Source organism: Oncorhynchus masou, chromosome 7 (genome assembly GCF_036934945.1).
Source record: "Oncorhynchus masou masou isolate Uvic2021 chromosome 7, UVic_Omas_1.1, whole genome shotgun sequence".
Taxonomy (NCBI): Eukaryota; Metazoa; Chordata; class Actinopteri; order Salmoniformes; family Salmonidae; genus Oncorhynchus; species Oncorhynchus masou.
The window spans coordinates 18,286,985-18,429,974 of record NC_088218.1 but is presented as its reverse complement, the minus strand read 5'-3'; the positions used below and the strand labels follow the sequence as shown (position 1 = coordinate 18,429,974).

The following is a 142,990-nucleotide window of genomic DNA, read 5'->3' as shown; positions in this document are numbered from 1 at the left end:
AAATACTGATGGTGTGTCCTCTCCCAGGCTGTGTATAGAGGACTGTGAGGAGGCTGTAAGGAGGGAGGAGACCAGAGTCCAGGAGCTACAGCAGGAGCTGGACCAGGAGAGAACTCTCACACACCTCCGGGAGAAGGAAGAGGAGCAGCAGAGATCAGAGGTCGTGGCCCTGAGGGGTCTGCTGGACCAGGAGAGGACGACCTCAAGTAACCTCCGACAGGAACTCCAGATAGAACTCTCCCGCGGCCACCTCCTCCAATCACAGCTCGACACACGGCTAGCCGATGCCCATAAGGAGCTGGAGGAGGAATGCGCCCGTTCCGCCCGGCAACTCGACACTTTCCAGTCACAGGAAAAGAGTCGGCTGGAACACTTCCTGAAAGAGGCTGAGTCCCGCCTAGCCAACGCCCACATGAAGGAACTGGAGGAGGAATGCGAGCGCTCCGCCCGGCGTCTCGATGACATCACACGCAGACAAGAAGCGGACGCGTCCCGAGACAGGAAGTTCATCTCGGAGCTCCGCTCTCAACTGGAGCAGGAGAGGAGGCAGGGGGAGGAGCTAGCCACCATGACAGATGGACTGAGGGCGGAACTTCTGCAGAACCAGAGGAGAGTAGAGGAGGAAGAGAGGAAGAGGAGAGAGGAGGCACAGAGAGATCAGGATGCTGCAGCCTGCCTCAGAGTTACTATGGAGACACTCAAGGAGCAGAAGCAGGAGGCTAGTCGAGCATTGGAGACTGAGAGAGAGCGTTCTGGTCGCTTAGGGGCGGAGCGCAATGTGCTGAGGGAGAGGCTTCGATCGGTCAATGACGAACAGAGGGAGCGGGAGGAACAGAGGGAGAGGGAGAGGAGGAAGGAGAGACAGGAGCAGACGGTGAGAGAGAGGCGACACGAGAGAACCAGCAACAAACTGGTGAGATTTTCACGCAACATTTTAGCATTGCCTGTCTGACTTGTAATACAACTGTGTCTCAGCCACTTGTATGCCATCTTTGTCTTGTTTACTTTCCTGTTTTCTCTTCTCTCTCTCTGCAGTGTGAATTGGAGTTATTGCGGCAGCAGGACCTGCAGAGGATGAGACATCTCCAGCAGACTCTGGCTGAGCTAGAGAGGGAGGAGAGAGAGATGGCCACAGAGAGACTGTCCAACCGACACCAGTACAACGCTAGCCCACTCCAACTCAAGAATAACACATCGACTGGGCCAGACCAGACCAGCACAGCCCTATACAACCACCAGGTACCAGAAATGGCTGATCATAGCTTGGCCCATGCATAGCAACATGATGCACTGGGAGACGAGCTAGTTGGCAGTGTATTTGGGGGGATTTGCGACTACAATAAATGAGTTTGATAAGAACCTTGGTAACCAATTTCTCTCTGCTTGCAGTCTTCATCTTCCTCGGTGCTGGGGGAGAGGTTGTTGATGGAGAACTCTGACCTGTCGGCCCGCGTGAAAGAGCTAAGTCAGGAGACAGTTAACCTGAAACACACCCTGTCCTGTCTGGAACGACAGCTACGACAGGCAGAGACTGAGAACCGGCCCAGCACTGACCTCAGCAGCAGCAAGGTGAGCCACCCGGGCGCGCGAATGCCCCCATGGATCATCTGGTGTGAAGTCCCTTGTCTTGATGTCCCTTTAACCCTGTTTGTGTGTCTGTCCCTCTATTCCAGCGGCTGTATGAGCGCTATCTACGGGCTGAGAGCTTTAGGAAGTCTCTGGTCTACCAGAAGCGCTACCTTCTGCTCCTGCTGGGGGGCTTTCAGGACTGTGAACAGGCAACTCTCTGTCTTATCGCTCGGATGGGGGCGCACCCCTCGCCCCCCCACACACACTCTCCCCTCTCACGCTTCAGAGCTGCAGTACGAGCTGTCATCGCCATCTCACGGTGGGTTGGGTGTTGTGTTGCTCGTGTGTGTGGATGGGTGTTACAGTGCCTTGCGAAAGTATTCGGCCCCCTTGAACTTTGCGACCTTTTGCCACATTTCAGGCTTCAAACATAAAGATATAAATCTGTATTTTTTTGTGAAGAATCAACAACAAGTGGGACACAATCATGAAGTGGAATGACATTTATTGGATATTTCAAACTTTTTTAACAAATCAAAAACTGAAAAATTGGGCGTGCAAAATTATTCAGCCCCCTTAAGTTAATACTTTGTAGCGCCACCTTTTGCTGCGATTACAGCTGTAAGTCGCTTGGGGTATGTCTCTATCAGTTTTGCACATCGAGAGACTGAAATATTTTCCCATTCCTCCTTGCAAAACAGCTCGAGCACAGTGAGGTTGGATGGAGAGCATTTGTGAACAGCAGTTTTCAGTTCTTTCCACAGATTCTCGATTGGATTCAGGTCTGGACTTTGACTTGGCCATTCTAACACCTGGATATGTTTATTTTTGAACCATTCCATTGTAGATTTTGCTTTATGTTTTGGATCATTGTCTTGTTGGAAGACATCTCCGTCCCAGTCTCAGGTCTTTTGCAGACTCCATCAGGTTTTCTTCCAGAATGGTCCTGTATTTGGCTCCATCCATCTTCCCATCAATTTTAATCATCTTCCCTGTCCCTGCTGAAGAAAAGCAGGCCCAAACCATGATGCTGCCACCACCATGTTTGACAGTGGGGATGGTGTTTAGGGTGATGAGCTGTGTTGCTTTTACGCCAAAAATAACGTTTTGCATTGTTGACAAAAAGTTCAATTTTGGTTTCATATGACCAGAGTACCTTCTTCCACATGTTTGGTGTGTCTCCCAGGTGGCTTGTGGCAAACTTTAAACGACACTTTTTATGGATATCTTTAAGAAATGGCTTTCTTCTTGCCACTCTTCCATAAAGGCCAGATTTGTGCAATATACGACTGATTGTTGTCCTATGGACAGAGTCTCCCACCTCAGCTGTAGATCTCTGCAGTTCATCCAGAGTGATCATGGGCCTCTTGGCTGCATCTCTGATCAGTCTTCTCCTTGTATGAGCTGAAAGTTTAGAGGGACGGCCAGGTCTTGGTAGATTTGCAGTGGTCTGATACTCCTTCCATTTCAATATTATCGCTTGCACAGTGCTCCTTGGGATGTTTAAAGCTTGGGAAATCTTTTTTTATCCAAATCCGGCTTGAAACTTCTTCACAACAGTATCTCGGACCTGCCTGGTGTGTTCCTTGTTCTTCATGATGCTCTCTGCGTTTTTAACGGACCTCTGAGACTATCACAGTGCAGGTGCATTTATACGGAGACTTGATTACACACAGGTGGATTGTATTTATCATCATTAGTCATTTAGGTCAACATTGGATCATTCAGAGATCCTCACTGAACGTCTGGAGAGTTTGCTGCACTGAAAGTAAAGGGGCTGAATAATTTTGCACGCCCAATTTTTCAGTTTTTGATTTGTTAAAAAAGTTTGAAATATCCAATAAATGTCGTTCCACTTCATGATTGTGTCCCACTTGTTGTTGATTCTTCACAAAAAAAATACAGTTTTATATCTTTATGTTTGAAGCCTGAAATGTGGCAAAAGGTCGCAAAGTTCAAGGGGGCCGAATACTTTCGCAAGGCACTGTATATGTTAGAGCAATGGGTCATTGTGTCATGCATGTTAACCCTTCCCTGTCCTTCTCCAGACTGAAGTTCCTGACCAGGAAGTGGCAGAGAGTCATCAGGAGAGGAGTGACAACAACTGTCACTGTCAACGGACACAGCACAGGTGCGTGTGAGAGACATCCAGAGCGATGAAGATAGGATTACCAACGTCACACAGGCAAGGTACATGGACAGTTTTTGTAACCTTTCTATTTCACTCTCAGCTTCCAGGACTGAGGTTTTGAGGCAGCAGCAGCCACTGGCCAATCACAACTCCTCTCCACCTACTAGAGACAGCAGCCCCACCTGTAAGGGTGTGGTTTCACCAATGAAATCACCCTTCAGGCTGCAAAACCGGTACTGCTCCTTCCAATGTAAACATCTATTAATTTGAGGGGAAATCTTTTAACAACATAGCTTGAGATTTAATTTCTTTCCTTTTCTTTCTTCCTCTTGTCTTCTCTCTTATTCTCCCCTCTTGTACCCCCTAGAGTGTATTCCAACCCGGTCCTGTCCTCTGAGTGTGCTCCATCCAGTGTTCTGTCTCAGGATGCCGAGCGGTCTCTGACAGACTACATCTACCACCTGGAGAACGTACAGCAACGCCTGGGGGCTGCACGTCCAGGTACACACACACACACACACCCTGGTTACACTTAATAGTTGAGCACACACTCACTGAATGAGATGAGGGGGGAGATCAGAGGTGACAGGGAGAAAGAGGGGCTTTAGCTTGGTGATGGCATTGTACCACGGCAAGTCCACTACCCACAATCCCTGGGTTTAGGGGACGGCATTGTTACCATAGACACACTTCCTCTCCGACAAACTGATCAATCAATCTCACGACCTCCAATCCCATCTCCTGACCCAGTTGGCAGGGATTACTTAGCCCCGCCTCCAAGTTCCCCTGATATGATTGGCTATCGGCAGTTGTGGCTGCAAGAGAACAGGACATGGCTGTACCTCAGCTGTCTGTCCCTCATCTACCGGTACGGCCCAGGTGAGGACCTAACTACAAGTACCAGAATACACTGCTTTGTTAATATCTCCACACATCACCCCCACCATACTGAACAAACTACAAGTACCAGGATGCACATCTCAGGGTAGGGAACAATCTAGTGTAAGCAGGCACATGTGGGTAGTCACTACGTAACTATTCAATGGACCATTGTTCATTTTAGAATGGCTTTCTTCTGTACTGAGTGTTTTCCACAGATACCAGAGTGTTCATATGTTTGTGTGTGAGAGGGAGTGTGTGTTGCCCTTTTATCTGGTTCTGACACCTTGTTTTCTCTCCTCCAGACTCTCCATCTCTTCTCTCCTACCACAAGAAGTCTGACTGAAGGAATCAAGCAATGTATGAATGCCTCCTTTCAATGCAACATATTTATGATCCATCTGTGTTCAAATATACAAGGGAATTGTATTTGTCTAATATCTGATTTAGAAAGTTACTTTTTTTTTTAAAGACAACTATTTTTTTACGATGACTTTTTTCCACAGATATTTCTGTCGGCCTCCGAGTAAATCCTAAGAGGTCTTCTCACCCGAATGCATGTGTTTTTGAAAGTATTAGATTATATTTTTCTACCCGACCTTTATTCAAGTTTGTATCTCTGATTCTGTATATATGTTCGCTGTGGATAAATGTGTCAAGTTTCAGACTGGAATTCTGAGCTAGATCAAAGCTGGTGAATACGTTTTGTCAATGATTTTAATTTAATTTTTTATAGATCACCATTTCTACAAAATCAATAAATATTTGAATTGTGTGATTACCTGCCTTGCGCATATCTTTTTAAGGCAGGATCAGACATGCACAGACTTACATCAATACTTACAGTATTTTTAGATTGTGGGTTGATCAAAAACTGATGGTGGTACAAACACACCTCCATTTTACTTAGTTAATCATTCATTAACGCTGGTGATTAGTTCTGGGGTGCTTTGGAAGCACATTTATTTACCATCTCAAAATGAGACTGACGGTTTCAGACGGGCAAACAATCTTAATAACCAGCAAAATCTTAGGTAGTTATGTCTTCAGTTACACTGCAGATCATGACAACTCACATAGGGGTCAAATCACTGATATGACGTTTATTGGTGCTCTGGTAATTACAGATTAAACCATTTCTATACTATATTAGAATGTTTATCAGCAACAATTTCAGCTGGGGCTTAAATCACTGAGATGCCCATTAAATGATGTAATCATTCAGGGCATACAAGGTAGGTCATTGGTTAGTCGATTGGAACTGGTACCGTTTTACATGCGCACAGTTTTCCAGATAGTAGCTCATCTGTTAAGGTCTTATTCGGTATAAACTGTTTACATGCACCTTTGATTTCCTGTTCACGAGTAACCCTGTGGACATGAATAAGCAGAATATTCCTCATTTAAATGAATATGGGTTAAATAGAGTAGTAATTGAAATCTGGACACTGATTGCATATAATCTCACATGTGCCATAATATAAACTGCAGAATTTATGCATGTCTTGCATTAAAATAAATATCTTACATTTGCCTCGAACAGGAGTGGAGAACTTTACATGTTGTGTTTATTTTAGTTAAGTGTTGGTCTCATGTTTCATGAGCTGAAACAAAATATCCCAGAAATGTTCCATACACACAAAAAGCAAGAGTTTTGTGCCCAAATGTATTTACATCCCTTTTACTGAGCATATCTCCTTTGCCAAAATAATCTACCAACTTGACAGGTGTGGCACACTTTTTTTTTAGGTTATCTGTGGACCAACAGATGTATATCTGTATTCCCAGTCATGTGAAATCCAGAGATGAGGGCCTAATAAATGTATTTCAATTGACTGGTTTCCTTCCTTATGAACTTTAACTCGGTCATATCTTTGAAATTGTTGCGTTATTATTTTTGTTCAGTGTGTGATTTATTTCAGCATCTCTTGAGAAAATGCAAATGTATTATCTTTGACACTTATGCATGCAGGATTTTTTAACCACATCAAATATGCTCCCAAAACGAACTAAAGTCTATAAAGAAACGTGTTTTGTCCGCTTTTAATTAAATTAAAACCGTTAAAAGTGATGCCATTTGGACACAGTACAGGACCAACCATTCCCATTTGTTTTAGTTATTGCGTTCTCCCCGGGTCCCTAAACGAAACAGAAAACTTTAATGGTGATAACTAGATTAATGCATTCATTCTATCGATGTCAGACAGTCTGGCGAAGACTATTTTATTTAGTCTTCTAGGGCAACACGTTATGACAGAAGATACGCTGCATGTATAAATATAATTGACGAACAAATGGCCGAAATTCTAAACAGAAACGTCTAAATTTGGGGTGAAAATAGCCATTAGGCTTTACGGTCCAGTACAGAGTATCAGCTAAATCAATTGTGGTGGCTCGAAATGCGCAGGTAGCCTACTTTTTTGAAGTAATTTGTTTGACAATCCAACGAAAAGATAATCACACTGAACACCCATGATATGCAAAACGGAGCACTTTACAGACAGTGAAAAACTGGCTACGATGCTTTTACTTGCCACAGTATCCAGTCTAATGCTGCGTTCAAATACTAGTCGGAACTAGGGAACTCAAATGTTTGCTAACTGGTTCTATTTATACAAGTGCCGATGTCAACCGCTTAGCAAGTCATACATTTCCGAGTTTTGTAGTTGCAACTAGTAAGGGAACACGGCATAAGAGTAACATATCCAAGTAGACCGGACGAGGAAGTCTGACGTTTTACCCCTACGGTTTACGGTCTTCAGTTTGTATACATTCACGTCAGTCATTTCAACACGAAGCTAAATGCTAGGCTAACTGTGCTAGATAGAAGGCTAATGGTGGTTTGGCGCAGGTAGAACATTCGTGCCCACTGAGTTTGTATTTCAACCCGCAGTTAGTCCTGGCCCGACCGTACGAGGAAGTTTCCATTCTCTCGTATCTGTCTGTGATGTACGGATGGGTAGTTGACGGACTATCGTCGCTTTTCGAGCCTATAACCGGGCAAAAACATTCCGGTTGGCCTGGTTTGAACGTTGGCGGGGAGATAGACTCGCAACGGCAGGATAGCAACGCCAGGCCAACCAAAAGGAACTACCAGAGGTCGGTGACTGGCACATGTACTGTCTTCGGTGCTAGTGTGTTCTGTGTAGCTGTTTATGTAACGCGTTAGTAAGCCAGCTGGCAAACGCTAGCCAGTCAACTTGCTAACCGCTAACATGTCACCCAAGTTTGCTAACCTAGCTAGCTAATTATTAGCAACAATTGTCATTCATTCCAGTTGGTGTTAGCTGCTTGTTTCAAAAATAAATAAGGCGAGCTAACGCTTTCCTCGCGCCACTTACCAGACATAAATGTAACAAACTTACTGTAGCTAACTTGCTAACACATTTAACTTTACTATCTGGCTAGTTACTGTTCATTGTTGTTGAGTAAACGTGTTTACATTCTGTTACAGCATTCATGTTTCAGGAAATGTTAGCCAGAGTGAACCAGTGGCGATCAAGAGACGGAGAAAAGGTATGGTAACTTATTACCAATAACTTTTAACCACTGTTCTTATAATTAATTGTCATTGTAACTAACGTTAGCTAGTTAGTCAGCTTTGAACTGACGACATCTGTACTGTACTCTCTCATTGTCATAGACATCATTAGTTTTGTGAAGAAGACAGTAGCAGGGGTGGCTGGGCTGCTGAGACTGAGGGACCCACTCTCTCTTGCCAGTGAGAGAAACGGAAGGTACACAACAAGCCAGGTATGAATGTGTACCAGTGGTGCGTTCTAGTACCGTACACAAAACACTCATAAACCACTGCTCTGACTGAAAGACACATACCAGTATATAAACGTTAAAATGTTTTTGCAATAGCTGCACAATATTCACATCTGACTATGTCCTAAATCACTCCTATTATGTAGGGCCCCGTGGGCCTGATGGGAATAGATGAACTCCACACCTCATGGATGAACAGCTCTGATTGGAAAATGGGTGAGTAACAAGGGCTCTGATTGTTTGATCGATAAGGAAGGAGGACAGCTGTGTTGTACATTACAACATCATGGTATATAATATGTGTAACAGCAGAGGGGACAGGTCAAGTGGTTGCTTCAACCTGTTTATCCCTCTTTCCATGTCTCCAGAGAAACCAACAGTAGGAGGACAGAGGGAGAGGGGGGGGCTGGGCCTCCTCCAGGGAGCCTCTCCCCCTCTGAGAAAACACAGGTTGGTCTCCTCTTCTGTCTACTGCATACTTTCAGTTCTGGGGCTTTAACACAAAGGTTCTACATATGTGGGATATGTGTTCTTCCTTTAAACGTTGTGTCCTCTGTCTTGTTTTCAGTGGCTCAGTGCGGTGTCCAGGGAACCCAGACAGAGGGAGAGACGGAGACGAGCCCCAGAGACGCTCCCTCCAGCTCCTGCCCAGTCGGCCTACCCTGGGGGTGGGGGTTGGGACAGGACCCCCCAGCTCAGACCTACTCCCGCCCACCCCTAACCGCACCCACAGACAGTGCTTGGCAGTGGAGGAGGTGAGTTAAGAATGAGTTTGAAATGAAAATCAACCCTGTGATTGATCCTGGTTGTTATTAAATGCCACGCCAGGTATGTCAGTAGTTGTCAGGTTTGTTCTGTTTCCAGGCTCTGAAGGAGAGTGATAAGGAGCACTACAGACGGCTTCTGGAGATGGTGTCCGATAAATACAGCAAGAGCCAACCGCTGCCCTTCACCCGCACCAAACCCCAGGGGTGAGTGGTGATGGAGAGTGAGATTTTAGTTTTCATTCCAGTGGTTCGGTTAGCTAACTTTTACAAACATCTGTTTTCTTCGCTTCCTCACAGGGCAACATTTACACGGGAAGGACATAGAATGGCCATTTTGGGAAGAACCTATGAGTCTGTGACCCCAAAGACAGGACCCCTCAGAGGTAGACTACTATCACAGCCTCTCTCACCCCCCTTCTCATGTATTGGAAGCTGTTGTCCTAGGCTAATGTTTTCTCCTTCTCCTATCTGCAGCCAACCCCAGTGTGTATATGTGGAGAGATACATCCTCAGCCAAACAAACCAGAGACATGAGAGGAGAGTTGTGGCTCAGTAAGCCTCTCAGCGCAGCTGTGGATACACAATCTGCCAGCAATGCAAAGGTAGGACACACACTTATGAACTGTAGTAAGGATGCTAGGAAGAGTCATAAGGCTGCTATGAAGCATCATAAGGTTGTTATAAAGTCTCTCCCTCCAGCAGAAGCAGCCAGAGCTGGATCTCTCTGCAGAGGTGGCAGCAAGACTCAACCTGGTTGACAGAGAGAAGCCAACACACACTGACACTCTCAACAGTGCAGAGGAGCTCCCCAGGTTCAGCAAGGTGAGTGTTCTTTTTCCCTATAATGGTATGTCTGTGTAGTGTGTTGACACATGAGTGTTCGTATTCTATGGGTCTGTTTTCATTCTGTTTATTTCAAACTGTGTGTGTGTAGGAGATGGCTGTGGAGGTTAGTCGTGCCCTGTCCCAGAGGGATCCTAACCTGGTCCTGAGCTCAGCCTTCAAGCTATGCATCACACAGAGAGACCTGGCCTCTCTACAGGAAGGGAGCTGGCTCAACGATGAGGTGTTTGGTTGTTGGCCGTTAAGTTTGAGGTTGCTGGTGTGTGTGTGTGTGTCTAACAAAAAAACTCTCCCTCTCAGGTGATTAACTTCTACCTGTCCCTAGTAATGATTCATAGCAGTAGTGCGGGGCAAGGGCTGAAGGTCTACTCCTTCAGTACTTTCTTCTTCCCCAAACTTCATGGAGGGGGGCACTCTGCCGTGAAGCGATGGACCAAAGCTGTGGACCTCTTCCAGTATGACATCATCCTGGTTCCGCTGCACCTGGGAGTCCACTGGTCACTGGCTGTAAGTCACCCCAGATTGACGGGGATTCATTCACTTTAGAACAGTGGTCACCAACCAGTTAATCACAGCTGACTGGTCGATTGCCTAGTCAATCACCAAACATTTCTGCACTTGATTCGGCAGCCCTATACTGGGAAGGCTGTGTTCCCATTTTTAACCATTTCATTTGTTTGAAGGGAGATCTCCGCCTACCCGGCAGTCCCATTGAGCAAATCAAGTGCACCTATAGGTAATGTTCCCTCTAAGCTGCACGCTGACATATGAGCCTGCACAGAGAAGCACGAGATTGAACATCACTCAACTTTCTAGAGTTTACACTATCAACGTTTCCCTTTACTGTGGGAATTGTGATTGAATCAATGCAATACTAGCCACTTTCAATGCAACATACTGAAATTAAACTAACTATTCAAGTGATTTTGTTGTAGGCAGAAAGCGTCGTAGTAGGATTCTATTGCATTGACACGTACGACTCAGCCCATACTCTACAGACTGGTGCGGCATAACCAATCAGCAATGCAGTAGGCCTATATGCAAATAGACCATAGCCGTATATGGATCTGTGCCATTTACTTTGAACTGGACTGTGTTTACAGCATGAGAGGTCATGAGTAGATGTAATTGTTTTGAAACAAAGATAATTGAAAAATCATCTGAAGAACATTGGCAGAGCAATTCAAGCATAGCCAATATGTCCTACTATAGCACAACCCTCATTGCTACATAATTGTTTTTAATTGGTTAATGTTGCATAGGCTTGTTTATTTAAAGTCCTGTTAAAAAAAAAAAAAAATCTGAGTGGTTGATCTTGGCTTGCATTTGGAGTCAAAGTGATCATTACTCAAAGGTTGGTGACCACTGCTTTAGAAAGTCCACTGGTACTTCTCTGTGGTCATTTGTAGATACCTGTGGACTTTGTTTATTTCTTTCTCCTTCTCTAGGTGATAAACTTTAACTCCAGGACCGTGAGGTCCTATGACTCTATGGGACAGAGACATGACGACATCTGCAGCCTCTTACTGTGAGTCCTCAGTCCCCTTCCAGTAAACATTTGGTTTGACAAAAGTACCTATAATCTGATGACCATCTTTTTTGTCATTTCATTCTGTAATCCTGTAATGTATTTGGTTTGTCCAACCCTATCCAGGCTGTACCTGAGAGAGGAGCACAAGGCCAGGAAGAACCAAGATCTGGACGCGTGCAAGTGGACAGTGGGCAGCTTGAGAGCCAGCGTAAATTACCCAGACAGAAATGCATATCTAAACGTCTTTGTTGTTCTTATTTTGTCTTGAATGTATACACAGAGTGCGTCTAGGGCTGTCAGAAATAGCATCTGTTCTCTAGTGATTTGCTTTTCACCAGGATCCCGTGTGTGTGTGTGTGTGTGTGTAGGAGATCCCTCAACAGAAGAATGGCAGTGATTGTGGAGTGTTTGCCTGTAAATATGCTGACTATATCGCCAAGGGGCGGCCTCTCAACTTCCGACAGGTACATAGGCCATCGCAGGCTATCATACTCACTCGGTGTACACTCATACAATCTCTTTTTCACTCATGCACTGATGTCTCTCACTCGCTCTTCTCAGTGTCACATGCCCCTGTTCAGGAAGCTGATGATCTGGGAGATTCTCAACCAGAGGCTTCTGTAGGACTACATAAAAAGACATTTCAGCTGCAGAACATCCATTACAACAGAAATGCTAACAAACAATGACATCAGGCATGACTACTACACAGCCTCCAAACTACAACAGGAAGGACAACTAAGAAGCACAAAAGCAATAAATAAAAAATACTTAAAGGACCAAAGCTATGGACCACAGAAGGACCTCTTACCCTCTATCAGTGGGTAGAAGTGCAGTCCTGGTAGTGAAGACAGGGTGGGTGCTCTCTGAAGAATAGAGGTTAAAAAGGAATGGTTTGGAATTGATTGTGTGTTCAGATACACCCTGAAGTGCCTTGGACTCCAGAGAGGGTCTCTGTCATACTTCTAGAAAACACTAAATGGGGAAGCAGTTACACACTTGAAAATCCCTGCTGTTGTAGATGTTATCTTAAACTTGGAACAATCTTTCTGTGTGAAACCAGAGTGTTTTGTAAATGTTTTGTGTGTGTGTGTGTATATATGTCTATATTAGGTACTTTATTTTTATGACTAGTAGAAAGTGGAGTGACAACTGAGGCATATGTTATGAGTGTTATTGAATGTCTTAATTTATGGTTGAATCATCATCGAAGGCGGACACAAGAAGGCTGCATGTGTGCGTTTATTTATGTAAATAGATATTTTTTTGGCAAATGTTTTGGTGCGCGTAGCTGAGTTTAGCTGCTTTCATTTTGGCTGGACTGGAAAAGAGACCGGAGTGTGAGGTGTGCCATCTCTAGCAGAGCAGGACCCCATCTTAATACCTCGCCACCACTAACAGATGGGGACAAATCATGTAAATCCTAAATGTATAACACTAGTCTATTTATTTGATGCGGAAGGCTTTTCTTTGATGGCATGTATATAATTTAATCCAGCAGTAACAGCATCCGTGTAGACGTTTTTGCCATGAACTTTATAGCAGTTCTATTGGATTGTATGAGTTTTCATTAAAGGCATGTAGCGAAGAATTTCTAATGAGTCTGTACTGCTTTAGCTTGGGTTGGCCTCCGAAATTGCTCCCTATGACTCAGTGGTGCAATATATAGGGTTCCATTTCCAATTGGCCCGTGGCCAAAAATCTGTATGTGCTTTAGCTTACTCTCCTGTGGTGTTCAGTGTGATGGTAACCCTGTAGCTAACATGTATGGGACGGCAAAGGAAGCTGAGTTGGCTAAAGCGCGTACACATCTGGGACCAAGCTAGTACTGCTTATGCACTGCGTATTACATTGTGTGTATTTCTGCTATTATTCATGTGTGCGTAGAGCCGTGCTGACGACCTCAGTCATATTTTTGTATGTAATAAAGATCAGAAGGAAAGAAATGGATCTGCTTGTGTTATTGACTAATCACTGTCATGTAATTTATGAGTGTGAGTGGCATTTCTGTCTTAGTGTGTGGATATCCTTTGCTTATGGAAAATGTATACAAGAGCTATGTTTCATTATACTCCAACCTACAGGTGGCAGTATTGTGACTTGGCGCCTAGTCAACCATTTTTTGTAGGAGGGAGAAGCCCGGCGCATGCGTGACTGCACAAAAATCGGACCATCGAAACAGACTGACTTCTACGCAATATTACTTTCAAGAGTTATCTTACTTAAAGTAGTTTGACATGTAATGTATTTGCCTTAATCTATGTTTGATATACCTTACAAAGGGCCGTCATTTTATATGACCGTATTTGTGTGATCTCTAGTGCAAATTCGTTGTTCTGTGGTAGTGTAGTTTGTTTGCAATATTTGGCATGTAGCTGGCGGGAAGTGAAAATGTTATCATATTTATCCCTTTACGATATTTTCATCAATTAGCCAATGGAAGGTGTCTTTTTAACCAGGGCGTGCCCCGCTTAATGTTTTTGAAAATCACGGTCGATTAATGTGAGAAAAGTACTTTCACCGGGGCTTTTTCTGGATGGTAGCGTCCCACTGGAAGGATCCGCTGTGAGTCTGCATTGTTTCTAAAACCATACATACATTTTATCTGCTCCCCCACAGGAGAATTGTTTAACAATTGCAATGTGAGATTTATTAACATGTTATCATTTTTCGATTAACAGCCATCAGCCCTTTTTTGTCCCTTTTCTTTTAAAGCGCTCCGACATTTCCACCACAATGTCTCAGTCAGAGACGTGTTGCATTTGTGGGGTGAGGTTTGTGAGGGGCCCAAAGGGTTACAACAGGAGGAAAGTTACCACGCTGACCAGCCCCAAGACCTTCCAGCTAGTCTTTGACATCACTCCTGATGACTCATCCTTCCTCTGCTGGGTCTGTCTGGGTGTGCTCAGAAGGAAAACCAAGCAGGATGGGAAGCTTTGGACTTGGTCAGATTTGCCAACAAAAGTTGGCAGACCTCGAAAGCCCCGTGCCGAAATACCAAGCTCATCAACAACATTATCCAATCAAACTGTAATTATAACCAACCCATCTTTGTTATCCATAGAGGAGTGCATTGCTTCTAAAAAAAACAAACGGAGGCCAGTTCGTCAGTGGGACGGGGAGAAATGGACCACCTTGACTTCTCGTTCCCCAGAATCCCATTCAATGGCCATCAGACGACTTCAAACGCCCATAGCCCCAACCACACACTCCTCTTCAACACCATCAAATCAAGTAAATTCCTCCACATTGTCAAGTCAAACTTCAAATCAGATCAGTTCTCTGTTCTCCTTTGGAGAGAGGACAACAAAAAGACGTCCGAAGGCACCCCAACCTACAACACACTCCACACTCCTGTCTCCGTTCCCCGTTGACGAAGGTATAAGGCCCAAGAAGAAGAAGCTCCCTTTCTCCAAGACTAAGCAGAGCTATGGGTTTGGCCCTCATGCCAAGGCCCTGCATTACATGCACAGCCACCAGCACCTGAAGGCCTTCAGGTCCCTGATGAAGACCAAAGCTAGAGAAGCCATGACCATTTTCCTCGCCGAGGTCATTGCCCAGGAGGTAATTGTTGTTTTAACATAACATAATTCATTTAAAGAATGTATTTGTTGATAGGCTAACAGGAAGTTTATGGCTCATCAGGTGTGAGTGTGTCGTTGTTGAAGATGTGTTTGGCAAAGAAATGTATGAGTGATCCATCTGTCTGATTTACCAGAGTAAGGTATTGATGAAGGACCAACGTGGGCCATTGCGTCAGCCGCTGACTGAGGCGAGTGTGAGTGGGTTTTCCTGGGACGCGGTTCTAGCGTGGGGGGAAGAAAAGGCCCCTATGACCCTGGCCTGTCTTAGGGCCATGTTCCCCAAACCCAACACCATCAGGACACAGGTTATGATGGGAGCAAGGGAAGTTAAACGGTGAGAGATCAGAGCTAATCAATTAATAATAATTGATTGTAGGCACTTTTCCTGATGATAAAAGCGTTTTATATTGTATGGGGGTCACAACAGTTTTATTTAAAAAAATGTACATTTAAAATTCTGTTTTGTACTTGAAAACAGGGTTCCCCCGGGTTGAATGATGTGACTGCTGTTCATTATTAATGACTTGCTCTCTGTGTGCATGAAAGCATAAATTGGTTGTAACATGTTCTCCATTGATCTCTTTTGAAGCCTGAGGACAGAAGAGGCGGCAGGTGATATGGTCAGCCAGAGGGCGGGGCTTATCCTGGCCATCGTCCTCTACACCTCCATGCAGAAGTGTAACTTCATCCAGGCCTCTCTGGGGGTCGAGTTCTGGAAACAGGGCTGTCCTCTCAGCGTGTTGAAAGCCCTCAGTGCCCTGGGGGTCTGTCCCGGTGCTGCCTCCACCAGGAGACACGCAGAGAGGCTGACAACCGGCTTTGATCCACCTCAGCAGGACCGGACAGAGGGGGTGGTGGTGGTGGAGGAACCTGGGGTAAGTTCTATTCCCTCAGCAGAAAAAGTATTCTGTTTGTTTACTTTTGTATGTCTCTTGGTGTCTGTATTAAATGATTTTTGAAAATAATTCATTTGTGGTCCCTGCAGGACTCCTTTTGTAGATCTGAGGATGAGAGTTGGACTCTGAGTTGTTCTGAAGAGTATCCCAGTTCCTCTCCGACCCCCTCTCTGAACCCGTTCTCAGACCTATCCCACTCCAGAGACGGGTAAGAACCATTTCCTGGAGGGAGGGGTTAGCAGTCCGTAGCTACTCTTTTGGTAACCACAAAGTCTGTCCATAAAACTACCTCGCACAGAAAGGTGGGATTAACTGGAGCTAATTATGAGATTCTCCTTTATTTATCTATGTGTCCTCAGATCCTCGTCCGATCGGAGTTCCAGACCTGACTCCAGATCTCGCTCCAGGTGAGAGTCTGTGTTTTTGATTTGTTTGTGTTTGATGATGATCCCCCTCTCCTTGTGCCCCCTGACCTTTCTCCTCTCGTGTCCACTGCAGGAGCGACGACTACCAAGGCCCTACTCAGAGGCCTGACTCCCGGGAGTACCAGAATCTGATCAAAGAACATGGTTACCACAAAGTCCAGAAGTAAGTTATAGAGAAGTGATCCTCTACAGAGCTGTAGTAATCAAACTGAATTTCGGGTGAGGACCTGTGTATACAGGTGTTCACTTCAACCATTTGCTCTTTTCTCAAGGCTATAACCTACTAGTGTCTTCCTGTTCCTCTCATGCCTTCACAGACCTACATTGAGTCGATGGACAAAGAACAGTGAGGACAAAAGGGAGGCAAATGAAAAACCTGTTCAAAACCCCAAGAGAAGGAAGATGACAAAAAAAAAACCTGCTCAATCGCCTCCAGTAGTAAACGCAACTGGCGCGCACCGTTCAGACATGGAGACTTCTCAAGTAAGTAAGGTAAACATGGAAGTCGTTCAAACATCTCAAGTAGACAACACACAAGTGGAACCCGTTCAAACGTCTCAGGTAGACAACACACACGTGGAACCCGTTCAAACGTCTCAGGTAGACAACACACACGTGGGACTCGTTCAAATGTCTCAAGTAGACAACACACACGTGGGACTCGTTCAAATGTCTCAAGTAGACAACACACACGTGGAACTCGTTCAAATGTCTCAAGTAGACAACACACACGTGGAACCCGTTCATACGTCTCAAGTAGACAACACACACGTGGAACCCGTTCATACGTCTCAAGTAGACAACACACACGTGGAACTCGTTCAAATGTCTCAAGTAGACAACACACACGTGGAACCCGTTCATATGTCTCAAGTAGACAACACACACGTGGAACCCGTTCATACGTCTCAAGTAGACAACACACATGTGAAACCTGTTCAATTGAGCGATACAAACAAGAAACCTGCTCATATAAGTGAGACAAATGTACAACCTGCTCAAATGTCTGTAATGGGCGAGACAAACATGGAACAAATTAAAATGCCCAAAAGAGGCAGGCCAAGGAAGGAACTTGCTCAAATGTCTATAATGAGCGAGACAAACATGGAACAAATTATAATGCCCAAAAGAGGCAGGCCAAGGAAGGAACTTGCTCAAGTAAGTAAAACTCCACAAATAACCGACACACACTTGGAACCTGCTCACAAGCTCAGAAGTCCAAGGAAGAAACCTGTCCAAACGCCCCAGGTAACTGACACACAAAACAAACCCATTCAAGTAAGCAATCCAGACATTAAACTTGCTGAGACAAACAAAGAATCAGTTGTACAGGCTAAGAATGGGAGGCCAAAGAAGGGATTCGTTCAAATTCCAATATTAACCGACACTTGCTTGAAACCCATTCCGGTAAGCGAAGTAAACGCGGACACCACTTTAATGCCCAGTAGCATGAGATCAAGGAAGAGACCCGGACAAGTTCCCCAAGTATCCGGCACAAACCAAGAACTAATTCAAATGCCCAGAATAACCCAAACCAACAAGGAACCCTCCGAAATGCTTCAGAAAATGGACACACGCATTGCACCTGCTGTAACATCGAAAAGAGGGCGGACAAGGAAGGGACCAATTGAAATGTCCCAAGAAACCAACTTACACACAGAAGCCGGTCTAATGCCTCAAGCTGGTGAAATGAATCAGCAACGTATCGAAGGACGGGAAACAAATAAAGAACCCGCTGAACCCCAAAAACTCACTGGAAAGGCTAAAGTAAATCAGAGAAATAAAGTACCTGCAAAGACACCTGAAAAACTAGATCAAATGAAATTTATTCCAAAGCGCAAAAGAGGCAGGCCAAGGAAAGAACTTGCTCAAGTGATCAACACAAGCAAGGGAACCCCTTCAATGCATAAAATAAGCAAAACAGGCAAAGAATCTGCTCTTACCCGGGAAATAAAAATTATTGTCAATAGGATGGAAAGCTGTAGTGCTGCTGAAATGCCCCAAATACGTGAGATGAACAATGAACCTGTTCAAGTAAGTACGGAAAACTTTGAACCTGTTCAAAGACTGAGTGGGGGGTCGATGGAGGGACTTGTTCAAATGCCCCAATTAAGCTGCACGGACATGGAACCTGGTAAGTTAGGCAGGACCATCATGGCGACCACTTCAACGGCAGAGAGGACTGACAAAGAACCTGTTCGAAGGCCTCAAGCAAATGAAACAAAAGCAGAACTTGCTCAAACGTCTCAGATAATGGAAACGATAAAGGAACACAGACAAGTAACCAACACAACAAAGGAAACCGCTTCCGTGCCCAAAAGAAGCTGCACAGACATGGAACTTGCTAAACGGTACAAAATGAGTGACTTTCAGACCCGGGTAATAAGAATAGTTGACACGAGGATGAGGGCAAACAAATCTGTTTCAATGCTTCAAGTACACGACCCAAACCAGGACCCTGAACCTGCTGCAACACCTGAAATAGGCGACACAAACAAACAACCCACGCGAGTGATCAGAATAGTTGTTAACAGGAGGATACCGGCAGACATATGTAGTCACACCCGGAAAAGCCTGGAGTGCCTGGCTGAGGTAGCGGCCAAATGTGCTCCATTAGATGTTAAATCTGTCGAAGAGGATGGATAGGTAGGTAGACGCATGTTACTCATCAAAATAACAAACTTCACAACATGACGTCTCAGGAAGATGTTTGTTTTTGTGAAAGGGTATAACCCTAACTTACTGGGTGGGGAATAGTCTGCCTCGTCTTCTGTGTTCACTTTTACTGGAATTCTACATACCAGGCCTTTGTCTTAGCAATTGTCTTCTCCACCTTGTTCATTTGATATGTACATAATCCCAGAAACGTTCGTGTTTTTTGTCATTGTGTCCACTGTGGATTTAGTGTATTTGTTAGTCTTATCCCATTTTCTAATTAGTTGTTCTGGTTGTACTTCTGTGGTTGTTGACAATGTAATATGTACAATGTAATAAAAATGTATGTGTTTTTTACAAAGGTTATTCCTGCAGTCATAGTATCCATGCTAATTTCAGGGTATTGGTTTTCATTACACTTACAAATGTAATTTGACTAAAAGCAAAGACTGTGAACCAAAACAGATTTGCCCACTAATCTTTAAACTAGAAAACAAATCGTTAGAAAACAACCACAGTGTTTATTTTGACTCAAGGCTTTTCCTTTCATACTGTTTTTGATGTATACATTCTCGCAATAATATTGCGTGGTAATACTTGTGATAATTTTGTGCATATTGCTGTTGTCTTGTGTAAAAACGAAGCTCACAGAATAAACAGTACAATTGTATACATGGATACCAATGCTTCATAATAAAACATATTTGAAACTAGAAAAACAACCACAGTGAGATTCAACCCTCAGGCATCAACAACATTAGAACCAGTAGCCTGGTCCACATCCCTGGAGCTAGTCCAAGGTGCCATCAAGGGTAGGGACAACCTTGTTTTTTTCACATATTTAAAGCTGTTCAATCGGTTAGTCATTTCGAACTTTTGTAGATTAGAAATGTGATAAGTGAAGTGTATATTGGGTAAGGTTGGAAAACAACAGTTGAAATCGAGAAGGTAAATGTTGACCTTTTGGTTGCACACATCCAGATGATGCTGCGTACCATTTTGGGCAATGACGCTGTAGGTGTGATCTAGGTGTAAAAGCCTTTTCTAATATTTGGCTCTCACCTTCAATAACACCTACAGCATCATCAAGCAATCAAATGTATTTATAAAGCCCATTTTTACATCAGCCATTGTCACTAAGTGCTATACAGAAACCCAGCCTAAAACCCAAAACCGCAAGCACCATAGCTAGGAAAAACTCCCAAGAAAGGCAGGAACCTAGGAAGAAACCTAGAAAGGAACCAGGCTCTGAGGGGTGGCCAGTCCTCTTCTGCCTGTGCTGGGTGGAGATTATAACAGCACATGGCCAAGATGTTCAAATGTTCATGGATGACCAGTAGGGTCAAATAATAAGTGTTTGTAGAGGGTGCAACTGGTCAGCACCTTGGGAGTAAATGTCAGTTGGCTTTTCATAGCCGATCATTCAGAGTTTGAGACAGCAGGTGCGGTAGAGAGAGAGAGAGTCGAAAACAGCAGGTCCGTGACGAGGTAGCACGTCCGGTGAACAGGTCAGGGTTCCATAGCTGCAGGCAGAACAGTTGAAACTGGAGCAGCAGCACGACCAGGTGGACTAGGGACAGCAAGGAGTCATCAGGCCAGGTAGTCCTGAGGAATGGTCCTAGGACTCAGATCAGCAGAGAGAAAGAATTAGAGAGTGCATACTTAAATTCACATGAGACACTTGATAAGACAGGAGAAATACTCCAGGTATAACAGACTGACCCTAGCCCCCCGACACAAACTATTGCAGTATAAATACTGGAGGCTGAGACAGGAGAGGTCGGGAGACACTGAAGCCCCGTCCGACGATACCTCTCGACCCGGCCAATCAGGCAGGATATAACCCCACCCACTTTGCCAAGGCACAGCCCCCACACCACTTACTACCCTGAGACAAGGCTGAGTATAGCTTACAAAGATCTCCCCCACGGCACGAACCCGAGGGTGGCGTCAACCCAGACAGGAAGATCATGTCAATGACTCAACCCACTCAAGTGACGCACACCTCTTAGGGACGGCATGGAAGAGTACCAGTAAGCCAGTGACTCAGCCCCTATAATAGGGTTAGATGCCGAGAATTCCAGTGGAGAGAGGGGAACCGGCTAGGCAGAGACAGCAAGGACGGATCGTCGCTCCAGTACCTTTCCGTTCACCTACACACCCCTGGGTCAGACTACACTCAATCATAGGACCTACTGAAGAGATGAGTCTTCAATAAAGACTTAAAGGTTGAGACTGAGTCTGCATCTCTCACATGGATAGGCAGACCATTCCATAAAAATTGAGCTCTATAGGAGAAAGCCCTGCCTCCAGCTGTTTGTTTAGAAATTCTAGGGACAATAAGGAGGCCTGTGTCTTGTGACCATAGCTTACGTGTAGGTATGTACGGCAGGACCAAATCGGAAAGATCGGTAGGAGCAAGCCCATGTAATGCTTTGTAGGTTAGCAGTAAAACCTTGAAATCAGCCCTCACCTTAACAGGAAGCCAGTGTAGTGAGGCTAGCACTGGAGTAATATGATACATTTTTTGGGGTTCTAGTCAAGATTCTAGCAGCTGTGTTTAGCACTAACTGAAGTTTATTTTGTGCTTTATCCGGGTAGCCGGAAAGTAGAGCATTGCAATAGTCTAATCTAGAAGTGACAAAAGCATGGATTCATTTTTCTGTATTATTTTTGGACAGAAAGTTTCTGGGTTTTTGCAATGTTATGGAAAAAAGATGTCCTTGAAACAGTCTTGATCTGTTCGTCAAAAGAGAGATCAGGGTCCAGAGTAACGCCAAGGTCCTTCACAGTTTTATTTGAGATGATTGTACAACCATGAAGATCAATTGTCAGATCCAACAGAAGATCTCTTTGTTTCTTGGGACCTAGAACTAAGATTTCTGTTTTGTCTGAGTTTAAAAGTAAAACATTTGTATCCACTTCCTTATGTCTGAAACACAGGCTTCCAATGAGGGCAATTTTGGGGCTTCATCATGTTTCATCAAAATCTACAGCTGTGTATCGTCCACATACCAGTGAAAGTTGACATTACGTTTCTGAATGACATCACCAAGAGGTAAAATATATAGTGAAAACTATAGTGGCCCTAAAACGGAACCTTGCGGAGCACCGAAATTTCAGTTTTTTCATCGGACAAACCATACACAGAGACAAACTGATATCTTCCCGACAGATAAGATCTAAACCAGGCCAGAACTTGTCTATGTAGACCAATTTGGGTTTCCAATCTCTCCAAAAGAATGTGGTGATCGATGGTATCAAAAGCAGCACTAAGGTCTAGGAGCACGAGGACAGATGCAGAGCCTTGGTTTGATGCCATTTAAAGGTCATTTACCACCTTCACGAGTGCAGTCCCAGTGCTATGATGGGGTCTAAAACCAGACTGAAGCGTTTCGTATACATTGTTTGTCTTCAGGAAGGCAGTGAGTTGCTGCGCAACAACTTTTTCAAAACATTTTGAGAGGAATGGGAGATTCGATATAGGCCGATAGTTAAAAAAACAACAACATCTGGGTCAAGGTTTGGCTTTTTTAAGAGAGGCTTTATTACGGCCACTTTTGGTGAATTTGGTACACATCCGGTGGATAGAGCCGTTTATTTTGTTCAGGATAGGAGGGCCAAGCACAGGAAGCAGCTCTTTCAGTAGTTTAGTTGGAATAGGGTCCAGTATGCAGCTTGAAGGTTTAGAGGCCATTACTATTTTCATCAATGTGTCAAGAGATATAGTATTAAAAAACTTCAGTGTCTCCCTTGATCCTAGGTCCTGGCAGTGTTGTGCAGACTCAGGACAACTGAGCTTTGGAGAAATACGCAGATTTAAAGAGTCCGTAATTTGCTTTCTCATGATCATGATCTTTTCGTCAAAGAAGTTCATGAATTCATTTATCACTGCTGAAGTGAAAGCCATCCGCCATCCTCTCTTGGGGAATGCTGCTTTTTAGTTAGCTTTGCGACAGTATCAAAATACATTTTGGATTGTTTTTATTCTCCCCAATTAAGTTGGAAAAATAGGATGATTGAGCAGCAGTGAGGGCTCTTCGATACTGCACGGTACTGTCTTTCCAAGCTAGTCGGAAGACTTCCAGTTTGGTGTAGCGCCATTTCCGTTCCAATTTTCTGGAAGCTTGCTTCAGGGCTCTGGTATTTTCTTTATACCAGGGAGCTAGTTTCTTATGAGAAATGTTTTTAGTTTTTAGGGGTGCGACTGCATCTAGGGCAGTGTTTCCCAAACTTTTTGTAGTCTCGTAACCCTGTAAACATTCAACCTCCAGCTGCGTACCCCCTCTAGCACCAGGGTTAGCAAACTCTCAAATGTTGTTTTTTGTAAGAGAAGAGAAGAGCTCTAACTTCCTAATCACAGCCTCAATTTTGCCCCACACTTTATATATATCAAATCAAATGTTATTAGTCACATGCGCCGAATACAACAATGAAATGCTTACTTACGAGCCCCTAACCAACAGTGCAGTTTCAAAAAATACAGATAAGAATAAGAGATAAAAGTAACAAGTAATTAAAGAGCAGCAGTAAAAAAAATCCAATATATACAGGGGGGTGCCGGTACAGAGTCAATGTGCAGGGGGCACCGGTTAGTTGAGGTAGTATGTACATGTAGGTAGAGTTAATTAAAGTGTCTATACATCGATGACAACAGAGAGTGGCGGTGGGGAAATGTGAATAGTCTGGGTAGCCATTTGACTAGATGTTCAGGAGTCTTATGACTTTGGGGCAGAAGCTGTTTAGAAGCCTCTTGGACCGAGTCTTGGCGCTCCGGTACCGCTTGCTGTGTGGTAGCAGAGAGAACAGACTATGACTAGGGTGGCTGGAGTCCTTAGCAATTATTAGGGCCTTCCTCTGACACCGCCTGGTATAGAGGTCCTGGATGACAGGAAGCTTGGCCCCAGTGATGTACTGGGCCGTTCGCACTACCCTCTGTAGTGCCTTGTGGTTGGAGTCTGAGCAGTTGCCATACCAGGCAGTGATGCAGCCAGTCAGTCATGCTTTCGATGGTGCAGCTGTAGAATCTTTTGAGGATCTGAGGACCCATGCCAAACCTTTTCAGTCTCCTGAGGGGGAATATTTTTTGTCATGCCCGCTTCACGACTGTCATGGTGTGCTTGACCATGTTAGTTTGTTGGTAATGTAGACACCAAGGAACTTGAAGCTCTCAACCTGCTCCACTGCAGCCTTGTCGATGAGAATGTGGGCGTGCTTGGTCCTCTTTTTCCTGTAGTCCACAATCATCTCCTTTGTCTTGATCACGTTGAGGGAGAGGTTGTTGTCCTGGCACCACCCGGCCAGGTTTCTGACCTCCTCCCTATAGGCTGTCTCATTGTTGTCGGTGATCAGGCATACCAATGTTGTGTCATCAGCAAATTTAATGATGGTGTTGGAGTCGTGCCTGGCCGTGCAGTCATAAGTGAACAGGGAGTACACTGAGGGGCCCCTGTGTTGAGGATCAGCATGGCGGATGTGTTGTTACCTACCCTTACCACCTGGGGGCGGCCTGTCAGGAAGTCCAGGATCCAGTTGCAGAGGGAGGTGTTTAGTCCCAGGGTCCTTAGCTTATTGATGAGCTTTGGTGTTGAACACTGAGCTGTAGTCAATGAATAGCATTCTCCAGTAGGTGTTCATTTTGTCTAGGTAGGAAAGGGCAGGGTGGAGTGCAATAGAGACTGCATCATCTGTGGATCTGTTGGGGTTGTATGCAAATTGGAGTGGGTCTAGGGTTTCTGGGATGATGGTGTTGATGTGAGCCATGACCAGCCTTTCAAAGCACTTCATGGCTACAGACGTGAGTGCTACGGGTCGGTAGTCATTTAGGCAGGTTACCTTAGTGTTCTTGGCCACAGGCACTATGGAGGTCTGCTTAAAACATGTTGGTATTACAGACTCGGACAGGGAGAGGTCGAAAATGTCAGTGAAGACACTTGCTAGTTGGTCAGCGCATGCTCACAGTACACGTCCTGGTAATCCGTCTGGCCCTGCGGCCTTGTGAATGTTGACCGTCTAAAGGTCTTACATCGGCTGCGGAGAGCGTGATCACACAGTCTTCCGGTACAGCTGGTGTGCTCATGCATGTTTCAGTGTTATTTGCCTTGAAGCGAGCATGGAAGTAGTTTAGCTCGTCCAGTAGGCTTGTGTCACTGGGCAGCTCTCGGCTGTGCTCTCCTTTGTAGTCTGTAATGGTTTGCAGACCATGCCACATCCGACAAGCGTCAGAGCTGGTGTAGAATGATTTGATTTTAGTCCTGTATTGACACTTTGCCTGTTTGATGGTTCGTCGGAGGGCATAGAGGGATTTCTTATAAGCTTCCGGGTTAAAGTCCTGCTCCTTGAAAGCGGCAGCTTTATCCTTTAGCTCAGTGCGGATTCTGCCTGTAATCCATGGATTCTGGTTGGAGTATGTACATGCAGTCACTTTGGGGACAACATCATCGATGCACTTACTGATGAAGCCAATGACAGATGTGGTGTACTCCTCAATGCCATTGGAGGAATCCTGGAACATATTCCAGTCTGTTGTCGTGTCTTTGGCTATGCCTGATTAAGTGTTATGACATGTTATTCTATAAAATCCTTTCTCTGTAATTAATATTACATGATTGAGCTATTCATTTAAATGTAATTAACTAGAAAGTTGGGGCACCACGAAAGAGTGTTTATAGAGCTGTTATTTTCCGAATAAACTCTGAAAGACCTAGTAATATTTTACATCAATAGCAGTCAATATCAATCGTCACCTTAATTTCAGTCTCATCACGAACCCTGGCTAATAAGTTGAATCAGCAAATACAAAATTGGTTTTAATTATTTATTTACTAAATACCTAACTAATCACACAGAATTACATGTACACAGAATGCAAATTATGTCATACAAAAAAAGTCCCTGGTGGACTGAGCCGACATGACGGCTGGTTACACAAAGGGAGGGGGTTGGGTTTGAGTGAAAGAGCGGGAAGACTGAGGAACAAAGGGAGAAGCTGTGCTATCGTAAATACAGTATCTTATGCATTCTAAATTACCGCCCATTTGGAAAAGGGAAAATGCAATAAATATTTACTCTGAGCTGAGCTTCGGTAGGTTGGTCGTAGATGCTGGCGGTGTTGGCCAACAGAGATCTTCCTGTCCTCGGAAGAATGTCTCTGGTGGTAAATTGGATAGGTTGTAGTAACTTTGTTGTGTGTTAGACTGGATACGTCATCCGTCCTTTCCTAGCCCACGTTTACAGCTGCTGTTGCTAACTCAATGGCTAGGATGTCTCACTTCTTTAGTGAATAAGAGTTCAAAGTTCATACCATTCCCAACCAAAGCTCACGCTGAGATTGGCTTAGTTCTGTAGTTGACATGTTAGTCCTATTGTCCTCTGAAAAGAAGGTTACATTTTCGTCAAGGGCTTATATAGTGAAGGGAGAGAAGGGTGTGTTTCATAGTTTATAACCCATGTCTCTTCACAGGGGCGGGCCACTGATTGAGCAGAGCTCTAACCTTTTGAAAACATTTAATCTTTTCACAAATAGTATCATATTCAAACATTTAAATTGCACAACAATTCCATGTGAATCTGTTAACTACAATGTGTAGACTTTCCCAGATACAGTTTATGTTGTCCTGTCATCAGTCATAATGTCTCAGATGACAACCGAAACTGACATCATATTCATTAAGTACCAACGCATATTTTCAACTGGTTCTATTACCGAAATATGGTTCCTTTCCCCCCACCGGTTGATGTTCCCAGACTCTTTATGTTTAACAAAGGCTATTCAAGAGTCCTTCAGTAGAGTCTAGAGAGAGAGGGGAGAAAGGTATTTATGGGGTGGTCATAAACCTTACCCACAGGCCAACGTCATGACAGTCCCCCCCATGTTGGGTTCAATCTTGCGACCTGCCTGTTGCAAACCAACATAAAAATTACCGTGGGTTGTCCTGGTTGTGGACCATCGTTGTGGTCCCCATCTGGAGGTCATCCCGGGTAGGGTTTCTGTGAATAAAGAAGTCCGCTCCATGGCTGGGCAGCAGATGTCCAGTTGGTGATCGCTGTTGCAGTCCCCCCTCTGGTGGTCGACCCGGGTAGGGTGTCTGCAAATGAAGTCCGCTCCATGGCTCGGCAACGGATGTCCAGATTGGGATCGCCATTCCGGACCCGTCGTCTGGTTGTCCAGACTGGAAGATCTGGGCAGTAACTTAGGCAGATGTTAACAATGCAAGCACACACAGTCATGAAATATATCATTACATTTCCTCCTAAATGAGCGGCGTTATGGCACTAACTGATGGTTGAATGGGGGAGTTGTTTATGGCTATCACTTTCTACGTGCCGAAGAAAATGAAACAAAATGAATGAAAGCCAAAACAAAATATAGTTATGCCCCCTTAATCATCTAACTGGACTGTATTCTATCTATGTCCATGGTCTTGGCAAAATTACCCTATCATTGCATCTAATGTCTAATGTCATATCTAGGGCTTTCCTAATTTGCGGGGTGTTGCTTAGGGTACTATCCTAAGTTGATAACTATATGATAAGTCTACAGCTGTAAGGCACTAGTTTTGGGCAGTCAACAGGGATGACCTATGGATATCTGAAAAGAAAACTGGTGAGTGCTGTAGCTGTAGAGTTAAAGGCCTCAAAATAAATGTTCAACTTTACTAAGGCTGGTATTTTGCTCGAACCCTTAAGTGATCCTAGCATAAATCCTAATTGGATATTCCGTTGTGCATGTGCGTTTATGTTTACACAAGCGCACATGTCAAGGGAAGGAAACCAAGTATCCTGGTAGATTACAACTTGTTCAGAATGAGTCTGACGTAGTCAGGTAATTTTCAGGTCAATGCCTGGAGGTCAGTCAGAATTGGTGTTGAGGGTGTCTGTAGTGGTTTTACAACCAGTCACTGTCTTCCACTATTGTAGTGGCGGTAGGTATGAAGAAGTCTACTTCATAGTTATGATATCCACGGAGGAGCTAACCTCGTGACGGAAGTACTCTCAGTATTAGACCAGTCGTACGTGGTGTGATCGTGGTTCATGACTTCTAATAATAACTTTTCTCCTGAACGGAGGGTTCTATTTATTAGTAGCGTGTGTTAACCATTGGAAGAGTGCAATGGAGATTCCCTTCCCCGTGTTGCAGTCTGAGTGACTCCTATGTCGCTATTATCAATATTAATTTGGTATCGTTGCGGAGGTCAGAGATCAATCCTTTTATGGGTGGCGGTTCACTAATTAGCGGAGGAGTGGTGACCACCTCCTTTGATAGCTTGCACATTATTAGAAACATTTAGAGGAAAAATACAATATTTTTTTCAAAGTTTGGGTTTGGAATTCATTGGAAGCTGCAAAGACAAGTTTAATCTATTTATAGATTGACGAACCATCAGTACCGTACCAGTAATGTGGAAGTAGGACATGAATGAATTTGCAAAAGCAAATTTAATTAATTAATCAATGCCAATGATTAATCCTACCTGGGTAGGCTATCTGGGTATTAAACTTGAATTAACCTGAGAGGTTGCTTCATCCAGGTTAATATGAGAAGTTTAAAAGTGTGTTATTTGATTGGAAGAACAGGTATATTCAACAATTTAACCTATTAAATTGAATGAGACGATAATCCATACAATCTCCATTGATTGGATATTATAAGTGTAAACAGTAGATCAAATGTTGGGAACATTCATCACTATTGTACACTTCTCCCTAAGGCCGAAACCACATGGGATTCCCGCTGGGGCGGGGCTTCTGTCAGTACTGGATTACTGAATTGCAAAACAAATTTTAATTTGTATATTATTTAAAAGATCCATTTGAGAATGTAAATCTGGCAATTTCACTTATTAGTTCAATTGAATAAGACATCGATATCCGTCTGGATATCAAAAGGAATGACTTGAGTGTGACCTGAATAATTCTTCTTGAAGGAATGCACTGGCACACTTCAGCGGTCACTGATTTGCACACGCATTAACCTTACCCACAGGCCAACGTCATGACCCTGTGCTAGCAAAAACAGTCATGTAGCTTAGCATCTTCTTTATCTGACCACTTTTTTATTGATCTGGTCACTGATGCATCTTGCTTTCATTTTTGCTTGTAAGCAGGAATCAGGAGGATGGAAAAACGGTCAGATTGTCAAATGGTGAGCGAGGGAGAGCTTTGTATGCATCAGTTTTTGATGTCCAGTTGGTAGTTTAATCTTCCCAATAACTTGTCCCTTTTATTGTCCAAAGATTGCATGTTTGCTAGCAGAATTGAGGGGAGTGGGGGTTTATTTAATCGCCTCCGACTTCTCAGAAAGCAGCCCGCCCTCCGGCCTCTCTTTTTCCGCCTCCTCTTCATGCAGATCACTGGGGTCGGGGCCTGTTCCCGCTGGAGCCAAATACCCTCTGCCTCGGGCTTGTCAGCGTCGTGAAAGTAGAAAAACAATTCTGCTAGTCTGTGGTGAGTAATCGCAGTCCTGATGTCGAGAAGTTATTTTCGGCAACTTTATGTACAAAAAGAATAAATAAATAAGTTACAAACAACGCATATAAACAAACAAAAAAAAACACAATATAGTTGCGGAGAGTCCCTGTAATCCTAGATTCAGATCATTCAGGCGAGAAAAAACATCACCCAGATAGGCCAGTCGTGTGAGAAACTCATCATCATGCAAGCGGTCAGACAAGTGAAAACTTTAAACTCGACTCTCAATTTAAAAAAAAAAAATGTGTCAATACTTTGCCCCTTGATAACCAGCGCACTTCTGTATGTTGTAAAAGCTTTACATGATCGCTGCCCATATCATTGCATAGTGCAGAAAATACACAAGAGTTCAGGGGCCTTGCTTTAACAAAGTTAACCATTTTCACTGTAGTGTCCAAAACATATTTCAAGCTGTCAGGCATTCCCTTGGCAGCAAGAGCCTCTCAGAGGATGCTGCAGTGTACCCAAGTGGCGTCGGGAGCAACTGTTTGCACGCGTGTTACCACTCCACTATGTCTCCCTGTCATGACTTTCGTGCCATCAGTACAGATACCAACATGAGCAGCAGCTACGTTTGGCTACATACCGACCATTAGTGAAATTCCCATGAGAGAGTAACGGTTAATGTGATTGGATGTTAATTATTTGACTAGACTACCTGTATTTTACATTGTGTTGTTATTTCGCTGTACACTAGATGGTTTAATTTAATTTTGGGCAGTGAAATGAGGCCACTCAGGTGAGAGAAAAAAAAACATCTAAATGTATAGCCCAGTCGGAAAAATATAAATGGAGTGGTTGAAAATGTGAATCACATTTTTATTTGACGTAGCCCCGAAGGCATTGGGGGTATGCATACCCCAGTTGGAAATACCTGATCTAGGGTATTACCCAAGGATAAATTGAGTTCCTCAGTTAGGAGGTTAGGTGGAAGGAGTCTGGAAGGGCATCTAGGAATCTTTGGGTTGTCTGAGAATTTATTGCACGGCTTTTGATGATCCTTGGTTGGGGTCTGAGCAGATTATTTGTTACAATTGCAAACGTAATAAAATGGTGGTCCGATAGTCCAGGATTATGAGGAAAAACATTCAGATCCACAATATTTATTCCACAGGACAAAACTAGGTCCAGAGTATGACTGGTAGGGAGTAGGTCCGGAAACATGTTGACAAAAGCTGATGAAGGCTCCAAAAGCTTTTTGGAGTGGGTCCGTGGACTTTTCCATGTGAATATTAAAGTCACCAAAAATTTGAATATTATCTGCCATGACTACAAGGTCCGATAGGAACTCAGTGAGGAACACTGTATATGGCCCAGGAGGCCTGTAAACACTAGCTATAAAAAGTAATTGAGTAGGTTGCATAGATTTCATGACTAATGCAGTCATTTATCTTTTTTGTAAATTGAAATTTGCTATTGTAAATGTTAGCAACACCTCTGCGGGATGCGTGGGGGATATGGTCACTAGTGTAACCAGGAGGAGAGGCCTCATTTAACACAGTAAATTCATCAGGCTTAAGTCATGTTTCAGTCAGGTTCATTGACTATAACTGCCTTGGAAGTGAGGGATCTAACATTAAGTAGCCCTATTTTGAGATGTGATACCACAATCTGTTTCTATAATGACACGAAAGGAGGAGGACTTTATTCCAGTGAGATTGCTAAGGCGAACACCGACATGTTTAGTTTTGCCAACCAAGATCGAAGCACAGATACTGTCTCAATGGGGATAGCTGAACTGACTACATTGACTGTGCTAGTGGCAGACTCCACTAAACTGGCAGGCTGGCTAATAGCCTGCTGCCTGCCCTGCACCCTATCTCATTGTGGAGCAAGAGAAGTTAAAGCTCTGTCTATGTTCATATATAAGATGGAGTCCGTCACTCCTCAGCAGGCCAGGCTTGGTCCTGTTTGTGTGTGAGTACCAGAAAGAGCGCCAATTATCTACAAATTCTATATTTTGGGAGTGGCAGAAAACAGTTTTCAACCAGCGATTGAGTAGTGAGAGACTGCTGTCGAGCTCATCACTCCCCCTAACTGGGAGGGGGCCAGAGACAATTACTCAATGCCAACACTTCTTTCTAGCTGATTTACACGCTGAAACTATGTTGCACTTGGTGATTGTTTCCTCCTAACGTCGTTGGTGCCGACGTGGATAACAATATCCCTATACTATCTACACTCACCAGTTTTAGCCTTAGCCAGCACCATCTTCAGATTAGCCTTAAAGTCGGTAGCTCTGCCCCGTGGTAAACAGTGTATGATCGCTGGATGATTATTTTGAAATCTAATACTGTGGGTCATGGAGTCGCCAATGACTAGGGTTTTCAGTTTGTCAGAGCTTGTGGTGGGAGGCTTCGGTCATCTGCTGTAACGGGTGGAGGAGAGACCAGAGAAGGCTCGGCCTCTGACTCCGAATCATTGCTTAATGGTGAGAACCTGTTGAAAGTTTCTGTCGGCTGAATGAGCGACACCGGTTGAGCGTTCCTACAGCATTTCCTTCCAGAAGCCATGAGAAAATTGTCCGGCTGCGGGGACGTTGCTAGGGGATGTATACTACTATCTGTACTTATTGGTGGCACAGAAGCTGTTTTATCCTTTCCTACACTTAAATTACCCTTGCCTAACGATTGCGTCTGAAGCTGGGCTTTCAGCACGGCTATCCGGGGAAATAAAATATGGAACTATTATTAAAAAGCAAAAACCGTAAAGTTGGCAGGTAGCAAAGTAATGTTAGCAACAAACCACACAGCAGCACATAAACAAGGCCACAAGATGTGACAGGAAATCATGTGTTTTGGTACACCAGAAGTACATTCATTTCCAATGGAACACTGCGTTTGCCTTATCAGCATTCTGTGTGGTGCATATGTTGGATTTATCGAACTGTATGCATCATTGTATGCGTGGAAGCTTGACAGAAATGGTATCCAGATGACACAACTGCTGACAGCTACAGGGACATAAACACAAAAAAATGCTGCTTGCGTATCATTTTGCGCAATGATCTGACCGACAGGATCATTGGTACAGCAGATGTACATTCATTTCAAATGGAATGCTGTATTTGCAGCGGTGCGTTCTGTGTGGTGTGTATCCAACGTAAGCATCAAATTGTATGCATAGACCTGACAGATATATTAGCAAAAGGTGAATTGTGAACTTTTATTGCACACATTCAGTAAACATGCTTGACTGCAGAATTTATTAAGCAGCATTAATGGAATGTTACTGTCATCTGATCGAGGCGGCACCTGCTGCTCTAACAGCTAGATCACACCTACAGTGTCATTGGTCCGCAGCATGATCTGGATATGTGTGCAACAAAAGTTCCACATTCACCTTCTGCTACCATTTCTGTCAAGCATTTCTACACATACAGTTTGATGCCAACGTTCGATAAATGCAACGTATGCCCCACACAGAACGCACTGCATAGCAATGAGGCAAGGCAAACGCAGCGTTCCATTGGAAATTAATGTACTTCTGTTGTACCAAAATGCAATGATGCTGTCGGTGTGATCGAGGTATAAGCTCCACCCCACCGATAATTGTGCTAGAAAACAGATAGGCAAGTATTCAAGGTGTGTTTCACAGAAGAGCAGCACACAGGACAACCAACAATGCACCTTTTACAGGCATTGTTCCTGACGTTTGTGGAGATTGTGTTCAGGGTAAACCCTGCCCATGTCGGGTCAAGCGTAAACTACCTAAAAGTCTGTTCTAACGCTTCGAACACACCGACTGCATCATTGCATCACTGCTGCATAACATTTTGTGGGACAGGTATCAGAGAGAGAAGGGCAGAGAAAGAGAAGAAGAGGTCTGGGTCAGCAGCTTCAGGTCAGCAGCCTTGGCGCTTCTGCCACATTCTTTTCTGGATCCATTTATTGTGCCTATGGCCACGAGTGGCAATTTTACAGTCAGACCCTCTACTACGTTATCCACAAGTGTTGTCCCCACCGGTGCATCAAGACCCTCAACGTCATCTACAAGTGTGACCACCGCCTCCACCGGTGCAGCGAGACCCTCTACAACGTCTACATCATCCATAAGTATGACCACCACCGGTGCAGCGAGACCCTCTACATCATCCACAAGTATGACCACCACCGGTGCAGCGAGACCCTCTACAATGTCTACATCATCCACAAGTATGACCACCACCGGTGCAGCGAGACCCTCTACATCATCCACAAGTATGACCACCACCGGTGCAGGGAGACCCTCTACAATGTCTACATCATCCACAAGTATGACCACCACCGGTGCAGCGAGACCCTCTACATCATCCACAAGTATGACCACCACCGGTGCAGCGAGACCCTCTACATCATCCACAAGTATGACCACCACCGGTGCAGCGAGACCCTCTACATCATCCACAAGTATGACCACCACCGGTGCAGCGAGACCCTCTACATCATCTACAAGTATGAAAACCACCGGTGCAGCCATGGAAGATTATGAAATGGAGGAATCACCTCTGGATCTAGGACCACCTGAGATTATTATGAACCTCACTGCAGTGACCACAGAGGACCTCGTAGAACAGGTTGTGGCCGAGGAGAGAAACAATGAGGAACAACGTCACACCAGGCATCATCTGAGGTACCAGCCCCCAGATCCACTCAACTCATTTCAGCAAAGGTCCTCCAAGCCATTGAGAGGGATGCAGCCCAACCTGATGTTCACAGGAAGGAGGATGAAGAGACCCTCTTTGCCATGAGCCTGGTGCCAACACTGAAGAGGCTGCCTCAGCAAAGACAAGCAGCAGTCAAGGTTCAAATGTATCAGCTGCTTTTCGAAGCTGAGTTCAATGGTACGTTTTCTTTCTTCTCCACATCATAGGTAGTGTCATAAGTGTGCGACAGTGAAGTAAAGCAGGTCATTTTTACAGTATAGTCATGTAGGCTAATTGGTATTTCAGATCAAAGTATTAATATGAGGCAAATGCATAGCTGTTGTTTCTGGGTTAGAAAATATCCTAAAACAGTTTGCTGTCTAAATATTTGCCTGTCATATTCATCTTTTGATCGGAAATGCAAATTCCGTGAGTAAACAGCAAGTATTATCAAATTACCTGTCCTCCACTCCTGTCTGTGCCTCAGATCTACATTCTCTTCCTACCTGTATTTTGTCAGGCCAGTGAACATGGTGGTAAACTGTACTATTTGTATGGACCCTGGGTTACCTAGGTTACCTTTTCCCTTTGTTATCATACTAACTGTGTTTTCCTGGTCCTCCTCTTGGTGTCAGATTTTTAATCAGAACTCGCTCGCCAGGCTGTAGCACTGAACTCCTAACGTTAGTGTCATAGTACTTCTTACTTCTTTCAGCGGCTTTCTGAGCATTTTCATTTGCAATGGCGTATGCTTCTTCCATCCCTCGTTTCCAGTTCTCCATGTAGTCTCGCAGGTTACTGGAACCTGCCTCTGCACAATCCAAAGAGCATATCAACTGGAAGCCTGGGTGATCTCCCAAACAGAAGATAAAATGGTGAATAGCCAGTCACTTCGCAACGGGTGCAGTTATAGGCATAAACCAGTTTGTTCAGAAACTCCTTCCAATTTGACTTTTGTGTCTCAGTTAGTGTCTTTAACATTTGCAACAATGTTCTGTTCATGCGTTCCGCTTGACCATTTCCCATCGGGTGATAGGGTGTTGTCCTGGACCCAGCCATGCCACTGAGTTTCTTTAACTGATGGAACAACTGATTTTCAAATTCTCCCCCTTGGTCATGGTGGATGCGGGACGGGAACCCAAACTTCAGGGCAAAGTCATTGAAGATTAGGTTTGCAGCAGTTTTACCTGACTTTGATGTGGTGGCGTAGGCTTGAGTGAAACGTGTAAAATGATCAACAATCACGAGGATGTACTCATATCCCCCTTTGCATCTGTCGAGATGAAGGAAGTCAATACATACCAGTTCAAATGGCTGTGTTGTCACAATGTTTGTCAGGGGAACTCTTGTTGCATGGGCTGGCTTTTTCTGCTTGACACAGCTACAAGTTTTAGTCACATGGTGCTCGATGTCAGATTGCATATATGGCCAGAAGAAGCGGTCACGTACTAGTGATACAGTGCGGTCAGTACCTTGGTGTCCCATGTTATTGTGCAACTCTTCCATCACTTTACCTTTGTACTGCTCTGGTAGAACTAACTGCTTGCGGGCTGTAGTGATTCTGTACAGAATGCCATCACTGTCTATTGTCAATTTGTCCCATTCTCTGAATAGGCATTTTGTCTTTGGACTGAATTTCTTTTGCTCTTTAACTGGCGGTTTGGAACCAGACAGTTTGAAATTGAGCACAGGACTGATGACCGGATCAGATTCTTGTGCTTCTCTTATCCCATCTTTTGGGATGGAGCTGGTTGTTGCAGTGGTTGTCTCACCTTCAGCTGATACTGACATAGATGCAGCTGAAAATGACCAAGGTACACCAGCCTCTTTCTGTACCTCAACTGCTTGTATCGTGGCGGCGATGGTGTCTGGTGGAAGCTCCTCAGAACATTCTCATCAGTGACTCTACATCCAATGGCATCCTTGACAAAGCATCTGCATCACCGTTCTCTCTGCCTGGCCTGTACTTTATTGTAAAGTGGAAATCAGCCAGGTCTGCAACCCACCTGGAAGTGGTTGCGTTCAGTTTTGCAGTAGACAGAATGTAGCAGAGCGGGTTGTTATCGCTGTATACAGTAAAGGTCGGAGCATAGTACAAATAGTCATGGAACTTATCAGTGATTGCCCATTTTAGAGCTAGAAATTCTACCTTGCTCGAGTGGTAGTGATAGTTCTTCTCAGCTGCTGTTAAGGTTCGAGAGCCATAAGCAATGACCCTAAGCTTCCCCTCTTGCTTTTGATAAAGAACTGCTCCCAAGCCTTGGTGTGACGCATCAGTGTGTACAACAAATGGCTGAGTGAAATCAGGGAAACCTAAAACTGGTGGGTGAAGCAAACACTCAATCAGCTGTTCAAGTGCCTGTTGATGCTGGTCAGTCCACAGGATTGGCTTGTTTGAGGGCACCACATGACTTACTTTCTTTGTTTTTGTTTTCCGTGGGTGGTCAGGTAATTTCTCTGAATCTGCTTTCAGGAGGTCATACAGGCAGCTGGCACTCCTAGAAAAGTCTTTGATGTACTGTCTGGAGTAAGTGAGTAAACCAAGCATTTTTCTGAGCTGGCCCACAGTCTCTGGTCTGATTTCTTTCAATGCTCTTACTGCTTCAAAATCGGCTGGGTCAACTCGGCTGCCCTCTGCAGACACTATTCTGCCCAAATAACGGACCTGGGATTTAAAGAGATCACACTTACTTGGTTTGAGTTTAATGCCATACTCTCTGAGACGCTGAAAAACTTTTCGCACATCATTCACATGGCTGTTGAATGTTTTACTGAAAACTAGCGTGTCATCCAGATAAGGAATGCAGATGTTATCCCGGAGCCCTTCCAAACACTCCTCCATACACAGCTGAAAAGCTGCAGGAGCGTTCATGAGGCCGAATGGCATACGTATCCACTCATAGAGTCCCCATGGTGTCACAAATGCTGTCAGTGGTCTGCTTTCTTCAGAGATGAACCCCTGGTGATACGCTTTCCCCTGATCTAAGAGGGAGAACCAGGAATTACCACCTAAACTGTCCATGATGTCTTGGACCCGAGGGATTGGCTGGCGGTTGGGATGTGTCTTTCTGTTCAGGTCTCTGTAATCAATACACAACCGGAGGGTCCCGTCCTTCTTACGAACGCACACGACAGGTGAAGAATATGAAGAGTTTGACTTCCTAACCCAGCCCTGGACTATGAGGTCATAAATGTAACCCTTCATCTCCTGATACAGTGGCCTGGGCACTGACATGTATGTGCGCTTTACTGGTTCAGAGTCCTTTAGAGAAATAGTCATTTTCAATCGTTCAATGCAGCCAATGTCATTGTCTGATCTGGAGAAGGAGTGACACTCTTCTCTAAGCATTTGCCTAACAACCTCTCTCTGCTCTTTGGTTAGGTGAGTTAAACCTACTGGTGGATCCCACTCTTCAGTAGCAGTACATGGGGTTTGAACACTGGTGTGATTCACTGTGGCTGAGGTGACAGTTTTTTCAAAGACTTGGGCAGGTAACACAGTCATAATGGTTTGTACTGTACCGATTATTGTGCGTCCTAGCAGGGCAATGTCGTGGTCAGTGGGGTTAGAGACATCAAGCAGGATAACTGGAAAAACACCTTTCCTGACTCTGACTAGTGTGTCAAAGAACTCAAGGTCGTCTGGCCACTGCGGGTTCAGGTCTGTCTGGAAAAGCATTGTCATGTCATCTTTGAAAGGCTGGGAAGCTACACGGCACTCAATCTGAATGCTACTGTGTTTTGGTACAGCAACCTTCTCTTTCTTGGTTTTCACTGCGTATTCATCTGTCTGTTCTGCGCTAACAGCCTGTATAAAAGCTCTCACCTTTTTTCTTTTGAGGCTTGGGAAAGCTGTTTTTACTGTACTGTATCGTTTAGTCTTTTCGGTCATTGTCAGGATGTGCTCGATAACATTGAAACCTATGATGGGATGGGATAGGTGACAGCCTTTCATTACCAGCACCGGGATGATCAGTTCCTTTGTTTGGTCAGTTTCAGAGGCTAGCCGAAAAGTTGTTTCAATCCATCCCAGGTACTGCATTTTCAGTCCCATTTGCTGCAGTCAACCTTAGATCATCAGGTGAGTCCAGGATTTCTGAAACATCTCTCAGCCTTGCGTTTGGGAGAGATTCCTCTTTCCATCGTTCATCAATGACCGATACCTGAGAGCCTGTGTCCCATAGAGCCTGGAGGTGGTGGCGATTCAGGTAACACTCAATAAGGCACTGTCTGCCGACTAGCGAGGTGACCTTACGGGGGTGGCAACCTTGAGCTAGGGATGGTAAGGGGTGGGCATTTTCCTCTGTGCAGGAAAACCTTTCACTGGTAGAGTCAATTTTCAGGTGAGTGCATTTGTCCTTATGTTTAATCCAATGTTGGTTTTGACATACTTTGGAACAGTACAGTGTCTCTTTACATGATGAACATTGTTTCAGGATCTCAAATGAATCTTCTCTGGCACAATTTGCACATTTCTGGGACTTTTTGGTAGCTACGGTTAACACTCGTCCCTCAGCGGTAACCCGTTTCCGTTTAAAGGGGCCTCCCTTGATGGTCTGGCTCCCTGGATTTTACACCCAGCTTGAAAATGTTCTCCACTCCCACATCGGAAGCAGTGTGTGCAGCGTGCATCTGTTGTGGCCTGCTGGCAGACAAAACACCTCCTTGGAGCTTGAGCAGAGTGGTTGGTATAGGTTGGTTAGGTGCATATTGATGCTGCGCAGGGTCAGGTGCTTGGGACCGACTGTAGTTGCTGTAATACTGCTGCTGGGAAACAGGTGGCTGGGGGTCCCTATCTGGCCTCCTAACTGGGGGTGGGGCATAGGCACAAGGCGGTGACTGAAACATAGGCTGCTGTAATGTCTCCTTAATCTGAGCAATGTCTGCACTGAGACCTTTTTGAGAAGCTACACCTGTCTTAAGTTCAGCTAACTCTGTTAACAGTCCTGCGGGTATCTTAGCTTTGGCTTCCTTCACAGGACACTTTGCAGATGGCGTATCTTCTAACTGGACTACACTTACAGTTGTAGCTGTGGGGCATTAAACCGCTTTTTGTTTCGTCTTTCTATCTCATTAGCACAAGCAATGTTAAGCTTCTCTAGCAAAACCTCATCTGATGTTTCGCTCTCTAGTAGGAGAGGCTGCATGTCTATCCTGATATTGTCACTCTGGAGACCCGTAAGGACTGTGTGTAAACACATGCTCTGGACTAGAGCAGGGTCATACTTAAGCCCTGATTCTGACTCCTGGGATGCAAACAGTACTTTTTGCCTCAAATCTAAAACGCGTATCAGGAAGCTTTGAGGGGTCTCCTTGCTGCTTCTGAAGCTAGCTGTTTGTAAAGCTCTGTTGCACTCTTCTCTTGGAAGTGGGAACGCAGGATACATCTAAGTGTGGGAAGAGTTAGCTGGGGTTTACCTTCCAAGTAGCTGCGTAGCTGTGAGCCTGGAGAAATAGCCCTGACTACTGCGTCTACTATTTCTACCTCAGGATAGCCTCTGTTAAGTCCATTTTCAATCTGATGGGCAAGGCTGGAAAAATCAGTTTTTCTTTCTGGCCCGGTTCACCTATCTGACCAGAAATGTTAAACTCTTTGCGCCAGTATGAGCTGGGCTGTGCATTGGGTGAGAGCGGCACGCTCCCCTGAAGATTGGCATGGTGTTGGGGCTGACGCAGAGAATCACTGACTTTGGCTGCAGTAATCTGCTCAGTTCCCACCCCTTGTTGTGGGGTTACAGTTCTCAGTTCCTCTATTCTGTGATGTGTTCCGGCTGGTTCAATATCATGGTCAATTTGCCCTGTTTTGTTATCTATGCCACTGATCATCTCTGTCATTTTGTCTCTAAGTAGCAACAATTCTGACATGCCACCATCTTCTAACTCTGCAACTTCCTCTCTTTCAAGGAACATCATAATGTGAGTCATCAATGATATGCGGGATTTGTTTTGAACATCTCTTCTCTGTTCGCCTGATATTTCAAGGAAATCACATATCCCTAGTAATTTGTCTTTAGTCAGGGTGTGCAATTCTCCTACTACCTCTTCCTGTAGTTCTTCAAAGGCGCTTGTCATGTTGACAGAACAGGGGGAACTTTTACTGTGCAGGAGTTGACTCTGAATTAGATGGTCCTTACTGTCTCTGATGGTCGATCAATGGCCTCAGTTGACACGTACTTAACCACTAACTTCCAGCTTCCCTCGAACAGCAACACTTTCCTCACTGCAGCCTGCCTGAGTTGTTATGTGGAGATTTAGCTGGCTCGGAATTCAGCGACCAGGATGTGGAAACTGGACATCTGAGCAGCTATCTCAGCGGAGCCTCCAAAAATGTTACGCCCCTGAAAACAGGGGAGAAATAATCACGAGAGTGATACGGTGTTGTATTCTCAATTTAACTTTCAGTTCAATGAGAAAAGACCGCGATTTTCCCCAGGAATATGGGTGGAGACCAGAGCAATCGATCTCCGGCTCATAGATTAAGAGCATTTCGTAGATCACAGATGAACACTTTTAGGCATTACAAAATAAAGTAATCAATATAACGTTTACACATTATTCTCACAATTTGTACCCTTTGACAGATTTGAACTTTAACACAATTATATGAATGTTATCAATCTCTATCAACTAATACTGAATGCATCTTTTTAACCTTAGATGTTTTAAGATCCTCACATACTATGAATTTACTAATACTTTTTAATGTATAACAGGCTATGAATATTTCCTTTAACCTGTCACACATTCAACAACTAACCTTGCCCTGGACAGTCGTTTGTTAAAGATCCTTACAGGCTTTGGTAATGGCAGCTGGGGTCCAGCGTAGGGCCTCATGAGGTTGGGTCTCAAAGGGAAGGCCTCTTCGCTGACGAAGATGTGGGGAACAGGTCCCAGGTCTTCAGCCCCAGGGAGTGATGCAGGTGGTGGAATCTCCAGGGTTCCACCCTGAAGTGCCTGGCCAAAGGCAGAGTCCCGGAGGGTCCCGCCATCACTTCCCTTGCCGTAAGCACCAACATCGACAACACGGAAACAGTAGATGGCATCTACTACAGCCAAGAGTACAACTGAATATGAACCCTTGTAGTTGTAGAATTGCGAACCTGAGCACAGTGGAGCCTGGATTACTACATGTTTCCTGTCAATGGAGCCAAGACAGTTGGGGAAATTCCACCTCTCCAGGAACTCGGCAGCAGATGGCCCTCCAGTCTTCCTCCTTGGAGACAGGCATGTATTCACCAACCAGACAGTCCCAAATGGCTTGTGCCACAGAGGGCCGTCCAACTCGGAAGCTGAATCCCATGGTCCTGTAGGAGTCCCCTGTCGCCAAGAATCTGAAATATAATTCAAAATAATTATCAATATTGTGTCTAACTTGAATTCCACCCACGTATTATATCTACTCATATAGCTACCTCATTACTGTTTATTATGCTCTACTAATTATATTGTAATCCTCATCCAATATAAACATATTAGAGGTGTTTTGTACTCACCCTTTGTCTCTCCCACGACATTATTCCTCTCTCCTACAGCATCCATCACAAATACATGCACATTGTCAATTATGCAAATTGGGCAATGACGTAATTTAGTAACTTTAAGGACAGCCAATAGCTACTTTCCTTACTGAGGAGTTGGCAACACTGCCTGGCTCCAACCATCTGGAGCAGGTGATCGAACTGGCTTCGGTCCAAACGAAAGTTACTTCGGAATTCCTCTCCAAACAGTCTAAACTCTTGAATTAGACGGTGGAACTCTCCTGCCTGCTTTCGGGACGAACCATCTCTGGACCCACACAGACCTGCGCTTTCGGCGGGGCTGGTCCCGACCCAACAGCGTGATCAAGACCACCTTCCTCAACGTTGGTCTCATTGTTGAAAGAGCCTACTCTGCTCTCTAGACTTTATTATTGCTTTTCGCTACAAAACTGCATTTTGGTGGGAAATTATATTATAGGCTCTCACAATTAATTTGTGGATGTCATCGAATAAATAATACTTGGAAAATAAATGAATAAAACATGTTAAGAAATTCTCCAGTCAAACTTGTTATCCCACATTTTTTTACTGGATGTGTGTGCAACAAAATTTCAATCACATTTTTCTACTTTTTGTCAAGTCTACGCATACAAATGATGCAAACGTTCGATAAATTCAACGTATGCACCACACAGAACGCACTGCAACTGCCTTCTGCAACGCAATGCTGAAAGGCAAACGCAGAGCGTTCCATTGGAAATTAATGTACTTCTGGTGTATCAAAACGCAATGACAGTCGGTGTGTTAGTTTATGATTGAGCCGACATGTGCAGTATTTCCACTGAATTCAATATGCAAACATTGGGGAAAATGCCTAATAGCTGCATTGTTGGCTGTCCAGTGTGCTGCACTATGAATTTAATCCAGGCCTTAGAACACCCTCCCCACCAGGATTTGAACCAGGGACCTACCACATGGAAAGGTCTATGTCCTCCATTCACCTGCATCCTACTTCCACAGAGAGGTGTCTTGATTTTACCCATCTATACACCAATCACTAAGCTTTGCCCACATTGTTAGGAAGAAATCACCAATGTGATTCAAACCAGTAACCCGCTGTGTGGCAACCTGATTCTGGGTGTACACATTTTGCATCTGGGGGCAGCTCTGTTCTTAACGGAATTGGCACTCAAGTCATATACACTAAAATGGCCCTGTCAGTACAGATGAAGGATTTAAATTTGACAGTTTGCTACAGCAGGAAAGTAATCCTGCAGTAACAGGAAATGTGAATTAAAATTAAGACATCTTTGTAAGGGTTGATACATTTTTCATGAGGGAAAATTAAGTCTGACATTTCAAAGTGGAAATTAAACTTCAGAACCCTTTTTAAACCTCAAATACACCAAGTAAAAAATTTCCTGCAACAGGGTGATCAAATTAAGAACCTACATCTGTACAGCGATTAAATCTTAAATGCCACTATTGCTGTTTAATTAGTTTAGACATCTTGTAGACGTCCTGGACCCAGTCACTGTAAGCACCTACTGAGCAAACTTTCATCCAACCAATTACATTAGAACAAAGGCAGCTCTTCCTCGAGGAAGGTGATAACTAGTCAGTTTCACAACTGAATGCATTCAAACGAAACGTCTTCAGCATTTAACCCGACCCCTCAGAGGTGCTGGTGGCTGCCTTCACGTCATCAGCGCCCGGGGAGCAGTTGTTGTTGGGGTTACCTGCCTATGTCATATCACTTTTATAATAATGGGATGCAATGCAAACATGGTCATTGTTGAATAAGAAAAATAAGATCAATGATCTCAATACCTCCCTTTTTCCTTTGCTGGGGTCCTGTGGACATGTGGGCCATAAATATAATACCATCATCCTAAACATTTATCTTAGCCTTTTAATTGTTTATGTTTGTAACAAGACCCTTCTCTGTTGTAAGGTTTGCCAATTCCTATAGCCTCACATAATGTTCACCAGTTTGCCACACACCAAGTACAGGATACATTAAGAAAGTATTGATGGACAAAACTTGAAAAGATGCAGTTTTATTATTGCTTGGAATACTGCAGACTTAAAATCATGGTACACCCATACACACAGCATTGAACGAGGGTAGAGCTTCAAGCTCTTGGCTCTTCTCCCGAACATACAGGAGGAAGAAGTTGCCCCCTAACCACTGATAAAGGGTAAGATTTTTTTATCAACCTGAAGGTTAAGGTTAGAATTGGGGGTAAGGTAATCAGGTCCTAGAGCTGCATTTACCTTGGGCCCTCTCCCCTAGAACCTATCGTGCACTAAATATCACTAACACATCTACCCAGTAAAAAGGAGCCTGGTGATACAAAATACAGATCCGATGGTTCTCCCCAAAGAATGTAAGAGGGGTGCTCCGCCACCTTGTGGACTGGCTGTGCCACTATGTAAAATTGAACCCTACCGAAATGTGCTCTTGATTGCAGGAAATGGGAATTACAGGTGTTCGCTGTACTCAGCAGCACCACCATTTAAAAAAAATCCTGGGGAGAACCCTGGATTAACAAACCGACAGCTTCTCTAAACACAACAGGCAAGACTGACAGAAAGAAGCTCATGTACAGAAATCCACCTACTGAATAAATGTAACTAAAATAAACAAAAAATATGATTGTTTAACAAGTTTACCATTTCCCTAACTTCCCCAGATATGCACCCCACCCTTGGCCCTAACCCCACAAAAAGTATCATCTTGCTCCTCTTCTCAGTAGTGGCCTGTGGAGACAGGAGGGAGACATTTAGACATTGAGGCCCCGCCGCTGCGTCACTAGTATATTAGCCGTCAAGTTAACCATGTTAAGCGGTGCTAAGTCTGGTTGACTTACGTGGGGAGTAAGACCGCGAGCGTGAGCGAGACCGGTAGGCCCCTCGGCTGTAGTACGGGGACGGAGACCTGCGTCTGGAGAGACAACACACAATAAGCATCCACCAACCAACTGCCACAGTCCTGCTTAGCAACCACTAACTATAAAATCCAGGCCAGGTGTCTCACCTGTAGGACCTGTAGCACTCTCGGTCGTCATAGCGATCGTAGCCGCGGTCATAGCCTCTGTCGTAACCACGGTCACCGCCGCGGTCGTAATCCTTCGAGCTACGGCGAGATGAGCTTGAGCTGGGGCCGCCACTTCCTCCTCCTCCTCCACCGCCGCTGCTGCTGCCGCCGCCGCCACCACTGGTAATCACACACGGTTAGAGGATTCACTGAATATACAACATGTGTGTGCATCACGTGGGCCATCCCAGATGCGTGAGTCTAAGAAAGACGGTCACTCACTATGTGGGCCGTCCCATGTATATCCCAGGAGTGGGAGTGTGTGGTCGTTTGGTGATGGAGAAATCGACCCTGATCCTCCGTCCATCCAACTCCATTCCATTAGCTCTCTCCTTAGCCTGAAACAGAGAGGGAGGGTGGAGGAGAGGGACAAAGACGTATTCCCCTTCAACACCATGCTCACTCAAATGTTCTGATTCTTCTCTGTTCTTCCCCTGCAATAACTCCTCCCTCCCTGCCTTCCTACCTCATTGGCGTCCTCTCGGACTTCGAAGTAGACGAAGGCGAAGCCGCGGGAGCGTCGTGACTGCTGGTCATAGACGATGCTGACGTCAGCCAGGGGGCCGTACTTGGAGAACACGTCTCTCAGGTCTCTCTCTGTGGTGTACAGGCTCAGACCAAACACACCCAGGCAGCAGTTCGGGTCCGGGTTGGCCTATAGAGGAGGATTGTGAGAAGGATAGAGGTTGTGTGTGGGGTTTGCCGAAGAGAGTCTCGTCTCCAGAGGTGTGTGTGTGTGTGTATGTGTATGTACCCGGTTGCCAATGTGCCTGCGGCGGTTGGACATGGGGGAGTGGCTGTGGCTCCGACGGCGGCGGTATTCCCCGCTTCGGGATCGGCTACGGGAACGGCGGCGGTGGGAACGGGAGCGAGAGCGGGAATAATGCCTGCGGGAGCTTCTGTGGGAACGAGACCTGGGGAAAATAAAATAAAAGACGTGTTAAGAACATTTAAAGCAGGGTTTCTAACTGGCGGCTGATTTTATTTGGCCACCCCATGTAAAAATAAAAAGTGTTTGTTATTCTAATTTTTTATTCAACATAAGACTGTAAAAACACCAGCAGATCAGCTCCATGTGATTTTAATTTTGAAAATCTGTTCCAAAGTATTCCCACACATAATAGAGAGGTATACGTGATCGTTTGTTTGGACTTCTTGCGGCAAATTTGCAGTCTACAAATGATTTGTAATTATTTTCCGGCCCCCTGACCATCCGCTCAACAAAAAAAAAAAAATAATTTACAAAAAAAAATAATAACAAAAATAATCAGCCCACGGCAGAATCTAGTTGATGGTCCCTGATTTAAAAAGCGTTTGGAAACAAGAACAACATGAATAAAGCCATAACACAAAAACAACACAAGCTCTATGTGGACCTGAACAAAAATACACACTATGCTACCGAGCAGCTCCTAAAAGTGTCACCACAAAACCCAAAGCCTCCTTGGAGCTGGGGTTCTTACCTGGACTTGGAGCGGGATCGGGAGTGGGACTTAGACCTGGAGTGTCTGGAGCCATCTTTGGAGCGGGCTGGGGAATGGGCCGGGGAGCGGCTGGCAGACTTCCCAGAACCCCTTGGGCTCACACTCCTGGAAGCGGACCGCGAGTCCTGAACGGGCCAGATACACATAAAACACAGTTCAGAATCAAAACATAGAAATGGTCAGGATAGAGAGAGAGGAGGTACAGAAGGAACCTCGCTCAAACCTGCTACAGGCCCCTCTTATATTTCAGCTCCAGTAGTTTAAGAAAAAAAATCATAACATTTCATTAACGACATGTATTTGTTGTAACTAGATCTGCCTGTTACAGGCGACCAGAGGAAATCATATAGGCTTAAAGTAGGTGTTAATCTAGTTAATCTTAACACAGTTCTATGATGAGCGGATTGTTCTCTTACACTCTAGGCAGCGTAGCAGAGTTTAACCTTGCGTGTTGAGGACTAGGTAATGTGTCTGAGATGGAGGAACAGTTGGCATGCATGCTTAAGAAGTGTTTCTCACGCCATCCTTCAGGGAGACCCCAACTGTTGCACATTTCTGTTTTAGTACACCTGATTCAATTTGAGAAAGAGCTTGAGATTTTGTTGAATCAGGTGTACCAGTGGTGGAAGAGAACAAACAGGTGTAATGACTGGGGGTCCTTGAGGGATGGCTTGGGAAACACTGCTTTGGAAAACAGAAGGAGAGGGAGAGAGAAATAGGATTGTAGTAATAACATAGCAGGCTATAGGGAATTAACCATACCCCCGAACACTTCTCATAACTTCATCACTTCTTTAACTTCATAACTTCAAAACAACCATCTCTTTTCTTCTTTCTTCCGTTTCACACCATTTCTGACTTCATTTGTCTCTCCTCTTCCCCCACTTCCTTCCTCCCATTTGATTTCTGCCATTACATCACTCTACCAGTGGACAGAGTGGCCGCTCGCTTCTGCCAGCTTCATTTTACATTAGCATGCATCAACACCATCAGCTTCATCAAATATGCCCTTTAACAACTTCAAACTTCATATCTGAAACTTCTTCCGCCATTTTGCTTCTTCCCAACTCAACCTTAACGAAAAACAGACAAGGATGATAAAAAGGGTTGGTTTTTTAAATTTTTATAAGAGCTACAGAGGTCAAAATGTGCAAAAACCAGGCTCTTTACACTCAAATCAGACTAAATAAGTTGGCTCACCTGAAAAGCATTAAATCAAAGCAATGTTAAGGAAATATGTATATTGATTTCTCTGACATGCACAACATCATAATATGATGAATGAAGACTAGAAAAATTATCAAATTACGGTATTCTTTAATCCTAGTCCGAGGGTCACACAAGGAGTGCAGGCTTTTGTTCCAGACCAGTACTAGCACATCTGGTTTATCAAGCCCTTGGACAAAGATTGAAGAACTGCTATAATAAATCTGAGTAAGGGTTTAAAGTAAATTAGCTACTTCTTTCAATGCCCCACTCAGTATAACATTTGTTTATGCGTGATTTAAAACAAAAATGGCTTTTGCAGGATCATTACAGTACAACTAAATAACAACTTTAGAAAGAGACAGTACTCTCACATGGGTGGTGCCATGTGGAAGAGCTTGATACATTGTAACTGACTAATAAATAGCTACAGAGGTTATGCCGGATAATGTGATATAACCAAAGATTGTTGTTGTCCATTACTGGGCAATAGAGAAAGGCCCCCTGTTGTCTGTAGCTTGTGAGGTGTGGAAACACTTGCTTTTATGAATTTTGTCTTGCTGCTGCTTTTTGTTCTATGTTGCTCTGTCTGTATGCTACGTCTTCCTTGTCCTATGTTGCTCTGTGTGTGCTCACTGCTCAATGATTGTCAATATTGTAATTGTTTTTAATAACCTACCCAGGGACTGCGGTTGAAAATTAGCCGGGTGGCTAAAACTGGCATTTTTACTGAAACGTTGATTAATGTCCACTGTCCCTGTAAAAATTTTAATAAACTCAACCTGTTCTTGGTGATACTTTTTTACTGAATCGAGAACAAAGAAAGTTCCTTTAAAATGTCAATTTCACATTGCCGACAGCTCTACAAAAACCAGCGAAAACTCTAAAGATAATAAATCCATGTTCTGTACCGCGCAAGATGGTTCCTAGCCGGCTTAGCTGCCGCACATCTAGGATTTCCCAGCATCTTTTCATAAACTAGTAGTTTCTATGCAACACGGCCATGTGTAGAAGTAGATGACAGCACATTATATGGGGCGACCAAAACAAAGAACTACACACATGCTGGAAGCATATCTCACTCCATACAAAACATGGATTTAAATCAAATCAAATTTTATTTGTCACATACACATGGTTAGCAGATGTTAATAAGAGTGTAGCGAAATGCTTGTATTTATAATTTTTCTGAATGCGTGTTTTTTGTAGAACCACCTGCAACTGACATTTCTAAGATACTTTCTTCGTTCTCGATTCGGTGGTAAAAGTATTGCCAAGAACAGGTCAGTTGAAAAATCTATGGTGGCGGTTTGTATGCACACGCTTCAACAGGGCAGAAGTCTGTGTGTTGTTGAGATTCTGGATGGCCATTGGTCAGATTGCTAGCAACAATTAAAAGATGCTGCCATGTGGGGAATCGTAGGTTGTTATTGGTACCATGTCTTGTTTTGACTCATGTCACACCTACGCTAATATGGCTAAAATTCCCTAGCTAACCAACAACTGTAACGATGCATGAGATAAGTGTTCATTGTGCAAATATATTTATGTTTTCAACAAACAGTGGAGACGAAATATAGTTCAGATGTTGTCAACAATCTATAGGTTGGTTTATACTTTGTCTATCAACATGTCTTTAGACAATTTGAATACGACAAGTGTTGCTAATCAAAACAACACTTAATTAATACTCAGTGGACGTAGCAGTGGGAAGATATTGTATATTTCCAAAAAATATATACAATTTGCCCTTGCTATAGCGGTCCGCTAAGTAAAGGCCCAGTGCATAAGACAGATGAATAAAGTTCAACTTTGACCCTGCAGCTGCCATTGTCATGGTTACCTGACAGACAGTGCACAAGTTCTTAAATTCTCCGGTAGAATGACCTGCTTTTATTTCGTCACACTAAGCTATTTTGTGTAATTTTCTCACCATTCATTTGTAAATAATTGTCTTGTTTATTTTCCTGTAATAATGTAGGGTGTTCACTCACTGCTCTAGAATGAAGTGAAATACAGAAATTCAAGTGCTACTAATGTAATGTCTAAACGTAGTTTTCTGTCATTATGAATCACATTCAACTAATCAGATTGTTCTCTACAATATTAGAACATTAATATGCTTGTACTTAATAATTATGTGTTGATTAAATAAGAACATTAGTTTGTTGCGACAGTTGCTAGTTTAAACTGCCCAGCTCTTGGTTGTAGCTCTTCCATTTTTCAGTGTTGGAGGTAACATTTAGAGGTGTCTCCACGGTTTGGACCAATCAAAGTAAACTTGATACGCTTGTCATTTTCAACACCAGATCAGTGGCTTTGCATTCCTCTAACCCCGGGTCAATCAACATTGAGAGGGGTCGTTTCTATTGCGATTTAAAGGGAAATACTCAGAAATAACTATGAAAACTGTAACAGATTGTCTTCAGGGAAGGTAAATATTGAAATTCAGTCTTAGGTTCGTAAATTAATAAATATATAGACCCAATTTAGTTTTGGATGTAAAACCCATGTTATCACACAGGAAACTGCAGCGACTAGCTAGCTTGTCAGTTGACCTTTGAAGGCAGCGCAGTGACAGTGTTCTATTGAGCAGCGACCACTTTTTGACCATAATGACATTCTATTCACGCTAATCATTCTAAATGTAAATAGTCTAACTTGTGAATGATATGGTAGAAACAGAGTTTGGACTATTGATGCAATTCTCTATTGAATGCATTTTTTTTTTAATCAAACACAGAACAAGAACTTTATGGGTGTACACCCTTAAGTAATGAATAAAAATGTGCTTTTTTAAGACATTGTCAGCTATGATACAGTCGTTATTTGAACTGGCTAGCCAGCTAGCTAGCTAGCAAGCTAGAAACGAACAAAAACATGGTTTAGAAAGTTACTTTTATTTGCCTGGTTTGCCAGATTGAAATATACCGTATTACATTTTTAAACAGATGAGTTTATTGGTGTTAAAATACAGCAGTTATGCTATTTTGGACCAGCAGGCAGCTGTTGCGTGCCAGTCTGTCATTTTTTATGTTTGTTGTCATGAAACCTGTCATGTTTGCGTTTATACTTTTTCATAACAACAAGTTTTATGTCATAACAACAAGTTTTATGTCAGACAACAATCGGATGTTCATGATGTCACTGCAACAACTGACTACATGCATGTCGATAGACCAACTGTAAACCAGCCATAAAATTAAGCCAACCCCCTCTATTTCGCCCGAGTCAGTTTTGTCGCAAAACAACCAACCCGTCTATTGGTGTCTATGGAAGACACCCAGTTAAGTCAACCGGCACTGACTCTCCCCTCCCCCCCCCTTATGGTAAACGGCACGAGTGAACCATCTTCATTTAGGCACCATTTTTTGTTATTTCACATTATCTGGCGTACAATCTGTAATTAGCTAAGTGACTGCAGCACTAAGTGAGGACGAAGTTAAACATTCTAGCCGTAAACCACTTCGCTAATTGGCTACTAATCTATAGTTAGTTATATATTGCATTCACCTGCAATGATGAGTAAATGTACATTGGTAACTGTTTCTCGCCAGCAGTCTCAGTAGACTCGTTAATTCAAAATGTAACGTTACTTGATGTGAATTAGCTAACGTTAAAACAGCTGCAAACCACTTGGCCTGATTGGGCTAACATATGCTAGCGTTAAATTGCAAAATACACTGAAAAGACACCAATGTTAACATAAGAGTAACTGGACATTAAATTACAAAATATAAACGGTACAAAATCCATACAGTCGATGCAAATCAATGCTATTAACTACATCATGGATGTGCTAACTAACGTTAGCCGCCTAGCTAGGCTAGGGCAAAATGGCGTCGTTGAGTCTGCTCATTTTAGGGGAAGAATCGTGGTTGATTATACGCACCCGCTCGCCAAAATCCTTTTCGTTGTCGCTCATTTCTTGTCGATAGAAACTTAAACGATATATATTTAACTGGTTTATTATAGTTAACTAACAATGTTATCAAGTGAAGCGAAACACTGCTACTAGCTTCCGTTTCTTTAGCGCCGCATTCACTGACGCATGAGCAAGTCAAAAGCGGATGTGACACTTGAACAACCACAGTGAGTAGACGAGAAAGTCTAAACCTTATTTTCTTTTTATTCTTGTTGCCAAATACTTTATACACAAACAAAAATTCCAAATTCTGTACCAAAATTACCAATTTTTCTGATTGAATTTAATTATCTTATTAAAACACTAACCCTAGTGAATAACAACAAGAATAACATCTTCATGAATCATTATAATAAGATATTTTCAGAGTGAATATAATTGCATAATTGCACACAAATTGTTTATTTTTTGTATTTTCTTTTTATTTATTAGACATGTTTGATGTAGCAATGTAAGTTGATTTTTGTATTATGAATAAAATAAATGTATAATAAAAATATATATTTTTTAAGAACGTCTAAACCAGAAAACAGACAACATAAATACAGCAGACAGGTAAAACAAAACAAAAAAACAGATGAGGACATAGATACATTTTTAACACGTAGGTCAACACATTGCACATAAACATGTTGCTGTTGGATAAAAAATGTTATCCGTAATGATGCAGGTTATTTACTGTGCATCATGTTACGGAGTTCTAATGTGGGATCTTTAATGGTATTCATTGCTCTGCTTTTAACATGTCAATAAAAGGAATAGCCTAATGAGCAAATAAAAATAAATACATTTTAAAAAAGGAAAGTCGAAACCAGATAGGAAGAGTAGCCTAATTTGCCGGAAAACCGGTCCCCCTCCAACAGGTGGCGGTTTTTTCGTTGTTTCGGCAACTATGCAAGTTTTTGTATGGAGGTCAATGAATGGTTCATTTTCTACCTGAGGTCTATTTGATCGAATAGACGTTTGGTGCTTACGAGTGTACGAGTGATATAAGTAGGCCACGTGACAGCCCAGCAACTTTGATAAAAAACACGTTTTATCGGAGATGGCTATGCATATTCATGTTATAAGGCTAGTCGTGTATCCCGCCATTGAATACTCGAGATTGACGTCAACAACCCTCATCAAACACTAAAAAACAGATTACAATAATGAGATGTCTCCACCAATCCAAAGAAAGGCGGGAGCTAGACAGCCCACCGTGCCGCTTTGTGGACAACGACATTGTTAGGGTAGAGAGACGTATATCCATAATCTTTAGGGATGTCCCAAGGATCCAGGATAGCACTAAACGTATTGATCTAGAGATAAACTATACAAAATAAACAATTCAACAATAAAATATTTACAATGTTTTTCCAGCTGGATTAACATTATTGACCCTTCATTAAACGACAGGGGCAATAATGTAAAGTTCACTCCTGATAATCAAAATGTTCAGGTTTTCTGCATGTTCAGCTTTAGTGCAAGCACTTTGAACAATCCCAAGTCGTTGCATTTACCAGGGAGTGAAACTAAGAAAATATGTTTGACTACATTTAAAACTGATACCAACGTACCAAAACTGACCATGGTCTTAACCAGTAGAGGACAACCTCTGTTTGAGATACTGTATGTCTACATTTGTTTTCTATTTAAAAAGTATCTATGTACAACTCTTGGTTCTGAAAACTAACTTTGTTTTATGAAACATTCTTCACCGACATAACTTTACAAAAGAAAAGTCTTTGTGTACTGTGCACTGGTGTGTGTAAATAAGCGAGCGAGAACCCATAGGATCTGGTAGGTCAGAATGTCCACTGCGTCCCATGTTTCAATTACCTCCATGTCCACTTCCCTTATTGGGGGCATTTGAGAGACTTCTTTGTTTGTGGCTGGTATTTGAGGAAAATCTTTGTTTGTGTCTGTATTTTGGCAGCTTTGTTTATCCTCCTCTTCTTGGGCTGTAACTACAGTGTGATTTATTTGCCTGTTGTGTTTTGCACTTCTGAGATGGTTCATTGTTTGTTCTTTTTTGGGATGTTTGAGCAAGTTTCTTTATTGTCTTTCCTTTTGGAGGCTTTGGTTCTTCAACGGATGTTTTCCAATGGGCCGGCAAAGTCCTGAGGAGACATGGGGGAACAGTGAGACATGGGCAAACGTTTTTCCTGGTCATGTCATGTGGTCAAGGAAAGGCTCTGGGCACTACTAATCAGCAGGAACAACTCTGGGCCCTGCACATGAGGAGGAGAGCACAATCACCCAACCTCAACCCAATTGAGATGGTTTGGGATGAGTTGGACCGCAGAGTGAAAGAAAAGCGGCCAACAAGTGCTCAGAATATGTGGGAACTCCCGCAAGACAGTTGGAAAAGCATTCCTCATGAAGCTGGTTGAGAGAATGCTAAGAGTGTGCAAAGCTGTCATCAAGGCAAAGGCTGGCAACTTTCAATAATCTGTTTAAGATTGTTTTTGGTTACAACATGATTCTATTTGTGTTATTTCATAGTTTTTTATATCTATTTTACAATGTAAAAAATAGTTAAAATAAAGAAAATCCCTTGAATGGGTAGGTGTGTCCAAACTTTTGACTGGTACTGTCTTAGGGATGTTTCTGCTGAATGGACACATAAGGGATTAGGGAAGGTATATCTTCCGCTATCTCTCTTATCAACGGAGGTGCATGAGGACAATGGAACCAACATGTTTCGACTTTTGGCTTTCAGGGTTTTTACAGAATTAAAACAGAATGTGGCTTTTATACATTTCATGAGAGGTTACGAACATTCGGGTAATTCTGACCTCATATAGCTAATTTTTGCATTTACTGGCAAGCTTTTATGTTGTTTAAAAGACACTCATGGCTTCGGTTGGTCAGAGGAGGTCCCGGGGTGGGGTCTGTGTCTGGCTGAGGGGGTTGTGGAATGGAGGTCTCAGGGCCAGAGGTTGGGGTCAGGCTGAGGGGGTTGTGGACTGGAGGTCTCAGGGGTTGGAGTCTGTGTCTGAGGGGGTGTGAACTGGCTGGAGTCTGGTCTGTGTCTGGCTGAGGGGGTTGTGAACTGGGGGTCTCAGGGGTTGGAGTCTGGTCTGTGTCTGGCTGAGGGGGTTGTGAACTGGAGGTCTCAGGGGTTGGAGTCTGTTCTGTGTCTGGCTGAGGGGGTTGTGAACTGGAGGTCTCAGGGGTTGGAGTCTGGTCTGTGTCTGGCTGAGGGGGTTGTGAACTGGAGGTCTCAGGGGTTGGAGTCTGTTCTGTGTTTGATGGTTCAGTGGTGGAGGAAACTTTTCTTCTCCTTCCTCTGTCTGATTCCATTCTGTTCTCCGCACCCTGGAACACACACATAATCACATCAACGACACTCATAACATTTAGTATGTGTGTGTGTACGTACCCTGTTGCCGATGTGCCTGTGGCAGTTGGACATGGGGGAATGGCTGTGGCTCCGATGCAAACGGTATTCTGCTGCAGTTCTGGCAACATGGAACTAGTCACCCCCAGGCTGTAGTGGTTTCTAAATGTGCTTTCAGGACAGCGCTGTCTCCAAAATTCCCATCCTAGAAAGGACAAAGTTACAGTGGGGCAGAAAGGTATTTAGTCAGCCAACAATTATGCAAGTTCTCCCACTTAAAAAGATGAGAGAGGCCTGTAATTTTCATCATAGGTACACTTCAACTATGACAGACAAAATGAGGAAAGCAAATCCAGAAAATCACATTGTAGGATTTTTAATAAATTTATTTGCAAATTATGGTGGAAAATAAGTATTTGGTCAATAACAAAAGTTTATCTCAATACTTTGTTATATACCCTTTGTTGGCAAGGACAGAGGTCAAATGTTTTCTGTAAGTCTTCACAAGGTTTTCACACACTGTTGCTGGTATTTTGGCCCATTCCTCCATGCAGATCTCCTCTAGAGCAGTGATGTTTTGGGGCTGTTGCTGGGCAACACGGACTTTCAACTCCCTCCAAAGATTTTCTATGGGGTTGAGATCTGGAGACTGGCTAGGCCACTCCAGGACCTTGAAATGCTTCTTACGGAGCCACTCCTTCATTGCCCGGGCGGTGTGTTTGGGATCATTGTCATGCTGAAAGACCCAGCCACGTTTCTTCTTCAATGCCCTTGCTGATGGAAGGAGGTTTTCACTCAAAATCTCACGATACATGGCCCCATTCATTCTTTCCTTTACACGGATCAGTCGTCCTGATCACTTTGCAGAAAAACAGCCCCAAAGCATGATGTTTCCACCCCCATGCTTCACAGTAGGTATGGTGTTATTTGGATGCAACTCAGCATTCTTTGTCCTCCAAACACAACGAGTTGAGGTTTTACCAAAAAGTTATATTTTGGTTTCATCTGACCATATGACATTCTCCCAATCTTCTTCTGGATCATCCAAATGCTCTCTAGCTTTGTTACTTTGGTCCCAGCTCTCTGCAGGTCATTCACTAGGTCCCCCCGTGTGGTTCTGGGATTTTTGCTCACCGTTCTTGTGATCATTTTGACCCCATGGGGTGAGATCTTGCGTGGAGCCCCAGATCGAGGGAGATTATCAGTGGTCTTGTATGTCTTCCATTTCCTAATAATTGCTCCCACAGTTGATTTCTTCAAACCAAGCTGCTTACCTATTGCAGATTCAGTCTTCCCAGCCTGGTGCAGGTCTACAATTTTGTTTCTGGTGTCCTTTGATAGCTCTTTGGTCTTGGCCATAGTGGAGTTTGGAGTGTGACTGTTTGAGGTTGTGGACAGGTGTCTTTTATACTGATAACAAGTTCAAACAGGTGCCATTAATACAGGTAACGAGTGGAGGACAGAGGAGTCTCTTAAAGAAGAAGTTACAGGTCTGTGAGAGACAGAAATCTTGCTTGTTTGTAGGTGACCAAATACATATTTTCCACCATAATTTGAAAATAAATTCATTAAAAATCCTACAATGTGATTTTCTGAATTTTTTAAATCATTTTGTCTGTCATAGTTGAAGTGTACATATGATGAAAGTTTACAGGCCTCTCTCATCTTTTTAAGTGGGAGAACTTGCACAATTGGTGACTGACTAAATGCTTTTTTGCCCCACTGTATATACTGAAACCCTCAGTGCAATTGTGTTGTGAGTTTCCAAGTGAAACTAGCTCGGATAGTTACTGTATGTACTGTAAAGTAGAGTAATAGAAACTATCATGCACCAACCCAGCTATGCACTGTGTGAAAAACAGCAGCGTAATATAGCTATAATGTGAGTTTCAAGGGGAGACTAGGATAGTTACTGTCTTAACTGTAACTACAACAGAAAACGAGTAACCTCAGCTACACACCATTCAAGACTGTAGTGTAATAGTTGAAAAGTGAGTTTCCAAGGGAAACTAGGATAGTCACTGTATGTAGCCTACTGTAAGTAGTGCAACATAAAAACTAGTAAACACAGCTACACAGTAGTGTAATAGAGCTGCTAGTTTCAAATTAAGGAATAGTTACTTATGTACTGTAAAGTAGTGCAACAGAACTATAGTAAACACAGCTACAAACTGAACCCCTCAGTGTAATTGAGCTGAGATGTGTTTCCACGGGAAACTACATTGGACAAAAATATAAACGCAACATGTAGTGTTGGTCCCATGTTTTATGAGCTGATATAAAAGATCCCAGAAGAAATGTTCACTAACAGGGACACAACATTTGAGAGAAATAAGCCTTTTGTGCATATGGACAATTCTTGGGATATTTTATTTCAGCACATGACACATGGGAACAACACTGTACATGTTGCGTTTATATTTTTGCTCGGTATTATTAAGCCAACGGGTGTTAACTGCCTGACGGTGAAGGGCATTCTACCTCACACACGTGTATAGCTGATTTCTTGCTTTATACGTGTGGGTCAAATGTAACTCACGCCATGTTTATAGCTTATCTCGTTATAAGCGTGTGAGTTCAAGTTGGCAGGTTTTAAGGGAATGTGCTTTGTCATCATGCATGGTCACCTCTCGTTAAATTAGCTACTTTGCATAGCTCGTTCACCGTTGAACACACAAGAGTTTAGGCAAGATGGCTGCGCCCTGTGAGATGAAACCACAGATAGAACAATGAGATTTCAATTTCATTGGATGCACATGTATAAATGTTTAGCATGAGAGGAAGCTCACTGGTGTGCAGTGGGAGAACATGGATGTGGAAAACATTCTGCAAAATTTCTCATCGATGAAACATTTGATCTCAATACAGTTCTGTCCCCCAAACTAGAATATGTTATGAACAGAGTGGACTAAGATTAACACTTTACCCTTTGCAAAAGTTTCTAAAAACCGCGTTGTTTAGGAGTGCAAAGGCGAAATTAGTTATTAAAACAAGGAAGAACCCCAAACGCGATGGCACAAACCAAACCGAATGGGGTGACAGCAGAGCACCCTGTTGAAGAGGCAAATTTGCTGCTTCAAACTATTGGAAGACTGCGTGCATACACTCAGAGATTTTAAAACCGAGCACGAGTTAAAACCGAGCACGAGTTATCAGTGTAGCCTATTATCGTCTGGACATGGTGTTGAAATATATCCACGACCACAATAAAAACATCCATCAGAAATAAATTCAACTAAAAATATAGACATAAATTAGAATTACAGGGAGCAGTTTGGAGAAACTAATCATATGCGAATCGACCACTGGAACAAAGCACATGTTTGGATAATGATGACAAAACCAACGGTTTTAGTAATACCCGTCTGAATAGGGTAAATAATGGTAAATAATAGGCGTGAGGCTCCCGAGTGGCGCAGCGGTCTAAGGCTCTGCATCTCAGTGCTACAGACACCCTGGCTCGTATCCAGGCTGTATCACAACCGGCCGTGATTGGCAGCCCACAATTGGCCCAGCGTCGTCCGGGTTTGGTCGTAATTGTAAATAATCATTTGTTCTTAACTAACTTGCCTAGTTACTCTGTAGAGTGCGCCGCATCATCCCATTGGGATCCGTCAAGTCTGAACACAGCACACATCACCTATTTTCAAACACAATAAGCCTGTTATAGTGGGCAGCATCATACTATGTCAGTGAAAGTGAAGCCCAAATGCCAGCAGTGGGAGATTTTGACCGAGATTCTGCTAATTATGTAATTGATCTCCATACAGTTTTCTGTTTCCAAAACTATGAACTCTAACAGAGGGGAGTCTTTGTGGAGAGTGGAGACTTTGCCCTTTGCCTGTTTAGAACAAAGGCAAATTGAGTTATTGCACACGCGCACTTCAGAGTAGGTGTTCTCTAACGGAAATATGCAAATATATGCGACAACATTAAGCACACCAGCTCGTGCTTGGCTCTGCCCCCCTTCATGCTTGTTCTGTCCACTATGATTAATTTGCTACCATTGGAAACGACAGGCTCTGGTCTATCTTGGGTTAGTTATAAAAATATGTGGTTTAGTAATCTTCATGGCTTGGGTACTTACTAACTCTTACTATTGCAATGAAGTGAGTCAGATGTTTCAGTTTTCTAAATTTACTGTCTTTGCCTCTTATTTAAATTTCCTATCAAGAACACAATGCAACGAACAGCTAAAGACACAATAACATAATTATTACAACAAACCTGCAGTTTCTTCTTCGTAAAAACCATTGTTGAAAACAAACCGTTCTTCTTCGTGGATGTCAATTGACGTAATCCTGCCACACATGGCTTTGCTGCCACCTAATTGTTTTCAGAAGTACTGCAACCAAAGATTGCTGTAACCAGAGAGGAAACATCTTTGCTGTTATCATACAATAACTAGTATGACACAAACAGGCACGCACGCAGTCTGTCATTGGAAGGATTCAGACTTTAATTATGATCCATTTGAAAAAAGGTTTTACAAAAAGTAACATTCAAATTTGACACTTTCTTAAAAAAAAAAAAATTAAAATAAGCTTTTGATACAACAAAATTATTTATCTAAAGAAAATGGCTTCTATAAACAATGTGAATAGAAGATAATATACAGGTAAGTGGACGCTAAGACATGCACATACAAGGAAAGATTACAATAACATTTAGAAATAATAATGGCATGATTGTTTCCTTTACAATGAGTAGCAATTAGCAAGAGAGTGGGAACATTATAGAATTCGAATGAGTAGAATTGAAAATTGCGATTCAGATTCTACGCTTCACCCAGATGTGTGCATTGGATTGGTAGAAAAATGTCTGGAGGAAGTTTCCACCCTAATCCACTCCCAATAAGTTCCATTAAAATCCATGAGGGTGAGTGAACGAGTACACACTTCGGGAGAAGGGTAGAAAATTGGACTCCACTAAATGTCTTGCAGTGGGTGCGTGCTCCGGCAGCCATATTTGATGTACCATTTGAAATGTTAAATATACTGGTCAGTGAACCTCAGCTGTTCCAGAAATGCAAAAATGGCAAGTTCAAAATGTTGCCACCATTTTGGGTGGGCGATTGAGAAATCGAGTTGATTTTCAGACCTGTGTCCTTTAACTCATTTTAATTCCATGGATAAAAACCGATATGAGACGCTTCCTTCTGACAAGTCCCAGACTAAGCTAGTCATAGAACAGAATATAAAATGTGACTATACAACACAAATGTGAAGAAAAAAAAAAAAAAAACTGTTAAAAAACAAGTTAACTGAAGACTGCAAGTGTGGCTCGTGTTGGCTCGACTGATGACTCAAACATTCTGCTGTGGGTCAAAGTTTCCTTCAGGCAGATCTAGGATCAGCTTACCCTCTCCAAATCCTAACCTCAAACATTAAGGGGGTAAAAGCTAAACTGACCCTCGATCAGCATGTAAGGCCAACTTATCACCAAATCAATCCAACCACTAATAACGCTTCACCTGAAACTACAGGGCATGTCACAAGCTTTAATAGCATGAGGTCACATCACTTTCATGGGGTACAGGGCTGGAAAAAAAATCTACATGGAAATAAAATATATACATATAATAAAATAAAAAAAAAGTGTCCACACAGACATAACTTTATTGGTTAGCAAAGTTTCAATCAATCCAAACATTAATTGATCAGAACATCGTTAACAAATAAAAGGTATGTGTTGGAGAATCAATGTGCAAGCTCAACTCTACCGCTACAATTAAAGGTCTAACATTATGCAGATATTGGTTGTTATAAACTCAGTCAGTGTTTTATAATTTAAAGAAAGAAAGTGTTATATCATGGCTATGACAGTGTTCACAATGTCTTAAAAGGGTGTAATGCTTGTCGTTTCAGGTGAAGAGTTAATGAAGCCACATGTAGTCTCTCAATACACAAACACCCACTCTAGAGAAAGCGATTGATGATTCAACATAGTCAATTAATCAATCAATCGCTCTAGAGAGGGCTACTACACTTTTCCTATTCCTTGCATCCTAACACAATTACATGATCTGCAAAAGCTTAAAAAACACATGCATCTCCAGCATTTTATACAACAGTATGATACAAAATAAGGCATTTCGTAGTGAGTATTCATGTTTGCGAGAGTGTGTGTGCATCTTTGTTTGTGTGTACATAGAGACAACATTGAATGTCATTTGTTTGCCTGCCTATAAAATGACTGCAAATAAAAAACATAAAGTCATGATAACTCTTACTTAAAAATATATATATATATATTTGTCATATATATTTACGTATATATATATTCATATATAAAAAAGAAATGGGAGAAAAGCCCACACGGTCCCTGTTTATTGGCCAGTCTATAAGCCACGCCCTCATTCCATGACCTCACCGGGCGCCACAGTGACCAGCTGCAGTGGGATCTCCTGATTGCCTAGGAGGTCATGGGCACCAGCAGCTGATTGAAGGATGAGGGTGGTTCCGTCTGCGGTGATGATGGTGTCGCTGGGGGGCGGAGACAATGAGGAGGAAGCCACACCTTTTTTATTCTGGTGAGTCTTTATATGTTTGGCCAGATGGTCGCTACGCATGAATCTCTTTGAACACTGTGCGCACACAAACTTCTTCTCTCCTGGACAGAGAAATGAAAGGGAGAAAAATAGGTAGAGTGATGAAAAAATAAGTGTGGTGAGCGTTAAGCTGGTGTTATGTAGTGAAGATGGTGTTCGTGTGTATTCCTACCCGTGTGTGTCCGTCTGTGTCTCTGTAGCTCGTCACTCCTGGTAAACCGCTTGCCACAGAACATCCAGTTGCAGACGAAGGGCCGTTCTCCGCTGTGCCATCTGAGGTGAGCCCTGAGGTGAGAAGTCTTACCGTACACCTTCCCACAGCCCACGATGTGACAGATATGCTGCTTCTTCTTACCAAGACTTGACCCTCTGGGAGGAAGGAGTGACAAGAGAGAGGGTTGGGGTCAACACACAAAGTCAACTTCTTGCAGTCATTTGAATTTTAATTGTCTTGGTAGAAACGGACCCTACTGAGTATGGAATGCGGTTTTGACCACATTAACCCACTGAGTTAAAAGCTAGGATCCACCCTTATATATATATTTGTGTTAATATGTTGTGTGTGTGTCTTTCCAACCCACCTCCCTCCAGCCTCTTTACAGTTGGGACAGGTGCAGGCGACTCTCCTCAACCTCTTGCCCTCCCCGGTGGACATGTCCATGTCTTCGTCATCCATCTGGACACGCAGGTTGTTGATGTCACTGGGGTTGAGGGTGGAGTCACCACTCAGCTGCCACTCTTCAGAATCTGGCTCCTCCTTTATCTGGATGTCTGTGGGGAGAGATAGTTGTGTGTGTGTGAGAGAGAGAGACAAAGTAAGAAAGAAATAGAAAGATGGAGAGTATGTATGTATGTATGTATGTATGTATGTTCCTACCTGCAGGACTGCCGGCCTCCTCTCCCTGTGTGTATTGTATCCCTGGCTGTCCTATAGAGTTGACTGTAACAGTCTGGAGGTTAGGCAGGGTGATGGATCCTCCCTGACCCATAGAGAGGCCCTGGACTGGGGCCAGAGTCAGCTGCTGGCCCCCTTGGGCCTGGGGGAGCTGGAGGCCCTGCAGAGACTGGACCCCTTGGACCTGAGAGGGAGTGCGTTAGAAAGAGTTACACACATGCATGATCCCACACACCTACGTACGGTAGTGAAACAGATAAACACACACCCACACAACCTACCTGGAAGGTCTGCCACTGTATCTGTCCCGAAGCAGTGACTGTCTGGGCCTGGATGAGGAAGGTTCCAGGGTTGACGAGCTGGACACTCTGGAGCGTCTGCCCAGACTGGGATAGATCCTGTCCCTGGGCCCCCTGGTTGTCCTCTGACAGCTGTAGGATGGGCTGGGAGAGGGACGAGGCATGCGAGGTGGACACCTGGATGAAACAGACTTAATTCAGTCATGGTATTTTTTAGTTAAACAAGACTAGTAACTTTTTTCCTGTATGATGGCTCACTGTAATATGACTGTTATATGTGGTGTAGGGCACTGGGAATAAAGCCTAGGGAATTACATGTCATGTGACTGACCTGTATTTGCTGCAGGTGGTTGTGTGAGTTGTAGTTCTCTGAGGATGGGTCTGAAACCCCGGCAGACACGGCAGTAGCTTGGGTCAGAACCCCCGTCCCGTCGATGGTCTCAGGCAGCTGGGATGATGAGGTTGTTGGCACATAGAGGTCTGTGTTACCGTTAGCTTCACTAACTAGGGTCGCTAGCTGTTTGGCTGCACCTTCCTGCCCCTCCAGCGCTTGGGAGCCCATGATCAGCTGACCGTCGGTCGTCGTTGCTATGGGAACCGTCTGAGCGCCGGCAAGCCCTAGTGATTCGAGGTCTATGCTGTTGATAGGGAGGAAAGTTATGTTACCCCCCGACAGCCCCATGGGAACCGCGCCGCTATAGGTCGTGCCCCCGGCCAATGACACGCCCTGAATCTGCTGCATATGCCCGGCCTGCGTTAGGAGGTCAGAGGTTGTCGTCGTGGCGATGCTGATTCCAATATTGCCGTGGTTACCATCCTGGATGAGCTGGATTTGGCCCGAGCCATCGTCCAATCCCTGCGCAGAGAAGCCTGCCAGAGTTCCATCCGAGTTGTGGATCTGAGGGATGACATGGAAGAGAGAGTTCGGCATTTGTGTGTGGAGAATATTGTGTGTAAGGGCTAAAATGATAATCGACCTGGTACTGGACATTCTGCTAACAGAGGTGCGTGTGTGCAAGTGCATGTGTGTGTATTTATGTGTATACACACACACTACATGGCCAAAGGTATGTGAACACCTGCTCGTCAAACATCTCATTCCAAAATCATTGGCATTAATACGGAGTGGGTTCCCCCTTTCTGCTACAGCAGCCTCCACTCTTCTGGAAAGGCTTTCTACTAGATGTTGTAACTTTGCTGCAGTTTCAGCCATAAGGGCATTAGTGAGTTCGGGCACTGATGTTAGGGGGGGGTTGAGGTCAGGGCTCTGTGCAGGCCAGTTAAGTTCTTCCACACCATTTCTGTATGGATCTCGGCCTTCCCCAAACTTACCACAAAACCATTTCTGTCATCATATGCTGCAGCGGATTTCCCTTCACTGGAACTTTAGTCCGAACCATGAAAAACAGCCCCAGACCATTATTTCCTCCAAACTTTACAGTTGGCACTATGTATTTTGGAAAGGCTCTCCTGGCATCAGTCATTTACATTTACCCAAACTTACCACAAAGCTGGATGCACAGAATTGTCTAGAATGTCATCATATGCTGCAGCGTTGATTTCCCTTCACTGGAACTAGGGGGCCTAGTCCGAACCATGAAAAACAGCCCCAGACCATTATTCCTCCTCCAAACTTTACAGTTGGCACTATGTATTTTGGCAGGTAAGGCTCTCCTGGCATCAGTCAAACTCTGATTAGTCTGTCAGACTGCCAGATGGTGAAGCGTGATTCATCACTCCAGAGAACCCATTTCCATTGCTCCAAGGTCCAACAGCGGCAAGATTTACAACACTCCAGCAGACGCTTGGCATTGCGCATGGTGATCTTAGGCATGTGTGCGGCTGCTCGGACATGGAAACCCATTTCATGAAGCTCCCGACGAACAGATCTTGTGCCGACGTTGCTTCCAAAGGTAGTTAGGAACTCGGTAGTGAGTGTTGCAACCGAGGACAGACAACTTTTACAGTTGACTGGGGCAACTCTAGCAGGGCAGAAATTTGACAGACCGACTTGTTGGAAAGATGGCATCCTATGACGGTGCCACGTTAAAAGTCACCGAGCTCTTCAGTACGAGCCAATGTTTGTCTATGGAGATTGCATGGCTGTGTGCTCGATTGTATACACCTGTCAGCGACGAGTGTGGCTGAAATAGCCGAATTCACTAATTTGAAGGCATGTCCACATACTTTTGGCCCTGTAGTGTATATGCATGTGTGTGTACAGTACACTACCTGGTATTGTATGCTGGACACTCCGTTGGCTGAGCCGTCGTTTCCAGATGCTGTGACGTAGATGGGCTGACTGTCCATGTTCCCGATAGGGAGAACATACTGGCCGTTAGAGGTCATCATGCCAGAGTTAGGAATGTGGACGACTCCCTGCTGCGCATCCTTCCCTGTAGAGACCGGGGTTAACAACTCCCAACGGTCTGAACCTGTTAGCTGGATGGCGGTCATGTCTGTGGTCTGACAGAGAGAAGACACATATTCAGAAATTATTACTCAGATTCACTGTTGCGGAATGCAAAAAAGTTTGTCTAGTTACAGACGGCATTGGCCATAAGTCTTACGCTGTTGCATTGTAGTTCACAAAGAATATGAAGCAAAAATATTGATTTGGAAATAACATTTCTGTACTATCTGAGACGAGAGCTCGGGGGACAGAGACAGATACCAGGGTGCAGGCTCCACGCTGTGAATAGGGCAAAATGACATGCTTGAGATCACAATAAAGTGTCAGCAGACAAGACAATTATTGTGGATATTGTTAAAATAGATATCCAATCCTATATTATAGGTATCTGCAACATTGGACTAGTAATAATACAGTAGTATCAAGACATTTCCCTTTGGCAAAAATGAGAAATCAACCATGAACCTAAATATTTCTGATTCTGCTATACAGGCTATGGCGTAGCTAAGTGGTTTGATAAGAAAGGATCCAAACTTCCTCAAGCATGTAACGCATCTACCCAATTCAACGCCTGTTGAAGAGTACATTATATTCTGACAGGTGAGTTTTGGTAAGAGCCCCGACGATAGTCGCAACATTAACACTCATCGCTTTGCTGTACGTTTTTTCATATCAGGAATACTTATAAAATGGTTTAAAACAAATGGTTAACTTACTACACAACTTTTATAGGATTTGTGTTCCCACACGGCCATATCTCCATGTTACATCGCTTATTTACAAAGACAGAAGAGACATAGGCGGCCACGAACACGTGTGTATGCAAGGCTGGAGATGAAGTGTAGTTCATCAGCTGGAGACACACAGCTTGTCGATCTGTGCAAAACTGCTACAGTTGGTATATATATATTTTTTTAAATACAATTTCCCGCTGATATTAAATATTAGGCGGATATTAGCATATGTTTTGAAAACCACTTTGAACGCAATGATTGGCGTTTCTAAATGTTATAACACAGCTTCGGAATTGTAATTTTGGATAAGAGCGTCTGCTAAATGACTTAAATGTAAATGTAATTCACATGGAGCCAAATGTGGGCGAAAGTAACAGCTGAACAGTCTACATAGGGAGAATCGTTTTCGAGAGCTAGTCACCGCAACTAGACAAAAATCATCTAAGAGTCCCTTCTTTCATCCAACGAATAGAGCTAGCTAGAGTGGCTAGACAAAATACGTAATCGCTTCAACACGGGCGTGGGGAGATATTTTGTAGTCCGGTGCACAGATTCCCACGTTCTCTGTTCGGTTTCCCCACTCACCCCTCCTTTCCCCACTGTACCCCTTTAGCCCCAGGTAGACGAGCTAAATATCAGCGACCTGACCAAGTGACGGGCTGTGTCCTACCCACTATGGGCGGGTTCTCGAGGGGTAAAGTGGGTGGCCGTTATAGCGGGGAACACAGCGGCGGAAGTATACTAGCTTTACACCCCCTGCAACATTTAAAACGTGTGAACTTCTAGCTAGCTAAAAACACCACACAGTAGTAGCTCGGAGGAGTCGAAATACGAGATAGAAAATGTTGGGGTACCTGGTTTTCCGAGGCTCCGCCGTGCTGTAGGAATTCGCTTTGACTGCCTTCCACGTCCGCGGTAGCCATTTCCTCTCGTTTCAAACGTTGCTCTGGCGCTAGCATGGAGAGATAGGAAAATTTAGCAAAACACTACATTTCTCACAGTGTGCCGCTCCTAAAATGCTGCAAAGAGACAACAAACTTCAGTCAATGAAGAATAAACTGCAAACCCTAACTTTGCGACAATGTTTCAAGGCGGATTTCGACACAGATTGAATGTTTACTTTTGTTAACTAGCTAACTACCTAGCATAGGTCTCCTGCAAAAGATTAAAAGCCGTAGCTAGCCTGCTATCGGTTGGAACGTACAAACTCACCGGTTGGTTGTATGCTTCGATGGGTTAAATGTTATGTACCAGTCATATCGTGAATTGTAATAATCGAAAGATTATCTGATCAACTAAACTCCGAACATTATTATCTTTTATCAAAGGCGGGCTTGTGTTGATCGGTGAATTCGGGTCGATTTTTTTCTATTTTGATTGACAGTGAGGGAAACACAAAAAGGGGGGGCGCTAACAAGAACGTAACAGGAAGTCCCGCCGTTCTTCTCAAAATTGATTGGTTAGCTTTGGGGTTTGGTGAGACTTCTATGGCCAAGCGATATTTCCGTCATTTTTATGGGATATCGGCTTCCTGTTTGTTTTTAAAGAACCTAAAATATCTGGGAATCTATGGTTGAAATTAAAGAGCAGGAAGTGTTGGGAAAATGGCCAAAATGTAATTGCAACACCGTTTAAGTTCCAATATTTTTCGTATTAATGTATCCGTATATTCACCTTGTTACACTACTAGGTTAGCTGGCTAACATTGCAACTAAGCCCCGTTATCTTTAAGTCCAGTGATCGTGAACATCTTGGCTGCAATGTTCTGTGAGGCTGCCAGCCAGATGTTGCTCATTGCCTCTGCTTTTTGTAAGCAACTGCTTCAGTTATACTGAAAATGTTCAAAAATATGAACTGAGAAATAGTCATTGCAACAAGGAATATTTTTTTGCATGAATCAAGACTCGTATGCACAGAACCTGTCACTGTGCATGTAATCTATTTTGCAGTATCAACATTTCCCCCCCCAGCCTGTTACAAGCATTTTTTTTTATTTCACCTTTATTTAACCAGGTAGGCTAGTTGAGAACAAGTTCTCATTTGCAACTGTGACCTGGCCAAGATAAAGCAAAGCAATTAGACACAACAACAACAGAGTTACACATGGAATAAACAAAACATAGTCAATAATACAGTAGAACAAAAGAAAAAGTCTATATACAGTGAGTGCAAATGAGGTAAGTTAAGGAAATAAATAGGCCATGGTGGCAAAGTAATTACAATATAGCAATTAAACCCTGGAATGGTAGATCGGCAGAAGATGAATGTGCAGGTAGAGATACTGGGGTGCAAAAGAGCAAAATAAATACCATTATGGGGATGAGGTAGGTAGATGGGCTGTTTACAGATAGGCTAAGTACAGGTGCAGTGATCTGTAAACTGCTCTGACGGCTGGTGCTTAAAGCTAGTGAGGGAGATGTGTCTCCAGCTTCAGAGATTTTTGCAATTCAATCCAGTCATGGGCAGCAGAGAACTGTAAGGAAAGACGACCAAAGGAGGAATTGGCTTTGGGGGTGACCAGTGAGATATACCTGCTGGAGCGCGTGCTACGAGTGGGTGCTGCTATGGTGACCAGAGAGCTGAGATAAAGCGGGGCTTTACTTAGCAGAGACTTGTAGATAACCTGTAGCCAGTGGGTTTGGCGACAAGTATGAAGCGAGGGCTAACCAACGAGAGCGTACAGGTCGCAATGGTGGGTAGTGTATGGGGCTTTGGTGACAAAACGGATGGCACTGTGGTAGACTGCATCCAGTTTGTTGAGTAGAGTGTTGGAGGCAATTTTATAGATGACATCACAGAAGTCGAGGATCGGTAGGATGGTCAAGCATCCCCATCCACTTCAAAATACAACACAGCACATACACCCTGGTTCAACACGCACCTGAACACCCATCAATTAAGACACATTTGAACATAAACTGAATCTGTAGTCTTGTTTTAGTGTAATGTTGATCTATATTGTGGTTGCAGTGCATGCGTTTCCATGAAAATGCTTGTGTCAGGCCCGGGCCCAGATGCACAAAACGTCTTATAATTTCCCCTTACCTAAGGGAATTGGAGTGTTGCATAAGAGTCCCTCAGACGGTTTCCTTAGGTAAGGGCATACTTGAAGGGGTTTTATGGTATGTACTGTATGGCAGAAAGTGTCTGGTTACCATGGAGACCCGATTCACTGACAAAGTCTCAGAGATTGCATTTTTGGGAGGGAGATCACAAACTAGAACTTCTACATTCAAGACAGGAAAAACAAATTGATTCAGAAGATAAAACATTTATTTTTAGTAACTTGTTTCTATTAATTTCTAGCATGTCAAGCTAACTTACAGAGTAGGTGGCTAGTTAGCCAGCTAGCTTTGTAGCCATGGATTGTGCACCTTCCATTGTTTAGCTAAGTAGCTTGCTAGTTGATGTTTTCCTTTCAGGAACCAGAACAAATTAAAGCAATATTCACCTCCAAATATGAATGTGGCCAGGGGTGTCAGAAGACTGATTTATATCTTCCTCTTATTCACAATGTTGCAGCAATGTCTTGTGTGAGGTGGGCAAAGATATACATTTCATATAGTGTATGGGTAGGTGCGATAATCAGGGTCCCAGGCCAAAAAAAAAAAGGCACCAGGGCAGATTTTGTATGGTGGGGCAAATACGGAAGTCACGTTGATGGTTTCTGGTCAGGCACGGTCAGAGATGCCTACTTTACTTAAAATAATGATAATGGTCTCTCCTTGTTCCAATCAGTCCTGACTAGGGCCAGGAGGTTTTCCTGACCAAATAAACTGACCAGGAAACACTTCAGGACCTGGTACTGACCTCAATGGTTGCAGTGTGCACTCGATTTTCATCCTACCATACATAGAATTAATCAATCATTCTAATTCTATCCTCCCATTCATAATACCAGGAAGAGGGGAGAAAAATCAGCAGACACTGCGGCCCTCGAGGACAAAATGAGACGGGACACAAGAACCCTGTGTTAATGTACTGGTCGCGTTGGTCCCATCACTTCTTCGCTGCCTTGGGTGCATTGGGTGTGTTGAATTTGAAAAATATAATGTCTCCGTCCTCCACGATGTAGTTCCTGCCCAGCTGCCTGTACTTCCCAGCAGCCTACGGGACAAATCAAACCAGGAAAACTTTATTGACATTATACAAAGTTATTTAGCAAGTTTCAAGTTAATATCACGTGCACAAATACAGTGAAATGCCTTTCTTGCAAACTCTAAACCCAACAATGCAGTGATCAATATCAATGTAGTACTAAAAAATAACAAGGTAGAACAAACACACAAATAAAAAAAGAACACAAGAAAGTAAGGAGCTATATACAGGGTAAGTTCCAATACCATATTTACAATATGCAGGGATACTGGAGCGAGAGGTAGATATGTATATGGGTAAGGTGACTAGGCATCAGGATGTATGATAGATTAGCAGCAGCATAAATTAAGATTGTATGTGAGTGTGTGTGTAGAGTCAGTATAAATGTTGTGTGTGTTGGGAGTGTCAGTATGCATAGGAAAAAATACAAGGGTCAACTCAGAGTCTGTGTAGCCATTTTGTTAGCTATTTAGTAGTCTTATGGCTTGGGGATAGAAGCTGTTCATGACTGTGCATGTGTGTGTGGACCATTAAGTACTTAGTAATTTGGAACGTGAAGCTCTCAACCCGTTACACTGCAGCCCTGTCCATGTGGATGGGGGCGTGCTTGCGCTCAAGTCAGAATACCATTTGTTGTTGATAGAGGCACACCCCTCCCCCTCTCAATTTCCATGAATCTACTGTCCTATCTACTCGGTGAATGGAGAATTCATTGAGTTGGATAGCCATGGGGTGGTATCTTGTCCAAAAGCAATGTTTCAGAAAAGTAGAGAATATTGCAGTTTACAAGAGATTCGTTGGTAGCAAATCCACAGTCAAAATGTCATTCAAGTGACTGTACATTGGCCAACAGAATGGAGGGAAATGGTGGCCAGTTTTCCCTTCACCTTAATCTCACCAGGATTCCCCTCTGTAAAGCCAACGTTTCCCCTTAGGTACCAGGAAAATTGGGGCGGAATTACAGAAAGAGCCCACGGCAGATGAGTCAAAGTTGAAGCCGGATTTGGGATAAGTAACTGCTGATATGGTGTCATTGTTGGTTATAAGAAATGATAATGGATACACTTTGAAAATAAAGGAAAAATAAAACAGCAATAGTCCCAAAATAGCTAAGTTGGGTCAGAGCTCGCAAAACAGAGGTCATCCAATGCAGCGCCATCTTTATCAGATGGTCTTATCCAGATAAGATCAGACAAAAAAAAAAAACTTTGGACAAGTACTTATGGCATGCCATCTACACCCATGACACAGTAAATCTTTCTCTCAGCCTCACACAAGTACACACACACACACACACACCTTGACAGCATTCTCAGTGCCCTCTTCTTTGAAGTCCTGGAACTTCATGACCTCTGCCATGATGAAACCTTTCTCAAAGTCAGTGTGGATCTTCCCTGCCGCCTGGGGCGCCTTGCTGCCTTTCTGTAGGACAGAGAGGAGTAATACATAACGCTGTGATAGTCACACCCACACCTCATTGTGGGAGAGAGATAACCAAACTGTGTCTTACCCTGACAGTCCACGCCCTAACCTCGTCTGGTCCCGCTGTGAAGAAATATTCCAACTGCAGAGCTGCATAGCCCGTCTTAATGATCTTAGTCAGTACACTGCAATACACACACACACACAGTTATTAAGGTAACGGTTTGCAATATCATAAAATCTGTTCATTGTGTGTTTGATCTGTCCGTGTGTGTACCTCTGAGTCTTCGCCTCCTCACAGTATTTGTCCTTCTCCTCGTCGGTCATGTCCTGTAATTTGGCCTCAAGACCTCCACTCACTGGTATGACCATAGCCCCTGGGTCATGGGCATCGACCCACTCCTTAATCTTAATCAGCCTGGGAGAGAATGTATATTTAAGAGAAGACAATCCTATGTATATAGATAAAAAAAAAAAAAAAGAAAAACAAAGTTGAATTTTGATTTGATTTTTTGCACAAAATGCCACAATCATAAAATAAACCCCTACTGCAAGCAAAGTGCAGACCCTCAACAAGTAGCATTTCAGCTCCTCAGATAATGGTTGCCAGGCATCACAACCCAAATCACGTAAGATTCAGAAAGACAGGAAATAAGGAATTAAGAAAGAACCCACTGACCACTTGTTCTTTTTCCTGATGTAGTCCTTCTCTGAGAGGTTGACCAGGTAGATCATGGGCTTGGACGTGAGGAACAGGTATTTGTTCAGCACATCAATCTGCATACACACACAACACACTGGGTTATGTGCGTGTTCTGGTATACAGGCCCCTGCAACTAATGGTACTCTGCTCCCTCTCTTTTGTGAGCACACACACATAGTCCTTACCTCCTTCTCATTCCAGTCATTGTAGAAGCGGACATGTTTCTTCTCCTCCGAAATCCAGTTCTTTACCTTCAACATGATGTCCTGAGTGAGGGATGAGGGAAGAAGAGAACGAGAGAAGGGAATGAAAGGAGAGAACATGAGTAAATGCTGAATTCTGATTTTATCTGTGGCCCCTTCTCCCTAGGCACGCCTTTGGGTCTCAAACAATCTATGAGAGGACATGGAAAAGTGTTTCAAGCGCTTGAATCAAGCACGCACACACAGCTTCGGACCTCAGTCTCAGACCCAATAGGCCACTCATCAACCACCCCACACACACACACTCTACTCACGTATTCAGGTTTGAGTTTCTTGTCTCCTCCTCTGACAGCGGTCTTCTCCAACTTATCTATGATTGGTCCAAGAGACTCCTCATCCTTCAGCCGTAGCTCCTCATGGATTATCTCAATGTCCCTCACTGGGTCCACATTACCCTCCACATGGATGATGTCCTCATCCTCAAACGCACCTACACACATTTATGTCCAGGTTACGCAATGGTGCTGGATGTCACAAAGCTGCTAAAATAGGAATTGAGTATATTGTTCATGCACATCTGAACTGTGCTAGCATCGAGTAGGTGTGAGTGCCCCCTTGATTAGAATGGAAGCTCCACACGCTTGCGGTTTTAATGCGGATTTGACATTACAAATGTACACCAGGATTACAGTGTATGTGTGTGAGTTTCTGTGGGTGTGTTAAACTCACGTGTCATGTGGAAGATGCCATCGCAGGCACTAATGTGAGACAGGAAGGCGTTGCCCAGTCCTTGTCCAGCGTGAGCTCCTTTCACCAGCCCAGCTATGTCCACCACATTCAGAAACGCTGGGACTTTACTGTCCAATGAGAAAGAGATGGAGAAGTTACACACACAAACTTGATGTACAGAGTGTTTACTCATACATACATTTCCAAGGCTTGTGAAAGGTGCAGAGGTAGTTGTAACATTCTACCTGAGGGGCTTGTGGAAGGTGCAGAGGTAGTTGTAACATTCTACCTGAGGGGCTTGTGGAAGGTGCAGAGGTAGTTGTAACATTCTACCTGAGGGGCTTGTGGAAGGTGCAGAGGTAGTTGTAACATTCTACCTGAGGGGCTTGTGGAAGGTGCAGAGGTAGTTGTAACATTCTACCTGAGGGGCTTGTGGAAGGTGCAGAGGTAGTTGTAACATTCTACCTGAGGGGCTTGTGGAAGGTGCAGAGGTAGTTGTAACATTCTACCTGAGGGGCTTGTGGAAGGTGCAGAGGTAGTTGTAACATTCTACCTGAGGGGCTTGTGGAAGGTGCAGAGATAGTCATAGCGTTCGTCAGGGATGGGTACTCTGCTCTCGTTGGGGTCGATGGTGCAGAAGGGAAAATTCTCTGCTGCGGCCTGGCTCTTGGTCAGCACATTGAAGAATGTTGACTTCCTGTAGACAAAAATGACAAGACAAAGATGGTCACTATTCTACAGCCCAAGACATCTGCATGGTAAGGTCTTCTGAACAACCAAAGTAGATACTGTTGTCTGATTCACACTGTACTGACACGCAGCCAGCACAGTACAGGTTGTGTTGGCCCTAGGGTTGCAAAGGGTCAGAAACTTTCCGGTAAATTTACAAAAATCTTCCATGGGAAGTTAAGCCTGAGAATTTTGGAAATTTTGCTTAAATTCATCAACAAAAGTTAGCTTAAACATTTAACCTTTTTTTTGTGGGATACACAAGGCAGTTATAGGTTTTATTTTGGTTAAACTATCCCCAATTCAATGGAATTTCAACCCTCTGCCTGCACAGTGTATTCTTCCATCACATGTACAGCTGATCTCAAGATCTTGCACACTAATGAGATGCTATTGAGACCACACTACTACACTGTCTGAGCTAAGGACTACATGCTTTCTGGTAAGTTTTGATTACAATACTGGGTGGGGTGAATATATTTTATATGACATACATGATTTTTTTGTTAACTAGTAAATTGTAGCATACAGAAAAGTGTATTTAAATCATTTCTAACAATTTCTTCTAGTTAGTTTTTGCTACCATGTGGGTTTTTAGCTTGCTTGAGCCTGCTAACTGAGGAGTGTTAATTCACCGGTTACCAGACAGGTTTCATTTTAAAATATTTATCTTACAATGGAGTTGCTTAATCTAACTGCTTAACTATTTATCTGTACATGGAACTATATTTATTTTTTAAACTATTTTTTTCCTCATCTTTACAGGAAAATGCCATGGGCACTATCTGATGTGTGGAGACATTTCACTGCAGCTAATGTAGAAGAAAAAGCTGTGTACATTTGCAAATACTGTGCCAAATCATATGTGAAGAATGCAACATGATGCCAAGTGCATAAAGTTCCCTCAACGCTCACAACAAGCAACCTCTGACAAAAGTCCCTCTACTTCTATTCGAGGTGAAAATGATGAATCAGACACTTTATCGATAGCAACAGCTCATGGTCCTCCTGGAATCACAAGTGTTTTTGACTCAATGGAGGAACATAGTCAGAGAAATGCTGATGAATGTCTTGCTCGAGCTGTGTATGCAACTGGTTCACCTCTGATACTCACATGCAATGTGTATTGGAAGAGATTTCTGAATGTTCTTCGCCCAGCATACACCCCTCCAAACAGACATGCTTGATCTACTCATTTTCTAGATGCAGAGTTCAAGTGAAAGTCAAGCAAATCATAGAGAAAGCAGACTGTATTGCAATCATCTGATGGGTGGTCGAATGTTCGTGGGCAAGGAATAATTAAGAACATCTCCACCCCTCAACCAGTATTCTACAAGAGTACAGAAACAAGGGACAGACACACCGGTCTCTACATTGCAGATGAGCTGAAGGCAGTCATCAACGACCTTGGACCACAGAAGGTATTTGCACTGGTGACAGACAATGCTACGAACATGAAGGCTGCTTGGTCTAAAGTGGAGAAGTCCTACCCTCACATCACACCCCTTGGCTGTGCTGCTCATGCATTAAATCTGCTCCTCAAGAACATCATGGCACTGAAAACAATGGATACACTCTACAAGAGAGCCAAGGAAATGGTTAGGTATGTGAAGGGTCATCAAGTTATAGCAGCAATCTACCTCACCAAGCACAGTGAGAAGAATAAGAGCACCACATTGAAACTGCCCAGCAACACCCGTTGAGCTGGTGTCGTCATCATGTTTGACAGTCTCCTAGAGGGGAAGGAGCCTCTCCAAGAAATGTCAATATCACAGTCTGCAGATATGGACAGCCCCATCAAGAGGATCGTCCTGAATGATGTATTTTGGGAGAGAGTGGTAAAGCAGCCTGAAACCTATAGCAGTAAACATTGCACAGATTGAGGGAGACAATGCCATCCTGTCTGATGTTCACTCTGCATGCAGATGTAAGAGACTACATCTGTACTGCCCAGCCCACTTCACTGTTGCTCCAAGCAGAGGAAACTGCAGTTCTGAAATATATCAAAAAGTGTGAAGACTTCTGCCAAGTATGCTGGCAAGAGCATCCTGTCTGGTGCAGAGATAAATGAGACCTAAGGTGTCATCACTACCGTGCCTTGCCGCCTTGGTCTGGATGAGAGCAAGGTTCTTGGCAGTCTGGCGAAGTACATTTCCAAGCAAGGGCTTTGGGATGAAGATGCAATATGACAGTCGTGCCAACATATCTCATCAGCCACCTGGTGGAAGGGACTTTGTGGATCTGAGGCTCTTTCCCCTGTTGCCTCCATCATCCTCCTCAATCCCACCAACATCAGCCACCTCAGAGTGCAACTGGTCCTTGTTTGGGAACACACATTAAAGCACGCAACAGGCTGACCAATACAAGGGTTGAAAAATTGGTGGCCATCCAGGCAAATTTGAGGCTTTTTGAGCCTGACAACGAGCCATCCTCAACAAGGTTGGAAAGTGACAGTGAAGATGAGACCTCAGAGTCTGATGTTCAAGAGTTGGACATTGAGGAGGTCCAGGGAGAAGACATGGAAGCCTGAGAGGAAGACAACCAAAGCTTTAGTTTCTAGACTATCATTTTACAGATGCATGTTGAAAATGTTTTTGGGAGATGCGATGGATCATTGGGGATCATTCAATATTCTCTTCCTTCTGTTGTTCAGCGAAATCGCCCCATGTGAAGCGTCAACTTTTTAACTAAATTGTTTTTTGTTTTTATTTAACATTGTAAATGCAAACAAACACTGTATAGCTTTTACATCGCTCTTATCCAGAGCGACTTACAAATTGGTGAATTCACCTTATGACATCCAGTGGAACAGCCACTTTACAATAGTGCATCTAAATCATTTAAGGGGGGGGTGAGAAGGATTACTTTATCCTATCCTAGGTATTCCTTAAAGAGGTGGGGTTTCAGGTGTCTCCGGAAGGTGGTGATTGACTCCGCTGTCCTGGCGTCGTGAGGGAGTTTGTTCCACCATTGGGGGGCCAGAGCAGCGAACAGTTTTGACTGGGCTGAGCGGGAAGGATTTAATAATTTGCAATTAAGTATTTTTTATTTTATTTTTACATTTGACCTTTATTTAACCATGTAGGCCTGTTCAGAACAAGTTCTCATTTACAACTGCGTCCTGGCCAAGATAAAGCAAAGCAGTGCGACAAAAACCAAACAAACAAACATACAGTCAATAACACAATAGAAAAAACTATTTACAGTGTGTGCAAATGTAGAGGAGTAGGGCAATAAATAGGCCATGAAGGTGACATAATTACAATTTAGCATTAACACTGGAGTGATAGATGTGCAGATGATGTGCAAGTACACCCCCTTCAGCCCCCAGCTGTGCCCTGGATACCATATGTGAATTGATCGCCCACCATCTATCTTCAGAGTTCGCACTGTTAGGTGACCTAAACTGGGACATGCTTAACACCTCGGCCGTAAACTAGATGCCCTCAATCTCACACACATGATCAAAGAACCTACCAGGTACAAACCTAAATCCGTAATCCGGCACCCTCTTAGATATCATTCCGATCAACTTGCCCTCAAGTCTTCAACCAGGATCTCAGCGATCACTGCCTCGTTGCCTGCGTGCATAATGGATCCCCAAATGACCACCCCTCATCACTGTCAAACCCTCCCAAAAACACTTCAGCGAGCAGGCCTTTCTAACTAAAAGCAGATATAGCCATTGTTTCACCCCAGACCAGCACAAAAACATCCTGAGGCTTTCTGCATTAGCATCGAATATATGCATTTTTTCAGGTGTCAGGAACCAATATACTCAGAAATGATCGATTATCGTAGATTTATCGGTGGTGACAGTGTTTCCTAGCCTCAGTGCAGTGGACAGCTGTGAAGAGGCACTCTTAATCTCCATGGACTTTAGTGTCCCTAAACTTTTGGAATTAGTGCTACAGGATGCAAATGTCTGTTTGAAAAAGCTAACCTTAGCTTTCCTAACTGACTGTGTATATTGGTTCCTGACTCCCCTGAAAAGTTGCATATCACTAGTTGATGCTAATGCAGAACGCCACAGGATGTTTTTGTGCTGGTCAAGGGCAGTGAAGTCTGGGGTGAAACAAGGGCAATATCTGTTCTTAGTTTACATTTTTTGAATGGGGCATGCTTATTTAAGATGGCGAGGAAAGCACTTTTAAAGAGCAACCAGGCATCCTCTACTGACAGGATGAAGTCAATATCCTTCCAGGACACCCGCGCCAAGTCGATTAGAAAGGCCTGCTCGCTGAAGTGTTTTAGGGAGCGTTTGACAGTGATGAGGGGTGGTCGTTTGACCGTGGACCCATTACGGACGCAGGCAATGATGCAGTGATCGCTGAGATCCTGGTTGAAGACAGCAGAGGTGTTTTTAGAGGACAAGTTGGTCAGGATGATATCTATTAGGGTGCCCATGGTTACAGATTTAGGGTTGTACCTGGTAGGTTCCTTGATAATTTGTGTGAGACTGAGGGCATCTAACTTAGATTGTAGGATGGCCGGGGTGTTAAGCATATCCCAGTTTAGGTCACCTAACAGTACGAACTCTGAAGATAGATAGGGGGCAATCAATTCACATTTGGTGTCCAGGGCTCAGCTGGGGGCTGAGGGGGGTCTATAACAAGCGACAATGGTGAGATACTTTTTTTTTTTTAAGTAGATGGTCGAATTGTCTGGGCACAGACCTGGATAGTATGACAAAACTCTGCAGGCTAACTCCGCCCCTTTTGGCAGTTCTATCTTGTCAGGAAATGTTGTAGCTGGGGACGGAAATTTCAGGATTTTTGGTAGTCTTCCTAAGCCAGGATTCAGACACAGCTAGCACATCAGGGTTGGCGGATTGTGCTAAAGCAGTGAATAAAACAAACTTAGGGAGGAGGCTTCTGATGTTAACATGCATGAAACCAAGGCTTTTACAGTTACAGAAGTCAACAAATGAGAGTGCCTGGGGAATGGGATTGGTGCTGGGTGCTGCAGGGCCTGGATTAACCTCTACATCACCAGAGTAACAGAGGAGGATAAGGGTACGGCTAAAGGCTATAAGAACTGGTCGTCTAGTGCGTTCGGAATAGAGAGTAAAAGGGACAGATTTCTGGGAGTGGAAAAATAGATTCAAGGCATAATGTACAGACAAGGGTATGGTAGGATGTGAGTACAGTGGCGGTTAACCTAGGCATTGAGTGACGATGTCTACTTATGAGAAGGTAAAATATTTATGTTTCTGTCTAAATATGATAAATATATCCAATGTAAAAAACATCTACATTTAAACGGTATTAATATTAATTTGCATATAGTCCCGTTAATTCCCACGTAAAGTTTCCTCCTTTCTCCTTTGAATATTCCCCAAAATATGCAACCCTGGTTGGCGCTATAGTGTGAATCATGCTAATGATTCTCCAAACCCTACTTTACAACTATGGGCAACTACTAAATTGTAGTCATGTCCATACCCAACATTCGGCAATCCCACAATCCCAATCTTCAAAGAAGTCCCGAAACGTCCAATCAGTGGTGGTTGTTTTGGTCCTTCTCCCTTCTTTGGAGGCATCTGCAACAAAACATTTAGCAACAGAAATTAAACAATTCACAGCTCTTGAACCAAACAACGAAATTATGGGACATGCTTAATATTAACATTATATTTTTACATGGCAGACAATTCTACCAGGCTTAGCTCTCACAGCCCAGGGGTCAATTTCGGAAACCGTGTGCATATTGTTCCCTTTCACTCTGACATCAACCTGTCACTAGTTTTTGTTACTACATTAGCAATGCTGGGTTCGCAGAACAATCAAGGCTGGGTTCGCAATGCCACAACATTGCCTTGAATTAGACCCCAACCTGTATTGTTGCGCCTGGAATACTGCTGGCAAAGAATACAGACAGCAATCTATACCCTGCGATGACTTGTCACATAGATACCTAGCAAATAGTAATTTATCTTGGATAGCTTACCGGTTTCATATCGCTGGCTCAACACCTAGCTAGCTAGCTACTCAAATTGGACACAAACGACAACCTACTTTGAAAAGACAGACGTGCCAGTTGGCGCAGCTAACCAACTGTATAGCTAGCTGACAGCTAACTAGCAAACAAGCTAAAACACATGTGGAGAAGCTAGCTAGCACGGAATGGTCCGGAGTCCCATTCATTCTGCTTGTCAGCATGCTAACTTACCGAGCCAACTAGCTAGCTATGTCAAGTAACGTTGTTGTTTATTAAAATACAACGGACCATTTTCGCAAGGTCGAATATATAACCAAACAAGCATGTATTTAACGAGCTCTATGTTCGTATTACCTTGATTTCGGTCTCTTTTTGGGCAGCGATCTACGAAAATAGATTCGTTCGGAATTTGTTCACACTGCTCACAGCTAGCGAAACGAGAAAAGGGGTCGTCACTAGTTACCACAGCCACAAAGTCATTAATTTAATTTCCTTAAAATGTAATTTCCAAACTAACCTTAAGCATAAACCTAAATTAAAACCCAAAATATATTTTTGGTTTTCACAATTTTTTTATGATATGTTCAATTTTTACTTTGTGCCTGTGCTATATAGTGGAAACCCTAAAAAAGAGACAGCATATCGGAAGTGTTTTGTGTCTCCGCATTCTCAATGGACGAAACCTTATAACACGTAAAGCGAAAAACTGAAAGAAACGTCGACACGTTTGCAGTGTGACGTAATTGATTCAACATCGATCATCCCACGCGGTGGCGGTAATCCAATATAATATTTGATGCCACACCGCCGTTAAACCCCAACGAAGAAGATCAGCCCGCGAGGTTTCCTTCATTGACACCGAAACGAGGCCAGATATACCTAACCTAACCACTTGCTTTTGCAACGTAAACATGTTTCCAATGCCAATAAAGCCATTTGAATTGAGTCGATCCCTTTGAGGAGATGGGGAAATGGGAGTGAATCAGAAACCCAACATTGAGTGACGTAGCATGACAACGTGAACGCGATTAGTCAATAGTCTGCTGGGTGGGGCGTTACACGTTCCCTCATGCATTGGCCAATGTCTTTCCTATCTCTTCCTTTCTCAAATATAATTTTCAATTAAATTCTAATGGCTTTATTGGCATGGGAAACATATGCTCACATTGCCAAAGCAAGTGAACTAGATAAACAAAAGTGAAATAAACAATACAAAATTAACAGTAAAAACATTATTCACCAATGTTTAAAAGGAATATAGACATTTCAAACGTCATATTATGGCTATGTACAGTGTTGTAACGACGTGCAAATAGTTACATTTACAAAAGGGAAAGTAAATCAACATATCTCTGACAAGGCTTTCTGAAGGTTTCCGCGCCTTAAACGGTTCATTCATCGGAGCTTCATTATCTGTTCACAATTAACATTAGGGACATCTGCTGGTCAACGATAAATAGCAGCGTGGGATCATCAGATTGACATTTTCGATATCCACTGTTTTATCAAAACTCCGTTGCGCAGTGGTAATTTCTGGGCTTTAGTCGCCTAAAAACACTTGGGATACCAGGTTCGCATTTTACATCATGCCTCCCTTTTTTTCTTCAAGTTTACTATACTGAACAAAAATATAAATACAACATGCAACAATTTGAAATATTTTACTGAGCTACAGTTCATATAAGAAAATCAGTCAATTGAAATAAACGAACTGTGCCCTAATCTATGGATTTCACAACTGGGTATACAGATATGCATCTGATGGTCACAGATACCTTTTTTAAAAAGGCAGGGGTGGGGGATCAGAAACCAGTCTGGTGTGACCTCATGCAGCATGACACATTTCCTTTGCATAGATTTGATCAGGCTGTTGATTGTGGCCTGTGGAATGCTGTCCCACTCCTCTTCAATTTCTGTGCGAAGTTGCTGGATATAGGTGGAAACTTGAACATGCTGTTGTACACATAGATCCAGAGCATCCCAAACATGCACAATGGGTGACATGTCTGCTGAGTGTGCAGGCCATGGAAGAACTGGGACATTTTCAGCTTCCAGGAATTGTGTACAGATACAGTGCCTTGCGAAAGTATTCGGCCCCCTTGAACTTTGCGACCTTTTGCCACATTTCAGGCTTCAAACATAAAGATATAAAACTGTATTTTTTTGTGAAGAATCAACAACAAGTGGGACACAATCATGAAGTGGAATGGCATTTATTGGATAATTCAAACTTTTTTAACAAATCAAAAACTGAAAAAATGGGCGTGCAAAATTATTCAGCCCCTTTACTTTCAGTGCAGCAAACTCTCTCCAGACGTTCAGTGAGGATCTCTGAATGATCCAATGTTGACCTAAATGACTAATGGTGATAAATACAATCCACCTGTGTGCAATCAAGTCTCCGTATAAATGCACCTGCACTGTGATAGTCTCAGAGGTCCGTTAAAAGCACAGAGAGCATCATGAAGAACAAGGAACACACCAGGCAGGTCCGAGATACTGTTGTGAAGAAGTTTAAAGCCGGATTTGGATACAAAAATATTTCCCAAGCTTTAAACATCCCAAGGAGCACTGTGCAAGCGATAATATTGAAATGGAAGGAGTATCAGACCACTGCAAATCTACCAAGACCTGGCCGTCCCTCTAAACTTTCAGCTCATACAAGGAGAAGACTGATCAGAGATGTGCTGTTTAAAGTTTGCCACAAGCCACCTGGGAGACACACCAAACATGTGGAAGAAGGTGCTCTGGTCAGATGGAACCAAAATTGAACTTTTTGGCAACAATGCAAAACGTTATGTTTGGCATAAAAGCAACACAGCTCATCACCCTGACCACACCATCCCCACTGTCACACATGGTGGTGGCAGCATCATGGTTTGGGCCTGCTTCAGCAGGGACAGGGAAGATGGTTAAAATTGATGGGAAGATGGATGGAGCCAAATACAGGACCATTCTGGAAGAAAACCTGATGGAGTCTGCAAAAGACCTGAGACTGGGACGGAGATTTGTCTTCCAACAAGACAATGATCCAAAACATAAAGCAAAATCTACAATGGAATGGTTCAAAAATAAACATATCCAGGTGTTAGAATGGCCAAGTCAAAGTCCAGACCTGAATCCAATCGAGAATCTGTGGAAAGAACTGAAAACTGCTGTTCACAAATGCTCTCCATCCAACCTCACTGAGCTCGAGCTGTTTTGCAAGGAGGAATGGGGAAAAAATTCAGTCTCTCGATGTGCAAAACTGATAGAGACATACCCCAAGCGACTTACAGCTGTAATCGCAGCAAAAGGTGGCGCTACAAAGTATTAACTTAAGGGTGCTGAATAATTTTGCACGCCCAATTTTTCAGTTTTTATTTGTTAAAAAAGTTTGAAATATCCAATAAATGTCGTTCCACTTCATGATTGTGTCCCACTTGTTGTTGATTCTTCACAAAAAAATAGTTTTATATCTTTATGTTTGAAGCCTGAAATGTGGCAAAAGGTCGCAAAGTTCAAGGGGGCCGAATACTTTCGCAAGGCACTGTAGATCCTTGGGACATGGGGCTGTGCATTATCATGCTGAAACATGAGGTGATGGTGATGAATGGCATGACAATGGGACTCATCAGGATGTCTCTGTGCATTCATATTGCCATTGATAAAATTAAATTGTGTTTGTTGTCCATAGCTTATGCCTGCTCATACCATAACCCCACCGCCACCATGGGGCACTCTGTTCACAACATTGACATCAGCAAACCGCTCACCCACACAACACCATACATATGCTCTTCGTGTGTAAGGCCTGTTGGAGGTTCTGCCAAATTCTCTAAAACAACGTTGGAGGCAACTTATGGTAGAGAAATTAATATTAAATTATCTGGAAACAGCTCTGGTGGACATTCATGCAAGTCAGCATGCCAATTACACGCTCCCTAAAAACTTGAGACATCAGTGGCATTGTGTTGTGTGACAAAACTGCACATTTTAGAGTGGCCTTTTATTGCCCCCACCACAAGGTGCACTTGTGTAATGATCATGCTGTTTAATCAGTTTATTGATATGTCAGGTGGATGGATTACCTTGGCAAAGGATAAATGCTCATTAACAGGGATGTAAACAAATTTGTGAACAAAATGAGAGAAACCCTTTTTTTTCATATGGAACATTTCTTGGATCTTTTATTTCAGCTCATGGAGCATGGGACCAACACTTCACATGTTGCTTTATATTTTTGTTCAGTATAATTACAATGAGTAAAACAGACATTCCCATTCGAAACAGTGTTGGTTTGGGTGAACAGCAAGTATTCTGTTTTCACAACGCCTGTTATCCTTGTATGTGCATTCTGAGATGAAGACCCCCCAAAAATGTCTCAATGATTTTCTTTGAACTTGTAGACCTAATTATATTGAGCCTGAGAAATCGCCCCCCTCAACCCCTAAGCTGTGCCCCTTTTATAGCCACGGTTAAGGGTAGCCTAGGTCCCTTCTAGTAATTATAATTCAAAGGTCTCTGCAATATCTGTACATACCTTTTACATTGTTGAAAGCAACAATGAGTCAACATCAAAAGCACCCAACCGCAACACTCTTGCAATCGCAGTGAAACTGTTTGCCTGATTGCATGGCTGCCTTCCAGATGTTCTTTGGGACCATAACATTTGAGCCTGAGTGAATTAAATAAAATCTTCAAAACATGAAAAATACAGCCAGATGCTGTAAAAGACCAGAAAGAACTGTAAATACATACTCTGTATTTAAAATATTCATACTAGCTAATACAATGCCTTGTATTTAAACCTTCTCAGTATTTTATCTTAACTTCTATCTCATCTGAGGTTAACATCCACGCACTGTTTAAATTAAAAAAATGAACACAAAGGAAGCTTGTTTTAAACTTTAAAACGGCTAAATTAGCCAGTACAGCTGAATCAGTATCTGAGATGTCGACCGAATATGACCTGTCTCCAAGCCAAGGTCCAGGAAGCTCCGATTCAAAATCACATCAGGGATGGATTGAAATGTACATAATTGGTACCTGGAGGAAAATGGGAAGGGATTTTTCAATTTCAGTCAAGGGGCCGATTTAGTATATATTTATTTTTTAAATCTAGTCCAGGGGATGGTCATGTAATTTGTAATGGATGACATTTTCCTATTTCTCAGTGTTTTGGAATGAGTTGCTTATTAGGCTATGTATTGATGGTGTAGATTAAACAAGGCTGCATTACACACTGAAATTAATATTCCAACCCTGACCCCAGCCTGCTCAGCTCTTGCTGATCTAAAACTTTTTTGTGTGCTGCCTCGACAATAGCTGTGTTGTGTAGGCCTACGGTGGCAGTTCAGGTGGAGAGTCAGAGGCCTCTTCCCGAAAATAAGCCTATGTTCTGTTCAGTTTGAGAAGGAGAGAGCGAAGATCAGGAGTACCGGAGGTTGATAGCATTATATGACTATAATTTATTTTATTAAAAACTTTGTTTCTTGCTCATCTTTTATTTCAGAGTTATTGACCTCACAATAAGACAGATTTTAGTAACTTACATTGTGGTGCTGAAATTTGAAGCAGCAGCCACCGCACAATCAATTGGAAATGGACAGCTCATGGTGCTGAAAGTAGGCAAATTCAAGTGGGCATAATTAATTTAAGCCACGAAAGAAGAGTAGCCAGCAGTCAAAGTTGAAATTTTTCTGCGTAGATAGGTCTACTCTGTCCGGGGTGGGAAGCGTCTTATCCTTTATTGCAGAGCTTTGACTGAGGGAAAAATCACCTTTCCAGTCACTCTATTACGTGTATTGAAGTGGGATGGTGCCCCCAATACAATTCTGAATAGTGCGATTTCAACAGACTGGTATTGTTTTTGTCAAGATGACCTAATAATTGTAATTTGTTCAATTATACAACATTCCAATATTGTGTCGGCTAATACCCCATTTCATGGGTACACAATTCATAGGCCAGGCTGTAGTGCGATATGCATGCACAATACACAATAGACTGACTGGGATGGTGATTTCCCACAGTCAGAGTCCTGTAATAAGAGGTAGGATGCTAATATTTGTGTAAACTATACATAGTTGTGTTCAGTGGGTGTCACTGAGTTGGCTGATACCCCATTTCATGGGTGCACATTACATACCTTAGGGTGCACAGTGCATATATGTATGCCCCCAAAGCAATTCTGAATTCAAATACAGTAATTTCACCTCATTCAAATTAACCAATTAAATGTGTATTGAGCATTTATATAACATTTCAACCTTGTTTAGTATTATGTAGTCCAATTGTGAAATGTTTTCAAAATGTTTATCAGTTTGCGTCGGTTTCAATGAGGGACTGATATTTTGAAAGTGAACCGCAGATGACACTATTGTTGCTCACGCTAATGTTGTTCACGACACACACGTGGAGAGGAATAGCTAACCAGACAGCGGATACACACGTGCAGCAGCAATGCTCTTGTGAGATAGGCTTTTTTTCTCACTTTTGGTTAGATTTGTATTCAAAGCTTAAATTACTACCAGCAAAAACTATTTTGTATAGATTAGCATAGCAGACTTCGGTGGTTTGCAGCCTCTGGTTTTACCCGAAACCCTTCTGTTTGTCATTCAAAATACGTCAGAGAAAATGGCGGAATTTGAAAAATACGCAGGACTGCCCCAAACAATGCAGGAGAACTGAGATGAAGAGGAATCGGGCAATTCCATGGTAACAGAATGACGCCGAGACGTCTATTTTTCACTTTAAAAGTATGCCAAACAATAACCATCGATTGCAAAGTTAAACAAACCACACAGCTCTATGCACAAGGCCTACTTTAAATAATTTCCACAAAAAAATATACAAAAGCACATTTATTTACTCGAAGAACAGTGCAGATGTAAATGTTGGTAACAAAATGGTAAAATCTCCCTGCGTTTTTTTATGTAACAACATTTCCCCAAAACTGAAATATCTACTCCAAAGTCAGATTCAATCATGTCTGCAGAAAGAATACGTGTCAGCAATGATATAACACATCGAGTTTGAAAAAAATCAATTTTGGGATTTGAACAACAGTAAGTGAAGTGGATTAACACCCAGGAACATAATGATATCATTGGCTCCCTTTCCCTGATCTGTACTATACAGAAATGCTGAATAGACACAAAGGTAGACAAATGTAATATCCTCCTTTGCATGTTTGGGTATTATTCTACAGACTGGTTATTATTTTAATGAGCTCGCAAACAAAACCACATTTGGTTGGTCGGGACCAAATCAATCAATTGTATTTTATTAAGTGCTTTAAAAAAATCTGTACCAATCAGACATCTATGTTTCACACATTTGGGTATCAAAGTATAGCACAGAAGAGTAAAATACAGTACATTTTAAATGTACTCTACTCTAGTGCACGCTACTGTACTTAATTATTGTAGAGTACCATACTGTGCTGTCCAAACTTGTGAAACAGAGTCTATGATTGGTTCAGATTTGGACTGACCAAATTTAACTACTTTTCAAATGTCCATGGACGTCCGGTGTTGGTTGGTGCTCAGTGGGTGACAGGGCGGCTTACAGTGAATTGAAAGAGGGGGCTCATGGGTAGGTGTCATTAAGAACTGGGAGCGGTGACATTAACTGGAGAGAGAAGAGAGGTGGGGGGGGGGGGTTGTCCAGATTCTCACACTCTTGCTTTGACCACCAGGTGACAGAAAGAGAAAGTAAACAGTTAGGAGCTGAACTTAACAGTATGTCAGCGGAAGAGGGGACAGTTTGTGACTACCATGAATTCCCATTGTAGCTATTTCAGTCATTCTGTTAGATTTTTTTGGCCATTCTTTTACAGATTTGGCAACAGAATGATGCACTTTAAATCACTTCATAAATTGTAAAAAATATATATATATATATTTTTTTAAAGTGGTTTTGGTAACAGAATGCCAAGACATTAGGCAATATTTCTTAAACTTACAGAAGGGAAATAGTTTCTGCAAGTCTAAATGTTGATATTAGTTGGCAGGGGTCTTTACTTCAACATTATTGTTTCGATGTACAGTTCCAGTCAAATGTTTGGACACACCTACTCATTCAAGGTTTTTTCTTTCTTTTTTACTATTTTCTACATTGTAGAATAATAGTGAAGACATCAACACTATGAAATAACACATATGGAATCATGCCGTAAGCAAAAAAGTGTTAATCAAAATACATTTTAGATTTTAGATTCTTCAAAGTAGCCACCCTTTGCCTTGATGACAGCTTTGCACACTCTTGGCATTCTCTTAACCAACTTCATGAGGTAGTCATCTGGAATGCATTTCAATTAACAGGTGTGCCTTGTTTCAGGTTAATTTGTGGAATTTATTTCCTTCTTAATGCGTTTGAGTAAATCAGGTGTGTTGTGACAAGGTATGGGGGTATACAGAAGATAGCCCTATTTGTTAAAAGACCATGTCCTTATTATGGCCAGAACAGCTCAAATAAGCAAAGAGAAACGATAGTCCATCATTACTTTAAAAACATGATGGTCAGTATATCCGGAAAATGTCAAGAACTTTGAAAGTTTCTTCAGGGGCAGTCACAAAATCCATCAAGTGCTATGATGAAACTGGCTCTCATGAGGACCGCCACAGGAAAGGAAGACCCAGAGTTACCTCTGCTGCAGAGGATACATTCATTACAGCCTCAGAATTTGCAGCCCAAATAAATGCTTCAGAGTTCAAGTAACAGACACATCTCAACAACTTTTCAGAGGAGACTGCATGAATCAGACCTTCATGGTCAATTTGCTGCAAAGAAACCACTACTAAAGGACACCAATAAGAAGACACTTGCTTTGGCCCAAGAAACACAAGCAATGGACATTAGATCGGTGGAATCTGTACTTTGGTCCGATGAGTCCAAATTGGAAATGTTTGGTTCCAACTGTCGTGTCTTTGTGAGACGCAGAGTAGGTGAACGGATGATCTCCGCATGTGTGGTTCCAACCCGTAAAGCATGGAGGTGGTGTGATGGTACTTTGCTAATGACATGGTCTGTGATTTATTTAGAATTCAAGGCACACTTAACCAGCATGGCTACAACAGCATTCTGCAGCGATATCCCATCTTTTGTTTTTCAACAGGACAATGACCCCAGGCTGTGTAAGGGCTATTTGACCAAGAATGATGGAGGGCTGCATCAGATGACTTGGCCTCCACAATCACCCGACCTCAACCGATTGAGATGGTTTGGGATGAGTTGGACCGCAGAGTGAAGGAAAAGCAGCCAACAAGTGCTCAGCATATGAGGGAACTCCCTCAAGACTGTTGAAAAAGCATTCCACGTGAAGCTGGTTGAGAGAATACCAAGAGTGTGCAAAGCTGTCATCAAGGCAATGGGTGGCTATTTTGAAGAATCTAAAATATATTTAGATTTGTTTTACACTATTTTGGTTACCACATGATTCTATATGTGTTATTTCATAGTTTGTCTTCACTATTATTCTACAATGTAGAAAATAGTAAAAATAAAGAAAAACCCTTGAATGAGTAAGTGTGTCCAAACTTTCGACTGGTACTGTATTTAAGACCCCTTTTTCTTCTGTTTGACCAGAAATTAAAGCCTTGGCTTATTCCAAATTTTAGGATGGAAAAATTGTCAAAAAAATGTATATATAGCCCCCCCCCCCCCCACACAAAAAAAACAGCTTTCATTGACACCAAATTTGACATGCTCCCATGATTTTCACGTGCTAGTGATCATGGGACTTTTTAGATGGAAATGTACACTACTACTACTGTCAATTAACCTTCTCTAGCCTAGAACACTAGCCAATGCAATCAATATGCTATATCATGGTGATCTCTAGACCTAATTGCAAATCATCATTATCATGTTGATATTGCTACGTATTTCAAATTATTAGACTTAGCTATCTCTGTAAAGATGTGAAGACCCTAAGTTATTTGTTTAGCTATTTATTGTATGTGCTATCTATTCTAATTTGGACTTGAACCGTAATGGAAAGTAGGCTACATTATCTATTACAAAATTATGTTTTAGAGAACACAGATGATACTAAGCCTACTGGTAATTATGCCATTTTAAAATGTTTTTCCAGGAAGAGGAGATGGACACTTCAGAAGACCTGCAAGATGACAACCTGATCGAGTGGGAACGCTTCCACAGTTCTAATAATGAGCAGCAAGATGGACATTTGGCAGTTAGGAGGAATGTAATATTAGAACGAACTAAATTCAATCAAAGACAACAGGAAGCAGGAGAGACAGCTGATGATGATTTTCTCTCTGCACTTCATTGTTTGTCACAACATTGCGGTTATGAGCACTGCTCAGTGAGATGATAAGAGACAGACTAGTCATGGGCTTACGTGACAGAATACAAATGGATCCAGAACTAACACTGGATAAAGCTGTCACACACATTCGTCAAATTAAACTTGTGAAAAAGCAACAGGTCCTGCAAGAGCATTCCTTCAAAGTTTCCAGCAACACTGCAAATATAAACAGTGTCCTGTCACATAGCAAACAGCATTGCCCAGCCAATTCCCAGTGCCTATCAGAGAAGAAGAATCAAAACTCAGAAAGACCACAACAACCCCAAACAACGCAGGAGAATGAAGAGGAGCCTCTAGATACTGATGACTTCATTGAGGATTTCAGTCCTGGAGGAGAGAAGCCTCAATACTGCGCCTACTGCGGTCAGAACTTTCAAAAAGTGAGGGATCTTACAAGACATACTGGAGAGAAGCCTCATAACTGCTCTAATTTCAACAGAAGTTTTGCTCGATTAGATAATCTCAAGTCACACCAAAAATTACACATGAAAGACAAACATAATTTTCACTCCCCTAATTTGTGGAAAGCTTTGTCATATTGGAGAAGCTTGAAAAACACCAGCTGGAGAATACCTTCAAAGCTACCAGCAATGCAACAAATGTAGACAGTGTGCCTGAACTTGGGGGAAAAAAAAAATCAGCACCCAGAAAGACAACTGCCCCAAACAACTCAGTAGAACAGAGAGAAGCCTCATCATGATACTTCCGATGACCCTATTGTGAGTTCTAATGGAGGCGAGAGGCGTCATCCCTGCTCCGACTGTGGGAAGAGCTTTTCACGAGTATCATCTTAAGACACCAACAAACACATACGGGAGAGAAGCCTCATCGCTGCTCTGATTGTGGCAAAAGTTATTCTCAGTCGTATGATCTGAAAATACACCACCAGCGAAAGCATATGAAAGGGAAATACTTCCACTGCAATCATTGTGAAGAACATTTCTCCAAACCAGAGGATCTGAACACACACATGCATGTACATGCTGGAGAAAAGCCATACCTTTGCCCAGACTGTGGGAAGAGATTCCAGTTGTTAAATGCATTTGAAATGCACCAAAAAAAACGTACTTTGGGACTTCTTGCGTGCTCTTATTGTGGTAAAAGTGGATAAACGTAAACTACACCAGCGAACACATACGGGAGAGAAACATTTTCGCTGCCCAGATTGTGGGAAAAGTTTTACCCACTTGGATCTTCTGAAAAGTCACCATAAGAAAGGGGGTCATTGTCTGTACTGTGACAAAAGCTTTTCTGAACCTGGATAACAAAAATACACATGGAAGTACATAGTCAAGAAAGGCCTCACCTTTGCCCCAACTGTGGGAAGAGATTCAAACTGTTATGGTCGTTGAAAAAGCACCAGCGAAAATACACAGAAGATCTCACCAAGGGAAAAGCGTCACCACTGTTCCGACTGTGATAAGAGTTTTACTCATGGATGTCATCTTAAAAGACACCAGGAAACACACACAGGAGAAAAGCCTTACCACTGCTCTAATTGTCACAAATGCTTTGCAGGAAAGGAGAGGCTTAAACAACATCAACTAACACACAAGGAAAATAAACGTTACAGCTGTTCAAGGTGTGATAAGATTTCCTGACATGGCCAAACTAAGATCACACCTTCCAGTACATTCCGTAGAACTGGCACTCCACTGTTCTGACTGTGGAAAGTGTTTCTTAAAACAGGCAAAGTTTAAAAGACATCAAAAAATGCACACTGGAAGTGGAAAAATACCATTCCTCTGCACTGGCTGCGGAGGGTTTTACAAATTTGCGACAGTTGGGAGAGCACCAGCGAATACACACTGTAGAGAAACCATACTACTGCATTGATTGCGGGAAGAGTTTTGCTCTTGAAAAAACATTTAAGTGTCACAAGCAAGTTCAAACTCTGGAGAAAGAGCAGCCTCTCCCTGCTCGGAATGTGGAGATACTTTTTCTCGTTCATGTGATGACTCATGTGCGAAGGGTGCATAATAGAGAGACCTTTCCAGTGCTCCTGCTGTGGAAAAAGATTTTTCCAAAAGAACTCTCACAATACACGAGAACTGGAGAGAAACCATACCACTGATCAGAATGTGGACAAAGCTTCTCCCAAATGAACAACAGAAAACACCACCAGAAGAGGCAACACTGGAGAGGAGACTTGATCTCTGTACTACAGTATGGAATGCACAGTCAGAGACACTCAATAAGAAAGGACTACAACAAAATACAATATTGTAATATTGTCTTTATTCCAGGTTTATTTTGGTAAAATCATTGAAATATCTTGTTTCAACAGTAAAGTTTATTTAAAAAATGACTGCAGTTTTTTGTTGTTGTCATCATCACCCTCCTAGTTGCTACCCTGCATAAATAGTATTTGTTAATCCTTCCCTGCACCGAAAGAATCCCATAAGGCCATCCAACCTAAGAGTTAAGGCTATTTCAAAGAACAAAAAGTGTAGTTAATATATGGACTTGTCTATTAGAATAAAAGTCTCACTGGACAATTAATATTAGGGATGTGATCATCACAGTAAAGAAATCATTTACATGCCAAGATTATGGAATCTTTTGGGAAATCCACACAACAAACCCAAACCCAATGTCTTTCACTATTCAGACTCATACACATTTGACTCAAGTTATTTGATATCCAAGTTATTGAGATTGTAGCATCATGGCATGTAATCCTCATTTCTTACTTCTGAAAGTGTGATCAGAAGATTTGCGTTAGCTACTGACACAGTTGTGCTTTTTGAAGTGTCTTGAATCAGAAAAGCCTTTTCCACATCTCTTGCAGGAGTATGGCCTGACTCCTGTGTGCACTTGCATGTGGGTTTTGACATGATTGGCTTGTCTGAATTGTGTCCCACAGACATCACAGCTGAAAGGCTTCTCTCCCGTGTGGACTCGCTCATGCCTTTTGAGATTACCGATAAATCCGAAAGTCTTCCCACAATCACTGCACTTGTGTGGTTTCTCACCTGTATGGATCAGCTCATGTATCTTAAGGGATTGTTTTGTAATAAATCTCTTTCCACAACAACCACAAGCATTGGGCTTCTCTCCAGTGTGTAATTTCTGGTGATAGTCAAAAGTAACTTTATGGAGAAAAGTCTTTCCGCATGTGGAACAAGTGTATATGTTTTCTCCTGTGTGAATTCTTCCATGTGTTTTCAGAGAACCGATGGAGCTGAAACCCTTCAAACATATCTCACAGCTGAAGGGTTTTGGTTGGTCGGTTTGTTTTTGTTGGTTGGCCTTGTTCTTTCTGGTTCTTGAGTGCCCCTCTCCATCAGCCACGTGTGATAGCTTGTGAATTCTCAGTTGATAATTGTAAAGGTAAGTCTTTCCACAAACGTCACACATAAATGGTTTTAATGCCCCATGAACTAGCATGTGAGCTTTTAAGTTGGTGGACTGAATGAATGTCTTTCCACACACCTCACATGTGTGCGGCCTCTTCTTCGTGTGAATTCGATGGTGTCTCGTAAGGTTCTCCTTAAAGCTGAAAGTAGCTTGACATATTTCACATCTAAATGGCTTCTCCCCTGTGTGAACTACCTGGTGCTCCTGCAATTCGACGGGACGCCAGAAGGTCTTGTCACACTGGGAGCATGGGTGTGGGCGTTCTGTACGTTCTGTATGTACAGATCTAATATGCGTTTTCAGGTTTTGAGATATACTGAAATTCTTTCCACACGTAGTACAGCTGTATGGTTTCTCACCTGTGTGAACTCGCTGGTGTACGTCAAGCATGTACTTTGATGCAAAACCTCGTCCACAAGTGAGGCAGGTGAACGGTTTCACCTCTGCATGAACAAACTCATGTGATTTCAGATTTGTCTTACTACGGAACTTCTTTCCGCAAACTTTGCAACTGAAAGGTTTCTCTTTTGAGTGAGTTTGCATGTGTTGAGTCAGCATACAGTTCAGGCGGAAGGTTTTCGCACAAATGTCACACTTAAAGGGCCCCTTCGGTTTATTGTGAACTGCTATATGGCGTTTCAACAGACAGTTTGCGTGGAAGGTCTTCTCACATATGTCACACTTGAAGGGTTTCCTCGGCTTGGAAATGCTCTGCTGTATTCCGTGGCTGTTTTCTGTGGATTCGGTGCCATTAGCAGTACGGCTGCTTGTTTCTCTTGCATGACTGCCTCTTCCGCTGCCTGTTTCCTCTGGAACAACAGCTCTCATACGTTCACCCTTGGATTCAGTGTCTCTAAATGAGGGCTTTGTATTCAGTTCACGTGAGTCTCCCACAGAGAGAAGAAGAGAAGAAGTCTCTGTCGGTTTACTGTAAGCCTCTGCAGCACCTACAGATGAGAGGAATATACAGGCATTATGCTACTGGTTTGACAGCCATCTTTCAATACAACACAAAATTGTACCAGCAACAACTATATGGCTGTGTCCCAAATGGCACCCCTATATAGTGAATAGGGTGAAGGGCTCGACTTACAGGGCTGCCCACTGGTTCCGGGAGGTTTTGGAAACCCTCCGGGCCAGTCAATCATCCAAATTATATAATAATGATGCCAATAATTTACAATCTAGGCTAATTAATAATATAAATAAATAAATAAATAAATATATATATATATTATATTATATTTATATGAAAAAGAGTCAAATTCCTGAAGCTGTAAGTTCATCATGTAGATTATTTAGCACACTGTGCCACACACTGCCTACTTTGAGCAGAATATCACCGGGCAGCGAGAGCGTGCAGCTTTCAAACAACTGGTTGTGGAGCAGCTCACAGAAGAGCGGTAGGCACAGGAAAGCAGTAGAAAATACATTTCAAGTTATGATATCGAGCCTACCAGTGAATGTGAAGGCAAGAATCGGTGGATATGCATACCTGGTATTTAAAAAGTTTGGTCTGAAGTCTTGATTGAATGGTCCGAAGTGGACAGATAAATAAATAAAATGTATTGAATTTAATAAATAAAATTGTTTAATGGCTCTAGTTTCTCATAATTCATGAATAGAAAAGAATGCATCAGTGATTTGTATTTCCTGGAACTTTCTGAAGAAGTAATGCCTGTATGTTCTTTTGCCAGCTAGCATGCCGAAACTGTCCTTTAAAGGCTTTCCTAAAAAACCTTCCCAATTAAATGTTGACTACAAAGTAAGCCTACCTGGCAGAATGATATCATGATGATTTGTATCAATCAGGTGGGCATTTGTTTAGCAAACTTTGCAATCACATGCACAGCAAGAGGCTGGTGAGCAGAGGACGGCTTATAATCATGGTCAGAACGGAGTGAATGAAATGGCATCAAACACATGAATTTGAGATCATTCCACTCCAGCCATTACCACAAGCCCGTCCTCCCCAATTAAGGTACCACCAACCTCCTGTGATGCACACTATACATTATACAGTAGGCTACAGAAACACCGCTTGCAAACACAAAAGGTCTCTTGCCAAGGTGCACAATTGAATTAAAGGGAAACTACACCCTCCCACTATAAAATATCAAATAAAAAATAAATCCCAGACCTCAAAAGTGGTCTATTGTTGTGGTTTAAGCATAGTTGTGTACTTGGAACATCCAGTTTTGTTTCTTTGGGATATTACCTTCAATGACTGACGTTTTAGTTCCTGATTTCACCTCACTCCTCTCCTTCACAGGGTCGGTGCTAGAGCCTGTATTTCTCGCAGTCGTCTGGAATGGAGGAAAGTCATTATTTTAATATAAAACAGACATTTGTCAGATTTGCTAAAATCATACACAGAAGATGATCATAAGTTACAAGAACATACCTCTTCCTGTACAATGACCGTGTTTACTTGACTGACATCTCCCATGCTGAGCAATGCTGAGGCCACGGTGTTTGTCTTCACATTGTTAACAGGCATCATTGGGAGATCTTAAATAACAAGCAGATAAAACTTTACATTTCCTTTGTGTTGAACGACATTGTGCTGTTGTGCATCACATCCCTTTACAAACTGGTGGAAGACAAACTATCAGTACAAGCAAACAATACAAACAAGCTTTCTTTTGCTATATTCAATAGACAGTGATGAGTTGCTGGGCCCACACTCACCAACTGGCTTAATTTTAAAGATCGTTCCATTGTGCAGAATATGGGTTGGTCTTTTCGGTTCTTCTCGCCCCTCACCCTTCTCAACCATCGCCTTCAGATCTTTATCCATCTGCTCCACCTTGATCTTCAGTTTCTCATTTTCATTTTGTAAAGCCGCAGAGACCTCTAGGAACAGTCTACAGATTTTACGAACAGCCTCCTTTGTCAAAAGGTGCATAATGGTGTCAACCTGTTTCTAGAGAGAGATTGAAGTATATTAGAATGAAGCTAACAAAGTTACACTCAATTTGTATTTATTTTTTTACTTTGCTACTTTCCTTAGCTAGTTATACTTCACTGGCCCATATACTAGACTTTAAATACGACAAACATGTGTGAAACAGACAGGTGCATGTGCAAAGTGAGAACATGTAAAACATTTTTGATTTTGGGAGGGGTTAGCATCTAACAACTGGATTTAATACTTTATTGTGCACCGTTCGTCACTACAAACCCTGGTTCGATCCTGGGCTGTATAACAACCGACCATGATTGGGAGTCCCGCACAATTGGCCCAACGTCGTCCAGGTTAGGGTTTGACCGGGGTAGGCCATCATTGTAAATAAGAATTTGTTCTTATCTTACTGGCCTAATTAAATAAAGGTTAATTAAAAAATGTGTTATTTCCTAGTTTTGATTTATTCACTATTATCCTACAATGTAGAAAATAGTACAAATAAAGAAAAACCCTGGAAGGAGTAGGTGTGTCCAAACTTTTGACTGGTACTGTATGTTCGTTACAACTAGAAGGAGAGAATTCCTTCTAAACGTAATGTTATGGCTTGGTTGATGGCTGACCCATTGGTCTGCCAAGGTAATGCCAAGGGGTGTATTCATTATTCGCAGACCGTAGCAACAAACGGTTTGTAATGGAAATGGTTTACCACCAACAGTCTTGCAACGAAAACAACAGTTTCGATTGATCAAATTTGGGTAGGTCCCTCCCCGTTTGGTTATATTTGCTTCAGTTTGGCTCATAGAGTAAACAGTTTTCGACATGCTGACACTATGTCTTGGCCAATAAGAGCGTTTGAAGTGAATCAGGGAAAAACAATATCCCCACATTAAAATATAAAATGTATCAACAATGCCACGATGTGTGGATATGGATATAGCCAGCACCAATTCAAGGGATGTGGGCAGACATTTCATATGTACTATCTAAATTATTTGTGTATAAATAGTACTTTTTGGTTAATTTTGACAGCTTGTGGTACTGTGCAACCGCAGCAACGCATGTACGCAAATGTCTGCTTATGCTAGCTGGCTTACAAAACGATAACCCATTGTTGTTGATGTTATTAAGCATGGATGAAGTGGTGATACATGTATCCAATTTAACTGCTGTTCTTATGGATTTTCTAATAGTCCTTTCACAACTGTTGAACAAATATTGTGCATTGACAATGAATGTAGTTTACATTAGCAGCCATCTAGTACTACAGGACATATACAAAAAGGCCACCACTGAACCCAGAGATTTTAACAGTCTGAGTGAACCCACTCCTAGGTTTACTGTACTAAGATACATTTATTAATCTTGACTATTGCAATTTCTTTGTACTGGCTTAATGGGGGAGTAACTTTACATCAGATTTAACTTAAACTGGTTAGCAATATTGAAAACATTATGGGATCATGCATTAACTACTCCAGCTTTACAGTATAGTCATCAACGCTGTTTCTTTGTCCTGTAGAGAGGCAAGGTACATGTTTTCATTTCAACAGCTAGATAAATACGTATTTTTTTCTCCATTACAGACACTGTAATACATACTTCTAAAAAAAACAATACATAGTATTGTATGAACTGAAGAGAAGCCAATAATTCCTCAATAAAAATTTAAAATATAAAAACATGAGGTTTTTTTTTGTTGTTGTGAAAAACAATGTATAGTTCTTATGTTGCACTCCCCAATAAATAAATAGTTAAATGAATGTATATGTCCTTGAAACATTACATTGAAATACTGTATCATAATGGCGGACGGTGACTTCAGAACAGCACCCACTATAATATATTATTGGGCGGGACTAACCTGAATTTGTCCAATAAAAACTAGTTTTAGTCGCAAAACGTTTTCCGTTTGGAGAAATTGTAACCCCGGTTATAATAATGATAGTCAATATTTTGCCACGGTCTTGGTCTAATGACCAACAAGATCCAAACTAACGCTTGTTTATTAAACAATGACAATCTTTGTACAACGTTGCTCACCTTTTTTCCCAGGTTACTTGGTATTGGCGCCGCGATTGATTCGTTGTCCAAAAACAGTTGGCTAATTTCTGCTACTGCCGTCTCAACGATAAAAGTCATAATCGACGTTGTTTCTTTCTCGAAAATATTGCGACTGTTAAGGCTTGACATGTTGTCCCTGTTAATTAAGTAACTTCATGCAGTAACTTTATGCAGATATTTGGCTTCGTAACCTAGCTAACGTTAGCTACTAGCTATACTAGCTACAATCGTCACGCGACCTTTTTTTTCGTTAAGCCTTAACAAATAACCGTCTTCTGTGTGGATTCAACGGATGAACACGATACCATTTGTCCTGTGTAAAGTTGTTTAATAAGCTTTGGCGTTTTGTAGGACAATGCTATCTGACGTGACCACGATAACAACGCGTGTGTCGTGAACAACATTATTTGCGTGAGCAAACACTAGTGGAAGCGGCGGGTCGCCTTCAAAATAAAAGCCCTCCATTGAAACTGATAATTGTGAAAACATGCCACAATTGGACGAGATAATGCTTAATAAGGTTGGAATGTTGTCATATAAAATCGGCGAAAGATTCATTTTAATACATTTAAATCGCACTGTGGGTGTATTATAATTCAGAACTTCATTGGGGTGGCAGGTAGCCTAGTGGTTAGAGTGTTTGACTAGTAACCGAAAGGTTGCAAGTTTGAATCCCCGAGCTGACAAATCTGTCGTTCTGCCCCTGAACAAGGAAGTTCCTAGGCTATTGTTGAAAATAACAGTTTGTCCTTAACTAACTTGCCTAGTTAAATAAAAAAATTGGGGGCATAATTATATGCCTAGCCTATGAAATGGGGTACCAGTCTACTCTCAGTGACCCCTAGAGAAAACAACTATGTGAAGTTTACACAGATATTAGCGTCGCAGGACTTTGACTGTCCCCTTCCCAGTCAGTCTATTGTGTGTTTTGAACATTCATATTGTACTGCCAAGCTATGGATTGTGTAGCCATGACATGGGGTATCAACCTACTCAATGACACCTACAGAGCACAACTATGTGGAGTTTACACATTATCTGGATTGGCACTTATGATTTCTAGCTAACATTACACAAATCAAAGCAGTGGAGCATGTCATGAAGCAAAACTTTTGTGGTCAAAACCATTTATCTTGGTTCGACAGGGGAGCGGGTTTGCAAAATAATATCATATCACGCAATTATACTATTTATAATATATTTTTATAAAGACTAGCTCAAAAATAAGTTAACATTTCAAAAATTATCCAATGGATTATGAAACTTTTTTGGGGAAAAAAAGGTGGAGGTGCAAAATCGACCTGGCCCCGGCTTTCGACTTTGTCAATCACCACATTCTTATCGGCACACTCAATAGCCTTGGTTTCCCAAATGACTGCCAAGCCTGGTTTACCAACTACTTCTCAGATAGAGTTCAGTGTGTCAAATCGGAGGGCCTGTTGTCCGGACCTCTGGCAGTCTCTATGGGGGTGCCACAGGGTTCAATTCTCGGGCCGACTCTTTTCTCTGTATATATCAATGGTGTCGCTCTTGCTGCTGGTGATTCTCAGATCCACCTCTACGCAGACGGCACCATTCTGTATACATCTGGCCCATCTTTGGACGCTGTGTTAACAAACCTAAACTTTCCTTCCAGACTCACATTAAGCATCTCCAATCCCCAAAAAATCTAGAATTGGTTTCCTATTTTGCAACAGAGCCTCCTTCACTCATGCTGCCAAACATACTCTCGTAAAACTGACTCTCCTACTGATCCTTGACTTCGGCAATATCATTTACAAATTAGCCTCCAACACTCTACTCAGCAAATTGGATGTAGTCTATCACAGTGCCATCCGTTTTGTCACCAATGCTCCATATATGTACTACCCACGACTGCGACCTGTATGCTCTCGTTGGCTGGCCCTAACCTACATATTCGTTGCCAAACCCACTGGCTCCAGTTCAACTATAAGTCTTTGCTAGGTAAAGCCCCGCCTTATTTCAGCTCACTGGTCACCATAGCAACACCCACCCATACGACACGCTCCAACTCGGTATATTTCACTGGTCATCCCCAAATCCAACACCTCCTTAGGCCGCCTTTCCTTCCAGTTCTCTGCTGCCAATGACTGAATTTTTTTTTTTTACTGAAGCTGGAGACTTATATCTCCTTCTCTAACTTTAAGCATCAGCTGTCAGAGCAGCTTCCCTATCACTGTACCTGTACACAGCCCATCTGTAAATCACACACCCAACTACCTCATCCCCATATTGTTATTTATTTATTTTTGCTCTTTTGCACCCCAGTATCTCTACTTGCACATCATCTTCTGCACATCTATCACTCAAGTGTTAATGCTAAATTGTAGTTATTTCGCCTCTATGGACTATTAATTGCCTTACCTCCCTAGTCTTACTACATTTGCACACACCGTACATACATTTTTCTATTGTGTTATTGACTGTACGTTTCTTTATCCCATGTATAACTCTGTGTTGTTGTTTTTGTCGCACTGCTTTGCTTTATCTTGGCCAGATCGCAGTTGTGAGAACTTGTTCTCAACTGGCCTACCTGGTTAAAGTGTTGTGTTGTCTTTATTGTCGTGATATCTGTTTTGCTTTGCTTTATCTTGGCCAGATCGCAGTTGTGAGAACTTGTTCTCAACTGGCCTACCTGGTTAAAGTGTTGTGTTGTCTTTATTGTCGTGATATCTGTTTTGTCCTATATTTCAATTTGATTGATTTATTTTTAATCCCAGCCCCCACCCAGAAAGCCTTTTGCTTTTTGGTAGGTCGTCATTGTAAATAAGAATTTGTTCTGAACTGACTTGCCGAGTTTAATTCAATAAAATAAAATATCATATTCCTCTGTATCATATTCCCCCTATCATATTCTTCTCTATTATTTTCCCATCTATCATATTCCTCTCTATCATGTTCCTCTCCACCCTCCATCCACTCCCCTCCCTCTTCATTCTCCTCATCTCCATCTGGTCGATTTGGAATTCAACATTTAAACACTCCCCAGATATGTGAAACATTAACATGTTGTGTTTATACAGTGTTGTACAGTATGCCTTAACAAAAATCAAACAGAGAAAAAAATATATATTTTATTTTGAAATGCTTAGTTTTTTCATTGCATGCAAAAATACCTTATATCTCTCTCTATTACCCAGTCTACTCATCCATCTTCAAGCTTTCATCCCTTCCCTGCTCTTCTATCACCGTCTCAGTTCCACCTCCAGCTGGCTCCCTCTTTTTTTTCTTCTCCAGTCTCTTCCTCTCTTCTTTCCTCATCTTTTCTCTCTTCTTCTCCTCCTTTTCTTGAATCTTTCTCTCCATTTCCAGGAACTCAGCTTGAGCTTTCTCTCTCTTTTTCAGCTCCTCAGAACACTTCTTCTCTTTCTTAATCTTGTCTTTCATCATGTCATTATGTATCTTCATCAGCCCCTCTAACCTCTTTTTCTCTGCCTTTTCCTTCTCTTTTCTTTCCTTCTCTCTCTTTTTCTGTTCGAACTTCTCCCTCTTCTTCTCAGCCTTCATGACTTTCTTCTGCTCCTTCATCTCTTTCTTCTCCCTCTTTTTTTGTTCCTCCTCCCTGTGTTTCATCTCCTTTCTCTCTTTCTCGTCATCTTTCAACTTCTTATTCAGTTTCTTATTTTTATATTTTTCCTTCATCTTCAAAGACAGGATTTTCTGCATGTGGTTCATGAGCAGAAAGCCCACTCTTCCTAGGATGGTCTCTGCTCTCTCTGATGAAACCGTCCCATTGGAGCACTTGGAATGGGCACAGTCCGCCTCTCTCTTCAATCCCTCCCTCGGGCTCAACTCCTCAGTGACACTTCTCTTTTCACTCTCATTTTCAATGCCTATCCAATAATCCTAGCAGGAAGACATTGACTCTAGATGTAAAATCGTTCCAATGTGGCACATTCAATACACAATTGAGTGATCAACATACAATGATGGCCTAATAACCCTAGTGAGGGGTGATGTTTTATACTATGAGCAAAGAGCAGCAGGGTTGGGGTCAAATCCATTTCAATTCTGGTCAATTCAGGAAGTAGTCTAAAATTCCAATTCTCTTCAACACATTGAATTGAAATGGAACTGACCACCATCCCTGTAAAGTAGTAGGGTGAAATACGACACCTACCTTTGCCTCTTCCAGGGTCCGGGGCCTGGGTTCCTCATCCTCTGTCCTGCATATGGAGGCTCCCACTCTAACAGGCGTCTTAGTGACAACGCAGATCAGAGGGGTGGGCGGCTCATCATTGCGGGTTGCCAGAGTTAAGTTAGCATCTGAGACCAGCTGGTGAGTGTGCGAGCAGATATCCACCTCCACAGAAGTGCCCCCCCCTTTCTGATCTGGCTGCTTGTGGTCCTTGTCATTGATGCATGCCAGGCTTGGAGGAAGTGCATGGACAGGGCTTTTATCACCCATCATTTCCTCTCTCTTGACAGTGGATGCAACTGCACTTTCCTCTATGTCAACTGAGCACTCTGTGGTGTTCTCAACTGTCTCCTCTGGCTGTTTGTGGTCAATGTTGTGGGTGTGGGGCAGCCTTAGAGGCAGTGCTGTGGGTGCAGGAGAACTTTTATTAGCCAAAAACTCCTCTTGGAGGACAGTAGACACAGAAGCGGCTGCTTCACTGGCAACTGGACACTTGTTGGTTCCCTCTACTGCCGCCCCTGGCGGTTTGTAGTCATTGTCAAAGACAGGTGGCAGACTTGGAGGCAGCATTGGGACAGGACATTTAGCTGCTGATCTGTCCACTCCATCAACAGTAGCTGTGCCTGAAGTGGCCTCTGTAGCAAATGAGACCTCATAGGCATCCTCTACTGTGTGTTCTAGAGGCATGAAGTCATCGTCAACGACTGGTGGCAGGCATGGAGGCAGCACTGAAGGAAGAATTCTTGCTGCCCATCGGTTCTCTCTCTTGACAGTGGCTGTACCTGCAGTGGCCACTATGGCAACTCGGCACTCCGTGGCTGAAACGGCAGACTGGGATGTTTCCGGGACATTGAATGAATTGCCAATGAGTCGCTGAGCCAGTGGTGGGAGGGAGAAAGGATAGAATCTGTCCTCTTCCTTGATATTAGTTATTGCCACTGGAGCATCTGAGACCTCAGTGGTTCCCTCTACTGTCTGCTGTGGTGGAATGGAGTCATCTTTAAAGAAGTGTGGCAGGTATCGATGCAGCATTGAGGATAGATGTGTATCTGGCGACAAGTCCTCTCTTTTACCAGCAGATACATCTGCAGTGGCCTCTGTGGAAACTGGGCACTCAGCAGGGACAAAGTAGGAAAATACAATGAACCGCTGTGCATCCTGAGTGCGTATGGCCAATGGAGAGGGGGGATGCAACATGGTTGGTATAGGCCTCCGATTGGTGAAAGCCAGCGGTGGGAGGGAGTCAATACAGGGAGCCATGAACTCAGTGAGTGGACGGTTGGTCACATCTCTCACATCCTGCGGGAGAAAAGAAACAGACCTGATGAAAGTGATCACATTCAGTACATACATTCTTTATGAGTGAACACTATGTACTTATACATCACATATACAATGCCTTCAGAAAGTATTCAGACCCCTTCACCTGAGATAAATTTTGAGACTCATAGCAAAGGGTCTGAATACTTCTGTAAATAAGGTATTTCTGTTTTTAAGTTTAATACATTTTCCCCAAAAAATGTACAACAGTTTTGTCGCTTTGTCATTATGGGGTATTGTGTGTAGATTGCCATTTTAGAATGAGGATGTAACGTAACAACAGGTGGAATAAGTACAGGTGTCTGAATACTTTTTGAAGACACTGTATATATCTAGTGTCCTCTCAGATGCTCTGCACCAGTCTGTACCAATCCTGGGTCTTCTAGCTAACGGGTCAACTAAGTGTAAAAATACATGCACTACACCCAGCATAACATTTAACATTTTAGACATTTAGCAGACGCTTTTGTCCAGAACGATTTACAGTTAGTGCATTCAACTTAAGGTAGCTAGGTGGGACAACTACATTATCCTGATATGAAGGTCTACGAGAGATCGCTTGGTCTTGTTATTTTTTTACATTTTTAAGACAAGGCAACCATAAGAACTGAGGACTATGTACATAACAATACTCAGAGACATACACGAAACAACACAAGAAAAGTTATCAGACAAAATACTGTTAACTTACGTTCAATGGCATATGGCACATTTTGCCTGTATTTTGACATATATTTGATTTAATCAATATTGTTCAACAGAACTCTAGTCGAGTTTGTCAAAGTTGGTCTTGTTACCTCCTCAATCAGGCTTGGCATTTTCCTCGTCTCAAACCAAATCCTCTTTATCTCCTTCTCCTGCTCCCCCTGGATCTGTCTCACCAGAGCCAACCTGGCTCCCAGCTCCATCATGTAGTCTGTCTGGATCTCCCTTTCCTTCAACTGATACTCAGCCCTCCTCTGTGCCAGCGTTGAACCGTCCATGGCTTCCTCCTAGCTAACAATAACTCTGTGAAATACATAACGTTGTAGTAAGTGGTGAGTTGCTAACCAAAGAATAACACATCTCTTTACGATGTGCTCACATTTCTTCCCCTTTACTTACAATTAAGCAAGTGACAATCCCAATCCAGAGATGATTATTCAATAGGCCTATCTGAATTACTAGTAAATTGTTGGCTACTAGAAAAGCGACCAAGTTCAAATGAATCGATTTTGGCTGTTCCTATCATTTTGTGCACAATATCCTTTATGACATCTTCATTGTGATGCAAGGCGTTGCCATTGGAGATGATAAAACACAACATAGACTTTAACAATCAAACTTCAGGCTCTCTCTGTACCTTACTATTGAGCCTTATTCAACCCCCTCATGTAACGCCACTCCATATTGGTCCTGGTTCTCACAAACCACACTAATCACTTATATAATATCATTCAAAAAGGTTTTTAGGGAAGAAAGTGACTCTATTTCCATCATGGACCCAACTTGTTGTCCAGTTTCATCTATTTGAATCACTCCAGTCTTCTCTTTGAGTGCCTCTGAGTGCAACTCAATTTAAAAGAGGTAAATATTTGATACATATTTATTGAGATAATTGATTACAATGTATGTTGGGGATTAACACAGATGGGGTTTTCTTTCATCAATAGAATGTATTTGCCATTAGTCTGGCTGACTACAACTGTAACATGCCATCTCAGTTGTCAGGATGAACATTTTTCTCACAAAAAAATGGATTCAAGCAAACTGTCTCTCGTCAATAGTTTCACTTGTCACCATGATTGCATGTCAGGCCTACTCAAAGGGTCATGTTAGTACACAAGTCATTTGATAAGTAGTTATTCTACAGAAACATAGTTATACAGTAAGTTATATTACAACCTACCTCTCAAGTTGGCAGCGTGTTCTCTTGCTAATGAAATAGGACATTAATAATATATCAGTGGTTAATTGAATCAGACCCTTAGCACTGTTCTGTTTGTCTGTGCAACAGCTAACCTCCCAGAATCAGAATCTTGTGATGTCACAATGAAGGCCCCATTGCCATGACTACCCACAGAAGCTCTCATGTGTAATCAAATGCTGGAAACATTCATTTAAAATTCTTTCTTTTTTTTAACCTATTGAGCACAGTCATACCTAATATTGATATTGAATCCATGTAACCACATTTTTAATTAAAATAAAATGCTCTACCTCATATCTGTCTCGGATCCTCCGGTACTGCTTGCTCATTCCGTTCACCAGCTCCGGAGGTCTACGTCGCCTTCTTGGTGTCACTGAATTGGATTCATTACCACCAACCCCGGACTGTCTTGTCGGCCAAATGGCGGCCAAATGAATGATTGGCTTTGGAGGTGACCAGTGAGATATACCTGCTGGAGCGAGTGCTACGGGTGGGTACTGCTATGGTGACCGGTGAGCTGAGTTTAGGCTGGGCTTTACCTAGCAGAGACTTGTAGATGACCTGGAGCCAGTGGGTTTGGTGACGAGTATGAAGCGAGGGCCAGCCAACGAGAGCATACGGGTCACAGTGGTGGGTAGTGTATGAGGAATTGGTGACAAAATGGATGGCACTGTGACAGACTGCATCCATTTAGTTGAGTAGAGTGTTGGAGGCTATTTTGTATATGACACCGCCGAAGTTGAGGATCGGAAGGATATTCAGTTTTACGAGGGTATGTTTGGCAGCATGAGTGAAGGATGCTTTGATGCGAAATAGGAAGCCGATTCTAGATTTAAATTTGGATTTGAGATGCTTAATGTGAGTCTGGAAGGAGAGTTTACAGTATAACAAGACACCTAGGTATTTGTAGTTGTACACCTATTCTAAGTCAGAACCGTTCAGAGAAGTGACGCTGGATGGGCGGGCAGGTGCGGGCAGCATTCGGTTGAAGAGCATGCATTAAGATTTACTTGCATTTATGAGCAGTTGGAGGGCACAGAAGGAGAGTTGTATGGCATTGACATTTGTCTGGAAGTTAGTTAACACAGTGTCCAAAGAAGGGTCAGAGGTATACAGAATGGTGTCGTCTGCGTAGAGGTGGATCAAAGAATCACCAGCAGCAAGAACAACATCATTGATGTATACAGAGGAGAGACTCGGCCCGAGAATTTAACCCTGTGGCACCCCCATAGAGACTGCCAGAGGTCCGGACAACAGGCCCTCCGATTTGACACACTGAACTCCATAAAATAACTAGTTGGTGATCCAGGCGAGGAAATCGTTTGAGAAACCAAGGCCGTTGAGTCTTCCAATAAGAATGTTGTGATTAACGGAGTCGAAAGCCTTAGCCAGGTCAATGAATACAGCTGCACAGTATTGTCTCTTATCGATGGTGGTTATGATATCATTTAGGACCTTGAGCGTGGCTGAGGTGCACCTATGGCCAGCTCGGAAACCTGATTGCATAGCGGAAAAGGTATGGTGGGATTCGAAATGGTCGGTGATCTGTTAACTTGGCGTTCGAAGACCTTAGAAAGGCAGGGTAGGTGCAGTGGTTAAGGGCACTGTACTGCAGCGCCAGCTGTGCGACCAGAGACTCTGGGTTCGCGCCCAGGCTCTGTCGTAACCGGCCACGACCGGGAGGTCCGTGGGGCGACGCACAATTGGCCTAGCGTCGTCCGGTTTAGGGAGGGTTTGGCCGGTAGGGAAATCCTTGTCTCATCGCACACCAGCGACTCCTGTGGCGGGCCGGGTGCAGTGTGCGCTAACCAAGGTTGCCAGGTGCACGTGTTTCCTCCGACACATTGGTTCGGTTGGCTTCCGGGTTGGATGGCGCTGTGTTAAGAAGCAGTGCGGCTAGGTTGGGTTGTGTATTGGAGGACGCGTGACTTTCAACCTTCGTCTCTCCCGAGCCCGTACGGGAGTTGTAGCGATGAGACAAGATAGTAGCTACTAAACAATTCCTCCTGGCTCGATGCCCACTCTAGCCTGGCCGATACGAGGAGCTGCGATGTAGCGCACCGGGCTATGCGTGCGCACTAGGGACACTGTGCGCCTCACCGCATAACACGGTGCCTGCCCGGTCAACCTCTCTCCACGGTAAGCACGGGGAGTTGGCTGAGGTCTTCTACCTGACTTAGCCACCCTGTGTGCCCCCCCAAAAATTTTGGGGGCTGCCTCTTGTCCCTGTTGAGCTGCCGTGCTAACTCCTCATATCGCCGCCGCTCGGCTCTAGCTGCCTCCAGCTCTTCCCTGGGGCGGCAATATTCCCTAGCCTGTGCCCAGAGTCCCTTACCGTCCAAAATCCCCTCCCAAGTCCAGGTGTCCATAGTGAGAAAACAGGCTGCCTAAGTATGGTTCTCAATCAGAGACAACGATTGCCAGCTGCGTCTGATTGGGAACCATACCAGGCCAAACACATAGAAATGCAAAACCTAGACTACAAAACATAGAATGCCCACCCCAACTCACGCCCTGACCAAACTAAAACAGAGACATAAAAAGGAACTAAGGTCAGGACGTGACATAGTGATACATTTTTACATCAATTTTTCCATTATTAAAGTGGCTGGAGTTGAGTCAGTATGTTGGCAGCAGCCACTCAAAGTTAGTGGTGGCTGTATAACAGTCTGATGGACTTGAGATAGAAGCTGTTTTTCAGTCTCTCGGTCCCTGCTTTGATGCACCTGTACTGAGCTCGCCTTATGGATGATAGCGGGGTGAACAGGCAGTGGCTCAGGTGGTTGTTGTCCTTGATGATCTTTATGGCCTTGCTGTGACATCGGGTGGTGTAGGTGTCCTGGAGGGCAGGTAGTTTGCCCCCGGTGATGCGTTGTGCAGACCTCACTACCCTCTGGAGAGCTTTACAGTTGTGGGCGGAGCAGTTGCCGTACCAGGCGGTGATACAGCCCGACAGGATGCTCTCGATTGCGCATCTGTAAAAGTTTGTGAGTGCTTTTGGTGACAAGACAAATTTCTTCAGCCTCCTGAGTTTGAAGAGGCGCTTTTGAGCCTTCTTCACCACGCTGTCTGTGTGGGTGGACCAATTCAGTTTGTCCGTGATGTGTACCCCGAGGAACTTAAAACGTATTACCCTCTCCGCACTACTGTCCTGTCGATGTGGATAGGGGGGTGCTGTTGACGTTGAGTGTGAGGTTATTTTCCTGACACCGCACTCCGAGGGCCCTCACCTCCTCCCTGTAGGCCGTCTCGTCATTGTTGGTAATCAAGCCTACCACAGTATTGTCGTCTGCAAACTTGATGATTGAGTTGGAGGCGTGCATGGCCACGCAGTCGTGGGTGAACAGGGAGTACAGGAGATGGCTCAGAACGCACCCTTGTGGGGCCCCAGTGTTGAGGATCAGCGGGGTCGAAATGTTGTTACCTACCCTCACCACCTGGGGTGGCCCGTCAGGAAGTCCAGTACCCAGTTGCACAGGGTGGGGTCGAGACCCAGGGTCTCGAGCTTAATGATGAGTTTGGAGGGTACTATGGTGTTAAATGCTGAGCTGTAGTCGATGAACAGCATTCTCACATAGGTGTTCCTCTTGTCCAGATGGGTTAGGGCAGTGTGCAGTGTGGTTGCGATTGCATCGTCTGTGGACCTATTGGGGCGGTAAGCAAATTGGAGTGGGTCTAGGGTGTCAGGTAGGGTGGAGGTGATATGGTCCTTGACTAGTCTCTCAAAGCACTTCATGATGATGGAAGTGAGTGCTACAGGGCGGTAGTCGTTTAGCTCAGTTACCGTGGCTTTCTTGGGAACAGGAACAATGGTGGCCATCTTGAAGCATGTGGGAACAGCAGACTGGGATAAGGATTGATTGAATATGTCCGTAAACACACCAGCCAGCTGGTCTGCGCATGCTCTGAGGACGCGGCTGTGGATGCCATCTGGACCTGCAGCCTTGCGAGGGTTAACATGTTTAAATGTTTTACTCACATCGGCTGCAGTGAAGAAGAGTCCACAAGTTTTGGTAGCGGGCTGTGTCAGTGGCACTGTATGGTCCTCAAAGTGAGCAACGAAGTTGTTTAGTCTGTCTGGGAGCAAGACATCCTTGTCCGCGACGGGGCTGGTTTTCTTTTTGTAATCCGTGATTGACTGTAGACCCTGCCACATACCTCTTGTGTCTTGAATTACAACTCTACTTTGTCTCTATACTGACGCTTAGCTTGTTTGATTGCCTTGCAGAGGGAATAGCTACACTGTTTGTATTCGGTCATGTTTCCGGTCACCTTGCCCTGGTTAAAAGCAGTGGTTCGCGTTTTCAGTTTCATGCAAATGCTGCGATCAATCCACGGTTTCTGGTTTGGGAATGTTTTAATAGTTTCTGTGGGTACGACATCGCTGATGCAGTTGCTAATAAACTCGCTCACCGAATCAGCGTATTTGTCAATGTTGTTGTTTGACGCAGTGCGGAACATATCCCAATCCACGTGATCGAAGCAATCTTGAAGCGTGGAATCAGATTGGTCGGACCAGCATTGAACAGATCTGAGCGCGGGAGCTTCCTGTTTTAGTCTCTGTCTATAGGCTGGAAGCAACAAAATGGAGTCGTGGTCAGCTTTTCCGAAAGGAGGGTGGGAGAGGGCCTTATATGCGTCGCGGAGGTTAGAATAACAATGATCCAGGGTTTTACCAGCCCTGGTTGCACAATCGATATGCTGATCAAATTTAGGGAGTCTTGTTTTCAGATTAGCCTTGTTAAAATCCCCAGCTACAATGAATCCAGCCTCAGGATATGTGGTTTCCAGTTTACCTAGAGTCAAATAAAGTTTGTTCAGGGCCATCGATGTGTCTACTTGGGGGGGAATATATACTGCTGTGAATATGATCGAAGAGAATTCTCTTGGTAGATAATGCGGTCGACATTTGATTGTGAGGAATTCTAAGTCAGGTGAACAGAAGGACTTGAGTTCCTGTATATTGTAATGATCACATCACGTCTCGTTATTCATAATGCATACCCCCCTCTTCTTACCAGAAAGATGCTTGTTTCTGTCGGCGCGATGCATGAAGAAACCAGCTGGCTGTACCGACTCCGATAGCGTGTCTCGAGTGAGCCCTCTTTCTGTGAAGCAAAGGACGTCACAGTCTCTGATGTCTCTCTGGAATGCTACCCTTGCTCATCAACCTTGTTGTCAAGAGACTGGACATTGGCAAGTAGTATGCTAGGGAGTGGTGCGCAATGTGCCCGTCTACGGAGCCTGACCAGAAGACCGCTTCGTTTGCCCTTTTTATGGCGACGTTGTTTTGGTTCACCGGCTGGGTTCCGATCCATTGTCCTGGCTGGTGGGCAAAACACAGGATCCGCTTCGGGAAAGTCGTATTCCTGGTCGTAATGATGGTGAGTTGACGGTGCTCTTATATTCAGTAGTACCTCCCGACTGTATGTAATGAAACCTAAGATTACCTGGGGTACCAATGTAAGAAATAACACATAACAAAACAAAATACTGCATAGTTTCCTAGGAACGTGAAGCAAGAAGGCCATCTCTGTCGGTCCCGGAAGTACCGGCGCAGGTCTGTAGCAGTTTGGGTCTAGAATGTCTCCCCCTTTGAAGAGGGGGATGACAGTGGCAGCTTTCCAATCTTTGGGGATCTCAGATGATACAAAAGAGAGGTTGAACAGGCTAGTAATAGAGGTTGCAACAATTTCCGAGGATAATTTTAGAAAGAGACGGTCCTGATTGTCTAGCCTGGCTGATTTGTAGGAGTCGAGACTTTGCAGCTCTTTCAGAACATCAGCTATCTGGATTTGGGTGAAGGAGAAATGGGGGATGCTTGGGCAAGTTGCTGTGGGGGGTGAGGGCTGTTGACCAGGGTAGGGGTAGCCAGGTAGAAAGCATGGCCAGCCGTAGAAAAATCCTTATTGAAATTCTCAATTATCGCGGATTTATCAGTGGTGACAGTGTTTCCTAGCCTCAGTGCAGTAGGCAGCTGGGAGGAGGTGCTCTTATTCTCCATGAACTTTACAGTGTCCCAGAACTTTTTCGAGTTTGTGCTACAAGATGCACATTTTTGTTTGTAAATGCTAGCCTTTGCTTTCCTAACTGCCTGTGTATATTGGTTCCTAACTTCCCTGAAAAGTTGTATATCGTGGGGACTATTCCATGCTAATGCAGTACGCCACAGTTTTTGTGCTGGTCTAGGGCAGTCCGGTCTGGAGTGAACCAAGGGTTATATGTATTCATGGTCCTGCATTTTTTGAATGGGGCATGCTTATTTAAGATGGTGAGGAAAGTACTTTTAAAGAATAACCAGGCATCCTCTACTGATGGAATAAGGTCAATATCCTTTCAGGATACCCGGGCCAGGTCAATTAGAAAGGCCTGCTCGCTGAAGTGTTTTAGGGAGCGTTTGACAGAGATGTGGGGTGGTCGTTTGACCGCAGACCCATTACGGACGTAGGCAATGAGGCAGTGATCGCTTAGATCCTGGTTGAAGACAGCAGAGGTGTATGAGGGTGCCCGTGTTTACGGATTTGGGGTTGTACCTGGTAGGTTCATTGATAATTTGTGTGATATTGAGGGCATCAAGCTTAGATTGTAGGATGGCTGGGGTGTTAAGCATGTCCCAGTTTAGGTCACCTAACAGCACGAGCTCTGAAGATAGATGGAGGGCAATCAATTCACATATGGTGTCCAGGGCACAGCTGGGGGCAGAAGGTGGTCTATAGCTAGCGGCAACGGTGAGAGACTTGTTTCTACACAACTAGTGGAGGTTCCTTAAAAGTGTGTGACTTTTTGGTCTGATTACAGAATATGCCAGTCACAGGTGGTTGGTGGTACCTTAATTGGGGAAAACAGGCTCGTGGTAATCGCTGGAGCAGAATAAGTGGAATGGTATCAAATACATCAAACATGGTTTCCATGTGTTTGATGCCATTACATTCGCTTCATTCCAGCCATTACTATGAACATTCCTCCCCTTAGCAGCCTCCCGTGATGCAGTGCTTTTTCAGGATTGCTCTCATTTTCTCTGAACACTTGGTATACTTCATGCAGAAGACTGTTGCGTTGGTTTTCTTCTTTGGTTTAGTTTGAGTAGTTCCTCTCTTAGTGTTTGGGATATTTTTATCATTGCATCATCAAGAGTTCGTTTTGAATTTGTCTGTAATTTTCTTAGCATTGGTGTCAAAATATGACCGTTGGGCATAGATTCATTCAATCTTCCACAACTGGCCATATGATAAACCATTCTTGAGGGAAAGGGGATGCATACTGTCCGCACGTAGCAGGCTGTTGCGGTCTCTGGGCTTTGTGTATAAGTCTGTGTGTAATGCATCATTCTCTTTAATGATCCAACTCTCTTGACTAAGACTTGAGGAGAGACTGACTGCATTACTTCTTGTTTTTTTTCTAAGAAATATTAATGTGTTGAAAATCCCAAATCGTTTGCATAGTCAATTTACACACAGCTCTGACACACACACTTACTCCACCAGACATGACACCAGGGGTCTTTTCACAGTCCCCAAATCTAGAACAAATTCAAGAAAGTGTACAGTATTATGTAGAGCCATTATTGCACAGAACTTGCTCAAATGAACAGCAAACCTGGTTTAAAAAAACAGACAAAGCAGCACCTCACAACACAATGCCTCTCCCCTATTTGACCTTGATAATTTGTGTGTATGTACTGATATGTAGGCTACGTGTGCCTTTTAAAAAATGTATGCAGTTCTGTCCTTGAGCTGTTCTAGTCTATTAATGTTCTGTATTATGTCATGTTTCATGTTCTGTGTGGACCCCTGGAAGAGTAGCTGCTGTCCACACAGAGTAGCTGTGTGGACCCCTGGAAGAGTAGCAGCTACTTCATCGGGATCCAAATAAAAATGTATTAAATAACTTCCTTCCCAGAAAGACATCTTTCTCTTCCATAGGAGGATTTTAGACGGGAGGGGTGTGTCTGTTTTGTAAATGAGTGCTTCCTCAAATTGTCCCACATACAGATTCACATAGTTAGGAGCAAAGGGAGACCCCATGGCCACACCCCAAATTTGGAGGAAAAAGTCTGACTGAAAGACAAAGGAGTTGTTGGATAATATCAGTTCAGTCAGTTGCAGGATGCATTCATTGGATGGAGCAAGGGTAGGGTCTCTCTGCTGGAGAAGTGTTGCAGCTCCCACAAGCCTTCCATATGTAGGATATTAGTGTACAAACTCTCTACATCAAAAGTGGCCAGTAGGGTGCCTTCCTGTATCCTACCCAGGCCCTCTCTCAATGAGATCATGTGACTGGTGTCTTGGTCATAAGGTGAGAGATTCTCAACCATCGGTTTGATGTAGTGGTCCACAAAAATGCAATTCCTTCTCCTTTGTCACATATTTAATTCATAATAATCGAGCGATCTGATTCTAAATCGGAATCTAAGTCTACTCAGGTTATCATAGGATTTGTGATTCTGATTGTCTTTCAGGAGGTCACCGATATCACTTTCAACAATCCTGCAGAAGGTTTCTATGATACTAACGGATGGTGTAGGGGTTTACTAACATCTGTCTGAGCTTACTGAACTAAAATCCACAAATAGCAGTTGAGCATAGGCCTTGGGGTTCTCCAGATGTTGCGGGATGAGATGCACTATAAGAGGATTGCATCATCAGTGCCACATTGGAGCTTCCCAATTGACTTGAAAGCCCTGAAGTCAAACATCTGAGATTTAAGTTCTGATGGGGTTTCAAGGGAACTCGGAAACTCGGATCCTCTGAATTAAAAATGGTGTACGTTTTTTGCATAGAACGTCCTATAGGTTGATTTTGATACATTCCAATTTGGAAACTGGAGCTTATCTTTCTACGAGTTTCCATGTCAAAAATATCTGTGTTTCCGAGTTCCAAGTTGTCTTGAAAACGGCACAACTTCCGAGTTGTCTTGAACATATCATATACACTATGCAAGTGACACATCATTTTCCAGGAAGAAGCTTTGTAGGTTTTATTCTATTGTAGGCATTTTGAATGGTTTTCAGCGCAAAAAAATAATAAAAGGCATCTGGCAGAAGTACATTTTTATATATACACTATATATACAAAAGTATGTGGACACTACTTCAAATTCGTGGATTTGGCTATTTCAGCCACACCGGTTGCTGACAGGTGCATAAAATCGAGCATATACCCATACAATTTCCATAGACAAACTTTGGCAGAATATCCTTTGTGAAGAGCTCAGTGACTTTCAACGTGGCACCGTCATAGGATGCCACCTTTCCAAGGGGTCAGTTTGTAAAATTTCTGCCCTGTTAGCGCTGCCACTGTTAACTGTAAGTGCTCTTATTGTGGTTTGTCGAGATAGGTGTGGAAGAACTTGACTGGCCTGCAGAGAGCCCTGACCTCAACCCCATCGAACACCTTTGGGATGAATTGGAACACCGACTGCAAGCCAGGCCTAATCGCCCAACATCAGTGTTCGACCTCACCAATGCTCTTGTGGCTGAGTGGAAGCAAGTCTCCGCAGCAATGTTCCAAAAGCCATCCCAGAAGAGTGCAGTCTGTTATAGCAGCAAAGGGGGTACCAAGTCCATATTAATGTCCATGATTTTGGAATGAGATGTTCGACGAGCAGCTGTCCACATACTTTTGGTGATGTTGTGTACACACCATATACACACTCACACACACTACATTGACACGCCCACACAAAACCCACACACATTCACATACATACATACATACACACACACACACATGCATAACGACACAACATAAACACACACACACACATACAAACCCACACACACTTTTACAGTCATTGTTTGCTGCTGCTACTCTGTTCTTTATTCTACTCTTATTATTTATCCTGATGCCTTTAAACTTTACCCTGCCTTCATATACATATCGATCTCAAATATCTCATACCACTGCACATTGATCTGGTACTGGTACTCCCTGTATATAGCTCCACATTGATCTGGCACTCCCTGTATGTAGCTCCACGTTGTTCTGGTACTGGTAATCCCTGTATATAGCTCCACAATCACAAATAATAATGAGGATGGTACAACAAGGGGCAGCAGGTAGCCTAGTGGTTAAAGTGTTGGGCCAGTAACTGAAAGGTTGCTTGATCGATATTAATTCCTTGGAACATGTTAATCATGTTCAGTTTGGTGTATGAGAAGTGGAATTTCAATAGCATCCACTTCATCAGCAATAACAAAGGCGAATGCAATGTCTTCCATTGTCGTGTTTCGACTTCCTTTCGGTGCATACGTACCTCGTCAACTTCCGGCTACTTTCGCATTCGCCTCAAACGCGCCCATTACCAAACCAGTCAGATGGTTGTAGATTCGAAGATGTTGGAAATGTGCTGTAGTGCATGAGACAGAGGATTGTGTCGTTTCGTTGGAAAAAGTTGTGTGTCAACTGTGAGGGAGCCCATGTTGCTGGGGATCGGAAGTGTCCGGTGCAGGAAAACTCCTGATAGAATTGTGTTGCTGATATTCAGAGCTTAAAAAGCCAAATTGATTAGCTAAAGGAATCAGGACTAATAAAGCAAATGCAACAGCTTGTTTTGCAAACGTGGGCGTACCACATTGATGGGAATCCCTAAAATTCCATTGCGGGCGGAAACAGTAGGCTACACCCCCACAGGTTGAAACTCCTGGACAGCAGTTGTGGGTATCCTAATTGTCCATTCCATTTAGTCCTGTCTTGATTTTAGGATATATTGTTTGTTAAAAAAACTAATTTGATTGGGCACCATTTAAGTTAAGCCATTTGATCAAAAACCAGCATGATGTAAAACGAGTCGGTCTCATTATATTGTCATACATTTTCAAGCCTACAGAAGGCTACAGAAAAGTCCACATGACTATTTCTACCATATGCTATATCCAGGGGTGAAATAATGTATTATAGAATTTAGTAGGCTACAGAAAAGGCCACATACTATTTATACCATATGGTATATCCAGGGGTGAAATAAGAATGTATTTCTTCCCGGTACGGGACCAAGCGTGTTCACCAGCTTTTTTTATGGTCCGAATTGTATATACATTCCCTATTAATTCAATATGATCTATGTGGGCCTAGTAATACAGACTTTTCAAATGTATGACCTTTAATTGTTGCAGAAACATAACCAGTCATGAAGTTTTCATCTCATTATCAATCACTTCCAGGGGCTCCTTCATGGGCTACCTGCACACAGCCATCAACTTGCAATATATTTCCAGTCTCAGAACAGTGGTGAATGGAAAGAGACTTCTGTTACACAAAACACCAAAAAGTGTCATGACAAATTTGGCTACCGTTATTAGGGCATACATTATGCGTCCACTGGCGCGTTTTGGTGTCGGCCAATCATCTCTACCTTGGCAAAATGTCACAGTTCGTAAAACCACATCGCGTTTGAGTGTAACACCCGTTTTCAAGTCCATTATCTCATTTTCATGTCTCTGCCATGCGGTAACCGATACAAATGTTTTCTTGACATGTTGCTTCAATTATTGTGAATGGCTCATGTTTCATCTTAGCTATATCTGCTACATGCTTTATGTTAGATTTGTTGTTGTTGACCGAACTTTGGTGGAGCGACGTAGCGATGCATCGCTCCAACAGCACCCTAGAGAGGAGCGCTGCTGCGCTGGAAATGTACAAGCGGAATATTTTGCTCACCTGCCTTTGAAAAAGTGGGCAATGCTTATCACAGGGCGGCATCAGCGCTCACCTATACTGAACAAACATATAGACGCAACATACAACAATTTCCAAGATGTTACGGCGTTACAGTTCATATAAGGAATGCAGTCAATTGAAATCAATGTATCTATGGTTTTCACATGACTGGGAATACAGAAATACATCTGTTGCTCAGATAACTTTAAAAAAAAATGGGCCTCAGGATCTCGTCACAGTATCTCTGTGCATTCAAATTGCCATCGAGGAAATGCAATTGTGTTCGTTGTCTGTAGTTTATGCCTGCACATACCACAACCCCACTGCAACCATAGGGGAGGCACTCAGTTCACAATGTTGACATCATCAAACCGCTCACCCACATGACGCCATTCACGTGGTCTGCAGTTGTGATGCCAGTTGGAGTACTGCTAAATTCTCTAAAAATGACTTTGGAGGCACATTATGGTAGAGAAATTAACATTAAATTATCTGGCAACAGCTCTGTTGGACATTACTGCAGTCAGCATGCCAATTGCAGGCTCTCTCAAAACTTGAGACATTTGTGGCATTGTGTTGTGTGACAAAACTGCACATCTTAGAGATGCCTTTTATCCCCAGCAGAAGGTGCACCTGTGTAATGATCATGCTGTTTAATCAGCTTCTTTATATACCACACCTGTCAGGTGGATGGATTATCTTGGCAAAAGAGAAATGCTCACTAACAGGGAAGTAAACAAAATTGTGCACAAAATTCAAGAGAAATATGCTTTTTGTGCACATGAAACATTTCTGGGATCTTTTATTTCAATTCATGAAACCAATACTTTACAAGTTGTGTTTATATTTTTGTTGTGTAAAAAGCACATATGCCACATGCCATATGCTATATGGTTGAGATACATTGTTATGGTTTTGGGGCAGAATTGTGTGAGGTCTTGTGTGTTGTTGGAGATGTGTCTTGGTCAGTTCAGCTCAGAAAATTCTTCCCTCAGCAGATTGCATGAGTGTCTGGCCCTGAGGGTGGGGATCTTGAGTAGTAGACCTGTGCCAGCACAGAGGGATAGGTCAATGAGTGACATGCTTCAGTAAGGTTGGCTTCTTAGCAATGCTTATCATTGATCAACGTATCAACTGTACCTCACAGAACATAGATGTTGTGGTGGCAGCGGCAGAGAAGTACTTGGGTGTATGAGATTTGACTTCAGAAGAGTTACAGGGTGTGTTGAGTCGTCGTGTCTGGTCTTCACAGGCCGTTGGCATGGTACAGGAGCCGATAGGGTTAAAGTAGTGGAATGGATTTGTGGGTTTTGAACGAGTGTAGGTTTCGTTGGAATGGTTTACCCCACCCCCATTTTGTATCACAAAGTATAATGGATTTATACTATAGTCCAGTTGGTGGCGATAATGCAACATATTGGAAGCCAACCGCCGTTAAACCCCATCGAAGAAAAATAAGAAACTGCTTAGCGATTTCGATGCATGCCTCGGTGCTCGATATCAAACGCAACATCACTAATCAAATGTAGCGAAACGCTTAAATTGTTAGCAGGAAAATAAGACAACCCTGTTCTGTATAGAATAGCACAAAATACTTCGATGGTTTTACCCGCAACCCTTCTGGTGGGATACAAAACACACAGAGAAAATGGCGGAATTTCAGAAGGAGGCAGGACTGCCCGAAACCATTCGGGAGAACGGAGACGAAGAGGAGCCGGCTAATTCAAAGGTATCATAATGGCTCCGAGACTCCGATTTTCACTTTGAAAGAAGAGTTGCTGGATCAGACTTTTTTCGGGATCTTTAGTCCGGTAATGGCTAGAAGGAATCCAACTTTTGTAAAATGAACGTCAGATTTGACTTTTCGTAGTAGGTTAGGATCATTAACGTAACAGGTTAGGGTTTACTAAAATGCCGAAAATTATACATTTGATGTTCATTTGACTAGTCCCTTTAGTCCGGAAAATTACAGATCCGAAGCTTCTGCGCATGTTGTATCACTTTCTACGCAGGTGTATATTTTCTATGCACAGATAACAAGCTACTCAGGCGAATGGTGCTCGTTTAATAAAGTTCGATCAAAGCTGAACGTCTGCAAGATTACATAATGATCACAGTATTCTACCGAACGACTATAATAGGACAGAATAAAGTTACTGGTCTTACATGAACATTACACTATGCTATTCGGTTCTGTTATGCAGAATTCCTGATATATAATGTGATCTTGCAGACATTGATTGAACTTTGATCTAACTTTTATTAAATGAATACCATTCGCTTGAGGAGCCTGTTCTCTGTGGGTGAAGGAGAATAATACACATGCGCAGACGAGCGGATTTACTGATTTGGAGGCCTCAGTCAGTGGCCAGTCTAAAGAAATGCGTATTTTATTCCCCTTGAGTTTTAAGGTCCCAGGGCTGGATTTCTACTAAACTAACATATGGAATTGTTTTACGATGGTCATACCAAGGATCATTTAGCTATTTTATTTAGAATTTTAGGACCCCAGTAGGTATAAAACTAAAAGTATTTGACAAAACATAGATTTTGTCCTTACTGCTACTAGACCATAGAAATGCATTGAATAACAGATTCATACATGTAAAAACGGATAGTAAAAAATGTAATCAAAAGGAAGTATGTTTTGGTGTCTGTCCTATATCTGAGAGATAAAAGAGAACTCAGGGGGAAAAAAATTATTTTGGAATTGCCTGTATACCTTTTTACATGGAAATGCCCTATTCTCTTCCATTACATTTTTGGCCCGGTACCGGGTTACATTTAGAAGAGTCCTGTGACAACGTTCGGACACTACAGAAGCTTTCGTGAAAATACCGATTTTTATTATTTTATTTTTATTTTTTCAGGATGTCTCTTGGTCTGACGAGTTTGTCAGACCAAGAGACATCGTGCAAAATCAGTATTTTCGGCCACCTTCCACCACAGTTGCGGAAGGCTGACCGGCTGATTTGGTGGATTGAGATGCAGCCCATGTTTAAAAAAAGGTATCTCTAGCTTCTGTCCAGCTCACGATGCCCCTTGATGACTTGAGGCATAGGGAAATTGCCTCTTCTGCCTGATGGTAAGTCTGCCACTGTGCGCAGAATGTGATCTGCACATGCGCAGAAGCTTTTGGAAGCGCCGCATCTTTTTCTTTTCAGACTAAAGATCCCGAAAAAGTCGGATCCTCAGCCACAGCCTTAAAAGTATGCCAAACAAAAGCCATTGATTGCAAAGGTAAACAAACAATACAACTCCATGCACAGCACAAGGATTACTTTTAACAATGTCAAATTTTCTGTGGAAAAACACATTTACTCAAAGACAGTGCAGATGTAAAGTTTCAAAACAGAATGATGGTAAAATTGTACTTTTTCCAAAAAATATCTTCTCCGAATTAAAAACAAAAGATTTCTGCAGAAAGAATTGGTTGTTGGCTATGATATTACGCCTCAAGTTTAATTTATTTTATTTTGGTTATTGAATTACAGTAAGTAATTAACACCCGGTAACATAATGCTGGTAACAGAATGACATCATGGGTCCCTGATCTGTACTATACAGAAATCCATAATTATGAATGTCATTCTCTTCATGATGATGCATCCTGAATAGACACAAAAGTAGAAAAATGTAATTTCTTCCTTTGCATGTTTGGGTATTATGCCTCTTCTACAGACTGGCTGTTCTTCTAATGAGGTCTGGTGCTGGTTACAGTAAATGGAAAGGGGGGCGTATGGTGTCAGTAAGAGCCAGGAGAGGTGACATTAGCTGGAGAGAGAGAGAGAGAGAGAGAAGAGACTGGGAAAGAGAGGGCGGGTTTGTCCAGACGGTTTTCACACTTGCACCATGTGACAGAAAGTGAATGAAAAACAGTATTCCAATGGGAGGACAGTAGCAGGTGACCTAACTGTGGTTTGTGACTACTATGAATTCCCATTGCAGCCAGTTTAGTTGCAGTCATTCTGTTATAATTTAGGGGTCATTCTGGCCTTAATTTAAAACAAATGTAGACTCTTAGCTTTCATTTGACACCAAATTCAATGTGCTCCTGTGAAATTAACATGCTAGTGCACATGGGGCTTCAATATGACATAGCAATCAATATGCTATATCATGGGGATCTCTAGGCCGACAAACAAATTACCAACAAATCATCATTATCATATTGGTACTGCTAGGTATTCAAATTAGAACTACCTACTACTGTAAAAATGTATAGACTTAATTTATTTGTTTGGCTATTTATTGTATATGCTATCTATTCTAATTTGGACTTTAATCATAATAAAACGTAGGCTATATTATCCATTACAAATTATGTTGTTTTAGAGAACAGAGACTATAGGCCTACTAGTAATTATGCCATTTTAAATGTATTTCCAGGCAGAGGAGATGGACACCTCAGAAGACCTGCAAGATGACAACCTGATCGAACGGGAACGCTTCCACAGTTCTAATAATGAGCTGCAAGATGGACATTTGGCAGTTAGGAGGAATGTAATATTAGAACGAACAAAATTCAACCAAAGACAACAAGAAGCAGGAGAGACTGCTGATGATTTTATCTCTGCACTTCATTGTTTGTCAGAACATTGTGGTTATGGAGCTCTACTCAGTGAGAAAATAAGAAACAGGCTAGTCATGGGTTTACGTGACAAAAGACTGTCTGAGCAATTACAAATGGACCCAGAAATAACACTGGATGAAGCTGTCACACGCATTCGTCAAAAGCAACAGGACCTGCCGGAGAATACCTTCAAAGCTACCAGCAATGCTGCAAATATAGAGGGTGTGCTTTCACATAGCAAACAGCAATGCCCAGCCAATTCCCAGTGCCAATCAGAGAAGAATAAAAACACAGAAAGACCACAACAACCCCAAACAACGCAGGAGAATGAAGAGGATCCTCTAGATACTGATGACTTCATTGAGGATTTCAGACCTGGAGGAGAAAAGCCTCACTACTGCGCCTACTGCGGTCAGAACTTTCAAAAAGTAAGGGATCTTATAAGACACCATCAAACACATACAGGAGTGAAAGAAATGTTCTGCCCTGATTGTGGGAAAGGTTTTACCCGCTCTGATAATCTGAAAAGGCACCAGAGGACACATAAGAAAGGGGGTGATTGTCTTTACTGTGATAAAAGCTTTTCTGAACCAGGAGAACTAAAAATACACATGGAAGTACATAGTCAAGAAAGGCCATACCTTTGCCCCAACTGTGGGAAGCAATTCAAACAGTTATGGGTGTTGAAAAATCACCAGCTAAAACATACAGAGAAGATCTCACCACAGGAAAGGCATCACTACTGCTCCGACTGTGGAAAGAGCTTTACACGAAGGCATAGTCTTAGAAGACATCAGCAAGAAACGCATACAGATGAAAAGCCGTACCACTGCTCTAATTGCAACAAAAGTTTTGCGGGACGTGAGAGACTTAAAAAACATCAACTAACACACAAGGAAAAGAAACATAAACATTACCGCTGTTCAAGGTGTGATAAAAGATTTCCTGACATGGCAAAACTAAGATCACACCTTCCAGTACATTCTGTAGACCTGGCACTCCACTGCTCGGACTGTGGAAAGTGTTTCTTAAACAAGACAAAGTTTGAAAGACACACAAGAATACACACTGCAAGTGGAAAAAAGCCATTCCTCTGCACTGACTGCGGGGATGGTTTTACAACTTTCCGACGGTTGGAAGAGCACCAGCGAACACACACCGGAGAGAAACCGTACCACTGCACTGAATGCGGGAAGCGTTTTGCACGTGAATGGACATTAAAGAGTCACAAGCAAGTGCACAAGTTAAAACACTCTGGAGAAAGAGCTGCCTATCCTTGCTCTGAATGTGGAAAGTCCTTCTCCCGGTCACGTGATGTGATGACTCATGTGAGAAGGGTGCATAATAAAGAGAGACCTTTCCAGTGCTTCTGCTGTGAAAAACGTTTCTTCCAAAAGAACTTCCTTACAGTACACATGAGAATTCACACTGGAGAGAAACCGTACCAGTGCTCAGACTGTGGACAAAGCTTCTCCCAAATTGGCGACCGAAAACGGCACCAGAAGAGGCAACACTCTGGAGAGGAGACTTGACCTCTATACAACAGTGTGGATGGCCCCCTAATTTGGGAAAAAGTCGATGACTCCGCCGTCCTCGTGAACTGGAAACTGATGAGTGGTCGCCATATGTAGGAGATTGCCTTCTTTGTCAGAGGAACATCAGGGAAGAATCTCAATTGCATACTCGCATCCCCTCTCCTCCTTCTCAAAACCCATTGGAGGAGAAGGTCATAGGGGAGGGACCTCTGGCTTTCTCATCCAATGGGTTTGAGAAGAGAGGAGAGGGAACACGAGGAGTACTCGATTGACATTCTCCCCCTGTGTATCCTACAGTCTCCCGATCACAAAACAAATCTTTTATCTATAAAATGTCTGGAACCAGCTAAACTTGTTTTTACCACTTTACACATTTTGGGATTCCTCCTCTGTAAGCATCATTTGCTTGATGACTTGCAAGTGGAGTAGGAGAGATTTCATACATGCTATGGTTTGTTTTCACGTTTCCTTTCACTGATTACTTTTGATCTTTTTCAAAAGGAGGCGAGGAGAGTTTGCGAAAACAATTGAGAATCTCCCACAGAGACGCTCAATAAGAAAGGACTACAACAGTAAAACAAACATACGACATTGTCATAGCATCAGTCTTTATTGTAGTTTTTTTTGTCAACTTTGTCCAGAAATTATTTTAATATTTTGTATCAAAAGTTAACTCTTTTTATACATTTTTATTTTATCACCCTCGTAGTTTCCACCCGGCAAATTTGTATTTGTTAATTCTCCCCTGCACAAAGCATCCCATCAGGCCTGGCGGGTAGGCGGGTAGGGGCGTTGGGCCAGTAACCCGAAAGGTTGCTGGATCGAATCCCCGAGCTGACAAGGTAAAAATCTGTCGTTCTGCCCCTGAGCAAAGCAGTTAACCCACTGTTCCCAGGTTCGATGAAGACATGGATGTCGATTTAAAGCAGCCCTCCGCACTGCTCTGATTCAGAGGGGTTGGGTTAAATACGGAAGTCACATTTCAGTTGAATGCATTCAGTTGTACAACTGACTAGGTATTCCCCTTTCCCTATGGCCTGACTCCTGGGTGCACTTGCATGTGGGTTTTGACATGATTGGCTTGTCTGAATTGTGCCCCGCAGACATCACACCAGAGAGAACAGTCTAAGACTAGGGTGGCTGGAGTCTTGGGCAATTTCTAGGGCTTTCTCTGACACCACCTGGTGTAGAGGTCCTGGATGGCAGGAAGCTTGGCCCCAGAGATTTACTGGGCCGTACGCACTACCCTCTAGAGCACCTTGCCGTCGGAGCCCGAGCAGTTGCCATACCAGGTGGTGATGCAACCAGTCAGGATGCTCTCGTTGGTGCATTCCCGCCACCTACTGTGCTGGAGTGTGGGCCAGAGACACTGCTAGCAGTCGCAATGGCAATGGGCGCGGTTTGTAGTAAATGATTTGTTGTGGGTGTGGCATGTAATAACCGTAGTCTGCAGATATACATTATTGAGGCGTTTGGGTAGCCAGGCAATCCATATCAAAGATGATCTATTATATTGACAAGAAAACTGAGTTGACTGTTGATTCAATGATTGAGGCAGGTGAGATCAGGTGGGACCATTCCAATGAGACAGGGGGGGTCACCATTGAGACCAGGGTCTCATTCTCAAGGGAGCCCTGTGAACATGAACACACAATTCAGTACAACATAAAGCAGAATAACAACATCAACACAATACAACAAGATTAATTGAAACAAACACAATGATCACATCTCCCTCAAAATTGATCTAAACTGTCCAGTGAGTCCAGCTTCAAGGTGGCCTGAAGGCTATTCCACCCTATGGGATTCCCAATCACGGACGGTTGTGATACAGCCTGGAATTGAACCAGGGTCTGTAATGATGCCTCTTGCCCTGAGATGCAGTGCCTTAGACTGCTGCGCCATTCGGGAGCCCTCTGCTGCATAAATAATGTAATAGGCCAGGGCAATATGTATACTGTAGCTAATAAAGTAATACTAAGTGTATGTTTTGAGGTAAGCTGTTAGTAGCCCATGTGCCTCCGCCTAATAATTTGGTCTGTTTTCACATCTTAATTTCGCCTAATGTTCTGATATGGTGATGCACATGTAACCTATAACCTTTTTTTGCGAAATGTAATCATTGAATATTGTAAGAGCTTTCATTGTCTGCTTATATAGCCCCTTTATTTATCCTACGGTTCTGACTTGATGTACAGGGAGAACACTGTAAGAACGGCCCATGTTCTGAATTCTGTTGCTGTACATTTCAAAAGTGCTGAACAAATAGTTGCATTGACAACGTCCGTCTTAGCTCGCTCATTAACGTCTTAATCGAAATGACGGATTGCTTCTTATCCGCTTGTCTTCCCCTTATGCCATAATTTCTACATCTCAATTGTCAGTAGAAACCACATTTGTTAAAGCAAGTCAGCCATATCACCTATGTTTTTTTTAAAGGCAATAAATGAGACTAAATGATATGTTTCCCTGCCAGACAAGGCTCTGCTGATAGCCAGGTGTAGCAGTGGTATAGTGCAATTCATGTATTGTTTAATGTTGTGTAGTGGCTTAGCTGGCATGCATCCCACTTTTGTTTTTTTTGTTGTTTTTTTGGGGGCACACCAAGATTTACATGCTAAAATCGCCACTGCCCATATCAATAAAGCCACACTTCAGTTTTCCTGCTGTTCAATTGTTTTTTCAACCCAAATAAATGCCTGTATTATTCAATCATAACTCAAAATATAATACTTTATCAGTCCATTGTTTTTATTTTTATATTTGAATATTTCTAGACAAACAATATAAACCACCATTGACATCTTTGTATCCACAGCCTTGTCCATGTGTGAGTGGATGTGTGTTCCAGCCCTGTGTTTATCAGATAGTGGCAGGCTATAGAAAGTGAAACAAATGTAGCTACAATCCTTAATTAAAACAATAACAAGGGGCTCACTCTGCTGTTATTTTACTTGTACTGTGGTGTTATAGTTCAGTAATTACATTTTGTTTTTTCAGAGGATGCATAACAATCAATGGAAGACCCTGATCAGAAAGTCAGCCAGACGATGTACACCATTGAAACAAAAAAAACTACAACCAGGAGGATCACACACCTCACAAAGCCGGCTTAATCATCTTGTATTTGACTTCATAGAGGATGTGCAACCCTTTTCACTAGAAGAGGTGCCTTCATTCCGCAAGCCAGTAGAAGGAATCAGTGGGGGAGAAAGGTCATGTGTAGAAAGACCATTGATTCGATGAATTGCAGTGGCAATTTATATTGACTACGTCCTTCCAAGCTTGCTCATAAGTTTCTTAATCAAAATTACGGATTGCCTCATATCCACTCATCGTTCCCTTATGCCATACTTTCTACATCTCAATTGTCAGTAGAAACCACATTTGTTTAATAACCTCTACAGGAACGGTGTCCACCCCACGGGACGGTTAAGCTAACGTAGGTTAATGTGATTAGCATGAGGTTGTAGGTAACATGAACATTTCCCAGGTTATAGATATATCTGATATGGGCAGAAAGCTTAAGTTCTTGTGAATCTAACGGCACTGTCCAATTTACAGTAGCTATTTCAGTAGAAGAATATGATGCTATTGTTTGAGGAGCACAATTATAAACTTGAAAATGTGTTAATAAACCAATTAGGCACATTTTGGCAGTCTTGCGACAACATTTTGAACTGTTATGCAATGGTTCATTGGATTAATCTAAAACTTTGCGCGTGCACTGCTGCCATCTAGTGGCCGAAATCTAAATTGCGCCTGGGTTGTAGTAATACATTATGACCTTTCTCTTGCATTTCAAAGATGATGATACAAAAAAAAAATTTAAAATCTTTTATGAGATCTAATGTGTTATTCTCCTACATTTATTTCACATTTCCACAAAGTTCAACGTGTTTCCTTTCAAATGGTATCAAGAATATGGGGGCAGGGTAGCCTAGTGGTTAGAGTTTTGGACTAGTCATCGAGAGGTTGCAAGTTCAAATCCCTGAACAGACAAGGTACTGTCGTTCTGCCCCTGAACAGGCAGTTAACCCACTGTTCCTAGGCCGGCACTTGCCTGGTAAAATAAAAAATGAATAAAAAAAATCCTTGCTTCAGCTCCTGAGTTAAAGGCAGTTAGATTTGGGTCCTTCTATGTAAGTCAGACATATATATATATTTGACAATTATTTAACTAGGCAAGTCAGTTAACAAATTCTATCAGCAATGTTTTTTTAAAAGGCAGCAAATGAGGCTGAATGAACTGTTTCGCTGATAGACAGGTGTCGTGGTGGTAATGATTCACTCCATGGTGCTGAAAAGAAAGCTCTGCTGTTGGGACAGATTTATGTAGGACCTAACAGTTTGTTGGCACCTTTTGTCACCGTTATAATGCAATGAATGTATTGCTTAGTGTTGTGTAGTGGCTTTGGTGGCATGCATCAAAAACATTTTGGGGGGGTTTGCCCCACCAAAATGTACAAGCTAAAATCAACACCGTCTCTCATTGACTTCTTCAAACCCAACAAACCCCTGCCTTGTCAGCTTCGCAAGCTTTCCCGGAAATCTCGCGATGTTTCGCCTCTGGTTTTAGAAAATCGATACTCTGCATTCAGACGTAAAGTGAAACGTATGCAAGCATTTTACGACACTTCGTTCTCAGTCGTGAGTTAGGCTTGCTGCGTTTTCTTGTTCTTTTTTAACCGTAACACGTTCTGATGTGAGAGAGGAATACCTGACAGTGGATAGACGTGCAGCAGCACAACAACGGTCGTGTGAGATATTCCCCCCCCCCCCCCACTTTGAATCAAATCTAACCGAAAGCTTCAATTTGCTACCTGCAAAAGCAGACAAAAATATTGTGTATAGAATAGAACAGCAGACTTGGTTGGTTTGCAGCCTCTGGTTTTACCCGCAACCCTTCTGTTGGGATACAAAACACATAATAGAAAATGGCGGAACTTGAGGACGCAAGACTGCCCCAAACAATGCAGGAGACCCGAGATGAAGAGGAGCCGGGCAATTCGAAGGTAACATAATGACGCTGAGACTCCAATTTTTCACTTCAAAAGTATGCCAAACAAAAACCATCGATTGCAAAGTTAAACAAACCATACAACACTTTGCACCATAACTACTTTTAACAATTTCTACTGAAGATTTTACAAAAACACATTTACTCGACACAGTAAAGGATTTATCTTCTTCCTTTTGGGTTCCTAAGAGTGATGGCAAAAGACCTGAAAAGAAAACACACAATGAGATGCATTAGCAATGCTTTAATCTATGCATAATCATATATGGCAAAAACCGAAGTTCGATTACATGACGTTTCCCACTCTCCCATTGCCTGGGCCAAAACCTTCGGGATACTGTTCTGCTTGGGACCACAAAAAAGATGGCTTTATACACCTCATGCTTGTACCCAGACATTCCCCTCAGGCTGCAGGTTTACAGGAGATGTTCCCATGCCTGGCTGTTTGGAATGGTGGAAAGATAAGTGGTGTTGGGAGAGTGTCCAACTGTACAAAACTCTTGAGTGACATGTTTCTTAATCACACCCTGCAGGAGATGCGTTGCTACTAACACAGATAACTTCCCTTCTGGTGAGTTGGCTTCCTGTATACAGGGATCTGTGGCTAGTCTTTCAAGAATTTGCCTTCCTCGATGAACCCCTCCCTAAATGTTGATAATAGCGTATGAAATGACAACATTATCTCTGCTACTACAGTGGTTGCTCCACTAAAAGTTTTGTGATTATGCTGCGGGACTTAGAGGTAATTTGTGGTCTAGTACGGTACCCTGCATCACCACTTCATTGCTCCAGACCAGCTCAAGGGGGAGTGAGAGTACTGATTATGCTTTTGGATCCTACTGTGAATGGGTGACATAAACCTAAATAGAAACTGATAATTGTGCATGAATAAAACTGTTGTTACACTAAGGTTTTATTTTGTTAGGATTATTTTGCTCTTACTGTAGTACTGTAGGGCACTCCCGACCGGTCACGCTGTACAGTGCCTGAGTGGAGCAATGGTCTAAGATACAGCATAGCAGTGCATGCTGTGTTGCTACAGATGTTGGTTCAATACCCATGCTGGTCTCAACTGGGAGACCCATGAGATGACTGAAGGTTTTTGGCTTTTCTCCCTCTAAAAAACATAAATAAATAATTCTAAATAACAAACTGGCTTTATTTAAAAATTAGTAACAATGTCTCACCCCATGTTCAAGAATAGCCTTTTTCTAACTCATTTTACGTTATTTGAAAACAAAATCATCTCCAAAATCAATTTTTAAACAAAGCAATTTATTAATTTAGAATTATATAAAAGCCCCTCTGATATTCTCACAGATATTATTAACCCTGTTATTAGCAGGTGAACGTTTATTGGTCATGGTTCCCAAGTGGAGCAAAATGGGATTGCCTTGCAGTTCTCCAGCTGTATCCACTGAAGCGTGCGAGGTTCAATGCACGAGGGCAAGGGGCACGGGATGGGCCGCAGAGCTGCGCACAGAAGATGGACCTAACCTATGGGGAGGGAGGGGGAGGGCTACCCAGTGCGGCACTTTAAGGGGCATTGCACTAATAATGGCGTTGACTAGGGAAACGTTCCCTCTGTTCTTAGTGCCAGTCTGCACGATCAAACTAAAACAATAACTAATAATGGCATATTTATGCTTTCGTTAATAAAATAATTATAAAAATACTCTTTCAAAATGCCAATGTTTATTTAGTTATGGATCCATTGTATATATCAATGATGTTGCTCTTGCTGCGGGCGATTCCCTGATCCACCTCTACGCAGACGACACCATTCTATATACTTCCGGCCCGTCCTTGGACACTGTGCTATCTAACCTCCAAACGAGCTTCAATGCCATACAACACTCCTTCCGTGGCCTCCAACTGCTCTTAAACGCTAGTAAAACCAAATGCATGCTTTTCTGCCTGCACCCACATGCCCGACGAGCATCACCACCCTGGACGGTTCCGACCTTGAATATGTGGACACCTATAAGTACCTAGGTGTCTGGCTAGACTGTAAACTCTCCTTCCAGACTCATATCAAACATCTCCAATCGAAAATCAAATCAAGAGTCGGCTTTCTATTCCGCAACAAAGCCTCCTTCACTCACGCCGCCAAACTTACCCTAGTAAAACTGACTATCCTACCGATCCTCGACTTCGGCAATGTCATCTACAAAATTGCCTCCAACACTCTACTCAGCAAACTGGATGCAGTTTATCACAGTGCCATCCGTTTTGTCACTAAAGCACCTTATACCACCCACCACTGCGACTTGTATGCTCTAGTCGGCTGGCCCTCGCTACATATTCGTCACCAGACCCACTGGCTCCAGGTCATCTACAAGTCCATGCTAGGTAAAGCTCCACCTTATCTCAGTTCACTGGTCATGATGGCAACACCCATCCGTAGCACGCGCTCCAGCAGGTGTATCTCACTGATCATCCCTAAAGCCAACACCTCATTTGGCCACCTTTCGTTCCAGTACTCTGCTGCCTGTGACTGGAACGAATTGCAAAAATCCCTGAAGTTGGAGACTTATCTCCCTCACCAACTTCAAACATGTGCTATCTGAGCAGCTAACCGATCGCTGCAGCTGTACATAGTCTATTGGTAAATAGCCCACCCATTTTCACCTACCTCATCCCCACACTGTTTTTATTTATTTACTTTTCTGCTCTTTTGCACACCAGTATCTCTACCTGTACATGACCATCTGATCATTTATCACTCCAGTGCTAATCTGCAAAATTGTAATTATTCGCCTACCTCCTCATGCCTTTTGCACACAATGTATATAGACTCGCCTTTTTTGTACTGTGTTATTGACTTGTTAATTGTTTACTCCATGTGTAACTCTGTGTTGTCTGTTCACACTGCTAAGCTTTATCTTGGCCAGGTCGCAGTTGCAAATGAGAACTTGTTCTCAACTAGCCTACCTGGTTAAAATAAGGTGAAAAAATAAAAATTGTGAATTACTGTGGGAATACATTTCTCTGAATTACAGAAATATTGGAACAAAGTTGTCTAATGAAGGTAAACAAATGGTTGCTTATTGGAAAATACTCTTAACTTTTTTGGGATATGGGGCAGTATTTTCATGTCCGGATGAAAAGTGTGCCCAAAGTAAACTGCCTGTTTCTCAGGCCCAGAAGCTAGGATATGCATATAATTGGTAGATTTAGATGGATAGAAAACACTCTAAAGTTTCTCAAACTGTTAAAATCATGTCTGGGCAGGCAAAACCCAGAGGACAAACCACCCCCCCAAAAAAATATTTTTTCAGCTTACCACTGTTTTCAATGGCTCGAACTTTAATTATACGCCCAAGTCCTCCCAAATTGCAGTCCCTAGGGTTTCCACTAGATTTCAACAGTCTTTAGAAAGAGTTTCAAGCTGGTTTTTAGAAAAATGACCTGGACATTTTAGTTTTTCTAGGTGGCTCCCATTTTGGCTTTAGTGAAAGCTTGTTCTTTGTTGTTCTTTGTTGTTTATCTCCGGTAAATACAATAACGATTCTCAGTCTTAAATTTGATTGTTTATTTGCTTATTAGGATACCTAAGGATTGATTATAAACGTTGTTTGGAAAAGTTTATTAGTAACGTTTGGGGTTCATTTTGTCAGAGAGAAACTGAGTGGATTATTGATTGATGCGTGCCAGCTAAACTGAGTTTTTATGGATATAAAAAAAGACATTATCGAACAAAAGGACCATTTGTGATGTTTATGGGACCTTTTGGAGTGCCAACAGAAGATCTTCAAAAGTAAGGCACGAATTATATCATTATTTCTGAGTTTTGTGTCGTGCCTGGCGGGTTGAAATATGATTGTCGTGTTTGTTTGATGGGGTGCTGTCCTCAGATAATCGCATGGTATGCTTTTGCCGTAAAACCTTTTTGAAATCTGACACATTGGCTGGATTAACAAGAAGTTCAGCTTTATTTTGACATATTGCATGTGTATTTTCAAGAATGTTAAATATTTACAATTCTGTAGTTTGAATTTGGCGCCCTGCACTTTCACTGGATGTTGGTCAGGTGGAACGGTAGCGTCCCATCTAGCTTATAGAGGTTAAACACACACGGTCACGTTGTACAGCACCATTATGGCTATTAGCAGGTAGCTGGACAATAGACTTGCCTAGAAGGAGGGTAGTTGGAGAATTCTATCGTCAAATGCAGTTAGGTTGGCTGTATCACAACCGGCTGTGATTGGTTGCAATTTCAGTTTAATCCATCAGAAAAGACAAAACAAATAATACAACAAAAAGTATTATTATTATTATTCTGTATCACATCTGACAGTGATTGGGAGTCCCATAGGGCGGTGCACAATTGGCCCAGTGTTTCTCTCCCTCTAAAAACAGAAATACATTTTATTTTGACCTTTATTCAGATTACAATCGCTTACCTTTTTTTTTATAATGAAATAACCTCAAATACCATTTACATATTATCAGGTTGATGGCACAGTCATAGCGGTACCTACATAAAGCTGAGTGACTCACTCGTTCATGGCTTTGGATCAAAATAAATAAGTACCAACATTCTGTCGTTTCCCCAAGGTGTTTGCAGCATTGTGACGTATTTGTAGGCATATCATTGGAAGATTGACCATAAGAGACTACATTTACCAGGTGTCCGCTTGGTGTCCTCCATCGAAATTATTGCGCCAGCTGCGTGCACTTTTCCATTTGGTTCAGAGGAGAAAGGCAACTGCCACAAATGATTTACCATCGAATAGATATGTGAAAAACTCCTTGAGGATTGATCCTAACAACGTTTGCCATGTTTCTGTCGATATTATGGAGTTTATTTGGAAAAACGTTCGGCATTGTAATGACAGAATTTTCGGGGGTTTTTCTTAGCCAAACGTGATGAACAAATGGAAAAACTGAACATTTGCTATCTAACTGAGAGTCTCCTCATTGAAAACATCCGAAGTTCTTCAAAGGTAAATGATTTTATTTGAATGCTTTTCTTGTTTCTGTGAAAATGTTGCCTGCTGAATGCTAGGCTAATGCTATGCTAGCTATCAATACCTCTTACACAAATGCTTGTGTAGCGATAGTTGAAAAGCATATTTTGAAAATCTGAGATGACAGTGTTGTTAACAAAAGGCTAAGCTTGTGAGTGAATATATTTCTTTCATTTCATTTGCGATTTTCATGAATAGTTAACGTTGCGTTATGCTAATGAGCTTGAGGCTATGATTACGCTCCCGGATACGGGATTGCTCGACGCTAGAGGTTAACCTGTTGATGCTCTGGGGGCGCTATTTCATTTTTGGATGAAAAACGTTCCCGTTTTAAAGAAGATATTTTGTCACAAAAAGATGCTCGACTATGCATATAATTGCTACCGTTCGAAAGAAAACACTCTGACGTGTCCAGAAATACAAAGATCTTCTCTGTGCGTGCCCTATAACGTGAGCTTCAGGCAAAACCAAGATGAGATGGCATCCAGGAAATGACAAGGATTTTTGAGGCTCTGTTTTCCATGGTCTCCTTATATGGCTGTGAACGCAAGAGGAGTGAGTCAACCCTTTCTGTCGTTTCCCCAAGGTGTCTGCAGCATTGTGACGTATTTGTGGGCAGATCATTGGAAGATTGACCATAAGAGACCACATTTACCACGTGTCCGCCCGGTGTCCTGCGCCGAAATTGGTGCGCAAAAGTCACCTGCCAGTATTTTTCCATGCAATACAGAGAGTAAAGCAAGCTTCCACGAACTGCATGTCAATGAAGAGATATGTGAAAAAACACCTTGAGGACTGATTCCAAACAACGTTTGCCATGTTTCGGTCGATATTATGTAGTTAATCCGGAAAAAGTTTGACGTTGTAGGCGACTGCATTTTCGGTTCGTTTCGGTAGCCAGACGCAATGTAGAAAACGGAACGATTTCTCCTACACACAGACGCTTTCAGGAAACACTGCGCATTTGGTATGTAACTGAGAGTCTCCTCATTGAAAACATCAGAAGCTCTTCAAAGGTAAATTATTTTATTTATTTGGTTATCTGGTTTTTGTGAAAATGTTGCGTGCTACATGCTACTCAAAATACTATGCTAGCTTTGCATACTCTTACACAAATTAGTCAATTTCTATGGTTCAAAAGCATATTTTGAAAATCTGAGATGACAGTGTTGTTAAGAAAAGGCTAAGCTTGAGAGCAGACGCATTATTTTCATTTTATTTGCGATTTTCAGAAATCGTTAACGTTGCGTTATGCTAATGAGCCTGAGGCTTTAGTCACGATCCCGGATCCGGGATGGGGAGTTTCAAGAGGTTAAAGAGCATATTGAAGTTAGAGGCAATAGGATTTGAAGCAATAGTCTACTATTTAATTTTTTATTTTACCCCCCTTTCTCCCCAATTTCGTGGTATCCAATTGTTAGTAATTACTATCGTGTCATATCGCTACAACTCCCATACGGGCTCGGGAGAGACGAAGGTCGAAAGCCATGCGTCCTCCGAAAAACAACCCAACCATGCCGCACTGCTTCTTAACACAGCGTGCATCCAACCCGGAAGCCAGCCGCACCAATGAGGAAACACCGTGCACCTGGCGACCTTGGTTAGCGTACCCTGCGCCCGGCCTGCCACAGGAGTCGCTGGTGCGCGATGAGACAAGGATATCCCTACCGGCCAAGCCCTCCCTAACCCGGACGACGCTAGAGAGATGAACACAGGCGCATACACACACGATAACATGAGCGCTATACACACTTTTGCACATAGATTTTGTGTTTTAGAGTAGGGGCCTGAGGGCACACACTTAATGTGTTATGAAATCTGTTGTGAATGTAATGTTTTTAAAATGGTATAACACACTTAATTTTGCTGGACCCCATAATAAATACAAATAGTCCTGGTATGCGTGACATTCAACTTATCCTCATAGTAGTCTCAATATTGTGCTCAGTTAGCGGGTTTAGCGGTCTTTCCTACTGTAAGCTCTCCCCTGTACCACTACACAAAGAGGAGTGGTATCATACCCCAGACTTTATTACCTACTAACTTAATCTGAGCCATGCAGATCATTGTCACATTCAATTATTCTTTCCCAATAACATTAATGCCTTGGTTTTTGGGACTCCATAGTAGAGGTCGACCGATTTCTGATTTTCCGATACCGATTATTGGAAGGCCAAAAAAGCCGATGCCGATTAATCGGCCGGTGAAAAAAAAGAAAAAAAATGTATTTGTAATAATGATCATTACGACAATACTGAATGAACACTTATTTAAACTTAATATAATACATCAATAATATCAATTTAGAAACATGTTCAATTTGGTTTAAATAATGCAAAAACAAAGTGTTGGAGAAGAAAGTAAAAGTGCAATATGTGCTATGTAAGAAAGCTAATGTTTCAGTTCCTTGTTCAGAACATGAGAACATATGAAAGCTGGTGGTTCCTTTTAACATGAGTCTTCAATATTCCCAGGTAAGAAGTTTTAGGTTGTAGTTATTATAGGACTATTTCTCTCCATACATTTGTATTTCATATACCTTTGACTATTGGATGTTCTTATAGGCACTATAGTATTGCCAGCCTAATCTCGGGAGTTGATAGGCTTGAAGTCATAAACCGCACAATGCATGAAGCACAGCGAAGATCTGGCAAATGCAGGAAAGTGCTGTTTGAATGAATGCTTACGAGCCTGCTGCTGCCTACCATTGCTCAGTTAGATCGCTCTATCAAATATCAAATCATAGACTTAATTATAATATAACAACACACACAGAAATACAAGCCTTAGGTCATTAATATGGTCAAATCCGGAAACTATCATTTCAAAAACAAACCGTTTATTCTTTCAGTGAAATACAGAACCTTTCTGTATATTATCTGACGTGTGGCATCCCTAAGTCTAAATATTGCTGTTACATTGCACAACCTCCAATGTTGTGTCATAATTATGTACAATTCTGGCAAATTAATTACGGTCTTTGTTAGAAAGAAATGGTCTTTACACAGTTCGCAACGAGCCAGGCGGCCCAAACTGTGCATATACCCTGACTCTGCTTGCAAAGAATGCAAGAGAAGTAACACAATTTCCCTCGTTAAAAGAAATTCGTGTTAGCACGCAATAGTAACTAAATATGCAGGTTTAAAAATAATCATATACTTGTGTATTGATTTTAAGAAATTCATTGATGTTTTTGGTTAGGTACACATTGGTGCAACGACAGTTCTTTTCTCGCAAATGCTCATGTTAAATCATCACCTGTTTGGCAAAGTAGGCTGTGATTCGATGATAAATTAATAGGCACCGCATCGATTATATGCAACTTAGAACAAGCTAGATAAACTACTAATATCATCAACTATGTGTAGTTAACTAGTGATTATGTTAAGATTGATTGTTTTTTATTAGATACGTTTAATGCTTGCATGCAACTTAACTTGGTTCCTTGCTGCACTCACGTAACAGGTAGTCAGCCTACCATGCAGTCTCCTCGTGGAGTGCAATGTAATCGGCCATAATCGGTGTCCAAAAATGCAGATTACCGATTGTTATGAAAAACTTGAAAATCGGCCCAAATTAATCGGCCATTCCGATTAATCGGTCGACTTCTAATTATAAGAGCAGAAATGCACACGTGGCAGTAGGCTATAAGCACAAATGTTCCATTAGCGGGAAAACACCATTATCAAAAGTGACAGCAAATGCGATTACGCATGTAATGCTTTATTATAAAGATGCACTCCCCCGGAGAGGAGTAACAGTGTAGGCACTTAATTATTTGTCCCTCGTCAGAACAGTTTTGGTGCTGGACGACACTGTGTTGTATTGTATGAAAATTCACCACAGACTATTGTGGATGACTCACCATGGATGGGGGCTGCCCTCCAGAATTTACAGGCAACCTATCATCAGCCACATTCCCACTCACTGAGGGGCAGCAGGGTAGCCTAGTGGTTAGAGCATTGGGCTAGTAACCGGAAGGTTGCAAGTTCAAATCCCCGAGCTGACAAGGTACAAATCTGTCGTTCTGCCCCTGAACAGGCAGTTAACCCACTGTTCCTAGGCCGTCATTGAAAATAAGAATTTGTTCTTAACTTACTTGCCTAGTTAAATAAAGGTAAAAAAAAAAATAATGATTTTAAGAAAGGCATTAATGTTTATGGTTAAATACACATTGGAGCAATGACAGTCATTGATTGTTTTTTATAAGATAAGTTTAATGCTTGCTAGCAACTTACCTTGGCTTACTGCATTCGCGTAACAGGCAGGCTCCTTGTGGAGTGCAATGTAATCAGGTGGTTAGAGCGTCGGACTAGTTAACTGTAAGGTTGCAAGATTGAATTCCCCGAGCTGACAAGGTAAAAATCTGTCGTTCTGCCCCTGAACGAGGCAGTTAACCCACTGTTCCTAGGCCATCATTGAAAATAAGAATGTGTTCTTAACTGACTTGCCTAGTTAATTAAAGGTGTATTAAAAAAAAATTGGTGCCCAAAAATACAGATTTCCGATTGTTCTGAAAACTTGAAATCAGACCTAATTAATTGGCCATTCCGATTAATCGGTCGACCTCTACTCTGGACCTATCCTTACAGAACATACCCTACCCCTATGACTGTTCGTAACACAATGGGACTACTGAAGAAAGGTTTCCTAGGTCCGTATCCTATAATGTGTTAAGCCTACGACTCTCATCTCCCCAAGATGTCAGAATGAGTGGAAACAGATCGGTGCCTGCCTTGTTGTTGGTGTCGACTCCTGCTCCACTGATTCGGACTCTCCAGTTTGACTTTAAATCGCGGTGAATTACTAGCAACATCAACTGTTAAATTCTGAAACTCAAATAGATGACTAGAAAAAGCTCAAACCAAGTTTATTCCACCCTCTGGGTGCTTTAGCTGCAGACACAACATACAAGTCACACAAGCATATATTTATACCTTCCGACTAGGCAAGTCATCTCCTTGCATGTCTAAGATAAACAATCCTTCTCTGTTAGGCAGAAACAAAGTAGATTCCTCTTACTGGTATTGGCATGGCTTGCCTATGATCCTCATGGGTGTGGAAGTGTGTGTGGGGACTGTAATCAGGTGGTCTTCCTGTGGCCCCCCTCCCAGCCAGTGTCTTCTCTCTTCAACGGTTGACCTTATCTCGAGTTGAGTTCCACATCCCCCATGGTCCTAGTTCCAAAGCAACTGGCCTGCCTTATCAGGAACTGAAACTAGACTGTTTGTCTTTGCCTCCTTGCTCAGGAATATTCATATTCAGCCACAAGTTTGAACAGAATATGAACTTTCTGCACTTCCACTTGTCACACTGTAACTTTCCATACACAGTGTTCCTATTCACCATTCATTGACCCCCAACATATACATTTCCTATACATGTAAAGTAATAAGTACATTCTAGTATGGTAATAAGTATATTTCAAGCTAGAATCCAACACCAAAAATCAAAGCCTTTCCTTATTCCAAATATTTTGGATGGAAAATGGATGGAAAATTTGATATACCTTAATTTCTGAAATTAGAGGCTCTTAACTTTCATTTGACACTTCATGTGCTCGTGCTCTTGGGGCTTTTTACATGGAAAGGTCCACTACTCCTACTGTCAATTAACCTTCTCTAGCCTATATCACAAACCAATGTAATCGATATGCTATATCATGGTGATCTCTAAGCCTAATGACAAACAACAAATCAGCATTATCATATTGATACTGCTAGGTATTTCAAATGATTTGACTTAGCTTCTACTCTAAAGATGTATAGACATAAGTAATTTGTTTAGCTATTTATTGTATATGTTATCTATTCTAATTTGGACTTTAATCATAATGAAACGTAGGCTATGTTATCCATTACAAATTATGTTGTTTTAGAGAACAGAGACTATAGGTCTACTAGTAATTATGCCATTTTAAATGTATTTCCAGGCAGAGGAGATGGACACCTCAGAAGACCTGCAAGATGACAACCTGATCGAGTGGGAACGCTTCCACAGTTCTAATAATGAGCAGCAAGATGGACATTTGGCAGTTAGGAGGAATGTAATATTAGAACGAACTAAATTCAACCAAAGACAACAAGAAGCAGGAGAGACAGCTGATGATTTTATCTCTGCACTTCATTGTTTGTCAGAACATTGCGGTTATGGAGCTCTACTCAGTGAGATGATAAGAGACAGACTAGTCATGGGCTTACGTGACAAAAGACTGTCTGAGCAATTACAAATGGACCCAGAAATAACACTGGATGAAGCTGTCACACGCATTCGTCAAACTGAACTTTTGGAAAAGCAACATGACCTGCCAGAGAATAACTTCAAAGCTGCCAGCAGTGTGGCAAATGTAGACCGTGTGCGTTCACATAGCAAACATCAATGCCCAGCCAATGTCCAGTGTCAATCGGAGAAGAATCAAAACTCAGAAAGACCACAACAACCCCAAACAACGCAGGAGAATGGAGAGGAGCCCCAAGATACAGGTGGCACTGATGAGTGGATTGAGGGTTTCAGTTCTGGAGGAGAAAAGCCTCACTACTGCTCTGACTGCAGTAAGAGCTTTAGAAAAGTGAGGGATCTTATAAGACACCAGCGAACACATACAGGAGAGAAGCCTCACCACTGCCCTGATTGTGAACAAAGTTTTGCTCGATTAGATCGTCTTAAGTCACACCAACTAACACATTCAGGAGTGAAGGCTCACCAATGCCCTGATTGTGACAAAAGTTATTCTCAATCGTATCATTTGAAAAGACACCACCAGCGAAAGCATATGAAAGGGAAATTCTTCCACTGCAATCATTGTGAGGAACTTTTCTCCAGACCTAAAGATCTAAAGACGCACATGCATGTACATGCTGGAGAAAAGGCATACCTTCAGCAAGAAACTCATACAGGTAAGAAGCCTTATCACTGCTCCGAAATAAACCAGTGCTCCGACTGTGGGAAGAGCTTTCGACAAGTGGGGGATCTTAAAAGACACCAACGAACGCATACCGGAGAGAAGCCTTACCACTGCCCTGATTGCGACAGAGGTTTCGGTCGATTAGATCGCCTTAAGTCACACCAGCTGACACATACAGGAGTGAAGGCTCACCAATGCCCTGACTGTGACAAAAGTTATTCTCAATCGTATCATTTGAAAAGACACCACCAGCGGAAGCATATGAAAGGGAAATTCTTCCACTGCAATATTTGTGATGAACTTTTCTCCAAATCAGAAGATCTAAAAACACACATGTATGTACATACTGGGGAAAATGCAAACCTTCCACAAGACACTCATGCAGGAAAGAAACCTTACCATTGTTCAAGGTGTGATAAAAGATTTCCTGACATGGCAAAACTAAGATCACACCTTCCAGTACATACTGGAGACCTTGCACTCCACTGTTCTGACTGTGGAAAGTGTTTCTTAAACAAGGCAAAGTTTGAAAGACATCAAAGAACACACACTGGAAGTGTACTATACCTTTGCACTGACTGTGGGGAGGGTTTTACAAATATGCAACAGTTGGAAAGGCACCAGCGAATGCACACTGGAGAGAAACCATACCACTGCACTGATTGTGGGAAGAGTTTTGCTCTTGAAAAAACATTTAAGTGTCACAAGCAAGCACACAAGTTCAAACTCTCTGGAGAAAGAGCAGCCTATCCTTGCTCAGAATGTGGAAATACTTTTTCTCGTTCATGTGACGTGATGACTCATGTGAGAAGGGTGCATAATAAAGAGAGACCTTTCCAGTGCTCCTGCTGTGGAAAAAGATTTTTCCAAAAGAACTCTCTTACAATACACATGAGAAGTCACACTGGAGAGAAACCGTACCACTGCTCAGACTGTGGCCAAAGCTTTTCCCAAATTAATGACAGAAAACGGCACCAGAAGAGGCAACACTCTGGAGGGGAGACTACCTCTATTCTGCAGTCTGAAAAGAAATGTCAAGGAGACACTCAATAAGAAAGGACTACTACAACAAAGACACAAAAATGCAATATAGTAACAGTATCACTGTTATTGCTTTATTTATTTTATACTTTGTCAAACAATTTCTTTTAAATTAACAGTAAACTTTATTTTATAAATCACTGTTTTTAAAATCTCATCACTCTCCTAGTTTACACCCTGCATAAATAGTATTTATCAATCCTCCCCTGTGCCTAAAGCATTCCATAAGGCCAAACAACCAAATGGGTAATTATTTGCCCAGTTGAACTACCCAAAATACTATTACAAAGATTACAACTGTTGTAAATATGGGCTGTATAAATCATTTACAAGCCAAGATGTATGGAATAATTTGTGAAATCCAATTTTAAAAACTAAAAACAACAATTTGTCAGTATTCAAACTGGAGAACAGTTATTAGATGTCCATGTTATGCAGGTTGGCATGTACTCTCTTATTTCTTACCTCTGAAAGAGCGGTCAGATGATAACGGTCGCTACCGACAGTTTTTTATTTTTTATTTGAAGTGTCTTGAATCGTAAAAGCCTTTTCCACATCTCTTGCATGAGTATGGTCTGACTCCTGTTTGCACTTGCATGTTGGCTGCGACATGAATGGCTTGGCTGAATCTTCTCCCGCTGACATCACAGCTTGAAAGGCTTCTCTCATGGACTCGCATTTTGGGATCACTGATGAGTTGAATGTCTCCCACAACCACTCCACTTGTGTGGGTTTTCTCACCTGCATTGATCAGCTCATGTATTTTAAGAGATTAATTTGTAACAAGTCTCTTTCCACAGCAGTCGTAAGCATTGGGCTTCACTCAAGTGTGTAATTTCTGGTGATATTCAAAAGTAGCTTTATGGAGAGGTTTTTCCGCATTTGAAACAAATGTATGTTTTCTCCTGTGTGTGTTCATCCGTGTGTTTTCAGAGAACTGATGGAGCTGAAGCCCTTCGAACATATCTCACAGCTGAAGGGTTTTGGTTGTCTCATTCCTTGTGTGTTAACCATTACCTGTGTGTGAGAGCTTGTGTATTCTCAGTTGATAATTGTAATAAATTCTTTACACATACAGTGGGGTCTGTAATAATAACTGTATAAAATAAATAACTCAAATACTGAGCTGTATTTTATGCAAAAAAAAGTGAAATTATTTTATACTAATACAATCGCTCAGAAAGATATGGTTTAACAAGTAATACTTTCAAAGGTAGGGGTCAACATTTTTTACACCCCTAAACATACTTAGAAATAAAGTAGTTAAGTTTTGTATTTGGCCCATATTCCAAGCACGCAATGATCAAAGCTTGTGACTACAAACTTGTCGTATAGATTTGCAGTTTGTTTTATGACATGTTTTATTTAACCTTAACTGACTTGCCTAGTTAAGTAAAGAACAAATTCTTATTTACAATGACGACCTAACAAAAGGCAAAAGGCCTCCTGCTGGGACAGTGGCTGGGATTTAAAAAATAAAGATAAATATTGGACAAAATGCACATCACAACAAGAGAGACAACACTACATGGAGAGAGACCTACGACGACAACATAGCAAGGCAACAACGTTTTAGTTGTGTTTCGGATTATTTTGTGTCCAATAGAATTGAATGGTAAATGATGTAATGACAATCACGGATGACAAAAGGAAAAACGGCCACGTTGCGGACACGTCTCGCTTCCGGACAAGTTAAACACCACCTTCACCCGCTTTGAGGATAACACAGTGCCCCCGATGCGGCCCGCGGGCTCTCCTTCTCTGTTAACCCTTGCAAGGCTGCCGGCTCAAAGTTCTTTGTTTCTTTTACAACATTAATAATGTCTACACTGTATTTCTGACCAATTTTGATGTGTTTTAATCTGCAAAAAAATGTG

At 42.7% G+C, this 142,990-nt stretch overlaps 8 protein-coding genes and 2 long non-coding RNA genes across 13 annotated transcripts in view; 5 read left to right on the top strand and 5 right to left on the bottom strand.

Moving 5' to 3' along the window:
* The window catches only part of LOC135543439 (pericentrin-like), a 37,489-nt gene extending 32,131 nt beyond the window's left edge, over positions 1 to 5,358 (top strand). The window contains 8 exon segments of the mRNA XM_064970695.1: positions 28 to 913; positions 1,036 to 1,239; positions 1,390 to 1,569; positions 1,674 to 1,888; positions 3,618 to 3,700; positions 3,801 to 3,933; positions 4,068 to 4,201; positions 4,885 to 5,358. Of these exon segments, the coding sequence (XP_064826767.1) occupies positions 28 to 913; positions 1,036 to 1,239; positions 1,390 to 1,569; positions 1,674 to 1,888; positions 3,618 to 3,700; positions 3,801 to 3,933; positions 4,068 to 4,201; positions 4,885 to 4,925 (1,876 nt within the window). The 3' untranslated portion in view covers positions 4,926 to 5,358.
* A 1,821-nt stretch (positions 5,359 to 7,179) lies between these two features.
* On the top strand, positions 7,180 to 13,441 carry LOC135543441 (sentrin-specific protease 2-like). Of its 2 annotated transcripts, none has more exons than XM_064970700.1 (16): positions 7,180 to 7,678; positions 8,034 to 8,095; positions 8,223 to 8,332; positions 8,497 to 8,566; positions 8,719 to 8,800; positions 8,919 to 9,105; positions 9,215 to 9,321; positions 9,415 to 9,500; positions 9,592 to 9,719; positions 9,820 to 9,939; positions 10,052 to 10,183; positions 10,261 to 10,467; positions 11,409 to 11,488; positions 11,615 to 11,699; positions 11,860 to 11,955; positions 12,053 to 13,441. In XM_064970700.1, the coding sequence occupies exons 1-16, from the start codon at positions 7,527 to 7,529 to the stop codon at positions 12,113 to 12,115; spliced, it is 1,767 nt and encodes a 588-aa protein (XP_064826772.1). In that variant the 5' UTR covers positions 7,180 to 7,526; the 3' UTR covers positions 12,116 to 13,441. The 2 variants fall into 2 exon arrangements, with proteins under 2 accessions (XP_064826772.1, XP_064826770.1); XM_064970698.1 differs by having other exon boundaries at positions 9,817 to 9,939.
* Positions 13,442 to 13,658: 217 nt separating this feature from the next.
* On the top strand, positions 13,659 to 19,721 carry LOC135543440 (proteoglycan 4-like). Of its 2 annotated transcripts, none has more exons than XM_064970697.1 (8): positions 13,659 to 14,056; positions 14,207 to 15,055; positions 15,210 to 15,409; positions 15,665 to 15,950; positions 16,061 to 16,179; positions 16,331 to 16,378; positions 16,470 to 16,559; positions 16,714 to 19,721. In XM_064970697.1, the coding sequence occupies exons 2-8, from the start codon at positions 14,228 to 14,230 to the stop codon at positions 19,040 to 19,042; spliced, it is 3,900 nt and encodes a 1,299-aa protein (XP_064826769.1). In that variant the 5' UTR covers positions 13,659 to 14,056; positions 14,207 to 14,227; the 3' UTR covers positions 19,043 to 19,721. The 2 variants fall into 2 exon arrangements, with proteins under 2 accessions (XP_064826769.1, XP_064826768.1); XM_064970696.1 differs by having other exon boundaries at positions 16,684 to 19,721.
* A 23,946-nt stretch (positions 19,722 to 43,667) lies between these two features.
* Positions 43,668 to 51,484, bottom strand: LOC135543438 (transformer-2 protein homolog beta-like). Its single transcript, XM_064970694.1, has 8 exons — positions 51,306 to 51,484; positions 46,187 to 46,332; positions 45,478 to 45,637; positions 45,190 to 45,378; positions 44,946 to 45,061; positions 44,664 to 44,843; positions 44,497 to 44,570; positions 43,668 to 44,386 (listed from the first exon to the last, which is right to left on the bottom strand). The coding sequence occupies exons 1-8, from the start codon at positions 51,336 to 51,338 to the stop codon at positions 44,376 to 44,378; spliced, it is 909 nt and encodes a 302-aa protein (XP_064826766.1). The 5' UTR covers positions 51,339 to 51,484; the 3' UTR covers positions 43,668 to 44,375.
* Positions 51,485 to 51,729: 245 nt separating this feature from the next.
* LOC135543038 (uncharacterized) lies at positions 51,730 to 58,967 on the bottom strand. Its single transcript, XR_010456173.1, has 3 exons — positions 58,891 to 58,967; positions 54,706 to 54,868; positions 51,730 to 53,440 (listed from the first exon to the last, which is right to left on the bottom strand). It is a non-coding gene; the product is annotated as an uncharacterized LOC135543038 (long non-coding RNA).
* Positions 58,968 to 59,099: 132 nt separating this feature from the next.
* Positions 59,100 to 66,951, bottom strand: LOC135543437 (transcription factor Sp3-like). 2 transcript variants are annotated; one of them, XM_064970693.1, is made up of 9 exons: positions 66,767 to 66,951; positions 66,409 to 66,506; positions 64,640 to 64,873; positions 62,739 to 63,305; positions 62,390 to 62,584; positions 62,091 to 62,292; positions 61,795 to 61,984; positions 61,386 to 61,582; positions 59,100 to 61,275 (listed from the first exon to the last, which is right to left on the bottom strand). In XM_064970693.1, the coding sequence occupies exons 2-9, from the start codon at positions 66,475 to 66,477 to the stop codon at positions 61,019 to 61,021; spliced, it is 1,911 nt and encodes a 636-aa protein (XP_064826765.1). In that variant the 5' UTR covers positions 66,478 to 66,506; positions 66,767 to 66,951; the 3' UTR covers positions 59,100 to 61,018. The 2 variants fall into 2 exon arrangements, with proteins under 2 accessions (XP_064826765.1, XP_064826764.1); XM_064970692.1 differs by lacking the exon at positions 66,767 to 66,951 and having other exon boundaries at positions 66,409 to 66,513.
* Positions 66,952 to 68,805: 1,854 nt separating this feature from the next.
* LOC135543436 (obg-like ATPase 1) lies at positions 68,806 to 80,259 on the bottom strand. The gene is made up of 11 exons (XM_064970691.1): positions 79,733 to 80,259; positions 78,883 to 78,980; positions 73,263 to 73,406; positions 72,710 to 72,837; positions 72,295 to 72,470; positions 71,963 to 72,043; positions 71,754 to 71,851; positions 71,352 to 71,492; positions 71,163 to 71,259; positions 70,952 to 71,074; positions 68,806 to 69,661 (listed from the first exon to the last, which is right to left on the bottom strand). The coding sequence occupies exons 2-11, from the start codon at positions 78,978 to 78,980 to the stop codon at positions 69,554 to 69,556; spliced, it is 1,194 nt and encodes a 397-aa protein (XP_064826763.1). The 5' UTR covers positions 79,733 to 80,259; the 3' UTR covers positions 68,806 to 69,553.
* Positions 80,260 to 85,917: 5,658 nt separating this feature from the next.
* On the top strand, positions 85,918 to 92,001 carry LOC135543435 (uncharacterized). The gene is made up of 2 exons (XR_010456217.1): positions 85,918 to 86,077; positions 89,457 to 92,001. It is a non-coding gene; the product is annotated as an uncharacterized LOC135543435 (long non-coding RNA).
* LOC135543434 (oocyte zinc finger protein XlCOF6-like) lies at positions 91,912 to 98,440 on the bottom strand. The gene is made up of 5 exons (XM_064970689.1): positions 98,002 to 98,440; positions 95,745 to 95,979; positions 95,458 to 95,564; positions 95,272 to 95,359; positions 91,912 to 94,000 (listed from the first exon to the last, which is right to left on the bottom strand). Exons 1-5 carry the CDS (start codon positions 98,149 to 98,151, stop codon positions 92,415 to 92,417), a joined length of 2,166 nt encoding a protein of 721 aa, XP_064826761.1. The 5' UTR covers positions 98,152 to 98,440; the 3' UTR covers positions 91,912 to 92,414.
* Positions 98,441 to 118,715: 20,275 nt separating this feature from the next.
* Positions 118,716 to 127,130, top strand: LOC135543433 (uncharacterized). Its single transcript, XM_064970688.1, has 3 exons — positions 118,716 to 118,796; positions 121,457 to 122,068; positions 126,176 to 127,130. Exons 1-3 carry the CDS (start codon positions 118,716 to 118,718, stop codon positions 126,419 to 126,421), a joined length of 939 nt encoding a protein of 312 aa, XP_064826760.1. The 3' UTR covers positions 126,422 to 127,130.
* The last annotated feature ends 15,860 nt before the right edge of the window (positions 127,131 to 142,990 follow it).

Bases quoted from the DNA above. Each gene is read 5' to 3' on its own strand.
- LOC135543438 (XM_064970694.1), bottom strand. From the start codon at position 51,338: ATGAGCGACAACGAAAAGGATTTTGGCGAGCGG. The intron at 45,062-45,189 runs GTAGGAAGGCAG...TCTCTGTTTCAG, and splicing joins TCCGAGAGGACGCCAATGAG to GCTAAGGAGAGAGCTAATGG. The intron at 44,844-44,945 runs GTGAGTGACCGT...TGTGATTACCAG, and splicing joins TACATGGGACGGCCCACATA to TGGTGGCGGCGGCGGCAGCA.
- LOC135543434 (XM_064970689.1), bottom strand. From the start codon at position 98,151: ATGTCAAGCCTTAACAGTCGCAATATTTTCGAGAAAGAAACAACGTCG. The intron at 95,980-98,001 runs GTGAGCAACGTT...ATCTCTCTCTAG, and splicing joins CAAGTAACCTGGGAAAAAAG to AAACAGGTTGACACCATTAT. The intron at 95,360-95,457 runs GTATGTTCTTGT...CCTCCATTCCAG, and splicing joins CGGTCATTGTACAGGAAGAG to ACGACTGCGAGAAATACAGG.
- LOC135543433 (XM_064970688.1), top strand. From the start codon at position 118,716: ATGGCGGAATTTCAGAAGGAGGCAGGACTGCCCGAAACCATTCGGGAG. The intron at 118,797-121,456 runs GTATCATAATGG...ATGTATTTCCAG, and splicing joins AGGAGCCGGCTAATTCAAAG to GCAGAGGAGATGGACACCTC. The intron at 122,069-126,175 runs GTAAGGGATCTT...TTGTTTTTTCAG, and splicing joins GCGGTCAGAACTTTCAAAAA to AGGATGCATAACAATCAATG.
- LOC135543441 (XM_064970698.1), top strand. From the start codon at position 7,527: ATGTACGGATGGGTAGTTGACGGACTATCGTCGCTTTTCGAGCCTATA. The intron at 9,720-9,816 runs GTAGGACACACA...CTCTCCCTCCAG, and splicing joins AATCTGCCAGCAATGCAAAG to CAGAAGCAGCCAGAGCTGGA. The intron at 11,489-11,614 runs GTGAGTCCTCAG...AACCCTATCCAG, and splicing joins GACATCTGCAGCCTCTTACT to GCTGTACCTGAGAGAGGAGC.
- LOC135543437 (XM_064970692.1), bottom strand. From the start codon at position 66,513: ATGCTAGCGCCAGAGCAACGTTTGAAACGAGAGGAAATGGCTACCGCG. The intron at 62,293-62,389 runs GTAGGTTGTGTG...ACTCCCTCTCAG, and splicing joins TACAGTGGCAGACCTTCCAG to GTCCAAGGGGTCCAGTCTCT. The intron at 61,276-61,385 runs GTAGGAATACAC...TTCTCTGTCCAG, and splicing joins ACACAGACGGACACACACGG to GAGAGAAGAAGTTTGTGTGC.
- LOC135543440 (XM_064970696.1), top strand. From the start codon at position 14,228: ATGTCTCAGTCAGAGACGTGTTGCATTTGTGGGGTGAGGTTTGTGAGG. The intron at 15,056-15,209 runs GTAATTGTTGTT...CTGATTTACCAG, and splicing joins CCGAGGTCATTGCCCAGGAG to AGTAAGGTATTGATGAAGGA. The intron at 16,379-16,469 runs GTGAGAGTCTGT...TGTCCACTGCAG, and splicing joins GACTCCAGATCTCGCTCCAG to GAGCGACGACTACCAAGGCC.
- LOC135543436 (XM_064970691.1), bottom strand. From the start codon at position 78,980: ATGCCTCCAAAGAAGGGAGAAGGACCAAAACAACCACCACTGATTGGA. The intron at 71,493-71,753 runs GTCAGTGGGTTC...ATTCTCTCCCAG, and splicing joins ATCAGGAAAAAGAACAAGTG to GCTGATTAAGATTAAGGAGT. The intron at 71,260-71,351 runs GTACACACACGG...TGTGTATTGCAG, and splicing joins GAGGAGGCGAAGACTCAGAG to TGTACTGACTAAGATCATTA.